A 103199-nucleotide genomic window follows, 5' to 3' on the forward strand; every position below is an offset into this window, starting at 1 on the left:
TTTTACAGGATTTCTGGTAAAAAGTGTAAATTGTTGTGGAGAACAGAATTTAAGACTGAAGAAAAATGAGAAACTGTGAGAACTGAAATGGTCAAATTCACCCATCTTTTATGGTAGCTATTTGTAAACCAATAATGATTACAACACATATTTTAAAGCAGCCACCAACCACTGACCTATCTAGTCCCTTCTGACTCTCAAATATAACAACCAGTGGACTTTTATAGCTGTATCACCTGATATCCTTTTCTTTGCAAAATGCTAGATTAAACTTAAGCATTCTGTGCTTCAGCAACATGCAATGGGACCTCACATAATGAGACAGAACTCCCTTAAGAGTGATTCTATTCTGTATTATGTAAACAGTTCTATAAATGTTCTCATTGGCACTCTTTTCTTTGCTGTAAAATCAACAGAATACTTGCAAAAGGTTCTGAGAGGTCAAGATCCCAACGTGATAATTTTGTAATACCTCTAAAACTCTCTCTACTCTTCTCTCTTTTTCACACACACACACACACAGAGAGAGAGAGAGAGAGAGAGAGAGAGAGAGACTTTTGTACCTTCAAACAAGATTCCTCCTCTCTCAGCATATCAGTAACCCAGTATATGGATTTTATGGTATATTTTCATTTCCTACACAAAATGTCTATCTATGTGATAAGCAACAAAGTGAGATGTTCTAGCCTGCACTCTCTGACTACCTCTTGTGGCTATTAATATTATTTTTTTTCTGAGAAAATGCTATATCTCTGGAGACCTCTGCCACAGAGGATACTGTTGAGCTTTTGGGACACTCATTTTAGAAAATAAAAATATCTGGGGGCGGGGGAATTGACTGAAAGAACTCATTATTAAAGAGAGAGAGAAGCAGTGTGTACATGTTTTTTGTGTACCTTTTAAAATTATAGATTTGAAATATGACATGGTAAGCTCACATAAAATCACCTGATGAGAATATGCCAATGCAGAAAGCATTACACCAGGAGTCAAAGTGTGATATCTCTGATCTTATAACACTAGGTGATGTGCTCAAATTATTGGCAACAATATTATTGGAACAGACCACTTTATAAAATTCCAGGTTAGAATTTGATGCCATACGAAATAGTTAATGGGGATTTGTGCTACACTCCCAGCAGAGGTTTCCCTCTCAATGCATTTTTAAACTTGTCTTTTATCAGAGGAAATCAGGGCAGCATACATGCTGTCGTCAAATGATTTGTTTAATTACGAATAAAGAAAAACATGGATGCAGTTAAGTTGTTACAATCTTTGGTTACACAGTGCTTGCATAATAAACACCAACATTGCTACAGATCTTTTAAATATAGATGGAGTGCAACACAAGTGGAAGTGCGAATGGACCACAAGAATTTGGAGTACAAGGGAGCAGGGAGCACGTGGTGAAATGGGATGGACTGTCCCTGCAAATGTTCCTTATGTGCAAGCCTATCAGCTTCCCAGATGGAATGATCTCTGCTCCCCCATGCTGTTCTGGGTGATCTCCTGGCAATACCTCCTGAACCAAAAAAAAACACCAAATAAATAAACAACACATCGAGCATTTCCTTTAAAATGTAAAAATCCCCCCCTCCCAGATGAATATGTTGGCCTCCCAAAAGAGGACATGTCCAGGATTTCCTAGATATATGGTGACCCTACCTGAGCACCCTGACAAACCAACATCACCCTCCTCTCCATATGGTTCACAGTTCAGCTGGAGATATGCTGCCATATCTCCCTCATCATGGCTCAGTCAAGACCCATACCGCTGACTTGAGCCTGGCAGATCTTAAGCTGGCATAAGCCCTAAAAAGGGAGAATCCTGGGGAAATGGTAGAGCAGAATCTGAGGGACTGGACCCTAAACCCATACATCTGACCTGACAACCCCACATAAATTAAGCCAACAAATAGGGTGGTCTAACCTAAACAGTTAAAAAGCAGAGACATCACCTTGCCAACAAAGGTCCGTATAGTTAAAGCTATGGTTTTCCCAGTAGTGATGTATGGAAGTGAGAGCTGGACCATAAAGAAGGCTGATCGCCGAAGAATTGATGCTTTTGAATTCTGGTGCTGGAGCAGACTCTTGAGAGTCCCATGGACTGCAAGAAGATCAAACCTCTCCATTCTGAAGGAAATCAGCCCTGAGTGCTCACTGGAAGGACAGATCCTGAAGCTGAGACTCCAATACTTTGGCCACCTCATGAGAAGAGAAGACTCCCTGGAAAAGACCCTGATGTTGGGAAAGATGGAGGGCACAAGGAGAAGGGGACGACAGAGGACGAGATGGTTGGATAGTGTTCTCGGAGCTACCAGCATGAGTTTGACTAAACTGTGGGAGGCAGTGGAAGACAGAAGTGCCTGGCATGCTCTGGTTCATGGGGTCACGAAGAGTCGGACATGACTAAACGACTAAACAACAACAACCTAAACAGTATTTGAAGGCTCTGCCATGCTTAGGCCAGCTCAGTCAGCCAAAGCCCTGTTCCAGAAAAGAGTTTGAATCAGAAATGCTTTACCCTGGCTTAACATAACTTTATGCCAGCTTCCCATGTATAGGATTGCTCCCTATTTTAAAAATTTATTTTAATACACATGACTAATGTAGTTTCATATATTTTCCTAGGTCTGCTCTATGTAAAACTTAATTTGATACAACATATTATCAAATTTGGAAAAGTTTTCCAGATATCCCTGGATAGGTGGATAAGACTCCAGTCTGAGTTTTCAGACTCTGTTGCAAAAGATCAAATGTTTACCTTTCAGCAGCCTTGGAAATTAACGTCAGAGACCACAGCTCTGAACATGCACTCTTTAACTTGCCAAAGAGCCACAGGCCCACTTTGTATCAATTCAATTCACCTTTGGACAACATATTGAGAGGGGAAAGGTTGGTATATGAGTTATAGGGTAACCCAGAGGGCAGTTTGCTTAAATTCTTTGAAGTACGATAAGGCCAATGTCTATTTGTGCTGATTCTGGGGTGGAGGAATAACTTTGGCAGACTTTGTGTGACAAGATACCCCCTTAACAAATATAATGTGTAAATATTTTATTAATGTAATTATTAGCAGGGATATTTATTGTGTCCTAACCAAGTATACGACCGCGAGGTGGGTTCTCATTAACCCAACATGCATGCGATAAAGTATAAAAGCTCCCCTACCCCTTTGCTCTTTCTACCTTTTGCATCATCAAAGCCCCTAAACAATTTGGAACCATGAAGTGGGTAACATTCATTTCTTTTCTTTTCTTGGCAAGCTTGGCAGCGTCAAAACACCTACCCAGAAGGTACCGGCATGCAGGTAAGATGTCATTTTATGTCATATAATGCCATAAACCAGTTTGCTTTGGTTGGTAAGATTAGTGTTGCCTTTGTGATTTTTTAATGTGGGGGTTGAACCTCATTTTTAATAGCTATAGAAAAGTAAGTCAAGTGCACGATAAACACAGGGATTACTAATACATATTAAAGTCACAATGAGTGCAGTCCTGTGGTCCATGGGAGGCTGTCCAAGGTCCATAGGATCAGCTAGACTTCCCACTCTTGAGGGTACGGAGAAAGGAAGATCCAGCAGCCAATGTCTCCTCCCTCCACGGAGGGGTCCACTGCTACTTCATTTCTGATGCTGAAGTGCTGGTATTGGGCAAGGCTCATGCATCCCAGAGGCATGATGGGTGCTTGCATTCTCTTTTTAACTAATATGGCTGAAATTCTATACCCATTTACCACTGAGTAAAGCCTACCCAACTCAGTAGTGTTTTGGTCTGAACATATGTGCAAAGGCTTGTACTACTAGAAGCACTGAGTGAAATTTTGATTATTGTCTTCTTTACAGGACATCAGGACACCATAGCACAAGCTACCGAAGTGACGCCTGATGAGTTTCGAGGGATGTAAGTCTTTTCAGGAAATTTCTTTCCAAATGACTTGAGCAGATACAGAGGCTATGAACTACCACTAGCTTAATATTCTGGACTGCCAATAACAAAATTGTATGAAGCTATTATCAAATGAAGCGAGACACACTGGTAAACATTATAATCCAATATTGAGTTGACGAATCAGATTAATTGATTTAAAATCACTTGGTAAATAAATTGGGTTGCCCTTCAATTATTTTTTCAAGAATTATAATTATTTATCAAATAAGGCCTTACTATAAAAAAACCCAACCCCACAGAGGGTAAGAACTGTCTTAGAAAGGTCACTCCCCATTGTCTCTGATGACCCTAAGGACAGGCTTGGTGTCACCAGTAGGCGCTTTTGGGAAACTGCCAAGATCTTATCACCTCTGTGGAGCCCACAATTGTTGGTGTCTTTCATAAGCAAACCTGCATTAATCGGCTGCGTCTGAGAAGCTTCTTTTTTTAAGATTTCAGAAAATCTGCGGTGTATTCTGCAGTGTTGGGGGGAATTTGAAATGGCAGCTTTCCCACCATTATGACCACTTCAGCAAAGTTAGTCCTCTCAACAAGCCTAGAACAATATCTTCCTATGGCATAACTGTTTAAAGTTATCTGAAAGCAATCACAATCATTTTTATTTAAATGCTACTGTATGCACTAAAGGTAAAGGTAAAGGTACCCCTGCCCGTACGGGCCAGTCGTGTCCGACTCAAGGGTTGCGCGCCCATCTCGCTTAAGAGGCCGGGGGCCAGCGCTGTCTGCAGACACTTCTGGGACACTTCCGAGCCAGCGCAGGATATGGAAACGCCGTTTACCTTCCCGCTAGAAAGCAGTCCCTATTTATCTACTTGCACCCAGGGGTGCTTTCGAACTGCTAGGTTGGCAGGCGCTGGGACCGAGCAACGGGAGCACACCCCGCCGCGGGGATTCGAACCGCCGACCTGACGATCGGCAAGTCCTAGGCGCTGAGGTTTTACCCACAGCGCCACCCGCGTCCCACTGTATGCACTACTAGTCAATTAATCTGCTCAAACTCATATAATGAATCTGGGAGGACTTATTAAATAGTGCAATAATCCTGGCTTGACTTATTCTCCATCAATAACTATTTGTACTAGCTGATTACATAAATAAGGCCAGCTCCTTCCTAAAGACTGTTTAGTTTCTCTGTCTCATGAGGCCCCTATTTCCCCTCTAATATTTCTCATTGCATATTTTGAAAACCAGAGCTCAGATGCGTTCCCATTCCTGGTCTGTTACACAAACTGAGACCCTATCCACATGGCTATGAAGTTAGGATTTCTTGCCCCAATATATATACAGTGGTACCTCGGGTTACATACGCTTCAGGTTACATACGATTCAGGTTACAGACTCTGCTAACCCAGAAATATTGCTTCAGGTTAAGAACTTTGCTTCAGGATGAGAACAGAAATTGTGCTCCGGCGGCGCGGCAGCAGCGGGAGGCCCCATTAGCTAAAGTGGTGCTTCAGGTTAAGAACAGTTTCAGGTTAAGTACGGACCTCCGGAACGAATTAAGTACTTAACCCAAGGTACCACTGTAATGGAATCTTTGCTTACATTGAATTGTATAAATGTCATTTTAATGTCTGTCTACCCAGTTGTGAGAGATCTCTTTTAATCTCCTTACTATCCCATTTGGTTTTAACCACCCAAAAGAATGTGCTTGCTCTTAGAAGCCATGTAGAATATTGTTATACACAGAGGGAACATTTTTTCAAATAAATCATGTATGCATTTTCTAGTGCCCTAGTCATATCCTCTCAAGCCCTGCAACAAGCGACATATGAAGAGGTGTCAAAAGTAAAGAATGATATTGTAGAACTTCAGAAGAAATGTGCTGCTGATGAAAAATCAGATCCAGAATGTACAAAGCCTTTGGTAAGTGTTTGGGAGCTGAATTTAGAGAACATAGAAATAAAACTGTAAAGAAATGCAAATATATTGGGAACTGATCTATGCAGAGATGTAGCACTCTAAAATGGGGAACTTATTAGTTTAATAGCAGGTTACATTTCTTGTTGGAACATATCCAGGTCTACTATCTGATATTCAGGGATCTGGTAAGATACATGTTACAGTATTTTGCTTTCAGATTGTTTTTAATGTTTTATGCTTTTATTTTATGGTTTCTATCATTTTAATGTTGTCAGCTGCTTTGGTAGGGGGAGTGCAGCAGACTTTGGAAGAAGGCAGGAGATGACAGATGGCCATCTAACCGCTGCTTAAAAACCCCCAAGGAGGGACAGCCTATGTTTTCAGGTTCTGTCTCCTGGCTCAAAATATCTGCCTCTGTTTACTGGCAGGAACATTTTGAGTTATAGGTTATCAAAAATATTCGTAGACCCCACCACGTATCAGGACAGTATACAACAAAGTTTCCATATACAAAATGTACAAAGTACAATAACAACAATATGGAACAATTATAAAGATGACTAGTTCATCTTTAAAAAGTTTCAGCAGAATAGACCTACCAACACAAAAATGTCTTCAAGAAATGTCTGACGATTAGCAGTGAGGATGCCTGCTAAATTTCTGCTGGAATAGTTTTCCACAACATGGGATCCAAGACCCTATATGTCCAACTTCTACTTGAAGCTAATCAGGCTTTTGAAAACTAGAGGGCAACTCTTCCAGATGATCTCAGTGATCAAACAGGAAAATAAGGGCTCATGCATTCTAGCGGTTTATAGACCAACTTAACTTTTCAATAAATCTGTCTGGTGACTGTCCTTTAAACCATGTAGAATATAGAAACTTAATTCTATGGACAACTGCCAGTTTAACATTTAAGAGGCTTATATGCCCCCCCCCCCCCAAAAAAAGATGTTTTCTTTATGTGGACTAAGCAAACAGGCGACTGCAATTGCAACCAATTAAGAGAACACTTTGCTTCCCTCCACCAGGGTACCGTTTTTCTGGATGAAATTTGTCACGAGCAAGAAATTATTGCGAAATATGGATTTGCTGACTGTTGTGCTAAAGTTGACCCAGAAAGAAAAGACTGTATTCTGGCCCATAAAAATGGAACTCAAGGATTCATTCCTCCCTTTCAAAAACCATCTGCAGAGGAGGGCTGCAAAGCATTTGAAGCAGACCCAGATCAAACCATGGGAAGGTAAGTAGATTGATTCAGTGCTGTAACTTTGAGGATTTGGTTGCCCTTTGTGAGAGGAATGAAATGAAGATAAGACGTACAAGTTTCTATTTCAAATCATCTATCTGATAATTGCAAATTCTGACTGCTACTTCATGCAAGCTGTCAAAAATGAAAGATAACCTCACCTCCAAACAGCTGTGCTCCTTCATCAATGTCTTAGCCAGCCAGTCTGTAATTTATCCCCACCTTCTCCTGGCCAGGGTTCTAGTTTGCTGACCAGACACACTCTCGTCTAGGATTTGCCATTCCATTCTCACCTATTTCCTCTTTTTCTTTTCTAACACTTGATATGCTGTGGCAGCTGAGGATGCTCAGTGCTTACCAGGCTGGTGTGTGGTGGGATATCTGGCATTGTTTTGTTTTTTTGTTTGTTTGTTTTAAGTAGGCATCTGCAAATCTGGGTGGCATGACCATGCTTCTCAGTGGTTCTGTTTAGGCTTCATAGGCATCTGAAAGGATTGCTTGAGTTTGTTATTGGAGGAAGTGATGTGGAATGCTACAAACTGACAAATCTCCTGCAATGAAATCTCTTGGATTTAAGTAGCCCACTTGCGTGCACAGTTGCAGCCCGGGGCTCCATTGCGGGAATTTGAATTTATTTGTCTTTCCTTCTTCTTAGTAGTCTTGGATAAATGATTGCCCTCCCTCTGCTTTATATCATCATCTTAATTTATAAAGGTGCTGACTACCACATTCTTTCATGCAAGAAAGTGCAGTTCGTGTTATTGAAAGGCAACTTTTTATCCTAGGTATGTCTATGAAATTGCCAGAAGATACCCTTTTTCAAAGACCTCCAGCATCTTTGCAGGAGCTAGAAAATATAAGGAGGTACTGACAACTTGCTGCAAGGAAGCTGACAAAGATGCCTGCTTTACAGAAAAGGTATTCCGTTATCATCCAAATAATGTAGCTGATGGTTAAGGAATTTACCTCTGCTAGGTTCTTAGGATATTTTTTTCCTACCTGCTTAGACTACTGGTCAATCTAGCCAAATCTTTTCTACTCCTGGGATTCACACAGTAGGTTTTTTTCTTTCCCTTCCCTGCACCAATCTAAACATTTTCTTTCTAAATGCAAAGGATTGGAACCTGAGGCCTTCTGCATATAAAGCAGCTGTTTTATCCCTGAAGCACAGTCTCTGCCATAATTCTTCCTCAGACTTTGGCATTCCCCTGTATGGGGGGAATAACAGAACGCAAAATGTTAGAACCTATGGCACTTCCTGGTTTTTGTGAAAACTAAGTAACATGATGCAACTTGTAATTTTCTTATTTTTAAATAAACTTATTAAAAATCCCTTTTGCAATAAAAAAGCATTGGCCCTGATTAACTGGAACACCCTCCCTCAGTATAAATGCCCCAACCTCTAAGCCAGCCCAATGCAAGTCAAAACTCTCTCCCATGCTCTCTCCCACTCTTTCCTGCCCTTCTCTTGCCATAATTGCTGCTTGGACACTCACTGCAGGCAAAACTAAGTCTTCTAGCCCTTATACTAATACAAGCTTATACAACATTGAATACTATGTACCAATTTGATGCTAGAAGCAGTTGTCAATTACCATTCCTATCCAGCTATGTTAGTTGCTCATTTGGCTGCCACTAATGTCACTAGAAGGGAAGGAGAAATAGATGATAGATAGATGATAGATGATAGATAGATAGATAGATGATAGATAGATGATAGATGATAGATGATAGATAGATAGATTCCAATGGAATTCAATGAAACTTAAAAGTGTTTTAACTTGCCCAATAGTTTTGCAATGGATGTTGTTATGGCACTATTTTTTTTTTAAAAAAAAATACTTTATATTTGCGTGTTCAGACCCAGAAATTCCCCCCTAAATAAATTCACGCTTGACTGAAATTTTAGTTTGGATTTTGGCAGAATTTAGGCCACAACTTTATTGATTACAGAAAGTGACTGGTTGCATAGGCTCCAGTTCGAATAGCTCCCTTCCATGCAGGTAGCACTGACCCAGGATTCCAGCATAGGTCAGCCAAGGGTGAAAACCTGGATAGGCAGAAAGTCGGGAACAAACTATGTCCGCCACCCAAATGTCCCCCTGGACTCAGGCATGGGCACAACCCTCTCTCAAGGGTTGACCAAACCATTTGAGTCTCTGGATTCCTTTAACAGAATACCCTTCACATAGGGATTGCCTATCCTGAACCAGGGCCTAGCTGCAACCTTACAAGTTGTGATGATTTGCTATGTGGCAGGTGAAACCCAAATGGCAACAGCCAATCAGCCAAGTGGGGGAAATTCCTACCGTGCCCCTGTCCCAACAACAGACAACACACAACGGCATAGCAAGGTCAAGCGCAAAGCCCTAAAAGTAGAGAGAGGTGGGCAGGTGTTCCAAATGCACGCGCCAAAAGAGGAAGCTCTGGGTCACGTGCATGGGTATATAAAGGTCCCTCGATCCATTTGGACTGCGCCCATTGGCCAGATTGAACCCAGCTATGAGGGACCTACCAATCGGGTGTTGTGGCTTACCAATCTTACCCACCCACAACACAGGGATTCAGTTTCCAAGTCTCACCGCAACACATGCCCTCTTTAAGGGAGGACACGATTTCCACCCTATCCTAACGTTTTTAGAATGAGTCAAGCACATTTTCCTTCTGATTTCCATTTTTGTTGTTGCCATCATCGTTATTGTTGTTAAAGTGTTGTTGTTGTTGTTGTTGTTGTTATTGCTACAGGCAACAGAAGTCTCAAAGTATTTGAGAAAAGAGTTTGCTCGACAAAAGCAGATATGCTCTGTCCACAGGAAGCTTGGAGAACTGCCCCTGCGGGCTGTGTAAGTTTAGCTGCATTGGGGTTAGTAAGGGGGTGAGGTGGGGCAGAGTGAATTACCTACATAGATTAAGCGTTCCCGAGAAAGTCAAAAACGAGACTAAAATATATCCCTGCAAACCATGTGCCAAATGCACTTGTTTCTCAGATAGCATCCTTTTGAGATGTTCATAGTATTATAGCATCAGGAAAGAGCAATGTGAACATCAGGAAAGTTCCTGGGACATGACACTTTATCTAGCAGGAAGGAAGGAAGGAAGAATATGGGGGGTTAACAGGATGCTAAATTTTGTACCCAAAATTTTGAAGCTTTTATCTTCTTGTGTGGAGCCATGGAAAGCAACACACACAAGCACACAGCCCAGATAGGCAGGATTTCTAACACACACACACACACACACACACACACACACACACACACACACCATGTTTGATTGAAGGGCACAATATGTTTATCCTACTGATAATACTAGAATTAAATTGTAGCTGTCATCCATCTCTCTTGGCACAATCACAACATTTTGTTTATTTTCTTTTCAGAAAAGTTGCTCAGCTCAGTCAAAAGTTTCCAAAGGCAGATTTCCCTACAGTTCTCAAGCTTTCTGCAGATATTGTACATGCCTACACAGAATGCTGCAAGGGCGATACTCTGGAGTGCTTGCTTGATAGGGTAAGTTTTGTCAGTTTCAATGTAATTGACTTCAACTCAGTGATACATTCTTGCTCAGAAAAGCCAGTTGTTTGGCATTTGTTGAATTTAGAACAGAGCTGGGTCAGGCAGACATAAGGCTTTTAGGACCTATTCTTTTCTGTGCTTATGTGTGCTCATTTATGCATATCCTCCTCCTCCTCATCATCATATTTATTTTTATTGTGCCTTTTTCCCTGGCTGGGACTCCCAGCAGCTTACAGATAAAATAGTAACAGAAAAGAACATGTGGTGGTGTTGGGGAATCAATAATTAAAAACAATAATTAAACATTCATAAAGTTAAAACTGAACATATATCAGTCGGTGCTCCAAAGCCTGTGGGAATAGAAAAGTAGTCTTTGTCTTTATAAACTCTGCTGTGAAAGAATCGGCTGTAAGAAAATGAACTGCATTTGAATCTCTGTGTTTACTGACCAGAAACAATGACAAGTTTCATTCCTGTGCCCATTGCGCCTTGGTCCCAGTCAGACCAATGTAAAAGCGATAAATTTATTTCAGTTGAAATAAGTTTATTTCAATTATGGTTTTGTGACTTGCGTTAATATGCAGGATAATAATTGTTATATTGCATAATAATAGTGATACGACAACAGATACTAACTTTCCCAGCTACTCTGGGTCTGCCAGATCACTGCCATAAATATTGACCAGATCCTTTCTTACAGGCTGACGTGTCAAAGTACATCTGTTCACATCAAGCCACTCTATCTTCTAAAGTGCACGACTGCTGTGAAAAGAGCCTGATGGAACAAGGAGATTGCATAGCCCATTCGGAAAATGATGACAAGCCTGCAGATCTGTCTCCCACTGTCAGAGAATTCATTGATAACAAAGAAGTGTGCCAACACTATGCTGACAACCATACTCTTCATCAGGCAAAGTATGCCATAGAAATCCCACACAATCTTTCATTCAACCCTACAGGGAGTTTTGAGTTTCAGCTAAACATGCAAACAGGGTGTTGAAGTGTGACTGGGGGTTTGGGGGAAAGAGTCAGTTGGATATAACGATCTGAGCAAATAAATCTCCCCAAACAAGGACTGGAACAAAGTTGCAGGAAGACAAGAGGGAGAAGGCATGAAAGAGGGAGTAGAGAAGGAGCAGGCTGGGGCAGGGAAGAGGAAAGCTAAGTTGCTACAGAAGCAAGTACAGAAATTCTTCCTCCACTCTGTCCACTCAAATGGCTTACTCCACAGGGAGAGCGGCACACAGACTAGGACTTCTGTATGATCACAGTAGTTTTCTGGGAGGGAGGAGAGCTCAGATAGCGTTTGCTGTTGTTGTTGTTGACATCAGTAGTTTTTGTAGTTGTTCTTGATATCAGTATGAGTCATCTTTCCAAGGCTAATGTGGCAAAATTTGATAGGGGAGAGGGGCAGAGAGCGGCCCAACACTGACATCCGTCTTTTCCTCATATAATATTCCTGGAAGCAACACAATGTGATCACTCTGCCAAATCTCCTCTGTTGTGTAAAAAAACCTCTGTCCTTGATTTGGATCAGGAGTGCCTGAAACATTCTCTCTCCCTCTCTCTCTCTCCCTCCCTCCCCCTCCCCCTCTCTCTCACACACACACCTGAATATTAATTGGGAGTTTCATATCTAATGTACATGAAAGCTGGAAGTATTGCTGAGATATATTTGAAGTTATTTGAACACTAAGCCAAAACTGGGAACCTCAGACCAGGGACCAAATGTGACTTGCAAAGCTTCCATACTGCACCAGATTGGCTAGGGCAATCTGGCTGGGAATAACAACAACAACAACAACCACAAACAAACAAACAAACTATGCAGGCCACACCCCTTACTAGCCTCATCTTCCTTCGAGGACTTCTGCCTGGACGGAACATGTCCTTTAACTCAAATAATGCTGTACAAATGTACAATTCAAATGTATTGCTGCAATTACTTTTGACTCTAGCCCTATACACCCCTGGCAGTGCCTCCCCTCCCTCCCATCCACCAAAGGTTGCCGAGAAGGGAGGGCTGAAAAGTGTTCCCTTTCAGCGTTTATTTCTGTTGGTGTTAACATTGTCATCCTCATCTTCATACTCTGTTAATGGGATATTTCCTGTGTTTCAGGTTTGTGCATGAATATGGAAGGAGACACCCTGAGTTATCCCCAGAGTTGCTTGTGAGACTTGGCAAAGGCTACGGTGATTTGTTGGAGAAGTGCTGCGCTCTTGAGAATGTTGTGGAGTGCCTTGGCCATGGGGTGGGTTATGATTCATCTCCATACAAAGGATATTTGCTTGTTTTCTGATACGCAGAAGACAGGTTGTGAACATTTTGTAGGACAGGTAGAACTAGCTCTTACAAAGCAGGGATCTCTCCTAGGACTACCTTGGATGCAAAGAATTGGACCTGGGAACTTTAGGATGGCAAAGCAACCTTTGGTGTCAGGCATTGCCTATGTTCAGATCACGGAAAGAAAATTTCCTAAGGTGCATGTTTTTAAGCAAAATGATATAATTCACTCCACTCAGAGTAATGCATAGAACTAAATGTAATCACCCTGTGGGTTTCACATTTCTCTGAATTGTTTGATCCTGTACCAAAAATGTACAAAAGGGATGTTTGGAAATGTGAGTGTTAAGATAAAATTTGCACTTAAAGACATATTTTGCCATAAATATGACTTTCCTTTGTCGCCTCATAATAGGCTATTGCCATCCTTTAGCTCCCTCAAATGGATTCTTCTGTGTTCCCTCTTACACTTTAGGAAATGATGCTGTGAAATTTCATGTTTAGCCATTTTTATGTTTTAAAAAATGCCTTTGTCAATCCTCATCTATGTTTACCTTCAATAAAGCTCTTGTCTTCTTTTGCATAAAAGGCATGTTACAGAGCCTGTTCAAACTTCCTCTCAAAGCTGCATCTTTTCTTATAGTTCTGCTCTTAAAAATATACATATATCAGAAATTCTCCTTTCTTTCAGGAAGCAGAGCTCAAAAAACACATTTCTGACACCCTAGAAGTGGTGAAGAAAAACTGTGAACTGCATGCGACAGCAGGAGACTACCTCTTCCAAAATGAGTATGTTTTTTATTGTCATAAGATTTCCAGCATGTGAAAGGGGGCAAGATGCTCAACAATTCATGTGAGCTCAGGATGCAAAAAACCTTTCTGAGACAAAACAACTTCAATGATTGCCCCCGCATCTGTTGAAGAGTAAAAATTCTAGCTGTTGCGCATCTCTCAGGAATTCACCGTCAGCTAAGTAATATGATGTCCTACTAGCTGTGTAACAAAAACCAGGATAAAAACTATCTGTGTGTTTGCTTAGGTAGAAACAGAAGACTTTGTGGGGATGGGAAGAGCTCATGAAATGAAACTCCTTTTCCCCATAGTCCCACCACAGTCCTTAAAAGAAGCCTCGCTTGTCAAACCTGAGAAAGACAATGAAATTTCCTCATTACTGCACAGGGGGGGGGGGGTTTAAGCCGGGACTTACAGGAACTCAGTTCCAGCACCTCTCAGGTGGGCGCCATTGCCATTCAAAGAAAATGAAGGAGGCATTCATAGCGAGTTCTGGCACCTCCTTTTCTAGAAAAATAGCACTGTTGCAAGCCCACCTCAGATGAGCATGGCATCCCAAATGTCCTCTGACTAAGATCTCTTTGCAGGTTGCTCGTCCGCTACACCAAGAAAGCACCCCAGCTGACATTTGACCAACTGTATGAATACACCAAGGGACTCACGAAAGCTGCTGCCAAATGCTGCCACGAAGATGAAGCCCACAAGCTGCCATGTGCTGAGAAATATGTGAGCATTTTTTTCTCCATATTTGCCTCTCTGTCTGTCCTTGCCCCTTTCCTTCCCACCCACCACCTCAGAATTCCATTAAGTGCCCAAACTGTTTGGGGATTTAAATGTAATGGCAAGCTATTGGAATCGGGCTGAGAAGTACAGAACAGCCATGGTCAGCCCAAGATATTGCAACGTCTCTGGTGAAGTACGAAATGACATCCCTCTTATTCCATTTACAAATGCCAGTCACAATGGCATCAGGCTCTTGCTGGTAGCAGGATAGCATCGTCCACTGCATCTAAGGACACAGGTTTGGTCAGAGGCCATAGAAGCAGAGCTGTGCCCATTGCCTGCCCCTCATCACTTGCTTCCTAGGGATGGGCCATCTAGAAGAGCAACAAATGCTGGAGCATCATGCTCCAAACCATGAGACCCTCTACCCCCCATAACATCCCTTCCTTTTTGCATGTTGCAAAAATCTAATCTGCATGTGACATAATAATAATAGTAGTAATTTTATTACTTATACTCTGCCCATCTGGCTGGGTTTCCCCAGCCATTCTGGGTGGCTTACAGAACATATAAAAGCATAGTACAATGTCAGACATTTCAGGCTGGGTGTGGACTTCATGCCAATGGTGGCTATGGCCCAAGGCGACACCTTTCAAAAAATTGCAAGATACACACACAGAGCATTCGCACGTGTGCAGTACAAAATTAGACACATTCGCCATGCACTGCATTACAATGAGAATGCATATCTGATTATTAAGCTAATGACTGGGAGGGGCAATTTCTATCCCTATCATGACAATGGACTTTTTGGAGAGGTTGAATGCCTAGCTCAGCTTTAGAATACAGATGAAAATAACTCTGCCCTACAGGTACTCTTCACACATCCCCCTCCACAGTGCTAGTATTATCACTGCCCCTCCCCAAATGATATATACTTCAATTTGCTTGCATTTTTTTCTAAACTAAAATGCAGTCTTTCTTCAAAGAGGTGTTGTTCAGCCTTTTGATCCCTTTGGTTACTGTTTTCTGAAACTCTTCCAGGTCTCCTTTGTGCTTGGAGAGATATGTCGGGAGCATGAAATGCATCACATCAACAAACAAGTGTGCAAATGCTGTGGTGACTCCTTAACTTTCCGTCGGGAATGTTTCAGTGGTTTAGGACCGGATCCAGAATATGAGCCTACACCATTTGCTGCCGACCTGTTCACCTTCCATCCAGATTTATGCACAGCTGATCCAGAAGTTCTGAAGCGCAAGAAGCAAAAGTAAGAAACCAGAAGCATGCAGCCCAATATTTGGCTGGTTATTTCAAATCAGTTAGTGTTTATGGACTTTAGCCTTCTTCACCACTTTAACTTCTGACCAAATGCACCTTGCTGCCTACACTTTGCCACCCTCTTTGGCTTCTCAGAAAGTTCTCCTATTTGAACCCCCATTCCTTTATTTATCCTATTGTCTTCCCAGCCCCCCTCCCTCAATATTTCCTGGGGTTTTGCCTTTCCTGCCCCTCTCTTCCCTAGGACCTTTTACCTTCCATTCCAGAGGGGAAGCATTGTCTCCTGCCTTGTAACATCATTTCCAACCCTATAATATCCCTAAAGATAAAGGTACTCCTGACTGTTAGGTCCAGTCGCGGACAACTCTGAGGTTGCGTGCTCATCTCACTCTATAGGCCGAGAGTGCCAGTGTTTGTCTGCAGACAGCTTCTGGGTCATGTGGCCAACATGACTAAGCTGCTTCTGGTGAAATCAGAGCAGTGCACGGAACGCCGTTTACCTTCCCACCAGAGCAGTACCTATTTATCTACTTGCACTTTGATGTGCTTTTGACCTGCAAGGTGGGCAGGAGCTGGGACCGAGCAACAGGAGCTCACCCCATTGCAGGGATTCGAACCACCGACCTTCTGATCGGCAAGCCCTAGGCTCTGTGGTTTAGACCACAGCGCCACCCACGTCCCACATAATATCCCTAGTGGTGACCTAAAGTGATTATAATGACCCAATTTTGAAGTGATGCTTTGAAGAAAGGACATGCTTGGCCTGCTTTTACTCTCTCATCACTTTTCATGAGGCTAATGCTTCCATCCCCCAACTTACTTTTGTTGTCGTTGCAGGCAGCTTGTCGACTTGATAAAGCACAAGCCCACAATCACTGATGAGCAACTAGCGGGCGTGATTGTAGATTTCCAAGGCATGATGACACAGTGCTGCGAAGTTGCTGACCATAAGACATGTTTTGAAACAGAGGTATTTTTTAAAATGAAGACAAGTATCCATAGCATTTTTTTTTCTTTCACTGGCAGTGTGACAAGGCTATGGGCATAGACACCTCTGACCTATCCTGTGGTCCCAATCTACAATCCCTAGCTTGGGCCAACCACCCTCTGCTGCTCTGTGAACCACTTATCCCACCCTGGATCTGTTCCCATAGTAAGGAAGGGGCAGGAGAAGCTAGGAGATGCTGCATCTCCTTCTTTCCCCCTCCAATTGGATTTAATCCTGTGGGGTACTGCACCTTGTTGAGTGACTTCCCTGCACACAAGGAGGCTGCTTGAGAAGGTACAGCAAAAGATTTGTTGCTGCTTCAAGTGTGGTCTCCCTGCATGAAAGGGAAGCCACTTGTGAAGGAGTAGCAACCCATATGCTCAGCTGGTAAGTGGGAGGATCTGACCTTGTGGGGTGCTGCTTTGAGGGACAGGAAAAAGGAAGAGTCTGGCAGGAAGAAGGAGAGGCAGAATAGGACTGGCATCTACCCACTTTTCCCACAAAGACATAACTGCCTATTAGGTCACTCCTTTTCATACTTTCTCCTTCTTCCTGCCCGGTACTACACCCTCTGACAGCCCCAGTTTGCTTTGGACAGTCCAAATTGCAGCCATTTGGGGCCTGGCTAAACCAAGGCCCAGATTTTCCTGAATCACTTCAATACAGTTCAGTTTGTCCAAATCTAGTAGACAAACAACTAACAATGAGTTTCCCGGAAACCAGGAACTGGGTCTCAAGGTTAAGGTGTGAGCAAGAGAACAACAACAACAAAATGTTTCTTTGTTTGAATGTGATGCTCTGGACATATGTAATTGTAATTGCTGCTTTTGCTGAACAATTAAAGTTAGACTGTGGGTGATGAGACAGAGTTTTAAGTTCCTTGCTTGTGAAGAATTGACTCTCCATATAATTTATGAGAGGCTGTTAAACTAGCATGATTAACTATTCATCCAGTGAAAGAACTATGAGGAATACTTTCCTTAACAATATGTCTGAGGGAATTGTGTGTTTTTCTTCCAGGGTCCCAAACTGATTGAAAGGACCCGAACTGCTTTTGGAGAAAGCTAAACATCTCAGGTGAGCAGATGTGGAAGAGAGGCTTGTGTCAAGGTGTCTCCGTGATTTAGTACTGATGAAAAGACCTAACTGGTACCTGCTGTGGAGGCAGTTATGCACGGGGGACTATGATTGCATTGAAAGTTAGTGGATTGTTCTGTGTCCTTCCAGAATCATTTAGTTCTCTGTTGTTTTAGCTACATGCCTGATACATATCCATAGCCAAACATGACATTATGGATGTTCATGTTACATTATATGAGCACACAATCTGCATACAATATCTGTGTTCACAAATAACTGGGGCAAACCCTAGTATAGTTATTCACTTGTATCATTCAACAGGTATATAGTCTGTGCCCCTGTATAGACAATAACTGAGCTACACAAAGAAGTGTATGCTCTTGCACACAAACGTATGAACATTTGTACATGTGTAGACACAACTGGTACATGTATTCAGTGTAATGCATAATTACGCTATGACAGAAGGCTGTATATCTGAATCATTTAGTAATCATGCCTTCCAGATTAATATAATACACTTCCCTTGGAGTTACAGAGAAATGCAGATGTTGAGATATTAAAAGATTTTATTATTTCAAAGTTCTGAAAGGAACCAAAGTTTGTAGGGTCTATTGCTTCCATCACACATTTGCTTCACTATGAACAAGATTGTCAGGATTTTGGATTACTTCAAAAGCTTTCCAAACTTGTTGGATGAGGGGTGTCAGTGGAAGAAAAGACAGGTGATTTTATTTCATAGGAGCCAATTTTTCTCCTTTAATAGTCTCTATGGACATAACAAACACTCTTGTTGTGAGCATGATTCTGAAAAGCAGTTACCTCGATGGCATTTTTTCACATTATTCAGTGGCAAGCCCAAGTCTGTCAGTGGCAATATAGAGCATTCAGGTGAAATGCATGGTAACAAACACACATTGTTCCTACATGCAGTTAACTGTTTACATTATCAAGTGCACAATCTGAATTCAAGTAACCCCCTGTCCCAGCACCCACATTTTCAACTTGATATTCAGACTTGGAATGGTACAAGGTCCCCCCAAACTCACATCTGAGTCTTCCTGGAATTTATCTTCCCTCATTATGAGTGGAACGTTCTTAAGTGGGACGAATCAACTCAGTCTTACAGGAAGATCTTTATGTAACTAGTAATGGGACTGTATGAATTGAGTGAGGTAGCTTTTATTTTCTAAAATGTTCTGCAAGTTAGCCTTGGGACTTGTTCTCGCTTACTGCAGCAAATCATTTATTGGTTCTTATTTTCTTCTAGCTCAGCAATGGAAGAATCCTGGAGATAAAGTCCAAATATGCTCAAGCGCCCTCGAATGCTTGCTTCCTTGTTAAATGTCACCCTTCTAATTCAAAGGAAATGAGGATGTGATTCTTCCATAATCTTCATCTCTCATGACAGTCGTACTGTCGAGAATGAATAAAGTCTTTAAACAAATAAACATCCCCTTTGCAGTCCAGTGATTCATTTAATCAGAGCTAAAACAAATGTGCTGTGATTTTGTGCATGGATACTTTGTTAGCTTTGTTAGTGTGGGGGAGTGGGGTGGGTGTAGGACCTTTGGGGGCACTCTGTAACTATTGCTGCCAGAAGACATTTTTCAGGTGTGTGTGTAGAGCAATTCAGCAGGCCACATTACCTGCTTCTCACCTTCACCCACCAGTTCTAGAGCTCCCACCAACATGGATGTGCCAGCTCCTTTACCATTATCTTGTCCCAGATTCCTTAAGCATGTTTGCAGCCTGACTCCCATCTGAGATGTTCACCATGTGTGGATGAATGGAAAAAGATTTAGGTGTTATTGCCCTTCCTAGCCAAGTAAGGCACACCTCTGATAGTTAAGTCTTTATTGACAAGAAAAGCGTGTACAGTAGCTTCCACAGTGCTCCGGATACACACTCATACACACTTCTAGCCTCAAGGCAGATGTCCACAGGTCCAGGCCCTGTGGAATAGTTGCAGCAACAGGGAGACTCCATCCTCCACTGCCAGCCTACATACCCTGTCCTGATGGGTTACGTGCCTGCAACCTGATATTTCTCTTGCATGGAAGTCACTGCTTCAAGACCTTCCTGGTTCTAGGAGACAGCAGAATGGGGGAAGGTGGGGAGTCTACTGACCCATCTGTTGGCTCAACAGCCTCTTCTTCTGCTACATCTAGCACACTTTCCTCCATCTCAGGTTGCCCCGACTCTCCGTCCTCTCCTGGCTCCTGCCTTGCAGGTGGTGTCAAACCCCACAAATCACCTCTCCTGGGTATCTGGCCTGGTCCCTGCCTCCACCCCACACTCTTTGGAGTGCCACCAGCCCCTGACAGTAGGTCAGTTCTACTCATTGCCTCATGTCAGGCTATAGATTGAAAGGGCAGGACTAGATTGTATGGAATAAGATTTCAGGGACAATGTTCTTGTAACACACAAAAAACCCTCCCTCCATGGAAACAGCTAGCACTTGAGGATGAAGGCTCTGCAAAACCATTTTTTCCTGGTCTGAACATTTTCTAAACATATAGTAATTTTATATGTGTGGAAGCATTCAAGAAAACCATCTTCTCCCTTTAGTAAGGGAAAGGAAAATAGCCCAGAATCTCTGCTTTCTGACTCAGTTTTCTTATTTTCTCCATCTTGGTCCTAGCAAGAGAATATTCTGCAAAATGACTCCTTTTCTTGGCTGGGTAGGGACAGGCTGTGAGGATGTTATAGCTCTATCCAAGGGCCATGCAACACCTCCCTGCCCCTCATATGAGTAAAATAAACTTCTGCGACCATGAGCCCAGCATATCCATGAAAGCTTCCCATGCAGTTGAGATTCTGTGTGGCAGAAGGTTACTCACACAAGGGCCTAAGGGCATAGAAGAGTCATATGGTCAAAAGTGCACCCCACATTTGGGATGTAAAATGGATTGGCTGGATGCTGCAGGAATGTACATGCTGGGAAGGGCACCTGGGATCTTAAGACACGTAGTAAAAAAAAAAGGAACAAGATAGAGGGAACTCAGATGTTGAGATACTAAGATATGTTATTAATTCACAGTTCCTGGTCCTGTTAGCTAGGGATGATGGGAGTTATGGTCCCAAATAATCTGGAGGGCCAAGTTTGGCCGTGCCTGGTCTATTGCATCCATCACACATTTGCTTCACTATGAACAAGATTGTCAGGATTTTGGATTACTTCAAAGGCTTCCCAAATTTGTTGGATGAGGGGTGTCAATGGAAGAAAAAACAGGTGTTTTTATTTCATAGGAGCCAAATTTCCTTTTAATAGTCTCTATGGACATAACAAACACTCTTGTTGTAGGGATGATGCTGAAAAGCAGTTACCTCGAAGGCATTTTTTCACATTATTCAGTGGCAAACCCAAGACTGTCAATGACAAAGGAACAAGAAAGAGGGAAACTCCATGTGACATCGTGATTATTGCTTTTATATCATCTGGTACTCCATGGAATGTTTTTACATGTAAACAGTAAAACACATACAAACATACCACATACCCATGAGTCTTTTCTTTTGAGTTTGATTAGATTCCTGGGAGTGATGGAAATAAATATGGATAAAATTCATTGCAGCATCTCCTTTTTCCTTCCGCCAGTACAGAGAAAAGTAAGAGAGAGAGCCTCTCAAACAGCTATGGAGAGAAAAGGATATGATACACAGATGAAAAGGCGAATCACAGTGGCTACCCAGAAAGAAAACGCAGGTCACAATCAGGCACAAAAAAGAAACATGTAAACATGCATGAAATTACCCAAGATCTACCTGTAAACAGCTTGGTAAGTCAATCTCATGGTATACTTTTCAGTCTGTTTGCTGGTGACCTTATTAATAAAAAGCAAGTTTTACTCCAAGTGAAACATATTTATGGATTCTCTAGTCCAAAGTCTGCAAAGTTTAGATGTGCAGAAAAGTCACCATGTCACCAAGAATGGTACCATTTCATTCAATAAAGAGAATATTGTTTTCAGCACTTCCTTATTCCCCTAGGACATTGAAGAGAATGAGTCAGTCTGTCCCTCTTTGTTTATGCATACTGGAAACCTGACATGGGAAAAGACATACAGGGATCGCCCCCAAAGTCTGCCACTACCCCTTCCTTGTTCATAGTTGCTGTGGGATGATTCAAATGCCTTTTTCCAGTTTTGGCTGGTATCATAATAGCTGCTTGCACTGGGATAGCTTGGCCACAGTTGTTGAGGCAATGATACTCCAGTACTGTAATTCCCTTTTAGATCTCTCATCCCCAGCAAATTGAAAGGTGCTTAGCACAAAGTTTCCTGAATCTACCGTATTTTTCTTTTTTAAAAAACAATAATATTTATTACTTTTAAATATTACAAAAAAGAAAAAAGAAAGAAAAAAGAAGAGAAAAAAAGAGAAAACAATACAATATATAAACAGTACACAACACAACATTAACACAATAAACTAAACAAAACAAAGCAAAAACAATTTAAAACACACATTATAGCATTTCAATATCATATCTTACATTTCCTTGTTTCAACGACCTCCTCACACCTCCCTTTTTGTATTCCACTTCTATTAATTGTTTCAGCAATTCCTTTCCATCTTCCTCTATTTTCTGTCATATAGTTGTCTTAACATATTTTAACCTTATTTTCCCTTTAATACTCCAATAATCTATTTGTACTTAATTCCTTCTAACATTTCTACTAAAGCCGTATAGCTTCATTCCAACATTTTTCTAACACTCATTAATTTTACAATATTTCTATAAATAGTCTTTAAACTTTTTCCAATCTTCTTCCACCGTCTCTTCTCCCTGGTCTCGGATTCTGCCAGTCGTTTCCGCCAATTCCATATAGTCCATCAACCTGGTAATCTTCTGTCCGAGGCTCTTAACTCTTTTCCAAGTCCCTTCTGCAAGTCTTCTTCGTATTTATACATGCACTTTACTTTGTCTTCTACTGATCTTATTTTTATTTTCCTTCCTTTGATACTGAAGAGTAGATCTCGGGGAAACTCCCACCTAGCGATGATTTTATTCCTTCTCGACAGGGCAACCAAATCTCCGTAGTTAAAACTAAGATCCAAAAGATATTTCAGGACGTCTTTCAAGATTCCTCCAAATCTGAAGACCCTCACAATTTTAATCTCTTCTTGACCCAAGTCCAGGTCCCAAAAATCAGCAAATTCCTGTGTGAGGGGATCTATCAAACTTTCCTTCTCCAGTTCAGGTAGGGCTCTGATCCTCAAAATCTGATTTTCTTTAAATTCAATCATAGAAGGCATCAACTTATGGTCATCAAATTGCATCTGTAAGGCTGGGGCTCTCTCTCTCTCCAATTGTGTTACTTTAGGTTCAACGGCAACAACTTTCTCCCTAGCCTTCTCCACAGTTTGCCATGTCAAAGTAGATTCCTGTATCAATTTCTGAATAGTTTCTGTATTGATGTTCACTTTTTGTCCCAAATTATCGATTTTGGTAGTTACCACATCCACCTTCTTGTTGAGCTGTTCCAGTGAGTCATTTATCTTACTTAATGCAACCACTAAGGCCTCTTCTGTCGACATTCTTAACTGATTCAAGGTCAGTCCCAGAATCTCACAGCTTTTTATCTTGGAGCTGGAAATTCCCCCAGCTCAGCTCTTGTAACAGTTTCAAAGGCTTCCTCTAGAGGGAAACAGTTTCTATTTGTATTGGTCCTTTTAAACACAGTTCAAACAATAAAGTTAGTTTCAATTTTCAGTTACTTTTACTCCTTTTTAAACGCAGACAGAGACAATGGAAACAATATATTTCTCTTATTTAACTAGCTGTCAGTGAACGTTCTAATCACGGTCAATGAGCATTCTAAAGCACGTCAGTCCTGCTGGCAGCCCATTTCCAGGATCGGAGCAGTGGTATTTTAATTCTGTTCACTCTCTCCTGCAGGTATATTCAGTCCAAAACTTTCCCCCCTCTTCTCCTGCCACCAAGGGGGGTTTAGTATTTTTTACCGATGGAAATTTAGTCCTTTACACTGGGCTTTCCGCGACTTCAGCTTGCATCCTCATTGCTTCAGTCTATTTACAGAAGGGGAAGGTGGACTTCCTGTTTTGGACCTCCCCATTTCGACACCAAATTAAGACGTTTAAAAATCCAATTCTCCGCTCTACTCACGGGTAGTTGCTTTAAGATCAAGTTGTCCACAGGAAAAAGTCAGCGCTCTCCTGCAACAGCTATGCGGCTTCACTCTGTGGAAGAAGCAGTCAATTCGAAGCACCGCGCCACTCACCCCACGTCGCTCCGGATCCCCGAAACTGGGTTTCCCTGCGAGTAGGGGAAGCGCAAAAGGTGCCAGCCGAATCCCACATTCACAGGCTTCACCTGCCTGTGATTTTTAGTGGGTCTCCGCCTTCGCCGTGGTGGCCAGACCCTAATTTCCACGAGGCAAATTCCTCCCGATCAGAGGAATTCCGCCATTACTGGAGGCACCAACCCGGAAGTCTGGATCTACCGTATTTTTCACCCCATAGGGCGCACCGCCCCATAGGGCGCACCGCCCCATAGGACGCACCTAGTTTTTTGGGGGGAGGAAATAAAGAAAAAAAATTATTTTCCCCCCCAGGCACGGGCTGGCGCGGGGGAAGCCCGAGTTTCCCCCGACCCCAGCCCCCAGAAGAGCCTGCTAACCGCAAGCCTAGGGATCCCGGTGGGAAGTTGCACTGGTCTCCCCAGGCTTGCGGAGAGCTGCACGAAGCCCAGGACTGCAGGCAGCTCTGCGCAACCCTTGGGAGACTGGTGTGAAGTCGCGCCGGTCTCCCAAGGGTTGCGCAGAGCTTCCTGAAGCCTGGAGAGCGAGAGGGGTTGGTCACACCGACCCCTCTCGCTCTCCAGGCTTCAGCGAAAGCCTGCATTCGCCCCATAGGACGCACACACATTTCCCCTTCATTTTTGGAGGGGGGAAAGTGCGCCCTATAGGGCGAAAAATATGGTATTTGTCTGAAATCTGGAAGGTTTCTTACCAAGCAGCGCCTCTCTCATGTAGGCTATTTTCTAACCGTTTTCAAAAAAATACTATCCTTCTGAAATTTGGCAGAAATAGTGGCTTCAGGGTCACCTTGCTCAGAATAAAATCCACTTCTGCCTAAAAATAAATAGACACTTCATTAAAAGCAAGCAAGCAAGCAAACTAACTATCCAACACAAAAACTAACACAAAGCTGCCCATCACAAAAGATCCTGACTTATTTTCTTGTAATTCGGGATATATATATTTTTCTGGAGGGGCTAGTATGCCTGCAAATTTCATCCACTTCTGTCAACAGGGAGAGAGAAGTCAATGGTGACTCCAAGACTGTATTACTCCAATGTATACTATGTGAGGTTTTCCTTGTGTCTGGTACAAAAACTACAGTTAGGACAGTATGCTGCAGCATCATTGTTAACAACAATGAGATTATGTAAGCACATTGCACCTTTGCTCAAATAAGTGTACCAGCTGCCAAGTTTAAGGAGTTACTGTTAACATATAAAGCCCTAAATAGATTGGGGTCAGTTTATCTGAAGACTTGCTTGGCCCCACACATTCATACTCTATAGCTCCAACCTGTGGCAATTTGTAGTTGTACCAGTGCCATGTAAACTTTGTTCTTAATCAGGGAGGAAATATTCAGGGTAGCACCAATATTTATAACTCCTTGCCTTTGAACATCAAATAGAATCTCTCGTTGGACTGTTTAAAATGTTTCCTAAAACATTATTTCTGTTGAAAAGTTAACCCACACGTGGAATAATTTTATTACGTCTACTAGTTTTTAATTTTTGTTGTGTTATCTGGGGGTTTTTTCCAGGAGGGAATACAATATTCTATATCAAACACTTAGAGATTTTACATTTTTAACAGACTATATATTTTGTTAACTGAAGAAACAAAAATTATTTATTAAACAAGCAATGGTTTATTGGTGACCTAAGTCAACCTACTTGATCACATTGGGGAACATGCATCAAAACATTCTCCTCCTCCTCCTCCTCTCTAAAATGGTTGTGCCATCTCTTTGCAGGTACTACATAGCCACCCAATGTTCAACCAGTCATCTAGAGTGGTGGAACTCCTTCTGCATGGATTCTCTGATACTCAGGAACTGAAGACATTTCATTTCATTACATTCTTGATCCTTTATCTGATTGCTGTCACTGAAAACCCCATCAACATCACAGTCATAATTTTCAGTCCTCAGCTTCACAAACCCATGTACTTCTTTCTAGCCAATCTGGCATTCCAAGACCTTCTGTGATGAACAGAAAAGCATGTGTCAAAATGGCAATCAGTGCATGGATTACTGGGCTTATCTATTCCACAGTATATACTGGCAGTACATTCACAATTGAGTAATGACATCAGTCAGTTTTTCTGTGAAATTCCATAGTTATTCAAAATTGCTTGCTCTGACTCATATCTCATCGTATTTTGGATTATTTGTGTTGGTGACTCTCTGGCCTTTATCTACCTTGCTGTAATAGTTTATTCATACGTTAAAATCTTCAGGGCAGTTCTAAAAATTCCTTCTGCCCAGGGAAAAGAAAAAGCCTTCTCAACTTGCTTGCCACATCTTATTGTAATATCTTTATATTTTGTTAGCGGTTCATTTGTTTATCTGAAGCAAAGCTCTGTGTCACTATCATCAAGTGACACAGAGCTTTTGGATCTTGTTGCTTCTATGTTCTATTGCATGTTTCCACCAGTTATGAACCCATTAATCTATAGCATTAGGAATAAGGAATTGAAAACAGCATTATGGAAGTTGAATGCAAATCTCTTCTACCAATTCTCCCCCAATTTCTAATGGCCAAAACATGGATTACCTTTATATTTCCATCAAAAAAACTAAAAATAATTTCTAAACATTTATTATACATAAATCACTATTTGCATGCCAAATGTAATCCTTTGAAGAACACACTTTCTAACTAACAACAATTTCTATATTTGTTTTCCTGTGCTCTATATTAAAGAGTGGAAACATTTTTGTCAATTTGCTTATTTTGTACTTACTTTCTCACACTGTTTTCTGTTTGTTCTGCTGCATTGTGTCAGATCCATGGTAAGTCAGAACTATATTTTTCAGCTTGATTATATGCATGCCTTTGCAGATGTGGGTCCATATTGGCCTAATAAAGCAGATTTTCACCAGCAAGATCTGTGCATCTTTGAGTGGGTGTAGTTGTCTTTAGACTCATGTGAGTTGAAAGAGATAGACCCATGAAAAGTGGTTTTTCTGGATTCACAAAGTTGCAAAGATTCTGGCAAAGGAGCCACAAACTACCCACAAAGTCCAATTTTTTTGCTGTAGAATTGGTAAACCATACCAGAAAAGGTAATATCTTTTTTAACCAGGAAAGGCAAGAAGGAATCTCCTTTTTTAAACTGAGGACACATTCCATCAAATTCTATACTTGATCATCGCCTGCACCTCTTCCTAAGTCCACTCATTGCTGTCGACTTTGTTATCAATCTTTGCTATCCTTCCTTTATGAATTGTAAAATACGTGGCTAAATAAAGTGTTCAACCAGGAAAGATTGATATATTGTGTTAATGAAAAGGCTACTTCTTCAGCTTCACCTATCCCTATAGAAACTAGCCAAGGAATTTGAAAGTCTGAGGGACCCTACAGGGAGGCCAAAAACATATACTAGTCTCCCCATCGCCACCCCATGGACAGCAGGAAGAAGATCCATGTTAGAAAATGCATTTCTCAGATACTTAGAACCAGCATTTCAAGGCTTGCACAATTTCAAGCTGCCGCTCATTGGGAAAGGAGGGACAGGTAAGAGTCCAAAGGGTGGGTAGAGGAGGCAGAGGCACAGGAGAACTATCCAGGGGGAGGGACCAGTGATTTGTGGGGTTCTGTGTCACTTGTGAGGCAGGGAGAAGAGGAAGAGGCTAGGCAGGCAGAGACAGGAAAACATAGAGGTGGAAGACACTGACTTGGGCTGTTCGAATCTCCTCAGCTCCTCTCCCTGCCTCCAATGATAAGGAGGGGTTTAAAACAAGAGGAGCAGGTGGAAATGTACACAGAGGGAGTTTCTGGTTACTTCCACATACCACATTAGAAGAGGGGGTTTAAATGTGCTGGAGGAGGCAGGGTGTGCAGATGTCCAATTGCTTGTCTCAGCAGTTGGAGGTGTGCCTCAGAGCAGAGGTGTGAAGAAGCAGATGCCCAGCTAGCTATTTAGCAGGAGTGCCACATGTGATTCTCACACCTTAGGAGCTGAATGTAATCAAGTGGTGAAAGACAGAGAGAGAAACTGAAATTGGCGGATTTGTTCATTTCTATGTAAACAGGAAGTTGGATTATATTATATTTGCTCAGTGCTGCAGGGAATCATTGCTGACTTTAGCTGAATATAAAAGAAATTTCTGTAGTAAATTCCTGCCCATGGCCAGGAAGGGCCTCCTCAACAAGGAAGAAAGAAAGCATATCAATCTAAAGCAGTGTCTGTTGAGACACATTCAGATGTTGTCTAAAATAACAATACAGGGTTCACTGTTTCTTCATTACGTGATTAGCCCAAAGCGCTTTCATTTTCCCCTCTAATGTAATCAAGACCCTTCAATGCATCATTGCAATAATAATTTGATAGAAAGTGAGAGCCAGAAAAAAGAAAGTTCTAATGAAATTCTGCCCCGCCCATTTAACTGGGTTGCCCCAGCCACTCTGGGTGACTTCCAACATAATATAAAACACAGTGAAACATCAGTGTGGGATGGGAACAAAATAAAAATAGTAGGATTTCTGTCATCAGAAGACAGCTGGTCTGAAAATCTCTAGCTCCACTAGACATTTCTTTTCTGACTTTCATAGATTAATGAATAAGATTCCAGTCTGGATTTTCAGCCCCTGTTCTGAAAGGGCAAATATTTACTCTTCAACAGCCTTGAGAACAAATGTCACACACGATACCATTGAACTTAAGCTCTTTAAATTGACCAGGCCCACTCACATCAATTCAATTCACCTTTGGACAGAATATTGATGGGGGGGAAAGTTGACATAAGAGTTATTGGGTAACAAACAAAGTTTGCATTACCTCCTGGCAGTCTGATAATTATTAGCAGGAGTATTTCTGAGATTCTAATTGGGAATGTGACAGTAACCCAACATGCATGCACAAAAGTATAAAAAGCTCATCTACCCATTTGCTGCTTTCCATATACCAGCTCCTCAATAATTTGAAACTATGAAGTGGGTCACATTAATTTCTTGTCTTTTTTTGATAAGCTCAGCTGAGTCTAAACAGCTGCCCAGAAGGTACCGGGATGTAGGTATGTTGTGGGGGGTTGTGATATGTTTGTTTTTTAAACTTATTAATTTTGTGCTTATGTATAATATATGCATAGTTCTATATCTATCTATCTTTCTAGCTAGCTAGCTAGCTATTTGGAATGGTCAGATTATTGCTGGCTTCATTATACTATTTTAAACAAAGACTAGGGGCTCAGTCCATTGTGAGGTTTTCCTGTGCAAAACTCATTTATTATTATTATTATTACTATTATTATTATTATTATTATTATTATTATTATTATTATTATTATTATTATATCCTTTTGATTTTAAAATTTATCAGGTTAAAAGTATCATTGATTCTTTATAAAGTGCACAATAAATATGGTGTTTAATAATACATAATAAAGTCATTAAGGCTAAAAGGCCTTTAAGGGTGTCTCCACCTGGTACCTTTATAATCCTTTTTAGCTCCCTGTCTGTAAAGCAGCAGAGAGTTCCACAGTCAGTTCCTCTCCAAACTAAGAGTTAGTAACTTTGGACACGGCAAAGAGGAAGCATTCTGGGGGCATGTTGCAATATTTGCAATCTTTTGTGGATATGTTGGCTGTTATCATATGAATTGATATCCATATGTATAGGACTGTTACGTAAGAAACACTTCTGTATATATAATAAGGATATGCACCAGCCTCATGATTAAGTTTGTATATGGATATTTCACTCCAGGAAGTCATCCACCTTCTTCTGAAATTTGCCTCTGGATTCAGATCTGATCTGCTTTCTGAAAACTGAAGCACATTTTTCTCCATTCACTATTATGGGGATTCAAAACAAATATAAAATACCTTCTCCCTCTGACCACCCTCTTCCACGCCATAGTGTGGTATTGACCTTATACAGCGGAACCTCGGTTTTCAAACGTAATCTGTTCTGGAAGACCATTTGAAACGTTTGAAAACCAAGGATCAATGGGCAGTCGGCAAAATCCATTGAAAAAATTGAGAAACGCACCTCAAAAGCCGTTTGACTTCCGAGGCACCTTTGGAAACTGAAACAATTACTTCTGGGTTTTCAGCATTCGGCTTCTGAATCGTTTGGCTTCCGAGATGCTCGAAAACTGAGGTACCACTGTATGGTAAACTGCCAATGGTGTGAGATGTCTCAATTGAAAATTTGATTTTTCTATTCTTTACAGGACACCATGACACCTTCAGACATTTCATTAAAATAGCAGAGGGTCAGTTTCCAGGCATGTAAGTCTTTTCAGATGGTTTTCCTTGATATGACCTCCAGTCTTCACATGCAAAAACAAAAAGGAGTAATAAATACAAAGGCTATTAAAGGATTAATACAGGCATCCCCCCCCCACTTACATGGGTGTCACATTCCCGGACTCGACACGTATATGTGGAATTGTGAGGGTGTTGTTGAGGGAGACTGTGGCGTAGCATGGGGGGTTGTAGGGGCTGTGGTCCTGGGCACAGTCACAGCGGGCTCCCTCCATGCCCCTCCCCTCCACCCCCACCCCCTGCATGCCCACTCAGATGGCACTAGCATACGGTTCGTCGCTGATTAAAAGTACATTCTCAACAATGGTCTGTTCATGTTTGTTTTAATTCCCATTTGCTTTTAACCTGTTTTTATATTTTTTTACTTTATTGTTTGGTTGTGTGTGTGTGTGTGTGTGTGTGTGTGTATATACATATATATTTCAATTACAGTCCAATCATTGCCTCATTATAACAATACCAAATTATTATACAATTACTAATACCAATCATTCAAATACTGAATTATATAATTTAGGTGGCCCCCCCACATGCTAGATTTGATGGTTTGATTATTTCTTTATTTCTGTGTTCCAAAATCTTATTAATTTCAATTACATTCCAGTTGAAATAATAATCCCTAATACAAGAGCTGCAATATTAATAACTTCTATTCGTGTTGACACATTAAATGAACTACAAGTGAGGCACTCAAATTATATTCTTGTTCTTCCTGTGTGTGGCAATTATTTTGTCCGTGGTGTTTCTTCCTGACCTTGTAAAATGATATGTCTATTTTTTCCTGGATATTGCTGTTCTCCATCATGCCTTGGGCAGAGCTAATATCCCATTGTTGTTTCAGAAATTTCTCCATTGCTCCATCCTGTGCTTTGTTGTTTTGCAACTTTAACAACAGCTGCAAAAATCACTCTGGCCCAATAAATAACCTGTTTTCACCATTTTCACCCTCTCAGCCTGGGAAGAAGAGTAGTCTGTCAAACTGCAGATGACTCAGTAATGAACCTTGGCAAGCTCGCAGATTTCTTTCATCCTTTCATTCAACTGAAGATAAATAAGCATTTATACTTCCAATTAAATTAAATTCCAGGTCCTTTTAGCATTGTTCAGTTCACACCATAGATAATAAAGGATGGTGAAGACTCAGCTCTAAGTTTCCATCATAACCCTTCTGCAAAATAGAGCTTCCCTCCCTTTTCCCTTTTTTTACACACACACAGTTCTCTTTAATGTTATAGTCCATATCTATAATCCAGTTTCATCCCTCCTCACTTGCACATATATAAATTGAACTAATATTCAAGAGAGGGTTGCCGAATCATAAATGTAGAGAAACAACTTTATTCAAGAAATCGTAGGCTCCCCTCCCCCCACACCATCTTTTGCACTGAATGAAGTCTTCTCTCAAGTTCAAACCTCAATGACTTTGCAGCTGGTTCTGTTCCAAATTTTATGATCTCATCTCTTCCAGCACGTTCCTGTACTTTAGTTCAAATTAAGCCTCTGCTTCTTAATGGTGGAGTAGGATAGTTATCAGCAGGCAAAGTGCTTTTGCACTCAGCACCTCCCTGCCTCCCACATTCCATGCCGGAGCAAGAGCCAAGTATTGAGATGAACTGCAAGTGAAGCCCATTCCCCCCTGTCCCTGAGGGGAACTGGGAAGATTATCCTCAATCATCCGTTTTTCCTTCACCAACAATCTCCTAATTTCATGGGAGCTGCCTCCATTAAGGCAGACCAGAACTGGAGGCTGGTTTTATATTTTTATATTGTAAACTGCTGTGATATATATTTTTATGATACAGCGGTAAATAAATATTCCAATAAATAAATAAATAAATAAATAAATAAAGTGTTTTCCCAGCATCATCGGCTTGTCGTCTCAGAATCTGCAGAGAGCTTCATACGATGAGGTGGCTAAACTGAATGACAATCTTGTACAGCTCGCCAAGAAATGTTATAGTGATGATCAAGCAACCCCAGATTGTGAAAAGCCTTTGGTAAGCCTTGGGACCTAAATTTGAAGGTTATGATTTGAAATATTGGTAAATTGCATAGTCTGGAGCCCTGGACCATCATGGATGCTCTTCTGATTGATTATGAAATTAAATGACCAAACTGGGAACTTTAGACAGAAAACATTCCACTTATAAAGAAACTAGTTTATGTAGAGATGCATGCAACAGTCATAAATAGGGGACATACCTGTTTTAAAAGCACAGAGCTAGGCATATTGGATCAGACAAAAGTCTGCCTAGTATGCCCGGTTGTCATAAGGTGCTTGTTCTTAACAATGTGCACTTGGCAAGGCATATTGGTAGCAAATGTGCACATTGATGGTAATATGGCCCACTGCTGAGCTAAGCTCTCTCCTGACAACCTGCCACACTTAATTACAAAAATTTTGATGCAGGGCAGTGCCTTCCATAACATGTAGCTGTGGAGAAATAGTAATTAATTCCCCATTGGCTCTCTCTCCTGCCTGGGATAAAGAGGACTCACCTTTAATGACAACTTGATTTGCAGGACACACCACAGTGTGGATGCAGGTCCCTAACTGAACAAATCAACAAATGTACACTCTTTTACCCAGAGGTGTTCACACATGTGTAACATGCGTATCTGTGTAGAGAAATAGTTGAGCTAGTACAGTTTATCACATGTAATTTTCAATGACTGCCTTTTCTAACTATGAACATAGTAGTTGAGTTACACACTCTTTCCCACACTTATACATGTGCAGAGGAACTTGTACCCGGGTTCAGTGTAATATGTGAACAAACATGTGAAACAAGTTGTATTAGGTACTATGCATGAAATGTTATACTATGGTGGTTTATAAACTAAACTTGACTTTTCCATAAAACTTTCTGGAAATTGTCCTTCTTTAAATCTCTTATAAAATGTAAACTTGATCATATAAACAGCTGCCTAGATGCACTTAAGAATGGCTTACAATTTAAGACAACTATACAGATGTCCCCTAAAACATGTGATATTTGATATAACTGCAACAAGTAAACAGGCGAGTGTATGTCTAATAAATGAAAACATTTTGCATCTCTCCTTCAGCGTACTGTTTTTCTGGATGAAATTTGTCATGAAGAAGGTCTTGCAGAGAAATATGGATTTACTGAGTGTTGTGGCAAAGTTGATCCCGAACGAAATGACTGCTTTCTAACTCATAAAAATGAAACTTCTGGATTCATTCCTCCTTTTGTAATGCCAGATGGAGAGAACGTATGCAAAGTATACCAAGATAAAAGAGCTGAATTTCTGGCCAAGTAAGTCAATTGAGTTGATGTAGTCATTTTGCTGAACTGGTTCTCCTTTGGGAGAAGAATGAAAATAATGTGTAACATATGACTTTCTCCTACAAATCAGACGCTTGCAAATACTCTCACCTATTTCATGCAAGATGTTAAAAATTAGGTTGGAGCTGCAATAAAATACTTCAGGGTTCAATCCAGCCCCCCATGTCTTCTACCAGGATTTGTTGATCCACTCATTTCTTCCCCCACCTCCAACACCCAACATTATGTTACTGCTGAGCATACTCAGTCCTCATTGGGCTGTTTTCTGTGTTTGAGTAGGAAGGCATTGCTCGCATGGTTTTTTGGGGGGAGGTGGAGGGTGGGCACAGAGTTCCTTCTTTTTGGACCTGTGTAAGCCATGGGGTCCTACCAGTCATGTTGGTGCCTCTCTCTTCCTTCTCACTGGCCCCATTTTGAGACCATAGCTATCTGGACACAGTGTTTGGGTTTGCAATTAGAGGAAATGACATGTAATGTTACCTATATATACTGTATGCTGTCAAATTTCTTACCTTGAAGCCAATGGTTAAGTGGCCTAACTGAGTGCCTGAGTATCCTGTGTGGCAACTGGAATCTTTTTGCCGTGTCATTCTTTTCAGTAACATAGGTTTAATAATTGTCCTCCCTCTCCTTAACAACAGCTTTAATTATAAAGGATCTTGGCACCTCAACTTTTTTTTCCTTTTTTTAGAGTAATTGCAGCCCAGATTAATGAAAGTTTCCTTTTTGACCCAGTTACTACTATGAGCTTTCCAGAAGACATCCTTTTGCAAATGTTGCCGTACTCTATAAGACAGTTAAAGAGTTTGAAAAGGTACTGCAAACTTGCTGTCTGGAAACTGACAAGGATGCCTGCTTCAGAGAAAAGGTATTTCCTTTTAGCCCACATAACACCTCAATATTTTATTTAGAGACACTTGCATAATGTATTTCATACCCTCTAACATTTCTCCAATGAAAATAGAGACATCCTATTCAATACTACTACTACTACTACTACTACTACTAATAATAATAATAATAACACTTTTATTTTTTGTACCCTGCTTATCTGACTGGGGTGCCCCAGTTACTCTGGGCGGCTTCCAACACATATAAAAACATAATAAAACTATACAGTGCGGCCTTCAGATGTTTTCTAAAGGTTGTATTGTTACTTATCTCATTGGCTCAGGAGTCGTATAACTCCATGCCCTCCAACATCTCTGATGAAAATAGGGATGTCCTATCAAACCCTCCAACATTTCTTCGATGAAAATAGGGACGTCTTAAGGAAGAGTGGAACATTCTGTAAATCTGGCTTCTGTAAATCCAGGTCTGTCCCTGGAAAATAGGGACACTTGGTGGGTTTGGTATTTCTGCTAGATTGATAGGGAGCTGTTTTACATCTTCTCAGAACAGTGGTCCAGGGTGGGAACCTTCAGTCCCTGAAGCTGATTGTGACCCTCCAAGCTTCTCCGTCTTGCCCTCAGGATTCTCCCCATGGTACAAACACTCCCCAACCACCACCACCCTACTGGCCCTGTTTCACACTGGCTGAAATGTGTCCTTGAATTCTGATAATGCCTCTTGCTTGCCAAGATGGAGAATACAAAGGGGGGGGTGCGTGCTCAGGCGGGCGCACGCATGCGCGCGCACACACACACACAGAGAAAGTAGCCTACTGTACACAGGAAAAGCTCACATTCATTGTTCCACCCACATTGGCCTCTAGACCCACCCACAATTGGCATACAGGGACCCAATAGTTGCCCAGAAGGGAAGGTGGCCCTTGCCTAAAAACATTTACCCACTCCTGATCAAACCAAATACTACCTATTTTGACAGTTACTTTTCCAGGTTTCAATTAGGAGTCTTTCCCTTCCTCTGTTCTGTTTATCTAGAAATGGCAAACAATGAGCCTGGAAATACAGTATAAGGCAGGTGCTTTCTCACTGAAGTGCAATTCCTCCCACAATTCTTTCCGAGACTTTACTGGATATGTTTATCAGAGCAGAAGTCAGAATTCTGAAAGCTTGGATTCATCAGGAGATATAGATCTAGGAGAATGAATTCAGTTCAATTAGCTGTAAACCAGCTGTAGATTTGGTTGCCCGGTCTTGGTTGGGCCACTATCAGAAACCCTTTGTTTTGCTTTTTCTCCAAGTTGCTCCTTGCAATGAATTAATTTTCATTGCTTTGTATATGTTGTTTTCTCTGACAGTTGCCGGCTGTGAGAGAGCAAAAGAATTATGCCATCGGATTGCAGAAACACACCTGTTCCATCCTGAAAGAGTTTGGGAAAAGATCCCTGAGGTTTCAGTGAGTCTGGGTGCTTTCTCTTTTTGGGGGATGGTGGTGTGACATTAGCTACATGGATGATCAAGTATTAGCGACATGGATGATCAAGTATTCTTGAGAATTACAGGAACCTTTGAGCACAAATTAAACTTCTTCAGGTATCAGAAACAATTTCCCAAATGAGGCTCATTTAGATATATCTCCCTGCTCAGCATCTCTTTTACACAGCAGTTTCTTGGAAGGCCTACCTGGGTGGTGAGATGCTCATAGAATTGTAGCATTGGGAAAAAGCAAAATGCATTTTATTTAACACGCACAAAACATATTGCCAGGTACTGTAAGCCTCTGCAATTAAAACCATGAGGTGCTATAAGAAGAGAGCAGAGGCATCTGGTCACATCCACCCCATTCATTTAAGGCACACTGAAAGCATGTTGCTTCCCCCACAAAGAACCACAGAAATATTGAGTCAGAAAAGAGCAAAACAAAAAACAAAACCCCTATATTTAACATTCACCACAGGAATTTGGATTGTGGTGTGCTACTGAAAGGTGCCTGGGGATGTAAAGAATTATAGTTCTGATGTTTCAGGCAGCAAAGTCAATTCACATGTTTTAAACCCTCTTAGGTTTTGTTTTCTCTTTATTTGTTTATCACATTTGCATCAACATTTGGTTTATTAGATTGTGATTCAGCCATTCAAACATAAATGTAGCCAGTGATATAAATAGGGTCATGTGTACACTTTGGTTAAAGGATAACAATCCCCAATGGCATTCCAGGATCTGGATTGAGAATTAGGCAGCTATTCCAAAATTTCCATAGTATGGTCTGCTTTCTGCTAGTGGTAAAAAAAAAAGTGTAATGTGTCATGTATGACACTGAAAATGACCAGGAGTAAAGTTCTTGGGCCCTGGCGTTGTCTACTCACATTAACCAATAAGTGATAAAAACTTTCTTTCCAGAAAAAAGCTGTGATTATCAGGGCACTGAATTAAGCAGCCGGTGTGAATTTCTGCAGCTTTTATCTGCTTGTATGAAATAGAAGGAAAGAAACATGAAGCCTTGAATGCAACTGTTCAGAAGTGTGGTAATGTAGGTATATAGTGGACTACAGGACAAAATATGAATAAACTGCCAGTGTTGCTGGGAATAAATTATATATATATATATATATATATATATATATATATATATGCATCTGTCTTGAAACAATCTCAAGACTCGATGGCCCTTGTGGTCTCTTCCAACTCTATGATTCTATGATTTTGTTTGCTTTCTTTCCAGGGAAGTTGCTGACCTGAGCCGGAAATTCCCAAAGGCAGACTTTCCCATCATTCTCAAGTTTGTTGGTGACATTGTACACATCCATGAAGTGTTCTGCAAGGGTGATACTCTGGAGTATATCCTTGAAGTTGTAAGTTTTGTTAATTTTAATGTAACTTACTTCAAACCAAGAATAACATGGATGTTGGCATTGTCTAGTCATAATCTCCAGATTGGCCCAAAGCCTTATGGGAAGAATTCTGGCCAGGGAGCAAATTCGGGGCTTTGCATAGCCTTAGTTAAATGACTTTGAGCTGTGAAGAACGGAGGCCTCACAGAATACAAAAGTGTCCTCTGGTGAAAACACCATGAGTCTCAAACAGGATCCTGGTGGGGCTCTCCCTTGCTTTCTTCTATACTACACTGGTTGTTTGACAGAAGATGAAGCTGCTGACCTACTCCTTGCTTCACTTCACTTAACAGTGCTCTAATTGGCTAAAGAATACTATTGCTTCTTCTACCTCAGCTGGGGTCAGGTGGCACCAGGGGCAAATCGGATTCCATTTGAGTGTATAAAGCTGTGGACTCTGGCCTATTTTGCTAATGCAAGCATTTCAGTGATCAGGCACACCAAGCTGCTCTTTGTCTGTCAGCTTGAAAGCTCCTGCCTTAAAATGACTACCGTATTTTTTGCTCCATAAGACACACTTTTTCCCTCCTAAAAAGTAAGGGGAAATGTGTGTGCATCTTATGGAGCAAATGCAGGCAGGAGGCAGGCAGGAAAAGCCCCCAAGAGCCGCACACATGCTCCGCATGGCTCTTGCGGGCTTTTCACTGAGGAGGGAGAAGGGCAGCCCCTCACTGACTGGCTGTCCTTCTCCGACTTCATAGAAAAGCCCCCATAAGCCATGCACTCTTTAAAGGGAGTGCGGCTCTTGGGGGCTTTTGTGGGAGGTGGGGGAAGGGACAGAGGGCAGCCCCTCAGTCCCTTCCCCCACCTCCCGGAAAAGCCCCCAAGAGCCGCACTCCTTTTCACGAGCCACGAGGAGCGTGTGTGCGGCTCTTGGGGACTTCTCCCTCCTGGGGAAAATCCTGCAAGCGCCACACACACACTCCACGCAGCTCGTGAAAGGGAGTGCTGAGCAGAGCCCGGGATGCATACAGGCTCTGCTCAGTGCTGCCTTTAAAAATATTTCTTTTCTTGCATTCCCCCTCTAAAAAATAGGTGCATCTTATGGTCAGGTGCGTCTTATGGAGCGAAAAATACGGCAGTTATTTCTGAGCCTCTTTTCTTACAGGCAGATTTGATAGAGTATATCTGTACCCATCAAGACACTATATCTACTAAAGTGAAGGACTGCTGTGACAGGGAACTGCTGGATCGAGAAGAATGTCTCATAAATGCGGAAAATGATAACAAGCCTGCTGATTTGCCTCCCACTTTCAAGGAGTTTGGGGTTAAGGAAGTGTGCCAAAATTTCACAGAGAACAAGTCTACTCTTCTAGAAAAGTATGGTATAGAGAATTCAGATTGTTCTCAATCCTAACTCTATAAAGCATAATGGGTTGCCAAGCATACTGAGGGCAAGAAGAACGCATGTGGTATCAGAGGGGAAAGAGGAAATATAACTTCATTATCATGTGATGGATACTTTGTAACCTACAATTAAAAACCAATCTGATTGCTTCCCATGATTTTTCCCCCTCTGAGGGGAGGGTAAAGTTCTTTAAAAATTTAAAAAAAAAACTGCCTTGAACAGCTAGGTGCACAGTTCCTGCTGTGCTCTATCCAAATAGGCCAAGAAGAATGTCCCTGGAAGTGACACCATGTGATCATGTAGCATTATTTTCAGAGCAATTCTGCAGGGGAAATAATGGCTGCCCCATGCAATGGTGCCAACTTGGGCCCCAGACTGTGGTTGCCCAGTGTGGGGGCAGTGGACCCCAACAGAGGCCTGTCCCAGTTGCTGCCACAGCACTGGAGCACCAGAGGTAAGGCAGTGGGTGGCAGCGGCAGACAGTGCATGGTGGTGGACAGTAGGCAGCGGCAGTTGGAAGTGGAGGCCGGGGACCCACAGCAAAAAAATTGTGGGTGCCCAGGCCCCCAGGGTCCTCTAGATATGGCACCAGTGTCCCCATGGGTCTATGAGAAACAGCCACCCCCCTGCCCTCATACAGTGTACCTAAAAACCATGCTACCTTATCACTTTGCAAAAATTCCTAACTTTTGTGGAGATGGATGGTCAAAGTCTAGTCCTGATTTTAATTTGCAGCCCTTGAGTCTGGTTTTAGTTTGCAACTCTCCTGCAGCTGCAATATTGAAGTTATATTGATAAAAAAACAAACAGCAGTAATAAAATTTAAATACCCAACTTACAGCGTTTGCCTAATGAATTGCTAAGTTGACGTATTCGAAGTACTTTCAACACTTTCTACGTGTATTACTATTATTGTTGTAGATAACACAACATCATAATCACCATGCGTTCTCCCCTGTGTTCCAGGTTTGTTTATGAGACTGGAAGGAGAAACCCTGAGTTTTCTAAGCAGCTGCTGTTGAAAGTTGGCAGTAAATATGAGGGTTTGTTGGAAAAGTGCTGTGAAACTGAGCATCCTGAAGAATGCTTTCATCAAGGGGTGAGTTATGTGTCATCTCCATGTAATTAATAGCTTCATTTGAAAATAAATAAATCCATGTGTTAATTCCAGTGAACAAACAGATCCAAGTTCTGTTCACTGGAACTGACACATGGAAGGTTGTTATTATTGTTATTATTGTTTTGGAACTGAAGCTTTTATGCAGCTGAAGCTACCATTCCCTATTAAAAGTAGTCACCTTAAATAACTCATAATATACGCACATTTAACTTGTGTGCACATGCTTGGCAAATTACACACACACACACACACACACACGGGTGGAAAGAGGACAGGCATCGGGGGGGGGGGAGACTTTGACAATCACACCTGCCATTGAACTCAGTGTGTTTTGACTGTATGAGATTTTGATTTTAGACACTTTCCCCAGAACCTAACCCCAGTGTAAGTTGAGAATCACCGTACAAACATTTAATAGCAGTTCTATTTTCCTTCAGGAAGGAGAGCTAAGACAACATGCTGACAATACCCTGGAAACACTTAAGATGCGCTGCAATCTGTATGAGAAAGCAGGAGACCACGGCTTCCAAAATGAGTATGCTCTATCCTTTTCAGATTATAGCTTGTGAATAGGGGTTAATTTAGTTGCGCTAATTTAGTTTTAGATAACCTCTTTGTAGAGACAGAATGCAGAGGATGAATACTTTTATTAGAGCCAATAAAGAATAGCTTTAGAGTTTTCAAGAACAATTCATGTGGATGGATGTTAACCCAAAAGATGTGGGGTGGGAAGGAGAATATGGGCATGATGTATGAGGCGCAAAGTCTATAGCTGGTGTATCTTGACACGAGGATGGTGTGGAGTTTAAGCAGACCTAATTAGAAGAATCTATGCTATGCAGAAACTGAAATGAGTCTGAAACAAAGTCTGCTGGCACAAAGAAACAACAATGGCTGCCTCCTACCCCCATTTTGAAGGAAAGGGGGGAAAACAGCGGTTAACTGTGTTTTGTCTGCACATGCAACATCAGCTAAGTTATATGAACTTCCAGCAGCTGTGTATCAAATCCAGGATAGTGATTAATTTGTTTGTTTACATAGGAACACAAGACTTTGTCAAGAGGGGGAGAACTCTTAAATTGAAGCTCCAGTGTTCCCAACAGTGCAGCCCTAAAAGTAACTTCACTTGTTCTAGTAACCTGTCAACTTGTGGAAGACAATGCAGTTTTCTGAGTCCTTGAGTACTACTGCACCCCCCCCCGACAAGGGTTGCATCCCAAATTCTCATTGACTAAAATCTTCTCACTTATGGTTCTTTGCAGCGTCCTTGTCCATTATACGAAGAGAGCTCCTGAGATGGCATTTGAAGAATTGTACCAGTACACAATGAAATTCGCAGGTGTTGTTGCCAAATGCTGTAAGGAGGATGACGCACACATAGTGGTGTGTGCTGATGAGAATGTGAGTATTTTATCCTCCATATTGGCCTCTTTCCTCCATCCACATTTCTTTCTTGTTCTGCAGGGTTTATTAAATACCATTTTAAATGTAATGTCTTTGAATTGGGCTCAGATAAAAGCAAGCAAACAAATATGCAATAACTAATAGTGGAATAATTAGGAATGGGGGAGGAATTCATTTCAAATTGATTTTTTTTACATGGAATTTGACAGTTCTGAACATGTTCTAAAACTTATTTCCCATAATGTAACCTGAATGTGACCTAAAGGACAGGGATGTTTGACAATGGCTTAGATTTGACATCTCCCGGTAGGTCTACAGCTGACCCACTTACATATATGTTGAATGTTTCTTGGCTGGAGAACCACACCCACCCTTGGGAATCCTCCAGGGTCTGCATGCCTGCAGTAGGTGTGGCCACCCTGCACACACACCTCTTCCACACAAACATACAGGACAAAGAGCACACACACACACACACACACACACACACATGGCACACACCACTCATCTGCTGATCAGTAAAGATCAGTTGAGTTCCCTGCACATCTGAGAAACTGTGAAAAAGCATTCAAGACCTCAACAGCCTCTCAGCTAGCTTACCATTGTGTATCTGATCCTTCAGTAAGTGTGCTACCTTATCCAGAACAGGCTGACACGCATACCTGGATTGGTTGAAAATATAGAACTTCAGGTGTGTGTTGTGTGGTGAAGTCTGTTCATTATTGAATTTGTTCTGTAGTTGCCAGTGCAGCTCCATTAGACTCCCCCCCCCCCCGCCTTCCCCAATTTCATTGATAATCTTGATCATGGCTATTATTGTCTATCTTCCTATTATTTATATTCACTTGGTATTGTAATTTTATAAAATTGAAATCAATTCAATGCATGTGGCAATATGGGATTGTTCAACCTTTTAGCATCTCATAAGTACCGTGTCTTCAAAAGTTACATCACTTGCATTCATTGTATTGAAATAGTGGTTAATTTATGTGGCAAGCAAGTTGCTTTGATCACTCTTCTGTTCATCAAAGGTCAATATTATCTCTCTTTCTCTAGACAGATCTTTTACTCGGAGAAGTATGCCAGAGACATGAAATTAAACCACTAAACAAACAAATGCACAACTGCTGTGAAGATTCCTATGAGTTCCGCCGGGACTGCTTTAGCAATTTAGGAGTAGATCCAGATTATGTCCCTGTACCATTCTCTTCCGAACTATTCACCTCCCACCAAGATCTATGCTCGGCTACCCCAGATGAATTGCTACTAAGGAAGCAAAAGTAAGAAATCAGCCCAATAATTAGTTGGCTACTTCAAAGCAATCTGATACCTTTAGCCTTCCTCACCTCTGTTCCTAACCACAAAGACCTGTCCTTTATTCAGTCTCTACACATATGCTTCCAACCTATCACTCACTGTTCTCATTGCAGGCAGCTTGTCCACTTAATAAAACACCAACCCAATAGCACCACTGAGCAAATAGCAGAAGTGACAGGATATTTCACTGCCATGGTGACACAATGCTGCGAAGCTGAAAATCATGAGGAATGCTTTACGGCAGAGGTAAACTTCTTAGAAAGACAAATGTCTGGGACAGTTTCTTCTTCTTCACTGACAGCCTGACGAGGCTGAGGCCAAGTGCTTGATTGGGATATGAGTACCTAGGCCTGGACTCCCCCTTAATGACAAGAGTGGCAAGTAGCTCTCAGGGTTGTGGGTTGTGGTGGGGACAAAAGAAATGAGGAAGAAAAGCTCCATATTTTGAAAGTGGGGCTCTGGAAATATAGCATTGCAATTGCTATTTGTAGCTTTAAAAAAATAAAATGAGGCCATAGGTGGAGGAAGAGTATGCTGCAGGAACTGGCGTGGCCTAGCAGAAGGCTGCACTGGCCTGCACAGCATCCAGAGACATGTGTGACACTGCATGCCATGTGAGTGACGTCACACACATGCAACATATGATGCCCACCCATCCCTCACCCCAGTCTTGGGGGCAACCCAACACCTCTGGTCCAGGAGGATACTATTGTTAGGGGTAACAAAAGCCTATGAAAAAGTCTAGTAAAAGCAATGGTGTCATGCTCTTCTGGTTCCTCTACCAATATAGGTCATTTGTCAGGGCGACCGAGGCAGATTCAGTTTCAAACCTGGGTCTGAACCCAAATTGAAATGGGTCTAGATTTCCTCTGGGAATGCCTGCAGCTGCTTTCTCATTACCCTCTTGAGTACCTTGCCGCCAAAGGGAGTATTTGCAACCAGGCAGTAGTTGCTCGCTACAGTAAATACTGTCATAAGAAAAAATGTATCCTGATCAAGCTTTCTAGAGAATGTGATGGAAAAGGAGATTTCACCAGTTCCAGTCCAATATATTTTGTTGCCTGGAGTTTGCTTGTCTCCAGCATTCCAACCCCACCCCTACCCCCACACGACTCTCCTAAGGTTTCACAGCACTATTCAAACAGCAGTTCCTGCCCTCTTCTATCCCCCCTGGCAGAACCAAGTCAGAATTTCTCTCTTGAAGAGAAAGAGAAACTGGTATCGCATGTAAAAAGTATGCCCACCTACATAGGAATGTGGTTAGGATGGGGTGGTGTGTTTAGCAATGCAAGGCCAAGTTTGGAGGATGAGGTGGGAGCAACACGGGCTTAGGAAGAAAACATGGTTGTATTTGAATGCACTGCTCTAGAAACATATAATTGCAATCACCATTTTAGCTATAAAATTAGTGGGAGGCTGTGGGTGGGGGTTTTAAGTTTCTTCAAGGTGCCGGAATGACCCCCTGTATCATTCACAATAGGCTACTAGAATTAAACTGACACAATTGTTCAATGCGGAGATCTATGGTCAACTTGGAGCACTTTCTCTAGGAATGTCAAAGGGTGTTTGTCATTTCTTCCAGGGTCCAAAACTCGTTGAGCGCAGTAGAGCTGTTTTTGGAGAGCAGTAGCCATCTCAGGTGAGCTGATGTGCATGCATGGCTTGTGTGAAAAGGTTTAACTGATTCAACATTGACAATGCAGGATGAATGTTATCTGCCAGTACCTGCAGTGAAAGTATTACGTGTGAAGGGCCTTGCTTAACCTCTGTTCTTATTTATGTTATACCACTACCCAAGGTCTGGAGTATCTATTTATAGCCAGAACATGGCATTATGACAAAAGAATGGATTTTGAACCATTCAGAATGCATGTCTTCATGATTAATACTTCCTCCTCTAGGATACAGAGAGACTCAGATTCTGGGGACCCATTTTATTATCTCAGATATCTCAAAGGGGATCATGCCCTGGAGGTTCTATTGCATCTATCACATATTTGCCTCCAACAAATAAAACTTTCAGAGTTTTGAATTATTTCAGAAGCTTGCACCCAGTTGAGGTATATGTGCCAGCTCCTAGAGGCTGAGGCAGTTTCACCCCCCCCCCATGTTTTCTTTTTTTGAGGGGTCCAGGCCCCCTCAATGTTCAGAGGGCTTTTGGCTCTGCCCCCGGCTCCTCGCGGTGTTGCACACACAATGTCAGGACGTTGCACAACATTGCACATGTGACATCATGTGCTCCTGGGTCCCCTCAATCAAGGGGGGCAGGCTCTTGAGAAAATAGTGCCTCTAATGAGAGGTAACAAAGAGGGGATGTATATAGAGTCATACCTTGGTTTTCAAATGCCTTGTGACTCGAAGGTTTTGACTCCCAAACGCCACAAACCCGGAAGTGAGAGTTCTGGTTTGCAACCTTTTTTTGGAAGCCAAACATCCGACGTGGCTTCCGCAGCTTCCGATTGAGTGCAGGAATCTCCTGCAGCCAATCGGAAGCCATGTCTTGGTTTTCGGAAGTCAAACAGACTTCCAGAGCAGATTCCGTTCAAGAACCAATGTACAACTGTACACACAATAGGAACCAATGCCTTTCTCACCCCACCCCACCCCCTTTTTATGTCTACAGCCGTAGGGAGGCTTCTCCAAACCAAATACTTAAAGGGCCTCTGATTATGCAGTGGCAAACCCACATTTGCCAACAAACATACACTCAGAGGTAATCCAAGTATAATACACAGAAACAAACAGAAACATAGTTCACACTTTACATTTTCAAGTGTGCATTCTGGTCTTACCTCCCTCTCAAATTTTCTACCTGATTGTCAGTAGGGCTGAAAAATTTCAATTTTGGGCTTTTAAAACATACTACTTGATACTGAATTGCTTTGTAGGTTGCTTAGTTCAGTTTGCCTGTCCAACTATACTTATTCCTAATTTATTGCTCTTTTTTATGCTTTATATCCTCTGCCTGCCCTTGGAGTACCTTTCATTCTTAAGGCATGAATCCTGGAAAAATTCAGAATAATAGAAGCAGGGTTTTTTCCCAGAAGGGCATGTCAAATTCTCCCCTTCATTATTAGTAAAAAAACAAACAAACAAAACAAAACAAAACCCAGCTATCACTTCTTTTTCTTTTGACATAAATGGATAGAATTTGCTGAAGTAGTTGTCCATCCAGGGTGAGTTTAGTCTCCCAACTTACAAGAAAGTACATCAAGTGTGTGTGCGCTGGGTGCCTTTAAATTAAAATTATTGTTGTTTCAAAATAATGGGACTGTGTGAACTGACCACTAGATGTGAAATGAGGGGTATCTCGTTTTCTCTAAAATGTTCTGCTTGTTCTTATTTGATTGCTGCAAATAATTATTTGCTGTTTTCTTCTTGCTCAAGAAAGGAAGAACGCTGGAAATAAAGCCCAAATAAGCTCAAACATCCTTGATTGCTTCTTCACTTGTGACGCATCACCTTTCTGATTCACAGGAAACAAGGATTTGATTCTTCCATAATCTTCATCTCTCACTATGGTTTTACTGTTGAGAGTTAATAAAGTGTTTAAAATCTTCCCCTGTTGCAGTACAGTGATTCAGTTAATTAAAAATATAACATATGGGCTTGCGTGTGTGTGCATGTGAAAGGAGGTGGTGTGTTGGAATTTGGGAGCACTCTGTAACTATTGGTACCAAGCAGACAAGCAGAAACCTGTTTCCCATGGACTTGCTCTCTCTATTTGACTATTCATCCCTAGAGTGTCTGCTCTCCCACATCTAGGCTTTAATCATGGTGTGTGCAGGGCAGGGCAAAAGGGTCAGAATGAGTCAGAAACTCTGAGCCAGATAAATCTGCAACTGTTGGAAGCACGAAGAAGCTGCTATGTTCCCTTAGAGATGAGCATTGAGCAGGGATGGGGAACTTGTTGCTCTCCATATATTTTTGGATTCCAATTCCCATCATCCCCAGCTAGCATAGCAAATGTCTGAGGATGAAGGGAGTTGTAGTCCATCAGCAGAGCTGTAGCTAGGTGATCTTGCGCCCTTGGTAGAACCATCCAGATTGCGCCCCCTAGCCACGGACAAATTAGCTCTTCTTTTCACCTCTCCTCCAAACCACCCTCCTCCACCCATTCAATTCACCCTCTATTTAAAACCATTTCTTATGAGGCAATAATCAATATTTATATTTATGGACATATTTTTATCTGATTTAGCCCCACCCCCACCCCCATTGCATGTGCCCCTGTCGGGGGCCCACCTCACCACTCCCTAGCTAAGGCCCTGTCCATCAGCATCTGGAGAACAACAGATTCCTCATCCCTGGCTTTGTGTATCTCAGCAGGCTGCGTTGCTTTCTTCTGACCTTTACACCCCTTCCAGATCCTGCCTCCTATATGGATATGGTGACTGCTTTATAATAATAATAATAATAATAATTTATTATTTGTACCCCGCCCATCTGGCTGGGTTTCCCCAGCCACTCTGGGCGGCTTCCATAGAAACCAAAAATACACTAAAATATCACAGATTAAAAACTTCCCTGAACAGGGCTGCCTTAAGATGTCTTCTGAATGTCAGGTAGTTATTTATCGCTTTGACATCTGATGGGAGGGCGTTCCACAGGGCAGGCGCCACTACCGAGAAGGCCCTCTGCCTGGTTCCCTGTAGCTTTGCTTCTCGCAATGAGGGAACCGCCAGAAGGCCCTCGGCGCTGGACCTCAGCATCCGGGCAGAACGATGGGGGTGGAGACGCTCCTTCAGGTATACTGGGCCGAGGCCGTTTAGGGCTTTAAAGGTCAACACCAGCACTTTGAATTGTGCTCGGAAACGTACTGGGAGCCAATGTAGGTCTTTCAAGACCGGTGTTATATGGTCTCGGCGGCCGCCCCCAGTCACCAGTCTAGCTGCCGCATTCTGGATTAGTTGTAGTTTCCGAGTCACCTTCAAAGGAGCCCCACGTAGAGCGCATTGCAGTAGTCCAAGCGGGAGATAACCAGAGCATGCACCACTCTGGCGAGACAGTCCGCAGGCAGGTAGGGTCTCAGCCTGCGTACCAGGTGGAGTTGGTAGACAGCTGCCCTGGACACAGAATTGACCTGCGCCTCCATGGACAGCTGTGAGTCCAAAATGACTCCCAGGCTGCGCACCTGGTCCTTCAGGGGCACAGTTACCCTATTCAGGACCAGGGAGTCCTCCACACCAGCCCGCCCCCTGTCCCCCAAAAACAGTACTTCTGTCTTGTCAGGATTCAACCTCAATCCATTAGCCGCCATCCATCCTCCAACTGCCTCCAGGCACTCACACAGGACCTTCACCGCCTTCACTGGTTCTGATTTGAAAGAGAGGTAGAGCTGGGTATCATCTGCATATTGATGGACACCCAGTCCAAACCCCCTGATGATCTCTCCCAGTGGCTTCATATAGATGTTAAAAAGCATGGGGGAGAGGACGGAACCCTGAGGCACCCCGCAAGTGAGGGCCCAGGGGTCTGAACAATCATCCCCCACCATCACTTTCTGAACACGGCCCAGGAGGAAGGAGCGAAACCACTGCATAACAGTGCCCCCAGCTCCCAGCCCCTCTAGATGGTCCAGAAGGATGTTATGGTCGATTGTATCAAAGGCCGCTGAGAGATCCAGCAGAACCAGGAAACAACTCTCACCTTTGTCCCTAGCTCGCCGGAGATCATCAACCAGCGCGACCAAGGCAGTTTCAGTCCCATGATGAGGCCTGAATCCTGATTGGAAGGGATCCAAATGGTCCGCATCCTCCAGGCGTGCCTGGAGTTGTTCAGCAACCACGCGCTCAATCACCTTGCCCAAGAATGGAAGATTTGAGACTGGGCGATAGTTCGCCATACTGGCCGGGTCTAAAGATGGTTTTTTAAGAAGCGGTTTAATGACCGCCTCTTTCAGCGGATCTGGGAATGTTCCCTCACAGAGGGAAGCATTCACCACCCCGCAGAGCCCATCGCCCAGCCCTTCCCGGCTTGCTTTTATTAGCCAGGATGGGCAAGGATCAAGGAGACAGGTGGTTGGTTTCACGCGTCCAAGCAGCCTGTCCACATCCTCGGGGGTAACTTTACTGTTATATTTCCTCACAAAGCAAAAATATAGAGCTACAATGTCCACAATGCATGGCAAAGTCCCACTACGTACTCCAAGTGAATTATTCTTTCAGCTGATAAGAAAAGATGGTTTTGCTTTGTATTCTAATTTGGGGTAAGTAGAAATAGTGGCATTTATGGTTTGAGTAAACTACTGAACTGAAATGCCTAGTTTCAAAATTAGAATTTAAAAAAATGTAAACCCACATTATTATTATTGACCACACACTATGGAAGATCAGGGTCATTGAGCGATGGGCTTGCATTTGCACCCCTACATCCACTCCTGGTTTTCTACATTGCACAATCAGAATAATGGCCTGAACACAACCACAGTTGTTTCAGTTTGGGGATTTTTTTCTGATGTTCATAGGGGAGGGGAGATCCCTATCACAATCCTGTTTCGTTATCTCATCCCAGTACAAGTTTCCAGAGTATGTTGTTAAACATCAAATATTTACTCTTCAGCAGCCTTGGATGCCAAGAACACAGAACTCTTCTTTGAACTTGGACTCTAACTAGTGATCCATTGCCATCATTTCAATTCAGCTTTGGATGAAACATTAATGGAAGGGGGAGGGGGTGGTATAAAAGTTATAGGCTGATGAAGAAATCACTTACTGCATTATTGATTGGACTAACTTACCAATGTTATGTGTCCTGCCAATTTACTTTGGCAGGCAAGCCTTCAGAGAGAGAGAGAGAGAGAGCGCAAACCAATATGTAGACATTTTGCTGCCTGTGTGAATGACAAGATGCCTGCACCTCTATATAGATAAGCAGGATGGAGTGGTAGCTGAACCTTACTTTAGCACAGGCAAAGCGATAGCATCCTTCACCTCATATGAAGGTTTCAGGCTATATTGAGGGGTGCACAAAAGGTCACACAGCACACAAAAAGTAGCACAGGATACCATGTGCTCATTGTTGCACCTGACACTTGCTTGCTGCTCATTTAAACAGATGACACAATACAGCAACAGTGAGCAGAGCAATGCAAACACATATGTGCTACCAGCTGCAGTGCACGGTCTGACTTCTTGGGGCCTTCCCCAAGATGTTGCACAACTGGGGTTTATATCGTGGGCTACAGCTCCCTCCTTGCATAATTTATTCTGATATCACCAAGTTGGGCACTTTTCTTTTGGGTGAAGACAGAGGGAAAGTAGGTGTTGAGCAGTTTCGCCTTCTCTCTATCACCCAATAGCATTTCTCTGTCTTCACCTAGCAGAGGATCTACCATTTGTTTGTTCTTCCTTTTGCTTTGAACATAGCCAAATAAACTTTTATTTTAAACTCTGTTGCAAGCCTGAGCTCATTTAGAACTTTGGCCCACTCAACTTCCCTGCAGAAGTTGGCTATTTGTATATACCCTTCCTTTGTGATTTCCTCTTTCTTCCATTTCTTATACATGACCTTATTAAATCTCAGTTAAACTGTATGCTCCTCATGCAGCCACACAACTTTCTTTAGATGCCTTCCTCTTTTCTTTCTCGTTGAAATTGTCTGCATTTGCACCTTCAACATTTGTCATTGTCTTTCAAATCCTTTCTGATGCTTTCTAGCCAACCAGGTGAATGTGTGTTGGGGGGAATGCTCTGTTTAAAAAAACAAAAACTGAATTCATTGGATATTACACAATAGTTGAGATTTAGTTGAGAGGGCACGTCTTTGATACACAGATCATAAGAAATGATACACAGAAACTGTGCACTTAGTGTGCTTTTAATTATGACTCTTTCTATCCATCTAAATACAGTGGTACCTCGGGTTGAGAACTTAATTCGTTCTGGAGGTCCGTTCTTAACCTGAAACTGTTCTTAACCTGAGGTACCACTTTAGCTAATGGGGCCTCCCGCTGCCACCACGCCACTGCCACGTGGTTTCTGTTCTCATGCTGAAGCAAAGTGCTTAACCTGAGGTACTATTTCTGGGTTAGTGGAGTCTGTAACCTGAAGCATCTGCAACTTGAAGTGTCTGTAACCCGAGGTACCACTGTATTATTGTTTTTATGTTATGTAAATGAAATATATATTTCATTTCTTGAATGACAGGTCTTATACTTGTATGCAATGTGATACCTTATTACCATTTGGTTACTTTGTTTCTTTCTTAATGTGATATGCTTACATTATTAATTTAATAAATCATGTATTTCCTCGTCTCAGGTATTTGTGCTACCCCCGGTAGCAGCCCTGGCAGTGAAGGTTTGTCAAGTGCATTCTTAACTGGCTGCTTATTGAGCATTAGTGACAGCATCTCTTGTATTTTCTGGTACTTGATCAGTAGTTGCTAGGGCTGTTCTCCTTGTTTTGCCTTTGGGGGTGACTTGCTATTATGTGTTATGTACATCTGAATACAACATATCCTACTATCAATGGCTGCGGGTTTCAGTGGCTTGATATAAAATAGCTAGGGATGGTTTCATAGAGTTAAGAAGAACATTGCCATTGTTACTCAGTATGTCAGCACAAAACTTTTAAAAGGGGGTGTCTGGTGAAGTCCACAGAAATCAGAGTGAATTCTGACCTGGAAATGGGCCACTCTGTGCACTCATCCTACGTACAGAAATATCAAAAATGGGCAAAGCTACATTCACTTGTGTTAGAGCAGGAGAATCAAGTCAGGAATGACTTCACAATCACTTTCACTTTCATGCTTCTTGGATCCAGGACAGGATGAAACTAGCCTCTCTCTCTTTTTTTCCTTGACAGAAAAGAGATTGTTATTTGTGCTTCCCCTTCAACTTCACTTTTATTGGGTATCCTGTCTCCTTTTGAAAAGTTGTTTACGCTTCCAAGAATGCTGGGAATGGTTTTATGCCAGACAGAAAGGCCGCCTGCTTGTGCCTGGACTTTATTAGCTATGTTACAACAGAAGATGTTATCTCCTCTGGCAACATGTTTGCTGTACCTGGAGGCAGTTCTGCAATTTTATCTGATATACTTGAAGAAACTGTTTTATGTGCCTATTTTATACGTAGAATTTTTCTCTAGCAGCAGTGACATACGGTGAAATTTTTCACAGGGAAACAGTTAGGGCTCATGCATGTGTATTGCTCTGGAGGGCTGTGCAGTTTTGCAGCCTTTGCAGAGGTAATCACACACAGAGAGACAGAGAGGTGTGCATGCACACACATACATAGAGCCTGGAGACACTGGCTAAGCAGGTACACAGAAAGGTCCTGCTGGGAACATTAAGGGGACTAGACAGCTCTATCACATTGTCTTCCACAAGCACAGAGTTCAGAGAACTTTTCACAGCAATACATACCATGATAGGTAGAATTACATCCAAGAGAGAGGAGAGGCTATTCTGCTTGATATTGCCCTTGCAGAAAGCTCAGTGGGGGAATGGAAGCTTAACATGTCTTTGAACATAGTGCAGGAATAGATAGCCTGTGGATCTACAAATGTTGTTTGACTCCAGCTCCCATCAGCTCCAGCTACCATGGCAGGTGCTTAGGAGCTATGTCAGTTGTACATCACCAACATCTGGAGAGCCAAAGGTTCCCTATCCCTCCTATTACTTCAAAAGAAAGTATGTGGTGGCTTTTGATCTCTTCAGAATTCTACCCATAACCTTTCAAATAGCATGAGTATATGCTGGAGAGGAGAGCAGCTGCCACCTTGTTCATTGCAGAGCTTTTAAAAGGTGAGTTTAGAACTGCCCAGTGGTTTGTGATTGTCATTTGCATGGCTACACACATCCGTATTTTCCTTGTTTGCATACATGCTTTCTTGCTTAGAGTGATTCTAATGGTGACATTTATAAGCCTACACAAAGTAGGAGTAAAACCTCACCACCAGTGGTGAAGCTGCATAGTCTGCACCGGGGGTGGAGAGCAGGCGGGCGCATGGCGTGATGGTACCCTCCTCCCCGATGGTGCAGGGTGTGGTGTGCTCCCCCCACTCCCCACCCCGTTCCTTCGCCAGTGTTCACCACTGAACTGGTAATCTGACTTGAGGTTGGGGAGAAGGACACCATACCATTTCCAAAACCATACCTCTTCTTTATACAGCAAACCATAGCACATTACCCATTTAAATAAAACTAACTTTTCATTATCCAAAGTTTTTTTTTCCCCCTCTAATGAAGAAAACACAGCTATTCTAAACTTCAGACAAAACTGGGTGGTTCATTTCATTCCTCAACATGGCTCAGTCATGAAAATGTGAATTAATAAATTCGGTTCATCTGCAGGCAGAAGATATCACAGAATAATAATCACAACAAATATATTTTGTCTGTCAGTGTCCTCAGACCAAATCCACAGCATACATTGAAGGCACTAAAATATCTCTTTAAGCAGCCATGATCCAGCAAATTCAATAGTGTAAATTGCCACAATTAATGAGTTTGGGTACAGTTAGAATGTAGAATCCAGGAAATACAGAGGTACCTCAGGTTAAGAACTTAATTCTGGAGGTCCGTTCTTAACCTGAAACTGTTCTTAACCTGAGGTACCACTTTAGCTAATGGGGCCTCCTGCTGCTGGCGCTGCCACCGCACGATTTCTGTTCTCATCCTGAAGCAAAGTTCTTAACCCAAGGTACTATTTCTGGGTTAGCGGAGTCTGTAACCTGAAACCTGAAGCGTCTGTAACCCAAGGTACCACTGTATGTCAATAAAGGAGAGCTGGCATTGCCATTGTTGCATGGAAATAACAAAAAGGCCCTGCTTCATTCCATGTACTCCTGAAATAAAGATATACTCAGTACTTGTTTGCAATGCTTACTAGTCCTTGAAAGTCAAATGATGTGCAAATCCCACAAAGGGGCTTCACCCATAAGAGTTCAGCACCCTCACATCACTGCATTACTTTTACATTTGCTGACAATCCTCTTCCAAGCTTCCTTCACTTCTTTGTTCCTCAGACTGTATATAAGGGGATTGACCAGAGGTGTCAGGACAGTGTAAAATACAGAAAAAAACTTATTCAGCTCCTTTAGTATTTTTGTTTTCGGTAGCACATAGACAATAATGATTGTTCCATAGAAAATGGACACGACAACCAAATGAGAAGAGCAGGTGGAAAAAGCCTTCTGCCTACCAGTTGCTGAGGGAATTCTCAAAACGGCATTAATGATGTAAACATATGATGTAATGGTTAAGATAAATGATGGAAGTGTGCAGAAGGATGCCATGATGGTCAATGCAAGTTGAACCTTGTAGGTGTCAGTGCAGGACAGTTGAATGATAGGGAGGAAATCACAAAAGAAATGTTCTATTTCACTGCGGCCACAGAATGTTAGCTCAGATACAAAAACGATCAATATAGTGTTTTCTATGAAACCACACAGCCAAGATGCAGCTACCAGTTGAAGGCAAACCTTGTTGTTCATTATTCTTGTGTAATGCAGGGGTTTACATATTGCAGCATAGCGATCGTAAGACATCGCCGAAAGAAGGTAGCATTCGGATGCTGCTAAGGATGCTGCAAGCCACAACTGCATAAGGCAGCCATGGACAGGGACTATTCTTTTCCCAGTCAATAAACTATTCAACATTCTGGGCAGGATTGTTGAGGTATAGCAGGCCTCCAAAGAAGACAAATTCCCCAGAAAGAAGTACATGGGAGTATGAAGGCGCTGATCGGTCATAATTAGGACAATGATAAGGATGTTCCCAGTCATAGTCAAAGCGTAGATGATTAGAAAGAGAAAGAAAAGAAGAATTTGCAGGTGCTGGAGATCCCCAAATCCAAGGAGGATGAATTCAGTTGTCATAGTTCGATTCACCCACTCTGATTCTACCATGTTTTTTTTTTCCTAGAGGCAAATAAAATAAAAGACATGCAATGATGTTTATATTGCAATTCTGGTGAATAGAACATATGGTTCTAGGATAGATCATATAGTTTTCTCTATGGAGGCCCAGTTTCTCATTCCAGTTCTGTAAATTAATGTGGGGTGGGGGAGGAAGGAGGTCAGGCCAGAGTTTTCAGTTCATTAAAGAGGCATGTTGAATATGATCTATTTAGATATTTCAGTATCTCACTCAGATATTTCACTGTCACAGTATGGTGAATTATGATGCTCACCTGAATTAACAGCAATAGAAATTACCTGTCAGAAAATCTAAAGCTTGGGACTTGTACTTATATAGCAGTTAAATCTCTGTTGTTATTGCAAAAGGACTTGATTATCTTCTCAGATCTGGCAGTCACCATTCCCATTGTTCCTGATCTGTGTTCTGAATCTACTGTTTATGAGGGAAATAAATATTTTTGTCCTAATTGAACTCTTGAGGCAGTATTGCTGCTCCTAGTTCCAACAAATCTGTTTTACCCTTTAAGGAATATGTACCCCCAGTACAATTCATTAAAAAAACTAGTGCTGTGTGAAAAATGTCTTCTGTGTTTCCCCCCTACCCGTTCTCCACAAAAAAATAAATCACACTCAGAAATTGTTGAGAGAAAAATGTCGGTGAAATTCTCAAGAGTGGGTTGAAGATGTTATGTTGCACTTACTTTTGTGAATTTCCTATCTTTTGTTCTACAGATCATTTCTCTGGTAATCTGCACTCTTTTGGCTTGCCTGCACTTCCTGAAAAGCCCATAAAACCCACAACTAAATTCAGGCTTTAAAAAGTGAAATCATATGGCTCTTCTCCACATGCCTCCTCTGAGGGAGGTGTGGAAGGAGGCAAAAATGAGAAGAAACTTTTTAGTGGTGGCTCCCTGCTTGTGGAATGCTCCCCCAGGGGCCACATGTGGTACCACAATTATCTATTTTTAGGTGTCAGGTGTATACATTTCTATTTTACCCAAGGTAAAATGGAGGATATTCAATGTATGATTTACTTGCTTTTGTTTATCAATAGCAGCTTGGTTGAGTTAGATCTCTAGGTTTTTATTTCATTCTGGTTTTTAATACTGTTATGAGTAGGGAGTGAATAGTCTTCTAAACCCTGGATCCAGCAAGTGTTAAAATATAAGCCAGGCTAGGCTATTGATGAGATGATCACTTGGGTGATGTGCCATTAGGAAGACAAAGGATTAGGATCCTGGCTGCTGTTGTTGCATACATGAAGAGTGGTCTAACACTAAAAAAAATAAATCTCATGACATTATACCTAATAGGATCCTGGTAGCAAGGAATTGGAAAAGCGAAAAGATCCCTACAATAACCGAATGGCAGGTCAAAATGATAGAATATTTACAGTTGGCTATGATGAAAGGGAGAGTTAGAGGGTATCTGATACCGAAGGTACATAAAGAATGGTATATATTCAAAGATTATTTGAAAAATTACTACTACAACAAAAATCTCCTGGCAGACCTTGAATGATTCTTGTAAAATAAAGGTGACAAACAATAAATTTCTTTTGATAAGAACTAGGAAAGCAAAATAATAATATGATGCTGTGTGTAAAACAACAAAATAAGTAACAGTACAATGAGTTTAATCGGAAGTCAATTTTATTTTTTCTTAACCTTTTCTTAATCTTCTTTCTTTTTCTCTTTTCTTCTTATCGTTCTGTAAAACAGATATAGGTAAAATTTCTGATTGGTAATGTACATACCGTATTGTTGTGCAGTGTTGTATATAGTGGCGTAAGGTGGATTGTCGTGTAAGTTACTGTTGTTTGTCAAATAAACTATTTTTGAAAAAATAAAATAGAGGACAAAGGATTAAGGGCCTTGGTGTGAGATGGGAAATGGGTGGGCCCCCTCCCTCCCTAGAGTTTTGTAGTGATCTGGGTCAGAAGCAAAGCAGCAAGCTGAAGCGGTCCAGAGTGTAGATGCAAAGAGGAAAGTGCCTCAGAAGGGTGAGCTAACTGGGGCTGAGAAGCTGCAGCTGATTGATTTTGCCACTCTCTGGGAGCCTGCTGTGGAAGAAGGGGTGCAGCAGGAGGAACTGGAGGTACTGTATGTGTGAACATGCTGGAGGAGCAGCCAGCAGCTGAAGAAATGGTGGTTTATTTAAATAAACCATATTTCATAAAGATACCCCAGTCTCTTCTTCCTCTGGAAGTGAGGAAGTGTGCCTCACTTCCAAAGGAAACACGAACCCTTGGTAAGTGCCTGGAACCCTTGGAATCTTGCACCATTTGGAGATGGTGGTAGACTGCAACAATACTTTGCTTTAACCTTTGTTTCATTATGTAAATCACTTTCGGTCACTTTTTTTTGGAAAAACCAAACAAAAAGATTGATTAGTGCTTATTATTAAGATTATTATATATGGACAATGCTCTGGAAATGATGCTTCATCACACATAATGTCATTCTGAAGAGACTTCTGCGTGGAAGTTGTGTTGTTCCCAGGGAATTGTGGGTAGAATGAAGAGTTCCACTACCATGAAGTACGGTGTAGCTTTATTCAAAAATACACCACCAGTTGTTATGCTGCTGCAGCCTAGTATGAGCCTGGATCCTTTGGGAATTTTCACCCCTGTCAGGGACTGGGTAGATGAGGGGAAATGGTGGAGACCGTTGCCCCAGGCATTGCCTAGAGAGGAGGAAGAGGCAGATAGCATAGACCTCCAGGAGTAGTTTGGCACAGGGCATACCTCAGAGGGAGATGAGGGCAAAAGTTGGGAAATAATAGGAGAGGTGGAGGGGGAAGTGGAGAGCATTCAACTGGCAGAGCCTGAGCAGCAGTTGAATGAGGATAGAGAACAGAGAGCTCAGAGGCAACTGTCACATACCAGCCACCATTGGAGGCAGGAGGAGGAGTCAGATGAATAGCAATGAATAGGGAAGTAACGTAGAAGGGGTGGAGCTTCACTGGGGGCAACGTTAGGCATCATGGACCATCTTCAATTTGTCTCTGTAGCTTGTATTAATAAACAGAACACTGCTTTCCTGGGAATTGGCTGCAGCTGCCGTCAGCACCCTGACAATGCCCCCTGCATCCAATTCTTAAAAATTTATGGGGAATGGTTCTATGGAGCCCAAAGCTGAGTTTTTACATTGCAATTCACAAATGCAAGTTCTTTGTTGTACACACACAGTTTCTGGTTGGACACTGATTAATTTTAGCTCAGTTTCCTAGTAGCTTTAGGCAAAAGACTGCAGAAATAGTAAGGTTGCCATACACCATTTTTGCCAATTTCCCTTGAAAATAGCTTACAAACTGCATTCTTTTGTGATTTTGCCAAAAAAAAGCAACCCTAAGTAATAGCCAAAGATGAATACAAAATAAGTCATCCAACCCCAGCAAGATCCAAAATAGAATCCACTTAATAGAGACACCTGATGAAAACACAAGACCACAAAAGTATAGGGTGGGGATTTTGACCCCTTGCTCATTTTGTTATGTGCTGTCAAACCACAGGAACAAGATTGCTGGTAAAATCTGCTGCCATCTGCTGGATGTGAATTTTGAGTCACCCTGAATCACTACAGTGGTATCTCGGGTTAAGAACTTAATTCATTCCGGAGGTCCGTTCTTAACCTGAAACTGTTCTGAACCTGAAGCACCACTTTAGCTAATGGGGCCTCCCGCTGCTGCTGCGCCACTGTTGCGTGATTTCTGTTCTCATCCTGAAGCAAAGTTCTTAACCCAAGGTAATATTTCTGGGTTAGCTGAGTCTGTAACCTGAAGCATCCGTAACCTGAAGCGTATGTAACCCGAGGTATGACTGTACTTCATTAAAAAGTTCCATGCATGTCTCACAACATTACATCTTAATGCTATTGAACATTTGCATCTTAACCACATTACACAGTGCCCTCTGAAGCCATTTTAACAGGAGACACTTAGATATTTGTGTCTCCCACATCTGTGAATGCAAATCCACATTACAACAAACCATGTGCCTTACACAAGGAGCTTCCATGTGTACAGTAATGACCCCACTTCAGAAGTAGCAAGTAAACACGAGAGCTACCAAAAAAATGCCATGGAGGTGAGGTAAAGGTGTGGGCTTGCAGTACTGTTGTATCTATGTTGCTTCCTCACAGCAGCAAAGCTTGAATAAGCCTACAATGTGAAGTAATTTGCCCACTTTCTGATAGCTCTCCCCAGGGCCATCTTCACTTCTTTGTTCCTCAGGCTGTATATATAAGGATTGACCAGAGGTGTCAAGATGGTGTAAAAGACAGAGAAACCTTTATTCAGCTCTCTTAATTCAGTTGTGTCTGGCAAAAGATACACAATGATGAGGGTGCCATAGAAAATAGTCACCACAATGAGGTGAGAAGAGCAAGTAGAGAAGGCCTTTTGCCTCCCTGCGGTAGATGGGATTCCAAGAACGGTAGTGATGATGTACACATATGATGTTATTGTTAAAACGAATGGTGGCAAGGTGCAGAGTGAGGACAGGATAGTTGATAAAAGCTCTACTTGGTGTGCATCACTGCAGGTCAGTTTCGTCATGGGGATGAAATCACAAAAGAAATGCTCAATGACATTGTGGCCACAGAAGGTTAACTGTGCCATAAAAATTAACAAGATTGAATTTATCACAAAACCTCCAAACCAAGACCCAGCTACCAGCTGGAGGCAAAGCTTGAAATTCATCAGGACTGAGTAATGCAGGGGTCGACATATGGCCACATAGCGATCATAAGACATTGCTGCCAGGAGATAGCACTCTGTTGCAGCTAAAAACCCAAAAGCCCAAAATTGCACAATGCAGCCCCAGACAGAAACACTTTGGTTCTTAGTTAAGAAACTGGCCAGCATTCTGGGGAGGATGGTTGAGCTGTAGCAGGTCTCCAAGCAAGACAAATTGCCCAGGAAAAAGTACATTGGTGTGTGAAGGTGCTGATCTGTCACAACTAGTGCAAGTATTATCAGGTTCCCAGCCATGGTCATGATGTAGACTGTTAGAAAAACAACAAAGAGAAGAATCTGGAGGTCCCGGACTTCTCCAAATCCAAGTAGAATGAATTCTGTGATGATGGTTTGATTTACCCATTCTAGTCTTTGCATAGTTTTCATCTAGTGGAGTGGGAAGATAACAATTAATGCAATTACTATTAGTTTTTTTAAACACAGTTTCAGTAACACCCAACTAAGCTTTAAGCTCTTCAGTTGTGTGTAAAGAGGTAAAGGGACCCCTGACCATTAGGTCCAGTCGTGACTGAGTCTGGGGTTGCGCCGCTCATCTCGCTTTATTGGCCGAGGGAGCCGGCGTACAGCTTCCGGGTCATGTGGCCAGCATGACAAAGCCGCTTCTGGCGAACCAGAGCAGTGCACGGAAATGCCGTTTACCTTCCCACCGGAGCGGTACCTATTTATCTACTTGCACTTTGACGTGCTGTTGAACTGCTAGGTTGGCAGGAGCTGGGACCAAGCAATGGGAGCTCACCCAGTTGCAGGGATTCGAACCGCTGACCTTCTGATCGACAAGTCCTAGGCTCTGTGGTTTAACCCACAGCGCCACCAGAGTCCTCAGTTGTGTGTAGGCTGTTTCAGTTGGTTCCATTCTATGAACAGGAGTCTTTCCATTCATGGAAAAGTCCTTGATCTAGTGAAAGCCTCTCAAGGATAGGTCATGATTTTCACTGATGTCCTTATCTCCCTGTTGACCCTTTGGTTTCCATGCTGCTTCAGAGGGTGCACCAATTCTTGGGATCGGGTTTTCAGAGGAGAATGGGCAAGAATCACAATAGATAATTGATTTAAGTAGCTTTAAACACATTTAATTTCAGCAGTTTGTGCTCACTGGACACGATCTGTTCAAATTTTATACAAATTGTTTATTTAGAACATATGGGGTTAATAAAATATTCTAGTTTGGTGTCTAAAAAGAAAAGAAGGAGAAGAAAAAACCTTCCATCTTCTGAATTGCATTGTCATCCAACCAAGGAATGGATTTTTTTTTTTAGATTTTCAAATGTTATGCTAAAGAATCAAGTAGGTAGCCGTGTTGGTCTGATGGAGTCTATATATATATATATATATATATATATATATATATATATGTCCAGTAGCACCTTAGAGACCTAACAAACTAAGTTTGTTCTTGGTATAAGTTGTCGTTCTGAAGAAAGCTTATACCAGCCTTTCTTAACCTGTGGGTCCCCAGTTGTTGTTGGACTACAACTCCCATCACCCCTAGCTAGCAAGGCCAGAGCTCAGGGATGATGGGAGTTGTAGTCCAACAACATTTGGGGACCCACAGGTTGAGAACCACTGGCTTATACCAAGAACAAACTTAGTTGGTCTCTAAGGTGCTACTGGATATATATATATATATGCGCTAAAGAATGTGCAGTATATTTTCCTAACAAAGCATCAATATATAGTTACTCAATTGATACATTGAGGGTCTCCACCCTTTTCTATCTCCTGCAAGTTGCAAAGAGATCTATGAACAACAACAAAGACAGTAATTCTATTTGTCTGGGAGTGAGCCCCATTGAATCCAACAGGATTTCTTCTGAGTAGGCATGAATAGGATTATGCTGTAAGGCACATTGTTCTCCTTAAAAAAATAAAAATAAAATAATTGACAGCTTTCTGACATGCTTTCTAGACCTGTCAAAACAAATAATAAACCAGGGAGGCAAGCTGAAAGTAATTGATGAATACAAAATAAAATTTAAAATATCAATAAATACAAAATAGAATTGCAAAGATTTAAAAGATTTTCAGAAAATGGTAGCTGTCTCTTCTGCTATTGCTGAAGAGCATGGGAAAGTATTGCTCACCTGAATTCCAATTTGCTAGAAATCTTTGAAGGTTAACTTCTGGCTTTCAAAACCAGTTGCTTTAAATATTGAGATGAAGCTACTTCAGTCATGCTCATGGATCAGCTACAATGAGAAAGGTTCACTTGCGCCTGAATGTTCAAAGTTCTTTATTTGAGTTACAACTGCTTAAGAAGAGTGGGAAAGCAGCAAATACTCATATCCTAATTAGACTCTTGGGAAATCTTTGAGTTTAGTTTCCAAATCAGTTTTGTGCATCTCTTTGAAGAACCTCTACCTCAGATGAATACATTCAAAATGGGAAGGCTTCCTCTCCTATCCTTTCCTCCCCTCCCTTAATTAGGCCTTTTGAATAAAGATTTTATTAGACATTACAGATTAGAATCTGCCTAATTCAAAATCTTTAGTAAATTTGAAGTGTTTCCTCTTCAGACTAACTACCTAAGAGATTTCAAAGGAAGCCCTAATAGTGTTGTTAACTATCACAAAATTTGTAATCTTATCCAATGTATATATTTTATAAATATATGAAACCCTTTCTTTCAGCAGCAAGTACAAAACGGAACAAATCAAATTGCAGGCCCACTTCCTCCCCATCTCCGCTCAGGTGAGCCACCAACAGCTGAATGGGATCAAATCAGGCCACAAATTTATTGACTACAGATGAAGTGGTTTGGCATAGGCATTGGGTGAGCATTTATTTCCAGGCTGCCTTCCAGAAATGACATCAGGTTCAACCCAACAGCAGGAATTCCCACAGGGGTCATAGCTTCTAGGAGTGCTGAGGGCCAAGCCCCCCAACTGGGTAAGTGGACAGAAGCAACTCTATCACAGATCCCTTTAATGGGATATCCTACTTCTGGAAGGAAAGGTGATGGTACAAAACACACACACCCCCACACACAAAGGCTAATGTTAGTAAAGGTAAAGGAACCCCTGACCATTAGGTCCAGTCGTGACCGACTCTGGGGTTGCAGCGCTCATCTCGCTTTATTGGCCAAAGGAGCCAGCATACAGCTTCTGGGTCATGTGACCAGCATGACTAAGCCACTTCTGGCGAACCAGAGCAGCGCACGGAAACGCCGTTTACCTTCCCGCCGGAGCAGTACCTATTTATCTACTTGCACTTTGATGTGCTTTCGAACTGCTAGGTTGGCAGGAGCAGGGACCGAGCAATGGGAACTCACCCCGTCGCAGGGATTCGAACCGTCGACCTTCTGATTGGCAAGTCCTAGGCTCTGTGGTTTAACCCACAGCGCCACCCGTGTCCCTGTAAAGGCTAATGTTACCCAATGCTTAAACCACCAAAGTTGTGGTGATTGCTACCGGGTAGACAAAACCTCCAGGTCATAGCCAATTTGCCTGATAGGCAAATTCCTACCCAGCCCCACAAATATGGCAACCAACGCAGCAATAGCAAGGTCAATTCAATGAGTAATGCAAAAATTACTGGAGTGGGTGGGTGGGTTGATCTGACGAAGAAGTGCTGGGCATCGGGGGCTGGCATGGGCTGTTTCAAATCCTCTGGGAGCAGACCTGAAAGAAGCCTGATGGTTCCCTCAAGCCCCAGCCCTCCGGGCCAGCTTGCCATTGGCCAATTCAGCAGGCTGATGCAGAGCAGGATTTCAGAATTGAGTCAGTTTACAAAAACTTCAAGCCATCACAATCAAGTGACATAAGTCAGTGGTTTTCAACCTTTTTGAGTCCATGGCTCCCTTGACCAACTACATTCTTTCTGCAGCACCCCTGTGGGGCTCAGAAGCCCAGTTATGTCACCCCTTGCCTGCAGAGGTGGCAGCCTCTCGCCCTTTCTTAAACACCCTCCATTGTGGAGTGTTCCCTCATTCTCCTCTCCTCTACCCTCTCCTTGGGAGTCCTCTTGGCAGCCACTGCTGCCACCCCTGGTCTCTGAGCTGCCCCCCTGCCCTAAAGAGAGGTGCCTCCCCCCGCCCCAAAGAGAAGTGCCTCCTCACATTGTTCCACAGGGGTTTGTCCATTCCCAACTGCAAGGGCTGGCACACTGGCTGGCTGGGCTCCTTCACCCTCTTGCTTGCTTATTCTAGGGCCACATCAGTTCCTGGCAACCAGCACCCCCTGGCCAGCCCCAGAGGCACAATTTGCCCACAGAGCTTGTCATCAAGATTGCTGCAACAAACAGCTGTGCAAGCCTTTTGGGGGCAGAGATGCGAGCGGACATCAGAGGAGGGAGGAAAGGAAAGAGGGACAGAGGCCGGTGTTGCCTGTGGCACCCCTGATTATGATTCAAGGCACCCCAAGATGCCATGGCACACTGGTTGAAAACCACTGACTAAGTGAATATGTGAATATTCACTCAACAGCCATTCATGTGGTTTCTGAAATGAAGCTGCATGCTTCAGACTTCTATAACCATATATCACATGGAAATCAAACAGTAAAATAGGTTCCCTCTCCCATGCGTACACATACCACCCCCACCCCTACAGAATCTTCTCTTCTCGGCTTGAGTTACCTCTTGGGAGTGAAGCTCCTGAAGAGCTATAAGAGGCAAATATTGATAAAGTTCTTTGCCACATTGTCTTTCAACATCTGCCAATTAATATATGACCAACAGAACACACATAATCACTTCTAAATATTTATTTCAATGCTTGATTAGACCCATGGGAATGAATGAACCAAATATAAACTTCATTGCCATGTCTCTTTCATTTCTGTCAATGCAAAGAGCAATTAGACAGATCATCTTTGAAACAGACAGAGTGAGAAAAACATGATAAATGGAGGAAATAGCAGCTCACATTTGGTGGATGGCTACATCAATGAACTGCATGATCAGCAATGGAGAGAGAGAAATAAAATAAGATCAGGTAACCCAGAATCTACCCATGCACAGCTAGGTAAGTTCATGTGGTATTGTCAGTTATCTTATTTGTTACCAATTTGATTGATTGTATCAGAAGTTCATTATACTTTGGATACTCTGAAGAAATATCTTCAGGGGTTAGGTGTGCATAAAGCCACCATCTAAACTGGGGCTTTGATAAAGAAAATATTTCTACCAGTGCACACTCATTTCTCAAAAAACATTGAAGAAAACAGGACAGTGGCAGCAATTCAGCAATTCTTCTTTGTTTGTGCATGTCAGAACCATAAGGAATAGACTGATCAGGCTCAGAGGGTTTAGTTGGATTGTGATGGGATCTGATGGGATGGGATCTGATGTTGTTGCTTCTGGAATTAAAAAGTGGCAGTGGTACCATCAGCGCAGGACTTTGAGACAAAACTTCAGGCTTCCATGCAGAAGAATGAACAGAAGGGCCTTCAAACCAAGTGGTGCTGAATGCACCACTTTTGGGTAATATATTATACATTTACCATCTAAAGAGCTGCACCTCATAAGAACATTGAATAAAATACTAAATTACCTAGCTGCAAGGAAAGCGATACATGAATTACAGTCGTGTTCAACTCTGCTTTTCATTCTGAGAATGAATTGTTTCAGAACAGTGCTCTGCAGTCAGATGTGACAACCAAATCATAGCTCTGTCAACGCAGAGTAGTGCTGTAGTGAGAAATGTTGGCAACCTTTTCAAAACTTGTGTAGCATATCTTAAAATTCCACAAATAATTTGTTTGGAAGGGAAAACATAATTTCATTCTGAATTCTGCTAGTGGAGAGTTTTCCATAGGCATGTATCAACTACCAACTTGTATAAGAAAGCACTGCCTCTGTTGGGAATAGCGCAGAAAGAACAGCCACTTAGGATCTAGTTCAATCTGCAATGCTCAAACCCACCTGGCTAATTCCTGGGCAAGAATTTCAAAATAGGTGTCCCCAGGTCTAATGATAGTTGCTTGGCCACTTAGGGGACTTCCTTCTTCTCTAAGGCACTAAGTTCTCAGCAAGCACCTAATATCCTAATTCAATCTACTTGAGCATTTTGGCATGTCTCCATCAGCACGTTTTCCATCTTCTCTTTTTCTAAAATGGATATGTCTTCTTTTCACAGCCACTGAAGAAGCAGACAATGCATAACCAATCATCAAGAGTGACTGAATTTGTTCTGCATGCATTCTCTGATGATCAGAAGTTGCAGACATTTCATTTCACTACTTTCCTAGCCATTTATTTGATGGCCGCCATTGAAAACCTTTTTATCATTACAGTCACCATTTCCAGTCACCACCTTCATAAACCCATGTACTTCTTTCTGTCCAATCTGGCATTACAAGACCTTGGTTCCATATCTGTCACAGTTCCCAAATCCATGGCAAATTCTCTGATGAAGACCAATACCATTTCTTACAATGGATGTATCTGTCAAGTTTTCTTCCTTGTCTTTTTCACTGCATCTCACATTTTTCTCCTTGGCATCATGGCGTATGATCGCTATATAGCCATCTGTAATCCACTGCAATACGAGACTGTGATGAATGGGACAGCATGCATCCAAATGGCAATCAGTGTATGGAGCATCGGGCTTCTTTATTCCACAATATACACTGGAAGTACATTCACAATAGAGTTCTGTACCAATGATATCAATCAATTCTTCTGTGAAATTCCACAGCTATTCAAAATTGCTTGCTCTGACTCATATATCATTGCATTTTTTGCTGTCTGGGTTGGAACTTTTGTGGCCTTTATTTACCTTACATTAATAGTTTTTTCTTATGTTCAGATTTTCAGGGTGGTTTTAAAAATTCCTTCTGCTGAGGGGAAGAAAAAAGCCTTCTCAACTTGCTTGCCACACCTTGTTGTAATATCCTTATATTTTATAAGTGGTTCTTTTGCCTATCTAAAGCCAACATCGAGGTCCCTATCAACCATGGATCTTGTAGCTTCATTGTTCTATTGTGTGTTGCCACCTCTTATGAACCCATTAATCTATTGCTTTAGGAATAAGGAACTAAAAATGGCATTCTGGAAGTTGACTGCCAATCTTTCCACTCCGTTCTTACCCAGTTGTCATTGACTAGTGGACAGGTCTTAGTATCTGCAAAGTTCCCTCAATTTTATTGAAATGTTTCTAAAATTGTAAATATTATTATTATTATTATTATTATTATTATTATTATTTTAAAGCTGGACAGCATTTCTCCTCTACATATAAAAAGATTTTGGAACTTGTCACTTGTCTGAAATCTTGCAAGTAAATCTTCAGACTTCTTTCTTAGAAATTATTTCACTTGATTAAATTTGTGGAGGTGAAAGAACTATATAGGGATTCAGTCCAAATCACTTCAGCCAATGGAAAGAAGAATAAATGTGACCACCTCCCAAACAAATGTGGCGAGAGGAACATGTGATAAATGGAGAAAATGACAAATCCCATTGGATCGCTAGAAACCAACAGAACAAACAGAGATGTAAAAGGAACAAATATAATGAATTAATCTACAGACCATGGCCCTTAATAACCCTTCTTTAATTGTTGTTGTTGTTTAGTTGTTTAGTCATGTCTGACTCTTCGTGACCCCAGGGACCAGAGCATGCCAGGCACTCGTACTGCCTCCCGCAGTTTGGTCAAACTCATGCTGGTAGCTTCGAGAACACTGTCCAACCACCTCGTCCTCTGTCATCCCCTTCTCCTTGTGCCCTCCATTTTTCCCAACATCAGGGTCTTTTCCAGGGAGTCTCATGAGGTGGCCAAAGTATTGGAGCCTCAGCTTCAGGATCTGTCCTTCCAGTGAGCACTCAGGGCTGATTTCCTTCAGAATGGATAGGTTTGGTCTTTTTGCAGTCCATGGAACTCTCAAGAGTCTCCTCCAGCACCATAATTCAAAAGCATCAATTCTTCGGTGATCAGCCTTCTTTATGGTCCAGCTCTCACTTCCATACATTACTACTGGGAACACCATAGCTTTAACTATACGGACCTTTGTCGGCAAGATGATGTCTCTGCTTTTTAAGATGCTGTCTAGGTTTGTCCTCCTTCTTTAATAGTTGCTCTTATGTCTAGATCTTAAGGACAGTTCAAAGAATTCCTTCTGCACATAGGTGAACGCAATCGGTGTGTGGACTGCAGAGCTCTATTCCACAGCATACACGGGAAATAGTCTGAAAAAAGTTCTGTGTCAATAATAGTCTATGGAATTCCACAGTTATTATGTGTTGTCTGAATTGTTGGGTCTGTGGAATGTTCTTGTTCTAATCATTTTTCCTTCTGTTTAGATTTTACAGGTCATTTTATGAATCCATTCTGTCCAGAGAAAGCAAAATGCCATTGAAAATTGCATTTTATTGTAATATACTTATATTTCATAAGTGGTTCATTTGCCTAGCCCACATTTGGGTCTTTATAAACAATGGCTCTCATGATTTCTGTGTCCTGTTGCATGTTTCCACCAGTAATGAACCTATTGATCATTAAGAATAAGGAACTGAAAGTGGCATTCTGGAATTTGATGGCTAGTCTTTCCCCCAAATTCTTAGCCAGCTATTACTCAGCAAGCCTCCTTATTTGATCCCATTTTGGCAAAGACACACTCACCTAACCTATATCTAACCTCAGATATGACTTGAGGGGTAGAAATCTTGCTCAGCCACAAGGGGGTTTTCAAGGGTGCCTGCAAAGCATTATGAAAGGTAATGCTGCCAGATAATCAAAAGCCCATTTCAAGTAGTTGTGCAAGATACCATGTTGAAAAGGGAGTCTGCAAGACCCTTGCAGGCAAAAAAGGGTCACCGGATGCCATTGAGATTGACAGATGAGAAGATGTTTGACAGATGGGAAGCTCTGTCCACCTGTAAGACTTAGAGCATGAAGGGAGAGGGAGATAGCATGTCTGCCCCACCATCCAGATCCCCTTTCCTGGATTGTAGGGGGGTGGACTTGACATTTACTTAATATTTTATTAAAACTATTATAGAATAAGTACTTTTTAAATAAAACCAAACATTTCTGGGTTTTGCCCACTTAAGTTTTAAAAATGTGTCTGAAACTGGACATTATTTTTAGTCATTGTTTCTTCTGACAAAGATGCAAACAGTTAGAAAACACACTTCCTAATTAGAAACTATTTCATGTTCTTCTAATGAATCCCTTTGGGGAATGTTTGTATCCACAATAATTTTGCTTAGCTCCTTGAGGGATGTGTGTCCCTCATGAAATTAATTAATAAGGAATAGCACTTTGCTTTGAAAATTAAGGTTTAAGATGTATCTTTCTGTGTTGATGACTTAGCTGTGGCTTTTTGGTTGCTGTTGGTTCTCTGACTGTTGCTATCTGCTGCCACCTGTTTGTTATTGTTACATGTTTATTTATTACTAGGGACTTTGCTCTTGCACTCAGATCTTTAAGTGCTCTGCTTTAGCAGTCCATAGGTCTTCAGAACCCAGCTGTTAGCATTCTAGGTGAAATGAAGCAAAGTGAATCCCTTTTAGTTTCTGCACAAAAAGCTTTTGGACCAAAGTGTTGGCAATCTGGCGGCCTTAATCCACCCTGAACAGGCTGCTGTGTTTGTAAAAATCATCCAGGGAAAAGGCTATTTGCATTTTTAGATTTCCCATTATACTGAATGGAGAACACACAGATTCATTTTAAACAGAGTAGCATGGAACTCAATACACAGATCAATATGGAGAGAGTTCAGGGTAACTCAGAAACAGTTTGAAAACAAAACAAAACAAATCACACAGTGAAATGGCAAATATTGTGTACATCCTGTGTACATCCCATATGTAGCTCATAGAATCATTGAATTGTAGAGTTGGAAGGGACCCAGAGGATCATCTAGTCCAACCCCCTGCAATGCAGGAATATTCAGCTGTTCCATACAGGAATCAAACCTGAAACCTTGGCATTATCAGCACCACACTCTAACCAACTGTGTGAGAAAAGCTGTCTGACCATCTTTCTCCATGTCGTTCAAAAAGGGTGTGTGAAACTGGTTGTGATCTGAAATCCTTATTTCTCCAAGCAAATTATTTTTATCTTTTTTAAAAAAATGCACCTGCTAATTAGAAACTATTGCAAATATATTTTTTTTCTAATCAGGCTCAGTCCAAAACAGCTTGCTATGAGGCAGATCAGCAAATGGTGCTGTTATTGCACCCAAAGTAAGACGGATAATGCCAATATGTTTGTTAAGGAATACAGTTAATAGGTTAATTCTCCATGAACTAGCAGAGATCATTCATTCCCCACAATGCACCTACAGGCATCTTGTGATACTGATATCTGTATTAATGAACAGATTTGGGAAGTAACTTTGTGCATAAAAGGGCTCAGGTGTGGCTTGTGGTAGGAGACAGCCTTCAACAATTCCTGCAATATGTTGGAACGGTGGGTCTGAAAGAAGACTTTTTGAAGAGATTGTCTGAGGAAGAAGTTGAGAAATTGCCAAACTTCAGAACTCAGAGAACTCAGAGAAGTTGCAGGACTGTGCAAGCAACTGAACCTAAGGACTTGGCTGTGGACTTTTAACACAGCAAGGACTTTGCAGCAAAGAACCCTCTCTGGGCTCAGAGAGCAAAGACTACTTGTAACATCTGTAAATAGTGTGTATATATATAGTGATGTGTGTTGGTGTTGGCCTCGTAAAAGCAGCCCTGCCAAATAGCTGTTTTCTGTGGTGAGATGCAGGAGGTGATCAAGCATAGAACTTGAGTGAATGCGCCCTCACAGAGTTAATAAAAAGTAGTCTTGTTCTTGCCTTTCCAGGCTAAAGCAGATATTCCCTTCTCTAGTACTGTCCAATTCTACACCAAAATTTGATCTGCTGAGTATTACTCCACATGGGGCCGTCTCCACTAACTCACATCAGTCTGAGGACAATCACATTCGGCCAGTGATGCATATGTCTTGCTTGTGGGAATCAGGCCTGCATGGTGCCTGAGCTACCGAGCCCCATCCTTTGGATCTAGAGATCCAGCCAATTTTTTCATTGATTACTCGTTATTAAAAACATTTGGGAAATGATATATAATGAATTGGGGGGGAATGTTTAAAATAATGTTTGTTAAAAAACCAGAAGCATTTTTGTTAGGTATTTTAGGACAAGAGTTGCCGAAAGAAAAACGGACACTATTTATGCTACAACAGCGGCTAGAATTTTAATAGCCCAAAATTGGAAGACTGGAGAAGTACCATCAAAAGAACGACTGCAAGAAAATTGATGAACTATGCAGAGTTAGCAAAGTTAACGGGCAAACTGTGTGAAAAGGACAATACGGTAGTGATTTTGAAAAAGAATGGGAACCTTTTACAGTATATTTGCAGAAACAAAAAAAAAATGGACTATGGCAGGATTTAAATAAACATTTACAAATTTATTTACAGAGAACAAGAAGTATAACAATGTGATAACATAGTATTATGTATAAACAGCAGAATGTACCATTTAATGTAACAAAACCAAAATGGAAGCTGAGGGAAGTCAATAGGGAGGGGGGAAATCGGAAAATGAATGTTTAGTAAGGATATTGGATATTTGTTATGAGGAAAGAAAATCAGTAAAAAAAAAATTTTTTAAAAATATATTTTATTGATTACTCTACATAGGTGATCAATAGCTGTTTTCCACCCTACCAAAGGTTATGAATCCAGATGGTAATAGAACACAGAATATGGGATATCTGAAAAATTTTCAAACTTGTTGAAGTGATTTTTAAAGCAGAGGTGGGTGGGAATATGCTTCCTTCTTAGTAGACAAAAAGCTGTTGCAGCCTTGAATAATATTAGCTTTTTTGCTGCTGCTGGTGCTGCATAAAACTGTTGACTCATGTCAAAGGAGCTAACTCTAGGAGTTGAAGTCCTTTCACACAAACACCCCAATAAAATATGTGAGCCCCCAAAATTAATGGGCATTGTCATTCAAAAGGTGTGTGCATGTTGTACCATGTGATTGATTATGTGGGGTGGGGCTTACGTGCCTTGCCCCCACAATACTTTATTCAAGTTGGAACCCCTGACTCATGTGGAGTGAAGGAAATAAATATGGGTAAAATTAACTGGAGTATCTCTTTTTTACTTCTGCCAATACAGAGAACAGTAAGAGAGAGAAGGATGTGATCCACAGAGAAAATGGCAAATCACATTGCTTGGCCAGAAATGACCTTTTATCATGGAACATGGAATGTTTCTATATTTAAACAGTAAAATACACACATATACCACAAATACCTGTGAGTGTTTCCTTCTGAGTTTGATTAGACTCCTGGGAGTGGTGGAAATAAATATTCATTGCAGCTTCTCCTTTACATTTCTGCCAGTACAGAGAACAGTATCACCTCTCAAACAGCTGTGGAGAGAGAAGGATGTGATACGTTGAAAGGGCAAATCACATTGGCTGCCCAGGAAAAAATGCCACAGATCTTAATCAGGTATGAAAATGAAGCAGATAAAATTATGCAATCTCTGCCCATGAACAGCATGGTAAGTCTTTTCACTTATTGGTGACCTACATAATAGAAATAAAGTTTTATCACAATTTATTTATTGATTATCTAGTCCAGAGTCTGCAAAGATTAGGTGTGCAGAAGAGTCACCATGTCACCAAGAATGATACAATTTCATTCAATAAAGGGAATATTCTTGCCTGCACATAGAAGAGAACAGGCCAGAGTAAGTCCCTCTTTGGTTATAGATGTTGGAAACATGGCAAGGACAAAGATGGTTAAAGATGACAGATAGCATTACTTGGATTATGTTGGAAATTGATGTCTGCTTTGTATTCTTTCTATTCAGGTTTGGGAAGGCATGATTCTAGGCTTCCTGTTAGCAGAATGAGCAGAAGCACACATGCACACACTGGAAGAAGAAAATGGGGCACTTCTCCCATGAAGTCTCACTTTGCTTGTGCATCTCAGAAACCTGATTTGGACAAAGATTGATGATCATTGGGGTTACTTGGATCATTTTGAGAACTGATGCCTGCTTTTCATTCTTGCCTCTGGGAGTGAAAGGACGAGTGGTGGATTCATATCAGGTTTGGGGGTAAGAATTTCAGACCTCCACTTAGATTAAGCAAAAGCAAGACATTCATACACCAAAAAAAAAAAAAAAACTGGGACAGTGCTGCTCTTGTAGATAAATAAAGTCAATGGTCCCCTAGTTTCTCTTCAAGCCTCTCAGATATTTCTCCTGGAAGATAGATTGCAGGTTCATTTTCTGAAGTTCAATTTAGCGAAATTTTGGTGGCAGCATTGAATTTCAAGGTACTATAAATAGTATGTTAAGCCCTTTACAGCTTAGAACATGGATAGGAAAACTAAGGCCCAGGGCCTGGATCCGGACCAGTTGCCTTCTAAATCTGGTCTGCAGATGGTCCGGGAATCAGCGTGTTTTTACATGAGTAGAATGTGTCCTTTAATATAAAATGCATCTCTGAGTTATTTGTGGGGCCTGCCTGGTGTTTTTACATGAATAGCATGTGTGCTTTTATTTAAAATGCATCTCTGGGTTATTTGTGGGGCATAGGAATCCGTTCTTTTTTTCCCCAAAATATAGTCTGCCCCCCCCCACAAGGTCTGAGGGACAGTGGACTGGCCCCCTGCTGAAAAAGTTTGCTGACCCCTGGTTTAGAGCTTGTTTATTTGTTTACCAATACATGCCCACTCAACTATTTCAGTCTGCAGAATTGGCCGTGTTACAGGTGACACATAATAGTCAATCTACACTTACAGAAACTGACTTTTACTGTGGTAGCCCCTACAGTTCTTTATTACATTAAGTTTCTATGTCCAAGGATCACTGGGCAGTTAGGAATTCCCTGCCTAATGACATAATTCTGGACAAGAGCCCTCAGTGGACTATTTTAAATGGCTTTTAAAAATCATTTTATTTCAATGAAATATGCCCAGACTTGCTGTTTTAATGTTATATTTTGTTGATAAAAAATGTTATTTTTTGATGATTTTATCAGTGTTCCTTGAAAAAAGCATTTCACTGTATTTCATATTGACTGCTTTACTATTTTGCAATTTAATGCCATTTAATTTTCTTTAAAACTAAAAAAAACCTGAAGAATTGTTTATTAATCAATTGTTTATTGCTTACTTAAGTCAATCCACACGATCATATTGGGGAACATGCATCAAAGCATTCTCCGCCTCCTTTCTAAAATGGATTTGTCTTCTCCTTGCAGGTACCACACACTCACACAATGTTAAACCAGTCTTCAGGATTGGTGGAATTCATTCTGCATGGATTCTCTGATACTCAGGGATCGGAGACATTTCAGTTCATTATATTTTTGATCATATATCTGATCGCTGTCACTGAAAACCTCATCATCATCACAGTCATCTCTTACAGTGCTCAGCTTCACAAACCCATGTACTTCTTTCTAGCCAATCTGGCATTCCAAGACTTTGGCTCCATATCTGTCACAGTCCCCAAATCCATGGCAAATTCCCTGATGAACAGCAAGACCATTTCTTACAATGGATGCATCTGTCAGGTTTTCTTCTTTGTCCTTTTCTCTGGATCTCATTTTTACCTCCTTGGAATTATGGCATATGACCGCTACATCGCCATCTGCTGCCCGCTGCACTATGAGACTGTCATGAATAGAAAGGCATGTATCCAAATGGCAATCGGTGCATGGATTGCTGGGCTTCTGTATTCTGCATCATACGCTGCTAGTACATTCACAATAGAGTTTTGTTCCAATAACATCAATCAGTTCTTCTGTGAAATTCCACAGTTAATCAAAATTGCTTGCTCTGAATCATATCTCATTGTATTTTGGAATACGTGTGTTGCTGCTTCTCTGGCCTTCATTTATATTGTTCTAATAGTGTATTCTTATGTTCAGATCTTCAGGGCAGTTCTAAGAATTCCTTCTGCCCAGGGAAAGGAAAAAGCCTTCTCAACTTGCTTGCCACACCTTGTTGTAATATCATTATATTTTCTCATTGGTTCATTAGTATATTTAAAGCCAACTTCTAAGTCTCTATCATCAATAGATCTTGTACTTTCAGTGTTTTATTGCATGTTGCCACCAGTCATGAATCCCCTAATCTATAGCATTAGGAATAGGGAACTGAAATTAGCATTATGGAAGTTTATTTCCAACGTTTTTGCTCATTTTTTTGCACAATCATCAATGCTCTTAAGGAAATAATAATGCAATTTTTCTCATTTTAATTAGCACTATGTTTGTTTTCCTGTTTTTAATTACCACTGTGAAATCTTATGTCCTTACAAGAAAATACTGTATAAACCTTTAGCAACTTACATGCTAGTTTATCGCTATTTTATTATCTTCCAGTGAATCTCTTAACTTTCTTGTATTCTGAAACATATGTTTAAAGTTTCTAAACTTCCCATTTTTCACTTTACACCAGTTTTCCCATATACCTTTTTAAAGCACCCACCATCTGAAATCATTTTCTCCAAATAAATATAAATGTTTAGAAAACACAGAAATCAATTAGGAACGATGTCATGTTCTTCCAGTTAATCTCTTTTTCCTAGCCACGTAAAGAAAATGTGGTTGTTTTGAATCTTCAAAATAAAATGTAGGTTTCCAGCCACACCCACGATCAATGGTGGTTGTTCTTCATAGCCCTGCAGGGGCTGCAGGAAAGTTCAGGCAGGGGAAAGAGAGGATTTATGAGACATCAATTCTTGCAATGCTCCCCAGTGGTGTCTGGGGAGTTCACTGCTACTCATTATGCCGCTCAAGCCCATGTCTGCCAACTTGAAAGGCAGAACAAGTGTGACCTGGGAGTGTGTCCCTGCCATGGATGAGCCTCCATTTCTGGCATGATTTGTGTTGGGTTCCTCCTTAATCTGGAATATTGACGTTAATCAAGAGGCTTCTGGAACAGCATAAAATAATGGGCTGCAATCAAACAGCTGCCGAAAAGACTGGGTCTGGTTCTTTGAAGGCATTTGAATGTTTGCTTTCCCCCCTAAAGCATGAGAATCCTCACACAGCTGGAAAAGGAAGCAGGAGGAAAAGCTGCTCTGTGCTTTCATATGGTTTTCAAATGGTCTCTTTTTCCGCCTTGTTTTCCCCTGCAAAATGAAAGAGATGTGTGTAGCCATGGTGATGTGATTCTGTCTGTCACCATGGAAAGAGGCGGAAGGCTTTTGATTTATGCTCAACAAGGAATGTAACAAGATTTTATTATGCCCTCCCCCCTTGACCAAGGTTGTATGGACTTTATTATCTTTGGACTGGACCAGGAGTGTGAGGGAGCATTGCAGAGCAAGTTGAATGAACGGCTGCTGAAAGATCTGTCGAGAGGTTGAATTTGAGAAAGGAGTCTGTTTTGGGCTGTGCACTGAGGAAGAACTCCAGAGCCCAATTTTAATGGTGGAGACTGGACTTGTACTCTGTGAGTTATTTATACCCGCAGCCTGTACGCTAGCTGGTGAACAGTGAAAGGAATGGAGTGTGACCTTGTAACATCTAGATAAACACTGCAAGAACTGAATGAAGGAAGAGAGTAATTAACTCTCCCAGGACACCAGGTCTGAAACATCAATGTATATGATGTGAAATGGATTTTATATTTACATATTTTATATTTATAAGACCTAACAGAGGTGTTGTTTGTAAGGAAAAGAATATGATCAGCTGTGAGAATGGACTAACAACAAGTGAAGGAACAAGTGGACAACAAAGAAGAGATGATGTGGCAACAGGAGGAAATGATTGACATATGTTAGCAACACAAGCAGGAAACCTGATTTTTTAAAAAAGAAATTGTATTAAATTAAAGTAATTTGGTTTGATTTGCAATAATTTGGAAAACTAATAAAAATAATTAAAAAAACAAACTTCAAAATATAGTGTATACTTCCTGTAATAGAATTTTAAGATGTCTTGGCCTGTACAGTGGTACCTCTGGATGCAAACAGGTACCGTTCCGGAGCCCCGTTCACATCCTGAAGCAAACGCATCTGCACGTGCGTGGGTCACAATTTGCTGCTTCTATGCATGCGTGTGATGTCATTTTGACTGTCTGTGCATGCGCGAGCGGCGAAACCCGGAAGTAATGCGCTCCATTACTTCTGGCTCGCCGCAGCGCGCAACCTGAAAATACTCATCCCGAAGTTACTTTAACCTGAGGTATGACTGTATTGACCACTTAGCTGTGGTTTACTTAGGTGTTCTACTGAGTCAAAACAGGAAAAAGCTTGGTGAAATCTGTTGCCATGCGTAAAATGTGTTTACTGATGGCAGCTATGTGCTGCCACCTGGCAGTTTGAGTGTTGGGTCATCCTGCCGCTACCACTACTGCATAGGGAAATAAACCTGTCTCTTTTTGCTCTTTTACTTTTGTTTTTATTTGCCTCATCTTGTTGTTTGTTGCTTTCTGATGATAATTCACGAATTAAGAACAACATCAACAACCTCAGATATTTTCCCACAGGAGGCAATATGCAGAATATGCTGCTCTGTAACATTTAGCAGGGAATGGAGCAAGGGGTTATGTGTATGCAGCATGTTGGCATTATAATGCAGGGAAAGTCCAACCAGTTGGAGCTCTACACAAGCCCATGCTGCCTATCAGATGCCAGATCTTAGCTTGTGCCCAGGATTGTCAAACGGGGGCACAGGTTCAGATATGGGTTGGGCCGGTGGGCAGAGCTGACAGAGCAGGAAGGCTTCCCTCAGGTCTGCACTCAGGCTATTCAAACAGCCCACACCTGGAGCCTTTACCAGTTTTTCCTTGTTGAGTTACCCAACCACCCTCCCTTGGTTCAAGCTGCTATTGAATGACCTTGTTGTGGCTACGGTGGCTGAGTGGGAATTTGTCCACAAGGCAAATTGTCTCCAGCCTGCTGGTTTTGCCTACCTCATAGCAATCATTGCAACTGGGGCTGGGCATTGGGACAATCCTTGTCTTGGATGAAGGGGAAGTAGTAGTCTCTGCCTGGTCCTCCAAAAGCTAGGGTATCCTGTTAAAGTGATCCGGGGGGAGTTGCCATGTCCTCACACCCAGCCAGGGACCAGGGCCATTGCCATTCCCCCAGACAGCGGTCCCTGCATGGGTCCCCCTATTCCATTTATATCTTAGTAACACCTGTTCGGATTGACCTATGTGTCACTTCCGGCAGGCGGGCTGGACATATTTTCCATTGCCCCATGCCCAAGCCAATCCTCTTTCATCTGTATTCAACAAAGTTGTGGCCTGTTTCAATCCAAACCAGTCTCAATTGTCTTTGGATTCATGGAAGGTTGTGGGGCTGGGGAGCCTGCCACTGTTCAGAAAATTGCAGTCATGCATTCCAAATTTCAAGCAGATGAAGGAATATAGATTCTAGGCACCTATAAATCTGCTGGAGATGAAAGAACTAAAAAGGAATTGATTTCGGTGGAAACTCATGCTCTCTGATTACAGATGTCACCTGCCAGTGACAACATAACTCACCCCTCTGCACTTTTCCCACTCCAGTTTATGCTATCCTTTCCCTTTCACTCCACTCTGCTGTTATTATTTATCTTTGTTGTCTGCAGCTCTTGGGACACACAATTGAAAGTTGAGTTCTTTCTTGGCAAAACACTCGATTTCATTAGCTCCTAAGGTGTGAGAATCACATGTGCCATCCCTAGATGGGCATCTCCTTCTTCACACCTGTGCTCCATCCCAGAAGTTGGAACAACAGCATGCCACGTCCATGTCTACTCCAGCACATTTAAACCCCCTCTTCTAGCGTGGTGCATGCAAAAGACTGGCAATTTCACTTGTGTGAAAGGCGTTTGTGATCCAAAATATGACTGTATCTGAGAAATAAATTTAAAAATTAAAAATTGTCCAGTAGCACCTTAGAGATTAAGTTTGTTTGAGTATAAGCTTTCATATGCATGCACGGTTCTGAAGCTTATACCCAGAACAAACTTAGTTGGTCTCTAAGGTGCTACTGGACAATTTATTTATTTATTTGTTTGTTTGTTTATTTCGACTGCGTCAGACTAACCCGGCTACCTACCTGAATCTTGTATCTGAGAAGTCCACTCACCTTTTTTTGTAATGCAGTGTTGCAGCCAGGCATCGGGGGCCCTGCAGTGATCTGGCGGGGACTGGAGATTGACACCCTTCTCGTTGCCATCTGGGCCACATCGCTAGTGCTGGCAGGGCCCCACCCAGGGGTGGCCCCACTGTCCAATCAGGACCTGTGGGAGGCATGGCCGTGGGTAATTAAGACCACAGCGCATCCGGGTAGCCCTGCTCTCTTACCCTTCGCCAGATCTCTCAGCCCACCTGCCCTCTTTTTTATGCTTTGCTATGCCTCTAAAGTAAAAAAACTGGACTTGGTGGGTGATTTGTAGTTCATGTTTCCCAAAATGTTTGTAACTTTGTGAATCCAGAAAGTCCACTTTCCATGGGGCCATCTCCACTAACTCAAATTAGTCTGAGAACAATTACATTCAGTCAATGAAAGAAGTGTTCTGCTCCCAAAATCTGCTGAATAGAGATTTATTAGGCCAATGTGGGCCCACATCTGCAAAGTCACACATACAATCAAGCTGAAAGCATAGTTCTGACTTGTCATGGACCTGACACAATTCAGCAGAATCAACATAAATATATGTGTGAAAATAAGTATAAAACAAGTAAATTAACTAAAATGTTTCAACTCTGTTATAGAACAAAAAAATGATAAGATCCATTGTTGAACCTATATAATAGTTTATGAATTGTTATAAATTAGCATGTGTGTTCTCCAATATCTGCATCAGACATGAAAATAATGATTTCAAAATCATTAGGTTTTATCTTTATTATAAATGATTTAAAATATTTTCAATTGTTTTACTATTTTTGCACAGAAAGAGAAACGTAATCAATGCTGTAGACGTTGCAAATTGGGGAAGAATAGGGTGAATAGATTTGCCGTCATCTTCCACAATGCCGATTTCAGTTGCCTATTCCGTATACTATAGATTATTGGGTTCATAACTGGAGGAAACATGCAATAGAACATAGAAAGCACAAGATCCATGATTGATGGGGACCCAGAAGTTGGCTTTAGATAGGCAAATGAACCACTGGCAAAAAATAAGGATATTACAATAAGATGTGGCAAGCAAGTTGAGAAGGCTTTTTCCTTTCCCTGGGCAGAAGGAATTCTTAGAACTGCCCTAAAGATCTGAACATAAGAATAAACTATCAGAGCAACGTAAGTAATGGCTAGAGATATACCAACACAAATAACCCAAAATGCAATGAGATGTGAATCAGGACAAGCAATTTTAAATAACTGTGGGATTTCACAGAAGAACTGGTTGATTTCATTGGAACAGAACTCAAGTGTGAATGTGCTTCCTGTGTATGTTGTAGAATACAGAAGCCCACCAACCCATGCGCAGATTGCCAGTTGGACGCATGTCTTTCTATTCATGATAGTCTCATAGTGCAGTGGACAGCAGATGGCAATATAGCGGTCATATGCCATAATACCAAGGATGAACAAATGAGATCCAGTAAAAAGGATGAGAAAGAAAACCTGGCAGATGCATCCACTGTATGAAATAGTATTGGTGTTCATCAGGGAATTTGACAAGGATCTGGGGACTGTGACAGATATTGAGCCAATGTCTTGGAATGCAAGATTGGCCAAAAAGAAGTACATGGGTTTGTGAAGCTGAGGACTGCAAGAGATGACTGTGATGATGAGAAGGTTTTCAATGAGCGCCAACAAATAAATAAGTAGAAAAGCAATGAAACGGAATGTCTCCATCTCCTGAGTATCAGAGAATCCATGCAAAATGAATTCCATGAGTCCTGATGATTGGTTGAACATTGTGTAGGTATTTGGTACCTGCAAAGAGAAAACAAACCCATTTTAGAAAGGAGAAGAGTATCAGAGGCTTTCATGCAGGTTCCCCATGTGATCAAATAGATTGACCTAGGTAAGCCAGAAACCATTGCTCTTTCAATAAACATTTGTTTGTTGTTTCTCTTAAAATTAAAAAGTATACACCTTTAAAAATGTGAAATCTCTAAGTGGTTAGTATTACATATTATAAAAATATTTCATATTGTTCAATGTTTCGTATAGATTATATAAAGAGTTTATATTGATATTGCATTGTTGTACTTGGTCATCGTGTTGCCTTGGATATTACTGATGACTGTTGGAAAGAAACAGAGGAACTGAGGTGAGAGGGAATAGAAGGCAGCTGCTGCTTCCCTGAGCAGAAACCCTCCATAAGCCATTTTGTTGCAGGGCTTTACCTGCTGAATACAGTGCCAAAAACATTCAAACATTATTCTCAAGACATTTAACTGAATCAGATTGTTTGTCTCAGGCTTCAGTGAGCGTTTCCTGCAACAACCATTCAGTAGAGATGGTCTAAGTTAACCAGTCTAACACTACAAAAGTGGCAACTAATCATTCTGTTTCTGCCACTGGAGCAGTGTTGTGCTTTGGTGCAGCTTCGAGTGGGGATGACATCTGAAATCATTCCTCCCAGAATAATGCAGTTAGAAAATTTGCAACTCCACTACTAAGTGTCTTAAGGGGTGGAGCTCTTGATATGGTAAATTGACCTCTAAGAGTGGTGCATCAGTCCTGGCTGGGGTGCTGGTTTTGGGGGGAGGGAGGGTGCTTATGCTGAGTGGAAGCATGACATTCTGACCTGAAAACCTGCTTGTTTAGTAGTACTGTCCTTTTCCACTGCCAGAAGTGTGTGTGTGTGTGTGTGTGTGTGTGTGTGTGTGTGTAAAGCAGGCATTAATTCTCATCATAATCCAAAAGACCACACTGATCCCCATCATTCAATGATGCCTTTTCCCATGTCACGGGTTAGCAGCATGCACCAGCAAAGAGAATCTGCAGCTGACACATTCTCTTCAGTGCCTCATGCAAATCACTGGGCAACATTTTTTTACTTTTTGAATGTTGTCTAGATTTCTACAACTGATTTAGGGTATTTTTGCACTGCTGAATCAGGAAGTGGCATCCGTTTCTCTCCATCAGGTCAGGTTTATTGTAAACTGAATGGTGGGCATTGATAAAGGTAAGTACACGTAAATTGCATGTTGCTTCACCATTTTTCAAACTTCAGGGCTTGAACTTCCGTTTCTTGGAACTCCTGGAATGCTCAGCGGCAGGGAGGTCTCTCTTCAGAGTCCAACAGTAGTCAGCCATCATGACTGCGTCCCAGCGACCCTGATACCTGGTCTCCATCTCTTTCATGTCCTGAAGGAATCTCTCCCCCTCCTCGTCACTCATTGAACCCAGGTTCTCAAGAAACTGGTCCATATGTGAAAATAGGTAGTGCATCTTGATGCACATGTTGCAGCCCAGGTTTCTGAAAGCAGTCAGCATGTTGTTGACAAGTTCTGCGTAGTTTCTGGCCTTATTGTTGCCAAGAAAGTTCTTCACTACCAGAACAAATGCCTTCCACGCTTTCAGTTCCACTTCGTTCATTGAGTTTCCGAACTCTGGATCTCTGATGAGCTGATGGATCTGAGGACCGTCAAAGATGCCACTTTCAACTTCTGCATGGTCAATCCTGGAAAAGCCTGGCACAAGTAAGTGAAGCAGTCACCATCCTTGTCCAGAGCCTTGGTGAACTGCTTGATTAAGCCGAGCTTGATGTGCAGCGGTGGGAAGAGTATTCTGTCTCTGTCCACCAGAGGGTCGTTGATGACGTTCCTTTTTTTGCAAAGCACCAATTCCTCCCGCACAGGCCAGTCCTTCTTTGTGTAATGCTGAGCACGGTCCCTACTATCCCACATGCACAGAAAACATGGGTACTTGGTGAAGCCAGACTGTTGTCCCAACAAAAAGTTCACCATCTTCAGGTCAACACAAATAAACCACTTATGCTGATCATAACCAAATTTCTCCAGCACATACTTCACCGCTTCATAGTTCTCCTTCAGTGTACTCAAGTGAGCCAGGGGTATAGACAGTGGCGTAGCGTGGGGGGTGCAGGGGGGGCCGGCCGCACCGGGCGCAACATCTGGGGTTAGGGCAAATCCATGGGTTAGGGGGCGCAAATCCACGGGTTAGGGGGCGCAAATCCACGGGTTAGGGGGCGAAAATTACTTGCCTTGCCCCGGGTGCTGACAACCCACGCTACGCCACTGGGTATAGAGGCAAACTGTTTGCCGTTGTGTAGCAGAACACATTTCAGTGATCGCTTGCTGCTGTCAATGAACAGTCTCCAATCTTTGGGTTTGTACTGTGGCACTCCAAGCTTGAGCAGAAGCTGCGCAATATCTGCACAGTACACCAAGTCCTTCTCTTCCGAGAAAAAAAGGAGGTTTTATGACTTCAAACTGATCCCTTTTCGACATAATCATATCGGACCTGAATACTTCTTGTCATTAAAATAATCATTTCCAATCAAAACAATTATTCGACATGGAATTTTACCCACACCAACTTCTTCTAAAATGCTCCACGCAAGCGTACATGTGAACAAAAACATAAAAAATGACATGTGGCATAGCTCAAAAACTTGACCTGATTGAGCAAAACCAATGTGATTTTTGGATTCAGCGCATCAGATTCATCCTAAATCAACTGAAAAAAACGCAGACAACAAATTTGTTGTTGACAAGTGATTGAAAATGTTAAAATAGATATTGGTAACATGTTAACTTCTCAACACCTGAACCTTAAAGTTTTGTCCAGAATTGCCCTCAGTATAATTAACTTGTGATAAATTGGTTTTTTATCAAGTTGATACTCAATAAGCCACTTGAGAAGTGATCCATAAAAACTGACTCACCAAACTATTCATGGGCAGATCCTGGGGAATTTAATACAATTTTATGTGGTGGTGTTTGTTGTTGCTGCTGCTGCTGCTGCTGCTTTATGTCTGCTCATTTTCTGCTTTTTTCTGATCACCCAGTATGATCTGTCACATCTTTAACTCTCCATCACTGTTTAAGAGGTGATCTCAGTTACAGTTTTCCTCACTGACTAACAGAATAAGGAGATGCAGTAATTACTTTTATTTATATTTTGTTTCTCCATTCCCAGGAGTCTAATAAACTCAGAAGAAAATTCTCAGGCGTATGTGTGGAATGCATGTGTATTTTACTGTTTACATGTAAAAGTGTTATATTAGAATACCAAATGATAAAAGTTTCAAACAAGAATCACTACATCACATGGGATTTCACCTGATATACGTAGATTGAGTAGCAATATATTGAGGTACATACATCACTTGGTTTCTTTTTTATTCATTTATAAATATTTCCATTATAACACTAAGATGCTTTAAAAATATTTCCAATAATATAATATAATAATTAATATAATTAATATAATATCTATCATGTTCCAAGTTCTTTATTTTTATTTTTTCTTAAAAATTGTAATAACATGACAGCTATTGCTGATTCTTTTAATTTCAGCTATTGTATAAAGCAGAAGACTGCTGGAAAATGTCTGCGAATGTTTTTTAAAATATGTTTGCTTCAAGAATCTCTCAGTAGAATAGGCCATTGGATAATTTGTATACAGAATCAGCAAATAAGATACACTACATATAGACAGATTCCATTTTTGCTAAATTAAATTTTAGTGCCTAATTTCTTCTATACAGTTTTTGGCTATTAATTACCTTGATTGGAAGATCTCCTGCTTTCGACGGCAGCTTGTGACTATGGCTGATGGGTGCGCTGGTGCTGAATTGAGCAAACTCAAATTGCTTTTCCCTCCCTCCCCCCCCCCCACTTGCTGCTGAGACAGAGGTGAGTTCAAAGGGAGGATCACAATGAGCTTCCTCTCACTCTGCCGGTCCCCTCAAAGCCCCACTCTTCCTTGGAGTGTTGGGGGGGTACTGAGTCCTAGCACTCTCCCCACTGCTCAAACCAGCCCGAAATGGTCGTCCTTTAAGCGGACGATCTGAAACGCACAGCAGCAAACCGGAAGTTACTGCTTCAAGAATCTTTGAATAGAATAGGCCATTGGATAATTTGTATACAGAACCAGCAAATAAGATACACAACATATAGACAGATCTTGTGGTGTCTATGTTTGTTGCATGTTGCCACCAGTTATGAACCCAGCAATGGGGAGGATATTTGGTGTGGATCACCAACTACACTTTGCTTGAACTACAGCAGCTATCTCTGTGTGACAGTACCATCCACACTGTTCAAAATAAAACAGTATGTGCAGAATTCCAGTGGGATAGAGTTCTTTACCAAAAAAAACCAAATCAAGAAATTTGGGCACCTGAAGCAAAAACACACACCAGAAAACCCTTTACAAATTCCTCTTCTGCACTCTGGCAATAATTTAAAATGAAATAAATAGCATTTTGATGTCACTACAATGGTACCTCGGGTTAAGTACTTAATTCGTTCCGGAGGTCTGTTCTTAACCTGAAACTGTTCTTAACCTGAAGCACCACTTTAGCTAATGGGGCCTCCCGCTGCTGCCGCACCGCTGCTGCACAATTTCTGTTCTCATCCTGAAGCAAAGTTCTTAACCCGAGGTACTATTTCTGGGTTAGCGGAGTCTGTAACCTGAAGCGTATGTAACCTGAAGCATATGTAACCCGAGGTACCACTGTATTTGACCAACAAAACTGGAGTGGCCCCCTCACTTTGCCTAATAAGAGTTGCAGCCCTGCTTCAAATATAAATCCCTTAGGAAAATGTTTGCATCCATAAATCTTTTGTTTAGCTCCTTGCTCAACCTGTGTTATACTTCCCAAATAAACTTTGAATATTGTTGATCCGTGTCCGTTGCAGGCAGTCAGTGGACCAGGGAACTAGGCTTGTCCCCTCAATATTCCTGGTAAATGAGAGTATTAAAGTACTAAAGCCAGGCACTTCCTTCCCAAAGCTGGAGAAGCTTCTGTCTGGCTTAGGAAAGGAGGGGTGATGCTCACACACAGATGTTGCCCCTGCCCCAAATCACCCTTAAAAGCTGGCACCTCCAGCCCTAATGTATCCCCATAAAAAGATTCACTGCACGCCTCTGATCCATGTGGACAACATAAGTATACTCCTGCTAAAATCTAACACAATCTGTTCATTTTCTGACTTCGTTGCTACCTGCAGCTATAGTGCCTTGTGAATCTTATAATATGACTTTTGTTATGGCTGTTCTGTTTAGCTTAATTTCTTTTAGTAGCTTTCTTAATAGTGTTTTATAGAAGGCGGTTGTTATACTGGTGATTTGTAATTATTTTACTGATGATTTCTTAATTATTCTATATAATTTATGCTGTGGTTGTGATGTTCAATTATCTGTTCTCCTCAGATTTGAGTGCCCAGTTTTTGAATGAAAAGGAAAGTGAGAAAAGCAACAAGTCTTACTACCTCACTGTGAAGGTTCTTCAGAGAGAGAAAACACCTTTTTGCTATGGCAAGAAACATTAGCTTTTATACCCAAGGTGTGTGGGATGTAATCCACTGAGATCAGTCAAGTACAACATTCCTTGTTTTCCTAGAGTGGACATGCAATGGAATGTTTGGTTGAGCCAGTCAAAACTTCCTGTTCCTCCTGCCCTGGAACATCCTTCCTTGCATGTAACTAGTGGGTGGGTGTGACCTTTCCAGACCTGGTAAAAGGACAAGGCATGCTGCCACTCTCTCTCTTTTCCATCTTCCTTTTGTCCTGCGAACTTCCTGGAATGAACTGCTGGCTGCCAGCCAAGCAGTCCCTCAGGTCACCTCCCTTATGGGGTAAACCTGTTTTTATACGTTTGAAACTTTAGGCCTAAAGCCTGCCTTCAGGGATCACACTGTGCTCTGCCTGATCGTGAGTAAACTTTCTTTTTATTGCTTATGAATAAGACTGTGGTGTCTTTATTCTTTAAGGAGGGATTTAAAAGGGGATCTTACCAGGAACATACAGTTCAATCTGAGGCAGATTGAATTGCATAATTGTAAGAGGTTCTAATGAGCCTGCAACAAGTTTTCTGCTGTGTAAAGGGGAATGCACTCAGCTTAGCAAAGGAACATGCTAGCGCAAGTTAGGAAGGATATTAATAAATGTTGGTACTAAAGGGTTAAGAGGTAACAAGTCGCTCTAATCACTGAGCAGCTGGAAGTCATTAAGCATCCAGGAATGTGAGTTAGTTTGTATAGTCAGTTCACCCGTGTGTTTTTCCCCTTGACCTGACTCGCAGACTCAGTTTGTGGCCATGGGCGTGTTTGCTGATATGAGTTAAGTTTAGAGTAAAGTTTTCTTTATGCCGGAGATAAAAGCATGTGTGCTTTATCGCCAGGGTTTTTCTTTTGTAAATAAAGTGTTTTCCTGAGTTCCAAAGTGCTTGCTCCAGGATTCTTCATTGAAAGGTACTGACTCTCCTGCCTTCTTCAACCGCTGCACGAAATTCTCTGCTGAGATAAGATTTATGGCGTTGGAAGCGCACTGGACGTTTACTTAACATTAAACTAATTAAAGTTTAATGGACAATAAATAATATATCCTCTATTGCCACCCTGAACATTCCTTCAAGGTGAGGCTAAATTATTTTTAAAAATCATTAAATATCCTTTCTTTTTGATAGCTACAGGGTGTTAAAAGATTTGGAAAAGGTGCAAGCCTTAAAAAGCTTGTTCTAAATACAGTCATACCTCGGAAGTCGAACAGAATCCATTCTGGAAGTCCGTTTGACTTCCAAAACTTTTGGAAACCAAGGTGCAGCTTCCGATTGCCTGCAGTAAGCTCCTGTAGCCAATCGAAAGTTGCGGAAGCCACACCAGATGTTCGGGTTCCGCAGAACATTCACAAATGGGAACATTCATTTCCAGGTTTGTGGAGTTCAGGAGCCAAAATATTCGACTCCAAGGCATTTGGGATCCAAGGTACAAATGTATCTGAGAAATCCGCTCACCTTTTTTCTAGTGGGCGCTGTTGTGTCCAAGTATCGGGGGCCCTGCAGTGTTCTGGTGGAGGGGAGATTGACGCCTCTCTTGTTGCCGTCTGGGCCACATCACTGGTGCTGGGCGGAACCCACCTAGGGGTGGCCCCGCTGTCCAATCAGGACCTGTGGGAGGCATGGCCGTGGGTAATTAAGACCACAGAGCCTCTGGGGAGCCCTGTTCTCTTACCCTTCACCAGATCTCCCAATCCACCTGCCCTCTTTTTTATGCTTTGCTATGACTCAAAGCAAAAACTGGACTTGGTGGGTGGTTTGTAGCTCATGTTTCCCAGAATGTTTGCAACTCTGTGAATACAGAAAGTCCACTTTCCATGGGGCCATCTCCCCTAACTTACATGAGTCTGAGGACAATCACATTCTGTCAATCAAGGAAGTGTTCTGCTTGCAGAAATCTGCTGAATAGAGATTTACCATATTGGCCCAAATATAAGGCGCACCCACAAATAACCCACACCTTTAACATTCAATGGAGGGGAGTAAAAAAACAATACCCGAATAGAAGCCACTCCCTTAAAATTCCACAGGCACTCACAGCCGTAAATGGCAGATGTAGAAGAAAACCCTACTGGTACTAGAAAGGACCCGCAAGTGAAAGCGATGAATGACATTAGAATTAATTCCACAACAGTGTCAAGCTTGCAAATTGGCAATAAAACATTTCTTTTTGTTCCCTTTTACCATATGTCTGTTTCAGCAGCAATATCATAAAAGCCAATTTTTGTAAGGTTACAAATTGAACCGCACTTTAACCTTTCACGGTCAGAATTTGGAGGGAAAGTGCAGCTTATATTCAGGCCAATACGGTACTAGGCCAATACAATCACACATACAATCAAGCTGAAAGCATAGTTCTAACTTGCCACAGACCTGGCACAATTCAGCAGAATCAACATAAAAATATGTGCGAAAATAAGTACAAAACAAGTAAATTAACTAAAAAAAAAAATCCACTCTGCAACAGAGTATGAAAATAGTAAGAGCTATTGCTGAACCTATATAACAGTTTATTACTCTAAAGGAGCACAGAAATTATAGATCAATTTCTGAATCTATTAGACAACATCTTAAAAAGCAGAGACATCACCTTGCCAACAAAGGTCCATATAGTGAACGCTATGGTTTTCCCAGTAATGATGTATGGAAGTGAGAGCTGGACCATAAAGAAGGCTGATCACCGAAGAATTGATGCTTTTGAATTATGGTGCTGGAGGAGACTCTTGAGAGTCCCATGGACTGCAAAAAGACCAAACCTATCCATTCTTAAGGAAATCAGCCCTGAGTGCTCACTGGAAGGACAGATCCTGAAGCTGAGGCTCCAATACTTTGGCCACCTCATGAGAAGAGAAGACTCCCTGGAAAAGACCCTGATGTTGGGAAAGATGGAGGGCACAAGGAGAAGGGGATGACAGAGGACAAGATGGTTGGATAGTGTTCTCGAAGCTACCAGCATGAGTTTGACCAAACTGTGGAAGGCAGTGGAAGACAGGAGTGCCTGGCGTGCTCTGGTCCATGTGGTCACGGAGAGACGGACACGACTAAACGACTAAACAACAACAATTGCTATTAATTAGCAAGTGTGCTCTCAAAAGATTTGCAACTGAAATGAAAATAAAGATTTCAACACAGGTTTTATCTGTTTGTTTAAAAATGTTTTACTATTTTTTTGCAGGAAGAGAAACATATTGCAAATTGGGGGAGAAAAATTGGGGAGAAAAATTTTGCAGTCAACTTCCACAATGCTGATTTCAGTTGCCTATTCCGAATACTATAGATTATTGGGTTTATAACTGGAGGCAACATGCAGTAGAACATAGAAGCCACAAGATCCATGGCTGATAGGGACCCAGAAGTTGGCTTTAGATAGGCAAATGAACCACTGGCAACATATACAGATATTACAATAAGGTGTGGCAGGCAAGTTGAGAAGGCCTTTTCCTTTCCCTGGGCAGAAGGAATTCTGAGAACTGCCCTGAAGATCTGAACATAAGAATAAACTATCAGAGCAAAGTATGTAAAAGCCAGAGACGCACCAACACAAATAACCCAAAATGCGATGAGATATGAATCAGAGCAAGCAATTTTGAATAACTGTGGAATTTCACAGAAAAACTGACTGATGTCATTAGAACAGAACTCAATTGTGAATGTACTGCCAGTATATACTGTGGAATAGATAAGCCCAGTAATCCATGCATTGATTGCCATTTTGACACATGCTTTTCTGTTCATCACAGTCTCATAGTGCAGAGGATTGCAGATAGCAAAGTAGCGGTCATATGCCATGATGCCAAGGAGGAAAAAATGAGATACAGTGAAGAACATAAAGTAGAAAACCTGGCAGATGCATCCATTGTATGAAATGGTCTTGGTGTTCATCAGGGAATTTGACAAGGATTTGGGGACTGAGACAGATATGGAGCCAAGGTCTTGGAATGCCAGATTGGCTAGAAAGAAGTACATGGGTTTGTGAAGCTGAGGACTGCAGGTGATGACTGTGATGATGAGAAGGTTTTCAGTGACAGCCATCAGATAAATGACCAGGAAAGTAATGAAATGAAATGTCTCCCATTCCTGAGTATCAGAGAATCCATACAGAAGGAATTCCACCACTCCAGATGACTGGTTGAACATAGTGCTTGTGTGTGGTTCCTGCAAAGAGAAGCAAACACATTTAAGAAAGGTAAAGTAAAAGGTAAAGGACCCCTGGACGGTTAAGTCCAGTCAGAGGTGACTATGGGGTTGCGCAGTTCATCTCGCTTTCAGGTGGAGGGAGCTGGTGTTTCTCCAGAGACAGCTTTCTGGGTCATGTGGCCAGCATGACTAAACCACTTCTGGCGCAATGGAACACCGTGATGGAAGCCAGAGTGCACAGAAACACTGTTTACCTACCTGCTGCAGCAGTACCTATTTATCCACTTGCACTGGCATGCTTTCAACCTGCTAGGTTGGCAGGAGCTGGGACAGAGCAACGGGAGCTCACTCCATTGCAGGGATTCGAACCACCGACCTTCCGATTGACAAATCCAAGAGGCTCAGTGGTTTAGACCACAGCACCACCCATGTCCCTATTTTATTTAAATATTTATCTTTATAAACCTTTATTTAGAAAATAGGCACAATTAGTTATCTCCATGTTACATGGAATTTCATGTGATAGAGATTTAACAGTTTTTGTCCATGTCACATTTCCAGTATGCATTTGCTAAGACCGACACAGGCTGACCTGGCCTCTTCTATGTGGAATGAGGATGTGCAGGCCAGAATATTCTCTTTAATGAATGAAAATGTATAATTATTGGTGACATGGTGGCTATTCTGCACATCTGACCTTTGCAGATTTCTTACTAGGAAACCCATAAATATATTTAACTTGTGATAAAACTTGCTTTTTATCCAGTAGGTCTGTTATGCCTTCAAGGTTCTGCTTCTAGATGTTTCATTAGGTTCACTGAATTCATAAATCACTTCTCACAATAAAAGAGACCCCCAAGGAATTTACAATAATAAAATATATGAGATGTCTTCTATTCCTAGCCATTAACCCTGGCTGGGACAAACTGAGCATGGGCTTTTGCATTGTAAAACTCTGGTTTCTAGATCTTCCTGAACTGTGTACACAGTTTATCCAGGAGGTCATGAATAAAATAATTGAAAAGTCATCTATTCAAATAGACTTACCAAGCTGTTTGTGGGCAGATCTTGGGTGATTTCATGAAAGTGTTTACATGCTTCGTGGTTGCGATCTGTGTTGTTTTTCTGGGCAGCCAATGTGATTTGCCTTTTCAATGTATCACACCATTCTCTCCCCATAGCTGTTTGAGAGGCAATTTCTCTTACTGCTCTCTATACTGAGATGCTCCACTGGATTTTATCCATATTTACTTCCATTACTCCCAGGAGTCTAATCAAACTCAGAAGAAAAGACTCATGGGAATGTGTGGTATGTGTTTGTATTTTTACATGTAAAAACATTCTATAGCGTACCAAATGATAAACAGTTCAAGCAATAATCACCATGTCACATGCAATTTCATGTGATACGGAATGAGTGACAATATACATTGGAATATACATCACTTGATTCCTTTTTTTAGTTATTCGTTAATTTATAAGTATTCATATTATAACACAAAGGTCTGTTTTCAAGCTTTTCACAATATTACACATGTACAATGATAGATTCCTAACAATTCTGAAATGTCTCCCTGAAGCCATACTAAAACACCCAAAAATCCTAACAGAGTAAAAGAAAAAAAAGAGGAGTTCAAAGAAGGACCATCTAGATTGGAAAAGGAATATTAGCCTAGGTAAGATGTGTTCTACAAGTTCGTTTCTTCTTAGATTTGAGTGCAGAGTACTTGCAAGGGAAAGAAAGTGTGAGAAGCAATGAGTCTTACAACCTCGGGGTGGATTTTATGCCAACGATTCTCCCCAAACTGAGGTCAATTTTTTTTTTTTAGAAGGCTAAATGCCCTGTCTTCCTGAAAGATATTAGCCCTTTAGGGCTTTTAAAATGCCACGGGGAGCCATGAAGATATAGTAAATCTCTGAGAAATGGATCTTTTACCATAGATCTTCTTCCTGCTATCTACATGGGAGGGGGAGACTAGCAGATGTTCTTGGTTTCCCTCTAGGTTACCTCTGGCCTTCCAAACTTTGTAGCTAGTTTCTATACAAAGTGGGAGGAATGATGGAGAGGAATTTTCATTAATACAATATGTGACTTTCTCCTTGCGTAACACTTCCAGAAGTATGTTTTACTATGGTCTTCAAACAACAACAAAACCTGCCTCCTCAGTAATGACATAGTCTGGTCTTAGCATAACTCCTCCTCCTACCCATGATCACTGAGATCGGGTGTCCCAGTGTGTCCCAGTGCAGAGATTGTGTGTGTCCCCCGTGGAACCTGCCCCAACCATTCTGTTGGCTGGGGCCTACTCCCAGGCAGCACTGACTCTCTCCCCTTAAGAACAGAATACAAACTATATAAAACAATAGAAACTAATTAAAAAACAAAACAAAACAAAATCACAGTTCTACTAAAAATTAAACTAATACCCAACCGCTACTAAATGTTAATCCCTCCCCCAACATGCAAAAACCAAACCATAAAACCGAAATTTAAAACAGCACAAATTAAAAACTATTTAAAAACATTTTTGACATTTGACCCAACCCCAGAGTTATTCCAGTGAGTCTGGGCTCTTCAGCACTCACAGCCAGGCAGTGTCTCTCCAGTGACATCTTCTTGCTTCAACAAACATATGTTGCACAGGGTTGCATGAAAAGAAACCCCAATGTCTAAGCTCCTGCTCAAAGGAAGATGCATTGCACAATCAGGACAAATGCACAATCAGGTGCCCCAGTCATGTGGTGCATCTGCACACAGTCAGGATCTTGAATGTTGGGGATTCTTTACAGACAACAACACACAATGCATGAGGTGGTATGTAAAGCAGCCTGTAACTTCATGTGATGCAATGGTGCTGGAGGAAGAAGTGGCAGTGGTGATGAGTCTCCATGGCATTGTGCATTTGTTTTATGGTTGTAGTTTTATTTTTGATGTGTTGCTGTTTACCACCATTATTTTTTTTTCTTAAGGTTGGCAGCATATATATATATATATATATATATATATATATATATATATATATACTTAAAATAAATGACCAAATGTAGCACAGCTCCAGAACCAACTTGATAGGAATTAGCATATGGATTTGAAAAGTGCTACTCAAATGCTCGCTGCTTCCAAGGCTACATGTTAGGAAGATCATTAATCGCTGCTGTTTCTAAATCTGGAGTAAAACTCCATTTCAGATTTACATTGGAGTAAATGGGAGAATATTTTTGTTAGAATCAGGAAAAAAAGAAAACGAAAACAGAAGTCAATGAACTCTTATACAGTTAGCACATTTGTTAGCTGTTCTCCTTAAGGCCTCCTTCACCTCTTTATTCCTCAGGCTGTATATAAGGGGATTAAGCAGAGGTGTCAAGATGGTATAAAAGATAGAGAATACCTTATTAAGTGTTCTCAGTTGATTGTTGTCTTGTAAAAGATACACAATGGTGAGAGAGCCATAGAAAATGGTCACCACAATGAGATGGGAAGAGCAAGTGGAGAAAGCCTTTTGCCTTCCTGTGGTGGATGGGATGCCAAGAATGGCAGTGATGATGCATACGTATGATGCTATAGTCAGAACGAATGGTGGCAGGGTAGAGATAGAAGTCAGAACAGCCGATACCAGTTTCACCTGACTTGCATCACTGCAGGCCAGGTTCATCATCGGAATGAAATCACAAAAGAAATGCTCAATCACATTGTGGCCACAGAAGGTTACCTGTAGTATAAAACCTAACAATATTGTGTCTATGACAAAACTGCCAATCCAAGACCCAGCTACCAGCTGGAGGCAAACCTTGAAATTCATAAGGACAGAATAATGCAAGGGGCGGCATATTGCTATGTAACGGTCATAAGACATTGCTGCCAGGAGATAGCACTCAGTTACTGCTAAGAACACAAATGCCCATAATTGCACAATGCAGCCATTAACAGATACACCTGGGTTTTTGCTTAATAAACTGGCCAGCATTCTGGGGAGGATGGTCGAGCTATAGCAGGTCTCCAAGCAAGACAAGTTGCCCAGAAAGAAATACATGGGGGTGTGGAGGTGCTGATCAGTGACAACCAATGTGACAATGATCAGGTTCCCAGCCATAGTCATGATGTAGATGATTAGAAACACCATGAAGAGAAGAATATGTAACTCCTGGAGCTCTCCAAAGCCATGAAGGACAAATTCGGTAATGGTGGTTTCATTTCTCCTCTCCAATGTCAACATCCTTTTAATCTATTGGAGGGGAAGAAGAACAATTTGTACAATCAATATTACTCTCCCCTCATGCTATTCTAGTATTTGCCCCCATCTGAACTAAAGGGATCTCACCCCGGATTCAAGTCTCCCAATAGTCCTATTCAGGTATTTGTTCCTCCAAGTCTCCCTTAAATTATTCCCATGATATAAGAAAAACAAGGACAAAGGTGAACTGTTTTGAATTTGAGTGCTTAGATTAACCTGCCTGCTTTTTGTGGAAATAAGGCACCCCTAGGTGAGAATAATAATAATAAATAATAAATTTTATTTATATCCCGCCCTCCCCAGCCGAAGCTGGGCTCAGGGCGGCTAACAACAATAAAACAATACAAAAATACAACACAAACAACACTCTAAAATCATTCATTATAAAATTAATTAAATTCAAGCCACTGGCCACTATTGGGCCAGAGCTCCGCGAAGATTGCCGAGGGAGGGAGTCAGGCTGTGCCCTGGCCAAAGGCCTGGCGGAACAGCTCTGTCTTGCAGGCCCTGCGGAAAGATGTCAAGTCCTGCAGGGCCCTAGTCTCTTGTGACAGAGTGTTCCACCAGGTCGGAGCCACAGCCGAAAAAGCCCTGGCTCTAGTTGAGGCCAGCCTAACTTCTCTGTGGCCTGGGACCTTCAAGATATTTTTATTTGAAGACCGTAAGTTTCTCTGTGGGGCATACCAGGAGAGGCGGTCCCGTAGGTACGAGGGTCCAAGGCCGTATAGGGCTTTAAAGGTTAAAACCAGCACCTTAAACCTGATCCTGTACTCCACCGGGAGCCAGTGCAGTTGATATAGCACCGGATGAATGTGATCTCGCAGCGAAGACCCCGTAAGGAGTCTCGCTGCAGCATTCTGCACCCGCTGGAGTTTCTGGGTCAGTCTTAAGGGCAGCCCCACGTAGAGCGAGTTACAATAATCCAGTCTGGAGGTGACCGTCGCGTGGATCACAGTGGCTAGGTCAGGGCGAGAGAGGTAAGGAGCCAACTGCTTAGCTTGGCGGAGATGGAAAAATGCCGCCTTTGTTATAGCTGCAATCTGCGCCTCCATGGAAAGGGAGGTGTCGAAGATTACACCCAAACTCTTAACGGACGGTGCTGGCACTAACTGCGCCCCCGCAAGAGATGGGAGTTGCCCCCCCAATCCCATATCGTCCCGTCCCAGCCACAGGACCTCTGTCTTCGAAGGATTTAGCTTCAACCGGCTCCCACGTAACCATCCAGCCACAGCTTCCAGACATCTGGTCAGTGTGTCTGGGGCCGAGTCAGGATGGCCATCCATCAACAGATAGAGTTGGGTGTCATCGGCATACTGATGGCAACCCAGCCCAAAACTCCGGACAAGCTGGGCGAGGGGGCGCATAAAGATGTTGAAAAGCATTGGGGAGAGTATCGCACCCTGAGGTACTCCACACACCAAGGAGTGGCGCGATGACAATTCCCCCCCAAGCGCCACCCTCTGTCCCCGACCAGAGAGAAACGAGCGCAGCCATTGAAGGACTGTGCCCTGGATCCCCACGTCGGCAAGGCGGTGGTCCAGAAGTTCATGATCGACCATGTCGAAAGCTGCTGACAGATCTAGAAGAATCAGCAGCCCCGACCCACCTCGATCCAGCTGTCTACGAAGATCATCTGTTAGGGCAACCAGAGCTGTCTCGGTCCCATGACCAGCGCGGAAGCCAGACTGGAATGGATCCAGAGCCGATGTTTCATCCAGAAACCCACCAAGCTGTTCAGCAACCGCTCTCTCAATCACCTTACCCAGGAACGGAAGATTCGAAACCGGGCGGTAATTGGATAGATCTAAAGGATCTAATGATGTTTTCTTTAAGAGCGGGCGCACCACTGCCTCCTTCAGTTCCCCTGGGAATGTCCCCGTGCCAAGGGACAAATTGATGATATCCCCCAGGAGGGCCCGCACCTCGTCTGGACACGCTCTAATCAGCCAAGACGGGCACGGGTCGAGAGGACAGGTGGTGGGCTTTCCAGCTCGGAGGAGTCTGTCTACATCGGCTGGGGATATCCGGTCAAAGTGGTCCAATACTGGACCCGAGGACAGTCGAGGGGCCTCCAGTTCCTTTATTGTATCCAAATTGGCAGGGAGGTCATGGCGGAGCAACAAGACCTTCTCCGCAAAAAAGCTCGCAAATGCCTCACAGCCGTGTGTCAAATTGTTATTTAAATTTGGCTGTCCTTCAAGGGACGTTAAAGACCTGATTATACTAAATAATTGCGCCGGGCGAGAGCTAGCGGATGCAATGGAGGCCGAGAAGTAAGACTTCTTAGCAGCCTTCACCGCCATCTCGTAGGTTTTCATAAAAGCCCTATAAGATGTTCTTGAGGCTCCGTCACGGGCACCCCGCCATACTCGCTCTAGCCGTCTGAGGTCCCGCTTCATTTTCCGGAGCTCCTCGGTAAACCAGGGAGCCCGGTTTCTGCGGGGTCGCAGAGGGCACTTCGGTGCGATCTCATCGATGGCTGCCAGGAGCTGGATATTCCAGCCCTCAACAAGCTCAGTCAATGAGTCGCCAGGGGGAGCAAGGTCCCGCAAGGCTTGGCGGAATCTATCAGGGTCCATCAGCCTCTGCGGGCGAGCCCAAATCGGCTCGGCACCTAAGCAGGGTGGGGGTGGAAAGTCAATCCTGGCTTTCAGAGCGTAGTGATCAGACCATGGCACCTTCATCGAGGAGACATGATCACATCTATACCTACACCAAAGATCAAATCCAGCGTGTGGCCTGCTTGATGTGTGGGGCCCGAAACAAACTGGGAGAGCCCTAGTGTCGCCATGGAAGACACCAGGTCCAGAGCCTGTGAGGAGGGAGTGGCATCAGCATGGATGTTGAAGTCCCCCAATACCAATAGGTTAGGGAACTCCAAGGCCCAGCCGGCCACCGCCTCCAATAGGCCTGACAGGGTGGCTGCTGGTGCGCTAGGTGGCCGGTACACCAGCCAGACAGCCAAGCTCTCCTCGGAGCCCCACACTAGGCCAACACATTCAATGCCGGGGATCGATGGTGATGGTAGAGCCCTGAAAGAACAATCTTCCCGGATTAATAATGCCACCCCTCCCCCCCGGCCCACAGTCCGTGACTGGTGGAGGACGGAGAAACCCGGGGGCGCCATCTCTCTTAAGGTAACTGTTGCCCCTTCGCGCACCCAGGTCTCCGTCACACAAGCCAGGTCAACCCCCTGCGAGATAAAGAAATCTCGCAGGGTGGCGGTTTTGTTGCCTATAGACCTGGCATTGCACAGCACCAGTGACGGAGGTGAGTAGTCCTTGCTCGCCCTACCCTCGTCCCTCGGGATGAGGCGCAGATTGGAAGGGGTACGAGCATATCCATATCTCGATCCCCTTCGCCTATAACATCTGCCCCCACCGCCATACCTCCCTCGCCCCTCCACGGTAGCAATCCCAAGCCTCATAGTAGCCTCCATTGATGGCAATTAATGTTATTCTTTCGCAGCCTAAAACAATAAAACCTTAAAACAATAAAAACAAAAAACAAAACAACCCAGAAAACAATAAAACAATACAAATAAAAACTGCAAAAATTACAAATTCATCAAAATCCAACGAATTCCCAAGCCCACCCAAACATCCATCCCACCCCTATATATAAAAATCCAAAGGGAAAGGTGAGCTTTATAAAATGGCTGAGGGAGCCACTCAGTGGATAGAAACCCGTAATGCAAAGATTGCTGCCTTTCTGATATTACAAGCGTATTACGATTTTTGGCATAAAAGCTATACAAATGATATCATCCTTCTTCCTAATAAGGTAGCCTGAGACCAACTTGAATGCTTTACAAAGTATTGACCAGGCAATCATGGCTCCAGAATTTTAGTGATCCCGCTCACCCTGGATCAGTCAGGAAATGCAACCATGCTCCCACAACTAAAGAACATGAGAAACAAAATAACTTTGTCTTTTGGATGATTCTGAATTATGTCAGGGTGAAACCACATGAATTTATTGATGGAACAAACATGTCAAAATAATCTGTGGTTATAAACTGGGTTGGTCAAGTGAGGCAAGGTATTTATTATTTTATTTAACAGGTTTTATATACCATTTAATCACCAACACCTCTAAGTGATAGCTGCAAGATATAGTTATCCTCTGAAATGCAATGCCATCAATAATCAGAATTATCAGAACATGTGTAAATTACCAACAGACACAGTGAAATAATTCAAATAACTCAAATATTTGCACTTGTAGATCAGTGAACTGTTAGCTGTTACCCAGCTTTAGCAAGGAGCTTTGTGACTATTAAAAGCTTGCACCCACATCAACATAATTTTTTATGCTATATAGCATCTACTTTCTCTCTTACCTTCCAGATATATCCAGATCCAGGTGTATCTAAGCAAAGGCTGCCTTATCATTTATCCACTGAAATTTAGATAACTGAAGAGGCAGGTTGCATATTGGTCCATTCTGGAAGGATAGGAATGGAGTACCTGTGATCCTCCAGATGTTGTTCAACTCCCATCAGCTCCTACCAACATCAGCTTGATGGGAGCTGTAGATCATCAACATTGGAGACCCAAAGCTTTCCCATATCCTAGCTTAGAGTGCCTAGATAGGAAGAGAACAAGGCTCTTGTAGCAATTGGGTGATTAACAAAGTCCCTCTATAAATCCTGGTGGTGCTCTGGGTTGATTGTATACAAAGGAGTACAGGGCTCTTGCATTTTCACAAGGTGTCAACAAAGAAGGAATTATGATGCCACTGCTGAGCATGTCACAATGCTAAATGGATGATCAAAGACACACCTGAGTCTGGCAGCAAACTGGTCAGTATAGTAGTAGCCTTTATATCACAGTGATGGGAATAATCATGCATTCCACCTGTGCATGTAATTCTCACCTGAAATTCAAGGCAGTCAGAATCTTGGAATGCTCCCTTCTGCTTCCTAATATTTAATTTTAGGATTAGAAACACAAAGGTCTCTTGACTATGGCTGTTTGATTGCTTTTCAAAGTCCTGTTCTGTAGGCATTGAGATTCTAAGATTCATCAGTCAATCTCATGGATCAGTTGAATTTAAAACCAGATCACTTCTTCATGCTCAAAGCTTATTATTTAGGCTATAACTGCCAAAGGGATGTGTGAGAAGCAGTGGGCATTATGCCATAATTAGTCTCTTAAGAAAAACTTGTTTTTAAACACCGTGTTGATTGAATATCTCTTTGAGGAATAACTCAATGAAGCACATCTCATCGGGAATGTTAAGGGAAGCTGAACATTTCTTAGAACTGACCCAACATTTCTCAGAAGACATTTTTCTGAGAATTGTTTTGAACTTTTTTTTTTTATCACATGCTGACTATCCAAAGGGGTTTTAAGCAAATGTGGTATTCTTAGAAGAAAAACTCTTCCAGTCATTAGTATGCACTAAAAATTTATGCATTGTGGTGTAAACTAATGTCTAAGCAGGGTCCGTTATGGTTTCAAATTGGGTGGAGGACTGCATGTTGTGATACCTGGATTGCAAGGGGTTGAACTACATGACCTCTTCCAATTTAATGATTCTATGTTTCATTTTGCTGGTCAGAACAGTAGTCCATTGAAGTCACACTACAGATAATTAACAAACACCAGTTCAACCTCCATATAGCATGAAAGGAATAACAATTTGTTCTAAGCAAGGTACATATGCAATGTTTAGAGGTTGCATAACATGTGTTTTTCAACACTTAGAAAGATTTGCATTCATATTGTTCTATTTGGATCCAAATCTTTCCACAGAGAGCTGAAAGTTGAGTGCATGACAGTCCCCTGAGAATGTTCCATTCAGTTACTTCCAAGGGTTGCACTTGTTTAGTTCAGAAGAAGACCTACATCCAGTACAAAATGATGCCTTTGTAATAGAAAAGGGCTTCGTCATTCAGTTTGAAATCATGGCTTTAATATGTGCATATTTGTAAGCTACTTTCCTCAAGGCCTCCTTCACCTCTTTGTTCCTCAGACTATATATTAGAGGATTGAGGAGAGGTGTCAATATTGTGTAAAAGACAGAGAAGACTTTGTTCAGCTCTCTCAGTTGGTTGGTGTCTGGCAAAATGTACACAGTGATGATGGTGCCGTAGAAAATGGTCACCACAATGAGATGAGAAGAGCAGGTAGAGAAGGCCTTTTGCCTTCCTGTGGAGGACGGGATGTCAAGAATGGCATTAATGATGCACCCATAGGACGCTATTGTTATACTGAATGGTGGCAGTGTGCAGATGGAGGTCAGAGCAAGTGACAGAATTTTTATTTGATGTGTGTCACTGCAGGCAACATTCACTATTGGAATGAAATCACAAAAGAAATGATCAATAACACTGTAGCCGCAGAAGGTTAACTGCAGTGTAAAAATTAACAAGATCACGTTTACCACAAAACTGCCAATCCAAGAACCAACCACCAGCTGGAGGCAGATTTTGAAATTCATGAGAAATGGATAATGCAAGGGCCTGCATATTGCGACATAGCGATCGTAGGACATTGCTGTCAGGAGGTAGCACTCTGCTGCTATCAAGAAACCAAAAACCCACAATTGCACAATGCACCCATTCACCGAAACACTTTGGTTCTTGGTTAAGAAACTGGCCAGCATTCTAGGGAGGATGGTTGAACTGTAGCAGGCCTCCAAGCAAGACAGATTCCCAAGGAAGAAATACATGGGTGTGTGTAAGCTTTGATCAAGCACAACTAGTACAACAATGAGGATGTTCCCAACCATGGTCATAATGTATATAATTAGAAACAGCATGAATAGAAAAATCTGGAGTTCCTGGGTGTCTCCAAAACCAAGAAGGATGAATTCTGCTATGTTGGTTTCATTTCTCTCCTCCTCTTTCTTCATGGTTTTCATCTGGTGAAATAGAAAAGATGAGATGGGGTGTGACCATTGTTTTCTTCGTTTTGCAAGTACAAATACAAACAGGAACAATCATCAGGAGAGTCAATATTACATAAGCAAGAGCCATATCGCTGAAGTTATAATATCATTGCACAGGAGGGAATACAAGAGTCTTTTTTTATTCACCAGGACCGTCTTTCTATGGATTCTTATGCATCCATGACAGAATATACAGTTTGTGGAAACAATATTAACCTTTCCCATCAATTGTAAGCAACAGCCATTAAATCACAACCTCCTAATTGAGAGGGTTGTATACTGCCTTCAGGATCAACGGCAGTATACCCATGAATACAAGTCACAGAGAAAGGACAAGAGGAGGTGACTGTTGCACTCATATGCTGTTTGTGGGCTTCCCAGAGACATCTTGTTGGCCATTATGGGAAACTAGACACTGACTAGATAGACCTTTAGTTTGATTCATCAGAGTTCTCCATATGTTACTGTGCTCTTATTTAATCCCTCTGATGCTAGCTGACAACCCAAAGCTCTCACTGCTAGACCTCACCATGAGCTAAAACAGTTTGGGTAGGGGTTGGGGACACATTGAAACTTGAATTTTTAAAAATATGTTATTATTAGCAGTGTTCAAGGTATACACTGAGAAGTTATGTATAGAGTATAAATGTGTGTTCAAGCTTCTTGATTTGAGATAAAATAATGGCCCCTTTGTGGTCAACCTAAGATGTAAAAGAAGCAAGATATGGGCAAGACAGGTAAATTCAAAGGTTTTAATAGGTTATCTAGAGCCATTTCTGGAAGATAGCAACGTCAGGCATTTACCATGACCAGCAAAGGGTCAATGCCCCAACAATGTCCTCATTCTTGTATGTAAACAGAGCCCCCAAGGTGGTCAGAAGGTGCAAGAGAGAAACTCTTGATTTGCACACCCCACTTCAAAGCCCATTCACCAGGTTTATGGGAGGTGGGACAAGTCGTCCTCCCATTCATGCCTCCCAGGTTCTTTCTTCCCTTGTGTGAAGCTCCCTTGAATTTCTTCTCCCGTGCCTTTTGGACACTCCTGCTTGCCAGTTTACCAGGTGAAGGGGACATACAGTGGCAGGATTTAGGAGCAAGTGGTAGGCATTGTTGGGAGCACATTGTGGTGGGCTCATGCATTGGATCCATCTTCCCAACACCTACATCACTTCAGCTAATACAGATTGGGAGGAGGCAGGGCAGCTGTAAGGTTTGGGATGCACTGGTGCATTGGCAGGAGCACTGCATTGGTTCCATCATTTCACTGACACATCCCCAACCTCACTGCCACCCTACATCACTCCATCCAATCCATGTAAGCTGCAGGGGCACAAGTGTTAGGAGGATGGATCTCTGGCACAGACTCAGCTGCCCTAGTGTTTCTCCTTTTACAGTTGGCCAAGTTGAAATTAAAAAAAAATAGTTGCATTGTCTTGTACAGAATCATTTCCCTGTGCTCAGCAAGTCTTCCAGGTGGGCCCAAGCTACATCCTTTGTATGATCTCTGCAAAATCCTCTGCTTGTTAAGGATTAATAAGCATTCTCCACACAGGAATTGTTGTGACTGCTTTCCCACTGAATGCCTTGAAATGAAATTCTGTAAAGCTGTTTCACAAAAACACATTTTGATATTTAAAAGTGTCAGGTGTAAGCTTAGAGAAGCCCCTATTAAAATCCCAACAGAGCTCCGATTGATTAGATGTGAAAGAGGGAAAGGTCACTTCTGCCATGAACATTTGTCAAAAAAAGAATTTGTAATGAGCACAACCAAGCATGTACAAATACAGTGGTACCTCAGGTTAAGTACTTAATTCGTTCCGGAGGTCCGTTCTTAACCTGAAACTGTTCTTAACCTGAAGCACCACTTTAGCTAATGGGGCCTCCTGCTGCTGCCACGCTGCTGGAGCATGATTTCTGTTCTCATCCTGAAGCAAAGTTCTTAACCTGAAGCACTATTTCTGGGTTAGCGGAGTCTGTAACCTGAAGCGTATGTAACCTGAAGCGTATGTAACCCGAGGTACCACTGTACTGAAATGTTGAGAGAAGACACAACACTGTTTCTATACAACAGTTAAGAGACATAAAAGCACTGCCCTCTTTTGCATTTAGTCACCATAGTAGAGTTGCTTTTATATCGCAATAATTGTGTATTCAGCATGTGCAGGAAATACTATTCTGGAATCCAACACAGGGGAAAACTTCAACTACTTACCAGTGGTTTCTAATCTTTAGACAGGAACAGTATACGATTGATGTTTGCAAAGGCATTTTGCTATATTATGAAATTCACGTTCTTCAGGTAATAAGATGAAGATTTCACTGATCATACTGATGGATCAGTTACAGTGACAATGGCTGATTCTCTGTCATAGTCAGTGCTTCTTATCTAGACTGTAATTACATATGAAGAAAGCAAGAAGAAGACACTCACTGGCTAATTAACCTCTTGGGATATGCCCATGCTGGAGTGGGGATAAGT

General features: G+C 41.9%; 7 protein-coding genes across 7 annotated transcripts; 3 read left to right on the plus strand and 4 right to left on the minus strand.

The window, feature by feature from the left end:
• Positions 1 to 3073: 3073 nt before the first annotated feature.
• LOC310748662 (uncharacterized protein) lies at positions 3074 to 46050 on the plus strand. Its single transcript, XM_083584510.1, has 29 exons — positions 3074 to 3310; positions 3845 to 3902; positions 5681 to 5816; positions 6845 to 7056; positions 7848 to 7980; positions 9808 to 9905; positions 10442 to 10571; positions 11278 to 11492; positions 12697 to 12829; positions 13553 to 13650; positions 14241 to 14379; positions 15421 to 15644; positions 16493 to 16647; positions 17641 to 17706; positions 28911 to 29006; positions 30167 to 30224; positions 32122 to 32257; positions 33330 to 33541; positions 34307 to 34439; positions 35775 to 35872; positions 37139 to 37268; positions 38416 to 38627; positions 39622 to 39754; positions 40213 to 40310; positions 41038 to 41176; positions 42236 to 42459; positions 42610 to 42742; positions 44079 to 44135; positions 45884 to 46050. Exons 1-28 carry the CDS (start codon positions 3226 to 3228, stop codon positions 44124 to 44126), a joined length of 3732 nt encoding a protein of 1243 aa, XP_083440636.1. The 5' UTR covers positions 3074 to 3225; the 3' UTR covers positions 44127 to 44135; positions 45884 to 46050.
• Positions 46051 to 53092: 7042 nt separating this feature from the next.
• Positions 53093 to 54361, minus strand: LOC310746658 (olfactory receptor 6C4-like). The gene has a single exon (XM_083580638.1). It carries the CDS (start codon positions 54346 to 54348, stop codon positions 53395 to 53397), a length of 954 nt encoding a protein of 317 aa, XP_083436764.1. The 5' UTR covers positions 54349 to 54361; the 3' UTR covers positions 53093 to 53394.
• Positions 54362 to 58521: 4160 nt separating this feature from the next.
• LOC310747445 (olfactory receptor 11A1-like) lies at positions 58522 to 59475 on the minus strand (the record flags this gene model as incomplete). The annotated part of the gene is made up of 1 exon (XM_083581813.1): positions 58522 to 59475. One exon carries the CDS (start codon positions 59473 to 59475, stop codon positions 58522 to 58524), a length of 954 nt encoding a protein of 317 aa, XP_083437939.1.
• Positions 59476 to 65209: 5734 nt separating this feature from the next.
• LOC310747446 (olfactory receptor 14A16-like) lies at positions 65210 to 66157 on the plus strand (the record flags this gene model as incomplete). Its single annotated transcript, XM_083581814.1, has 1 exon — positions 65210 to 66157. The coding sequence occupies one exon, from the start codon at positions 65210 to 65212 to the stop codon at positions 66155 to 66157; it is 948 nt and encodes a 315-aa protein (XP_083437940.1).
• Positions 66158 to 73289: 7132 nt separating this feature from the next.
• LOC310747447 (olfactory receptor 14J1-like) lies at positions 73290 to 74252 on the plus strand (the record flags this gene model as incomplete). The annotated part of the gene is made up of 1 exon (XM_083581815.1): positions 73290 to 74252. The coding sequence occupies one exon, from the start codon at positions 73290 to 73292 to the stop codon at positions 74250 to 74252; it is 963 nt and encodes a 320-aa protein (XP_083437941.1).
• A 4679-nt stretch (positions 74253 to 78931) lies between these two features.
• On the minus strand, positions 78932 to 98484 carry LOC310747448 (uncharacterized protein; the record flags this gene model as incomplete). Its single annotated transcript, XM_083581816.1, has 6 exons — positions 98166 to 98484; positions 92866 to 93814; positions 90639 to 90772; positions 89124 to 89609; positions 86913 to 87011; positions 78932 to 79909 (listed from the first exon to the last, which is right to left on the minus strand). The coding sequence occupies exons 2-6, from the start codon at positions 93803 to 93805 to the stop codon at positions 78932 to 78934; spliced, it is 2637 nt and encodes an 878-aa protein (XP_083437942.1). The 5' UTR covers positions 93806 to 93814; positions 98166 to 98484.
• A 1237-nt stretch (positions 98485 to 99721) lies between these two features.
• On the minus strand, positions 99722 to 100693 carry LOC310747449 (olfactory receptor 6B1-like; the record flags this gene model as incomplete). The annotated part of the gene is made up of 1 exon (XM_083581817.1): positions 99722 to 100693. One exon carries the CDS (start codon positions 100691 to 100693, stop codon positions 99722 to 99724), a length of 972 nt encoding a protein of 323 aa, XP_083437943.1.
• Positions 100694 to 103199: the final 2506 nt, after the last annotated feature.

This window comes from Podarcis filfolensis, assembly GCF_964270895.1.
Source record: "Podarcis filfolensis genome assembly, chromosome: 13".
In the NCBI taxonomy this organism is placed as follows: domain Eukaryota; kingdom Metazoa; phylum Chordata; class Lepidosauria; order Squamata; family Lacertidae; genus Podarcis; species Podarcis filfolensis.

Coding starts and splice junctions, on each gene's coding strand:
- LOC310748662 (XM_083584510.1), top strand. CDS start 3,226: ATGAAGTGGGTAACATTCATTTCTTTTCTTTTCTTGGCAAGCTTGGCA. Junction 9,906..10,441: donor GAACTGCCCCTGCGGGCTGT/GTAAGTTTAGCT, acceptor TTTTCTTTTCAG/AAAAGTTGCTCAGCTCAGTC. Junction 12,830..13,552: donor TGGAGTGCCTTGGCCATGGG/GTGGGTTATGAT, acceptor CCTTTCTTTCAG/GAAGCAGAGCTCAAAAAACA.
- LOC310746658 (XM_083580638.1), bottom strand. CDS start 54,348: ATGGTAGAATCAGAGTGGGTGAATCGAACTATGACAACTGAATTCATC.